The sequence below is a fragment of the Lepisma saccharinum genome, chromosome 8 (assembly GCF_977018435.1).
Source record: "Lepisma saccharinum chromosome 8, izLepSacc3.1, whole genome shotgun sequence".
NCBI lineage: Eukaryota > Metazoa > Arthropoda > Insecta > Zygentoma > Lepismatidae > Lepisma > Lepisma saccharinum.
Window position 1 is genome coordinate 35,769,908 of NC_139236.1, and position 123,516 is coordinate 35,893,423.

Consider the following 123,516-nt stretch of genomic DNA (forward strand, 5'->3'; position numbering starts at 1 on the left):
TTTTCTGATGTAATAGTCTAATCGGGGCTGTACCTACAGTTTTAATTTAAAGTGATCCTCACCTCTGCGCCTCCACCGGGAATCGAACCTAAGATAACGTCGTCGCATTGTAAGCAAGGAGTCCTGGGTTCGATACCATGTGGACGCACATTGTACAGTGATTCGGATCCCACTTTAAATTTTAGGTCGTCTCGATTAGCCTATCTGTGCATAAAGTGGACTTAAAAATCAACAATTCGAACCTAAAACCCTTCGATTAAATTTTTATTTTCATTAAGCATTAATCGTGTCGTAATCTTTCATGTGTAATGTTAGTATGACGAAATATTATTTTATAAATTGTCAGTGCTAATATAATATTTATGAGAATTTCGTATTAATACCTGTTCTCTATCTCAAAAAATAATCATGACATAAAATTTTGAAAAGACCGCTGGACTTCGATGGTAGCTCAACGTGGAGTTGATGGGAGTCATAATACCCCATCCCTTATAAAAAAATAAAGCGTTCGCCTCCTCTAGCGCCGTCACTCTAAATCTCTCTTTCCATCATACCCTCACCGCTCTATGCCACTATTATCTTAGGTGCAAAAAAGAGAAGAAAAAAAGCAGCAGTTGAACAGTTGACCACAAAGATTCGTGGGTTCAAATTATCCATTGCATATTTCATGGTTTCATACATACGGTGTTGTTCACGTGCATCCAAACTTTTCATACAGTATGTAACATTCTTATTCATACACACAGTGGCGTCGCGTGGAGTAAATAGTTGGGTGTTCAGAGAAAATTTTACCCCCCCCCCCCCAAGACCGAGGAGGATACAAACACATTGAGAATCAATTTGTTAATCACAATCACAGAGAAGAAAACGGTAAATGTGGACAACTGATTAATTGAGCATACAAAAAGGCGAAATTTGAGCCAAGAATCGAACCTATGACTTCGTTTTTAGATTGCCCAACACTAGTCAAGGAATCGAGGGTGGTGATAGGAACAAGATTATATCGGTATTTGTCTAGAGTTTCTGAGGACAAAAATAGTAAGCTAATTTAATACACGTTAAGAGCTGAAACTTTTCAAGTTGACACTACCAACAACTATCAACTATTCTGCGTCAATACTCGCAAAAACATATCACTGTTTACCAAGTTTTAAACAAGGCTACAAGAACCTATGCTGATCGATTTGATTAACGTCATTCATCTGGACGTTATGACAGAAGATGACAGAAAGCAGGAAAGCCCTAGAAAGTGGTAAGATTCGTTCATCAAATGTATCACCCCACCATCCATCGGGAGTGACTGAAGGAGGCCACGGATAATCTCAGAATGTAGAGCCACGAAATTTTAACCCACGACCTCCCAAATGTGAATCATCAACCACTAATTCAGAAAGAACACATGCTGACCACACGTCACCCCATTACCGGTTAAAGAACTCCACCTCTAGGTAGGATTGTGGGAGGGAGACTGGCAGTCGGGAGATAGGCCAAGGCCCTTCGAGGGCTGTCGCACCATAGGTTATTATTATATATAATAAATAAAATAAACCTTGGGCGTCTTTCTGCGAATGTTTAAGGATTCCTCTGCTTTTTAAATACACCTTTTCTCCTTTATTGTATAAATGTAATTTATATTTTAGTTATACAAATTTGAACGGTACAGAACTGTTCTAGTGAAGTCAGAATATATTTCGTTAATAAATTTTAGAGTATAAGGAAAAATAATAAACTAAAGTAAAACAAGAAATATGAATAATTATAATAATTCATGTTTTATGAAGAATACGAACCTGGGACCTTGTACTGTGCTAGCCAGTCCGCCCACCGAAAATCCATTTACAAAACACAGTCCAATTTTCATTTACTGTGAATTGTTATAGTTTCCGCTTAACACTCCCCCCCCTCCTCGCCCGTCAATGCCCTCAAAAACAAGGAAACATTACTAAGGTGAACAATACATTTTATCCCGTCTAAATTATTGAAATGCCTTACTTCTCTCCTCATTGGAAATGATTTTGCCTGTTCCTAAGAATTAACCTCCACCATTTCCACTAACCATGATATCGACGAATATGTTTAATTTTTTTTTAAAAAAGAATTCAATAGCCATTTGTAATTTCACAGCAGCTTGGTAAGTAAGTCTCTGGCAATGCTCAAACTTCATGATGCGAATTGCAATTCGCGAGCCGGTCCATCGTGGTTAGCACATCGCGCTACGACGCCAGGGGCCCGGGTTCGAATCCTGGCCTGGACAGGCACGTATCCCGGAATTCCTTTCTGGGGGGTTCAACACCATTTTTTTAAGGGGTATAATAAGAACCTCACAATTGTATGTTCAAGACCAGTGGTGGCAATTGGGTTCCAAAACGGGGGGGGGGAGGGCGTTGCAAGGAAAGTTTACTTTCTCTTGGTAGACAAGGCTTAACATTAAGAGGCCATAATGTTGAGGCAAGACAATGGGGAGCAACTATCCCTTAAATCGTAGCCACTGTAAGGCTGTCATTTTAATCAGAACGTGAAATCAGAACATTTTTTAGTACTCGACTCCTCTTATTTCCATGCATTAACATCGTTTGCCGGAAGCATCTCAGTAGGTGTGTTTGTCCATTTCTTCCCATCAGGTATCAAAACATCTATGGTGTCTTTGAGTGTTTTTACGAAGCTGTTACACAGGCACGTATCCAGGAATTCCTTTCGGGGGGGGGCTCAACACCATTTTTTTAAGGGGTATAGTAAGAACCTCACAATTGTATGTTCAAGATCAGTGGTGGCAATTGGGTTCCAAAAGGGGGCGGGGGGGTGCGAAGGGCGGTGCAAGGAAAGTTTACTTTCTCTTGGCAGACAAGGCTTAACATAAAGAGGCCATAATGTTGAGGCAAGAAAATAAAAAATGGGGAGCAACTATCCCTTAAATCGTCGCCACTCTAAGGCTGTCATTTTAATCAGAACGTGAAATCGGAACATTTTTTACCACTCGACTCCTCTGTTTCCATGCATTAACATTATGTGCCGGAACCATCTTGGTATGTGTGTTTGTCCATTTCTTCTCATCTGGCATAAAAACATCTATGGTGTCTTTGAGAGTTTTTACGAAGCTGTTACACATGCATGGGATGGACAATCCACTCGACTACGCGAGATTCAAACTGTGGGTTGCGAACTGGAAGCAGACAGTTCTCGAGTATTTCTCTCTGGTTCGAGCCTGAACACCACTAACTTGTCTTGTCTTCCCATGTTTGCAGCTCGTATAATAGCCAAAACCCACCAAATTGTTCAGATTCATTCCTTAGCACTCAAGTGTTCAAAAATGCCTGTCACAGCTTCCGCTGTCTTGTCATATATCGGCACGAAACAAAGGAAGTCTACTCGAATACAGGTCTATCACGAAACAATTAATGCACAGTGAAAACCCTTCTGTTCCCAACACATCTAATGTTTCGTCTCCCAGTATGATCAAATGCTTACTCATTTATCTCCAGTGACAAGACCAAGGGAGGGTTGGTGAAGTCATAACCCCATTTGACCCAGTATTCCTTTTTTTTAAAAAAAAGAAAAGAAAAAGAGGAACGTCAAAGACAGGAAAAAAATGGCAAAATCAGGACTGACCACCAAAAATAGTATGCGTAACCCCTCTCCCTTCCGAAAATCCTGGGCACGCCTCTCTATATCTCGGACACATTTATTTAAAATCAACTCACCAGAAGTTTTTATCATTCCGTATTGGAGATTGAAGTAAGATGCGTTCTTCCTGCAGGTTTGGATATGACCCTTTAGGGTGCTGTCGTCTGCCTGCCTTCACGCCTAACCTTAACAAGGCCCTAATTTTCCATTCTTGTGACTTGGATTTTCAAGACTTAGGAAGGTTTCAGACTGAAGGGACACGCAATTCATGTCAATTGGAATGGGCCAATCAACAGCAACGTTTCACACCGTAGCGACACAAAAGGCCGTATAAACCTAATTTCGACTTGTGAAATCCTCAGGCGACACGGTGTGAAATCTCCCTTATTAGGCCACTGTCATTGTCACATCGAAGTAGTACCTCTTGTTGACCACAGAAAAAAATTCTCATGAACCGGTGGGAATGCACCTCAGTTTTCTTCTCTCTCCTATATTTTCTGTGCTTGTTCACTATATAGGCAACACCTTACGATTTAATATACACAGGACATGTACTATGTAGACATTTTAACGAAAAATCGGTTGAAGTCAAGGATGGCTAGGTGGCTCAGTTCGTAGAGCCCTGATTTGGGTCCTGGTAGAGCCTGCAATTTCCGCCTAAAATGTCTACATATGCAACATCTTCCTTTCTCTTCTCGACATTCATAAAATTTTCGGCTGTCTCTTTATGGTAGTTAAGTGTTTGAATGTGTTTCGAACCCAGTAGGCTTAAACAAAAGTTTTTTGTTTTTTTTTACCATGAAATTTTCGGACTGCATATACGAAATTTAGTTCTGGCAAAACTAAATCATCACTCAAAACTTTGATTTTCAGTTGATCTATGCAGCTTATTTCTGTTTTAATAAAGCACTCCAATATCCGGTACTGCTGAAATATTCACTTTAGAGAGAGAGAGGCCTTGATCTCTTCGGCCCTCGAACCGAGCTAGCACTACTCTGAGGCCCCGGAAGTTCTGCTGTCGTCAATGTCTTCATTTTCGAATCACTATATATTTTATAAAGCAACCAGAGGACGCTGACTGATATGATCACCAATCGACTGTATGAATTGTCTTACCTCTGAAATCTCATTAACCGATTCTTTGTACAGATCAACCGAAAAATTGAATCCGCGTATTTATATCCTCGCTATATTCTAGAACGTTCCACAGATAAAACGATTCGTTAATATTGCCAGTAGTTGACTCCTTCTCTCATTCAAAAACGTACCATCTCCCGCCTTCCAGAGATTAGAAATTACAACGAATCGCCCTACGTGTGGCGCTACCTTTGTTGTGCAGCTTCCAAATGCTGACAAGTCTCTACATAGTGCTCAAGTGCGCTGCGACAACACCGAAAGCGTAAGAAAAGTTTACGTGCAATATTATCAACAACAGGGTTATAGAACATTCTCCGTCTTGCCTCGATAGTTTTCTATCTCCTTAAATCATCGTCACATTATTCAAAAAGCCAAAAACCCAATTTTATCTATTGTAAAATATAAAATTTGCTGGGGGGGGGGGTTGTCGAGTAACCTCAACCCCACCTTGGATACGTGCTCTTAACAATAACAGGGTTATATAACATTCTCCATCTTGTCTCGATAATTATTTCTCCCAAATTATCATCACATTATTCAAGAAGCCAAAATCCTAATTTTATCTAGTGTAAACAGAAAAACTTCCTGAAGGGGGCTCGAGCCTCCTGATTTCCACCTTGGATACGTGCTATTGACAATAATAAGGTTATAGAACGCTCTCCGTCTTGTCTCGATAATTGTTTCTCTCAGATTTATAAATTTATTATCTTTACATTATTCAAGACGCCAAAAATCTAATTTTATCTAGTGTAAATTGAAAAAAATACCTAAGAGGGGGCTCGAGCCACTTCATCCGCACCTTGGATACGTGCTATTAACAATAACAGGGGTGTAAACATGCTCCGTCTTGCCTCGATAATTATTTCTCTCCTTACATTATTTTCACATTATTCAAGAAGCCAAAAACCTAATTTTATCTAACGTAAACTGAAAAATTTCCTGGGAAGAGGGTCGAGTCCCCTGTGCTCCATCTTGGATACGTGCTATTATAAATAACATGGTTACGGAACATTCTCCGTCTTGCCTCGATAATTATTTATTTCCTTAAATTATTGTCACATTATTTTATTTCACACCACAAGAAACCAAAAACCTCATCTTATCTAGTGTAAACCTAAAACTTTCGGGGGGGGGCTCGAGCCCCCTAAGCCCCCCTCTGGATACGTGCCTGCTGTTACACATGCACGGGATAGACAACCCACTCGACAACGCGAGATTCAAATTGTGGGTTGCGAACTGGACGCAGACAGCTCTCGAATATTTATTTCTCTCTGATTCGAGCCTGAACACCACTAACGTGTCTTGTCCTCCCATGTTTGCAGCTCTTATAAAAGCACAAACCCACCAAATTGTTCAGATTCAGGCCTTAGCACTAACAAGTGTTCAAAAATGCCTGTCACAGCTTCCGCTGTCTTGTCATATATCGGCACGAAACAAAGGAAGTCTTCTCGAATACAGGTGGACCACAAAACAATTAATTCACACTGAAAACCCTTCCGTTCCCAACACATCTAATCAGTAGCGTACGCAGGATTTCATCAAGGGGGGGGGGTCATTTCTAAAACTTTTTTCCAAATTCACGTTACCATTGTTTTATTATACTTTAATTACATAATAATAATCACAATAAATTAATAATACTTATAATTAATTAATTATTAATTAGCTAAATTAATACTAATAATACTACTAATACCACTACTACTACTATTAAGTAGTAGAGATCTACATAAATATAGTATTTATGAAAACATTAGAACGAAATTACTTTCTAGTCATTCGATTTTTATCAAATCCTTGGAGCATTTTTTTGTTTCTTTGTTACGAAATAATTGTCTGGTAAACGAGGTGAGACATTTCAAGGGTGAAGAAGATCCATAAATACAAGAAAATATATTAAAATAAATTGAAATAATCAAAGTATGGAACTCATCCAAGAAGCTGCGGTGATCTGGTCGGTAGAGCGTTTGACAAGTGACAATCACGCGGGAGATCCGGATACGATTCCGGCTTCTGCCCCGCATAAATGTCCCCGATAATTCACATCTGGATTGTCTCCCTGTTCTTACCAACAAAACATTTTACAATAGTTAAGCTTATTGTCGTTTGAATAATTGTCTAGTCAACAAGGTGAGACATTTTAAAGAGAGACATTCAAACGTGTTGCGGTAAACAATACAATGGGAAGGCGAACTGGTGACTGTATTCTTGTCCGCCTAGCCTTTGTCTATATATTAGCCTCTTACAACGTACCAAGAACTTTATTTAGTTAATTCTCATTGTTCACACACAAAAAAAATACATGTTCGTTGAACACTGGCGTACGTAGAGGGGCGGCCGATGGTGTTCCAGCCCCTACCGAAATTTTGAGAAAATCAAAATTTTCAAATAAAAATCCGTTAAGAACTTTAAAAAATCAAAATGTGTAAATGCGAAGCCTCTTTTAAAGTGAATCCCGATTACCATTTTTGTCTTTGAATACAATTTCAATAGACTGAAAAGCTCCAAAAATACGAAATATGTTATTATGCATCCTGCCCTCCAAAACGAAGCCATGTGCTATCCACATTTACTATTCCAGCCCCTCCCGAAAAAAAAATCCTGCGTACGGCAGTGTATTGAACATTTTTGCAACTGAGATACAAAACAACTATTTTTCTCTTTTAAATCAAAGTTACCCTAACCTAACCTCATAAACTCGTGTTTATTTTCAAGGCATCACTCTGAAAGACGCGTGTGTTTGGAATGCTGTGCTTTTCTCCATGCTTCATGGAAATAATAATTCAAATTATTATTATTAGTAGTAGTAGTAGTACAACCTTGGTGACAATGAAGTTCGACCAGAAAGGAATACGTGATTAAATGCACAGAGGCATAGGCGGTGGAATGGGTGACCCGCAGAAGTGACGCATGTGTGTAAGAGGAGGCGTGTGAGCAGGCAAGAATCGTGATCCCAGCATGTTGCACCCAAGGTCACGTAAAGAACGAAAACGAGGAACTATACGCGTGACATTGAACTTCGACCAGGCACCAGACTCATATGGAAAATTCCAGATAGTGGCGCATTCGACGGAAGCATGACGTCACGGACACGATAAGGGAGTCCGCCGTATATAAGCGCGTGCTGTGCACCGAGGAACCGCAGTGCATCATCACCATGGCCAGGGGCAAACCTATTGACAACACCGTGAGGAGAAGAGTGGTGGAGTTGCAACGGGATGGACTCAGTGAACGGGAAATAGGGCACCAACTGAACTTACCCAAGTCAACCGTCCACTGCATCATCAAACACCACCAAAACACGGATACTATAGCTCGACCACAAGGAAAAAAACCTTCCGTCCAAAGCGTTCGCGCAATTCCCTGCCGTTATCGGTGTTCGGGGCAGTGTTGCCAGGTCAGATTTGAAAAATTCGGGAGATTGTTCCTTGGAAACCAGAAGTTCTGCTACAAAATCCGATGATCTACAGTACTGTGCAAATTAATGCGGACAAAGATAAAAATATACATTTTTTTTAGTTTTTACACTCTTTATGTGAGATAATCGAATAAATACGTAACAGATTTATACTAGTAGTATCAGCTAACTTTTTGATGCGTACTTGAGAATGTTTACAACAATTGCAAGGTTTGAAGCATTGTTGTTGGTGTTTCATTGTTGTCGTTGTGCAATGCCAATATTATTAAACAACAGACTTCTGTGAGAGCTTGACTGTAGTAAACACGCTTTTCTTGGGCTCCGTGTTCCTACGAGTTTTCATATGGATATAACACCCAGAAAACGTTCTAGAATTATTACACTGAGTGAGAACACATCCATGACTGTGCGGCAAATCGCTGAAGAGGCTGGTGTTGGGAAGTCAGCGGTGTCAAAAATTATCAGAAACTACAGGGCAACTGGTAGTTTTTCTCCAAAGCGAAAAGGAAAGTGTGGTAGAAAACGCAAAACAACACCTAGAAGTGACACGTTACTGCTAAGAAACAGTAAAATTCACCCATACAAAACAAGTGTGGACCTGCAACGTGATTTGCTTTCTGCTGGGATCAGTATTGATGCATCAACTGTTCGACGTCGCTTACTTGAAGTTGGAAGAAAATCCAGGAAACCTGTTAAAAAGCAATTGTTGACAGCTAAAATGAAGACGAAACGCCTAAAATGGGCTAAGAAATACCAGAAATGGACAGTCGCTGATTGGAGGAAGGTAATATTCTCAGATGAGTCTCACTTTGAAGTGCATGGCTACAAAGCATCTGTTGTGCGACGAAGTCCAGGTGGACCTTTACGACCTGAACATTGCATTCAGACAGTCAAACACCCACCCAAGCAAATGTTTTGGGGATTCTTTACTTGCAGTGGACCTGGAGGGCTCGTACCAGTGGATGGAATGATGAATTCCGCAAAAAAATTTGACATATTGAGGCGCAGAATTGTCCCACTCATTCAAAATCCCACTAACGACGGACAAGAAATTTTTCAGCATGACCTTGCTCCTTGTCACACATCAAAATCTGTAAGTAAATTTGCTTCTGATAACAATTTAACGATTCTAGATTGGCCAGGGAATTCACCGGATATGAACCCCATAGAAAACTTATGGGGTATTGTGAAGAAACGTGTTGCAAAAATGGATTGTTCAACGAAGCAAAAGGTCATTACCAATGTGATTCATGTGTGGTTTCATGACAGTGATATCAAAGTTATGTGTTCAAATTTGGTTCAATCAATGTCAAACCGCATCAAGCAGCTAATAGCAGCCAAAGGAGGACATATTTCACATTAGTGTAAGTGTACGTTATGTACATCTCCAAGAAAGAGTAAAAAATGGAAAAAATATATATTTTTTCTCTTTGTCCGCATTAATTTGCACAGTACTGTAATAGAAGAGGATGAACGACGTTCTTAAGGGGGAAGGGCGGCATAGTTGTGCGCACTGGGGGGGCAAGGGGGAGTGGCGCGCATTGTTTACGGTGTAAACGTCACAGATACTTTTGTAACAATGGTGCTAAACCCAGCACCCTGTGTTTGGCGAAAATATACCGAAGATCTCCATTTCAGGAGTGGACATGTTTCAAACAAAAGAAAGTAAACCGCCCGAAGGAACCGACAAACATCTTTCATCTCTTCCGCATTTTCCGGTTAGAGGGTGCATGGAAAACACCCTCAAATTTGCCCTTTCTCAGCATCGACACAAGGGGTTGAGATGCCTCTATTATCGCGAGGAATTTTTATGACAGGAAATGGTAGAAAGTTGTGTTCACAGATGAAGCTAACGTGCCGCCTTTCGTTGTCAGCGATTTTCCACAATCTTTCAAGTCGAATGCTAACAATAACAAATCAATTTGCCTTCTGATGGTGTTCGTGTGCAGCTATCGATAGGGGTGGGCACGCGTCCTGCACCATAATGAAAAAATGCATTACGTATGTGAAATATATTTGGTGAATTAGACAGCATGTCTTCCTCAATAATTCAAGATAGCAACCCTTATGCTAGGGTGCCACCCATCCTCCCCATCTGCTAGAAATACACACACACCCACAAACACATACATGTATAACATAATTTGCCCACGCTACGAAGTCAGTGTTTCTACCTCGTAAGGCAAGGACGTTTCACTGTGTTTGTGTCACTTCATCCATTTCATCAGTTTTTCATTCATCCATATTGTCGTACTTAGTGTTGCCCACGAGACGAGACTTTGGCCTGTCTCGTCTCGTGGAGTCTCGTGGAAATGCTGTCTCGTCTCGAAAATATTCGTTTGTCTTATGACACATGGTCAATCTCGTCTCGTCTCGAATTTTTTAAAGCCTGTCCCGTCTCGTCCCGTGGGCAACACTAGTCGTACTTACCCGTAGAGGCACAAAAGCGACGTAAAATAACTAAAATAAAAATAGAGTTTAGGGTGGGATAAAATACAGCCATCTAAAAATAGTAATGTAGTAAAAGTAATAAAATAATGTCCTAGCACAATTGAGTAGCGTTTGACATAATTTCACAGTTCAAACAGCACTTTTCAGGGCTGAGTGGAGTTCCACTCCACAACTCCCCTCCATGTTCAAGTAAAGATGAGCAGGAAACGTGTTTTTGAGCTGGCCGTCGGAGGTGCCATAGCAATAGTTTATTATGGAATCCTACCGAGAAATCAATAGGTCTGGCAACATTGACGTTGGCGACTCTGAAGGCTTCTTCCTCCTGTCTTTTTCCCCCACCCGCCAGCGCGATGGGGTCTGCGCAGGTTTCTTTCCTTGTGGTTCCACTATACAGAGCCAGGTAAGGCCCCTGGTCGAAAACGCCTGCTGAGCGTGCGTGACCTACGGATATTTAGGTGCTATATCCAGACCAACAATCATGTTTCTATGGCCGAATTACGACTGTGGACTCGAGAACGCTTTCACATTGAAGTGTCAACCAGAACCATTCGCCGTTACCTACAGCGATGCGGTTACCGAGTGTACAAGGCGAAACGTAAACCCTTCCTTTCCATGTTGAACAAAGGCAATCGACTACGGTGGGCACGAATGTACCGGGGATGGACATTTCGGCAGTGGAACAGGGTTTTCTGGACAGACGAATCCATTTTCAATGTTGAGTACGGGAAAATACGGAAAACAGTCATTTGTCGGAAGGAGGAACAGAATGAAGCAAAATGTTATGCACGTCGGGTACAGAAACCTGCGTCAGTGATGGTATGGGGATGCATGACGGCATCTGGGGTTGGCCCACTACACGTCTGTGAGGGCATTGTGAATGCACACGCCTATACACGTATACTGGAGCGGCATCTTCCCACAGTGCGAAGGCACCTGTTCCACAGGCGGCGTCTCATCTTTCAACACGACAATGCCAGGCCTCATACAGCACGGCTGACAAGAGAATGGTTGACTCGCCATCACGTGCGAACTCTGCCATGGCCACCATCGAGTCCCGACCTCTCGCCCATTGAGAATGTGTGGCGTGTTCTTAAGCGACGTGCGCAACAGAGGGGACCCACGACAGTGGCTGCTCTTATCGCCTGCCTGCAGGAGGAATGGCACCGCATCGATGTTGAATACCTTGAACGACTCGTCCGCAGCATGCCCCGACGCATTGCCACAGTTATTCGCCGACGGGGCGGCGTCACACCATGGTAAACAGGATCCCCTCTAACAGTGGTCGAACTTCAATGTCACGTGTAGATGGACGAAAATGTTTTATTTTGTGTGGACACCATACATTGCTGCGTTGCAGCGGAAATTTATGTTTTCCTTTGTTCCATGTAGCCTGCTGAATAAAATATGTTCAGCATATGCATGTGTTCTCCTTCTTTCACAACGCACTCCTATATTTGTGACTGGTCGAACTTCATTGTCACTAAGGTTGTAGTAGTGTCCTCCTCCGTAGCCGAGCGGGTTAAGGCGTTCACTCGTCTTGAGATCGTTCGCTGCGGGACGGCGTAGGTTCGAATCCGGCTCTGGTCGGAATTTATTCGGCCTACGTATAGGGCCGGTGGCAACCCACCATCGTGAGGAAATTGGGAAGCTCCGAGTGAGTGAGCGAACCCGGTCAAGAAGACCTACAAACAACAGCTGGGGGTTCGTCGGGTTGATCACCTGTAACCCCAATACTGGTCTAAGACCTCCACGCTATAACAGGTGACGGAGGAACAGTGTGGGAGGGAGACCAGCAGTCGGTAGGTAAGGCAAGGCCCTTCAAGGGCTGTAGCGCTGTGGGTTTAGTTTAGTTTTTAGTAGTAGTAGTAGTAGTAGAAGTAGTAATAGTAATATTATTGTCCCAGATCTTTGACTGTAAAAAAATTGGCCATTTAATTTTTTTTCCACAGCATTTTTTATAATATTTCACAAGCTCAAGGGGGAAGGGGTTTAAACCCCGTAACCCTCCCCTTGCGTACGCCACTGCATCTAATGTTTCGTCTCCCCGTATGATCAAATGCTTACTCATTTATCTCCCTTCAGAAAATCCTGGGCACGCATCTCTTTATTTCGGACACATTTTTTAAAAAACAACTCACCAGAAGTTTTTATCATTCCGTATTGGAGATTGAAGTAAGATGCGTTCTTCCTGCAGGTTTGGATATGATCCTTTAGGGTGCTGTCATCTGCCTGCCTTCACACCTAACCTTAACAAGGCCCTAATTTCCCATTCTTGTGACTTGGATTTTCAAGACTTAGGAAGGTTTCAGACCGAAGGGACACGCGATACATGTCGATTGGAATGGGCCAATCAACAGCAACGTTTCATACCGTAGCGACACAAAAGGCAGCACAAACCTAATCTTCAGGCGACACGGTGTGAAATCTCCCTTATTGGGTCACTGTCATTGTCACATCGAAGTAGTAGCTCTTGTTGACCACAGAAAGAAATTCTCCTCAACCTGTGGGAATGCTCCTCAGTTTTCTTCTCTCTCCTATATTCTCGTGCTTGTTCATTATACAGGCAACACTTTACGATTTGATATACACAGGACATGTACAATGTGGACATTTTAACGAAAAATCGGTTGAAGTCAAGAATGGCTAGGTGACTCTGGCTCAGTTGGTAGAGCCCTGATTAGGGTCCTGGTAGAGCCTGCAATTTCCGCCTAAAATGTCTACATATGCAACATCTTCCTGCTTTCTTTTCTCGACATTCATAAAATTTTCGGCTGTCTCTTTATGAATGTGTTTCCAACCCAGTAGGCTTAAACAAAAGTATTTTTTTATACCATGAAATTCTCGGGCTGCATATACGAAATTTAGTTCTGGCAAAACTAAATCATCACTCAAAACTATGATTTTCAGCTGATCCATGCAGCTTAAGTCTCTTTTAATAAACCACTCCAATATCCGGTACTGCTGAAATATTCACTTTAGAGAGAGAGAGAGAGAGAGAGAGAGAGAGGGAGGGAGGGAGAGAGAGAGGCCTTGATCTCTTGGATACGTGTTATTAACAATAACAGGGTTATAGAACATTCTCCGTCTTGTCTCAATAATTATTTCTCCCAAATTATCATCACATTATTGAAGAAGCCAAAATCATAATTTTATCTAGTGTAAACAGAAAACATTTCTGAAGGGGGCTCGAGCCTCCTAATTCCCACCTTGGATACGCGATATTGACAATAGTGTTATAGAACACTCTCCGTTTTGTCTCGATAATTATTTATGTCAGATTTATAAATTTATTATCTTCACATTATTCAAGATGCCAAAAATCTAATTTTATCTAGTGTAAATTGAAAAATTTCATGAGGGGGGCTCGAGCCACCTCATTCCCACCTTGGATACGTGCTATTAACAATAACAGGGGTATAAAACATGCTCCGTCTTGCCTCGATAATTATTTCTCTCCTTACATTATTTTCACATTATTCAAGAAGCCAAAAACCTAATTTTATCTAACGTAAACTGAAAAATTTCCTGGGGAGATGTCGAGCCCCCTGTGCCCCATCTTGGATACGTGCTATTATCAATAACAGGGTTACAGAACATTCTCCGTCTTGCCTCAATAATTATTTCTCTCCTTAAATTATTGTCACATTATTTTATTTCACACCACAAGAAACCAAAAACTCATTTCTTCTAGTGTAAACCTAAAACTTTCGGGGGGGCTCGAGCCCCCTAAGCCCCCATCTGGATACGTGCCTGGGCCTGGGCATGGTTGTTTGTGAGTGTCCATTCATCAATTTCATCATATCATCACTTCGCAAATTAGCCAAAAGTGGCACAAGAAGCGAAATATAATAAAGCAAATCAATCAATCACAAAAGCAAAACATAATAAAGCAAATAAATCAATCAAGCAATTCGCGAAACTTAAAATTATTGTTTTAAAATTTGCCTGTAGGAGTTTATAACAATTATAATTTCTTTTCAATATCCATACTCGCTTACATGTGTGCCAAGATAAATATAGTTTCTATGATCGACCACAAGGAAAAAAAACCTTGGGACGAATAGTCCAAGCGCAAATTTCCCTTCTTCCCTTCACCTCGGGCCATAAGGAAGCATGGTCAACTCTCCCCCTCCCTTACTCGCGGGGGTACGGTGCACAGGACTCGCGGGTCTGCGCATGTTGCTTTGCTCGTGGTTCCACATACTATATAGCAGTGTCTTCGTCTTCTTTCTTTTTGACTTGTCTGGATTAAACAACAATTTTAAATGTCGGTATTGTGTAAATCTGCTCGTTTTGGTGATATAGTGTTTAAATCATAAAAACCTTCGCCACGCAAGGCTTTGGGTGTACGACAATATAGTGTTTAAATCATAAAACCTTCGCCATGCAAGGCTTTGGGTGCGAGACAACTATCTGTAATGTTGTTGAGGAAGTTTGCACCCTTAATTTTTGGCGAAATGAATTGGAAATTACAGATAGGCTATTATTTTAAATCATCGAAGATCTTAGGAATTACTATAACAATACATGCCAACAGTGCTTGCATTATAATATCTTGACAACTGCTTACTTTTCCAAGCTAAACGATACGAAAAATAAAATACTTCTCACCTCGGCCGCTATCGGCATTCTCCGAACAGTTGCTACCATCTGTCGAGTTCTTTCGGAAGGGCACGTGCTCCGATTCCCAGTTTCCCCCCTTGCTTTTTTCGGCTTTTCCGTCTTTTTCCGTCGAGCTAGATAGAACACGGGAATAATACAGCAGAGGGAGTTCACTGAGCCAGAGGTGCCCTGGGCTCTCGCTCTCGCTGCCTAACCTGCTGAGCTTTTCTTGTCAACAGTCGGGGGAAATTGGGAAATTTTAAGCATTGTGAAGACTTTATGAACGAAAATAGCTGCTTTGTGAAATAAGTATATTTAAATGTAGCGTTTTATTTTGCAGAAAAGAAAAGAAATTGAAAATTTTCGGTTGGGGGTTCGTGTGCTCCGTGAACCCCCTTCAGGCGACACCTCTGCGTACACACGGATTTTCAAAGAAAATGCTTTAATATCTGAAAGGAAATACACTCTTTTGAAATTGTTTCTTTACAACTCAATAACTAATATCATTAGGTACATAAAATCTTACCCAAATTCTGTATAACCAATGACAATAATAAATTAAATGAAACTGAAAGAGAAACATGCCATTTTTTGTACAACTTTTCTATTCGTACACTTAAAAATATAAAAGAAAAAAGTATATTCAGAGCAAATTGACTGACAGTTCTAATACTTTGATGCGTATCCTTTGGCTTCAATTACTGCTTGACACCTGTTCTTCATAGAAATAACCAGTTTCCGACATGTTTCAGAACTTATTTTTTTCCACTCGGCTTGCACAACAGTTTTCAACTCTTGTTTGGACTTGACGCCTACTTTATGGACTCGCCTCTTCTAGATTGCCCATTATTGCTCAATGCGATTTAAGTTTGGACTTTGAGCTGGTGTTTGTAGTAGTTTGGGTACATTCCATATTAGCGAATTCATGTTAACTCGTGCCTTATTCTTACTGTTATTGTCTTGTTGGAATCTGTAGATAGGTGGCATGTCCATTTTTTGGGCACTCTGCTTTACATTGTTCTTCAATATGTCCAAATAGATATATTGGATGGTACCAACACCTTTGGACGACATACAGCCCCAAATCATTAATGACCCACCACCGTGTTTAACTGTTGGAGCTGTGTTAATGTGATCATTGTCTTTATTTGATTTTCTTCAGACCCTATTTATATCCCATCTCACCCGTATATATTAATCTTGGACTCGTCTGACCATATGACACTATCCCAAAATTTCTGGTCCTTGTGGATGTGCTCTTTCGCGAATGAAAGTCTATTCCTGCAATTCACCTTATTTACATAGGGCCTCTTTCATGAAATTCTGCCATGATATCCATGCTTCCATAAGGCACATCTGACAGTTTGATTGGACATCATCTTGCCACCAAATTTTCTACTAACGGTCGTAACTGAGGAACGCTTAGTCAGGGGTTTTCTAGCCCTCTTTTTAAAATAAAGCGTTCATCACTTTTATTCAACCGTCTCTCTTTTGGTTTTCTCGGCACATTCTGTGTTGAACCTTCCTCTCTAAATTTGTTTACTATGTATTGAACTGTGGAGTGTGATTTATAACCTCTAAGGGCCAAATTTATAACAACATCCTTCAGTTCGGAACTAAGTTTCTTCACCCTGACCATTTCGAAAACGCTCATAGATAAAGACGATATGCCTACAACAATAACTACGCCAGCATTCCGCTTGATGGGAAGCACGCCTGCATGTTCAAACTTGTTACAAAGTTGCAAACTGCTCGAAATCGCCCGAATAGCGGTGGCGCTGTAAAATTGAAACTCTTGCATGTAGGAATAACAATGTTGCATAAACAGCGTGTTTTTCTCTTTTCACACAAATTATATGCTCTGTTTATACACTTTGAACATACATTTTTATTGACATTTGTTGGTGAAACCTTCATTAACATTAATTTCCAAGTACATATGAAAATGATTATATTTACTAGTAGATATGATATTTTTTCCTCGGAAATTCTATGTGTACGAATAACAATGTTACATACTGTCCAGGAGAACAATTCAGACATCGTATGGTGGTTCTGTGTCAGTGGCGAAGCTAAGGCGTAAATACTGGGTAGGCTGAAAAGTCTGCTCACCTTATATTTTTTTATACAGCAGGTCTATGTGTCGATTCTTGTTGGTTGCAAAAGTATCAATTGCTCTTTCCTTGAAGCCTTGATCAATAGAAAGTTCTTTAACCAGTTTTTTTTCAATGGCTATTGTACTGAGAGAACTTAATCTTTCATTTTTCATTGAATTACGGAGATAATTTTTTACTCATACTTCTTTCGGATGAAGCTGTTGTAACAGGGAATGTCAAGACCAACTTGATAAGTTGTGTTACTTCTTTGTAGATTGTTTGAAGATCATTGCTAACTACGAATTTTAGAAGGTCTGCAGGAGGTAAATGCCTTTCTTCATCAGCATAGATATTCTTTAATTCATTTTCTAATCGTTCTTTGTTGAAAAATGGATATGTGGACAGAAGGTTATTTAATTTCATCACAGGAAAATTTAGTTTATATCCCCCAAAGCTATTTTGGTCTAGCAATTCAAGAAATTTTATCTTTTCAAGATCTCCAAAATGTATTTCCATTTGTACAGTCAGTGTGTCCAAGATTTCGTAGGTTAAGCATCTGAGAGCCAGGAAGTCTTCTTCACTTACACTTATTTCACTGAAAATCCTCTTAAGAGTTTTCAACACATAATTTCACAGTATTTTCTGATCTCATATTCCTTATTACCTCGATGGTCTTCTTGATTTCTGTGTTACACATATTTATGCACATCTGCTACTTTAATATCTAAATGTGGTGTCCATCGCCTATTTTTGTAAGCACATTTGGTTTCATAAGTCCAACTTGAAAATTGTTTCTCTTTTAATTCCTCAAACAATGATGTCAATGTTCTCTCAGTATCAGCCATTTTTATAACATAAATACGCTATGTGACACACACACAAACACACGCACGCACGCACTTGAAGTAAATTATCATTCAACAATGCAGTGCGTGAATGGTGCACTTTGCACAAGAAGACTAAAAGCACAACAGGTTGGTTCTGAGGCAAGTCGCTTTCACCCAGCGAATCGGCAATCCCCTCCCCTCCCACCTACACAGAGTTCACGCTGTAGCTGCCTTTTACCGTGAGGCTTTTCATCAAAAGCCTCACAGTTCGGACCGAATGCGCTCTCCTCTTTCTGGCCTGACTGGAGAGACATCTGGATCGGCGGAACCAAAAATTCAGATTACATAGTTTAATTTGTTTAAACAAACTTTGATTGTTACAGAATACAAGAACATTTTAATTTCAACATTTTTTGGGTAGGCTAAGCCTCAAAAGCCTCATAGAAGCTTCGCCACTGTTCTGTGCAAAGCACAAAAATTGATACAATTTAGCTCGCACTTAGTTGTCAAAAACATACTGATAATGTGCGAATTGCTCACAATCGAATATCAACTAAAGGTTACAAGGTTAAAAGTCAGTAACATACGTGTGTGAGCATGAGATTGCTCAAACGACATTTCGAATGTTATACTACCTCCTTCTTCAGGTTGATGTGATGTTTTCAGACACCTGACATGGTGCCTCGTCGAGAAAGTGTTGGTTGAGGATTTAGGTTAAAAGGTATAGGGAAAAAAAATACTAAAAGGATGTAAAATATACATACTAAAAAGAAATGCGCGGTTTTAAGTACCTATATATTTTACATCATCCTTTTAGTACGAGTAAGTGTTCTTTCCTATACCATTTGACCTAAATTCTCAACCAACACTTTCTCTACGAAGCACCATGTCAGGTGTCTGAAAACATCGCATCAACCTGAAGGAGGAGGTAGCATAACCTTCGAAACGTCATTTGAACAATCTCATGCCCACACACGTAAGTTACTGATTTTTAATCTTTTAACCTTTAGTTGTTAGGTGTCAATGATAATGGTAAAGTTCTCTGTGCATATAGCACCATGCCGTAAAGGCACATTTAGGGGATTCTCGATCCTGGCCATTTTGGAGGTGATGTGATCAGCACCACGTTCCAACCACCTTTATCCCCAAGTACCCATCGATTTCTCTCGATGAGCCCAGAGATGCTTTATGCAGCAACAAGGCCGAAAAATTCTGACCTTAGATCACCCACCCCAGGTCTCCTGCATGGCAGTAAGATGCCCTTCCATCTAGACCATTACATCTCTCTAGTTGTCAATGATAGGAATTGTAAATTTTCTAAATCTAATAAAATATATTTTCATACCTGGAAGCAACCACAAAAACCCAGCTTACAAATTTGACACTTGGATTCTACAGAGGAGGCAAGTGGGGTGATATTCTCTGTCATGTATGCTGATGATTAGGGAGCGGAAGTTGATGAAATGTCATCTTTATTCTGACATCTCGGACATGATGCCCATTAGATACACACAATATTAAACTTCGTCTAGAACCCAAAAAAGGTAATTTAAAAGTTCATTTTTTTTGCCAATTTTCAGGTAATAAGTCATTTACCCCGATTTTCGGCATTTTTCAGTAATTTTTCGCAATATTCGGTGTATTGTTTCGTCATATTTTGTCACTTTTTTCATTTTGGTAATATTCTTGATTCAGTGTATATGACTTTTTCATTAAATTGTTTTAAAATTATTCGGTTGTTTCCATTGGAAATCCTCGTTGCATATTTTAATTGAATGTGCATATGATATCATTTGGTGACATTTTTTTTAAGGAAGATTTCATTTTGTTTAATTTCGTTTTCATTTCAATTTTTAACTCACAAATTTAATGGTCATTTTTTGCATTTTTTTACGTCATTTTTCCTAATTTTTTAGGACATTCTATAGGTCATATATCTATACTTTTTAGGTCATCAACTTCTGCTCCCTACTGATGATCAATCGTTCATTTCAAAATGTTTATTAAAGTTCCTCTCCTTTTAAAAAGAAAAAAATTGCTCTGATAATTACCAAGAAGTGGCAACAAGGTGAGAAAAGGTATTTGTAGTTGGCTCTAGCAATGAATACTTTATCCTTGGCAGGAATCCATGACCCAACATCGGTGATTTCCATGGTTTACACAGAGAAAGTAGCTTTCCACAGATGAAAATTAAGACATGTTCCACACAAAGAGTATAATAGTTATCACTATTGAACAACATGATTTCTGTGAGGTAACCTAAAAAAAGCTCATGGTACAGTACCATGTAGGAATAACATCATTCAATTGAGAGTAAACAGAAAAAGTAAATACAGTGGATTCTCAATTTTGCATTTTCAGGATATCAAGGTGAAAAACTTAAAATGCAGGAAAACGTAAAATCGGAGAAATTTTTCTAACATTTGGTTTATTGGGACCAGTGGCGTCGCTAGGCCCTTTTTGGGGGGCTTCAGCCCCCCCTATCCCTCGATAAGCCCCCCCAACTTTTAGCTATTATTACATACAGTATTTCGAGAAAACATATTTGAAGAATTGTTAATGCAGTAACATACCTATAGATACAAAAAATTACCTGAAGAACTTGACATACACCATCACATCCATAGTACATTTAATGAATGCCATTCCCAAAGACATGTTTCCGAACTTATGCAGAATGTTGCAAATTGCAGTGACAAGTCCTGTGACATCAGCATCGTGTGAGAGGAGTTTTGCTGTTTGAAGAGAATGAAGACATTTTTGCGTAATTGTATGGGCCAAGACAGACTTTCCTCACTTGCAATACTGGCCATAGAAAAGGAAGTGTGTCATGAATTGTGTGTGGATTGTGTTATTGATAATTTTGCAAGAAATTCGAACCGCAGAGTACAGCTGATACATAAAGACATAGTTCACCAGCATTAGAAAAACAGGACAAGAATATCCATCTGTTTTCATAAAAATTAATGCACTATGTTAGTTTTAATTGCTTATGCTTGTTATATATTATTGTCTTATTAATCACTTTGCTATTTTCAAACATTAAAAATATTTACAATAGTAGTAAGTCATGCATCTGGTTGCAGCCCCCCCAAAGCAGATGGCCTAGCGACGCCACTGATTGGGACCATGAGGATTGAATGTATTGTGCAATAGCAAAATTTGAAACAGTTTTACCCAGTGCCCGAAAAAGCTAGAAACATTGATGCATTTCAGTATTTTAAAACTACATGTATCATGGCAAGTATTGTAAAATGGGCAGTGATATGAATGTTATCATTCAGTTCGGTTATTTTCCAGAGCATTGGATGTAGAGTGGGATGCAAACATATTACCTGGTAAATTTCCCACAATCATGTTTAGTCACTTTTTAATGGAACGTGTGATTCAAGAATTGAAATGAAATGCCAACAAATTAATTGAAACCCTCAGTATCAACATAAAAAATTCCATTAATTAAAAACATGTAGAATGCATGAGAAAAAATGAATACTGTAATATCACACATTTAGCCTTGATTCATTCCATTTGCATAAGTGGGAGAGAAAAAAACCCTCCTGATCCTCGAGTGCTCAAAATTATTACATACATATTTTTTTGACACACAGGACAAATTATGAAATAACAAAACAATAAATTAGAAGTTTGTAATAATATTTTATTTCTTCTGAAAGACCATACAAACCTTAATGTTCATTAGTAAACTGTTAAACAGTATACAACTTGTACACCAATCTCACAAGAAAGGAAAAACTGAGCAACACGAAACAGCATATTGTTTCACAATAATTTAAGCTTACACAAAGACGTTACACAAATTCTGCAGTTACCCAGCACAACAAAAGGAAGTCCAAAATTCATGTCAAAAGATACTGATCATACAATTAATATATTATGCATCTCAATACATGAATGTAATTACCAACCCACATCTATCATAATAAATACTGGAAATGAATTAATCTATGGCACATAATTAGGATGCAATTGCTGAGGTAATTAATTGCATTTCTTTTTCACTGTGCAAAGGATTTTTCTTTTCAACTCGTTTTTATTCTTCTTTTCAGCATTAAGGAAGACAATGAACTCACATTAAATATAAGCAATACCTGCTACAAACACATAACTCCAAAATATTGGGAAATATCTGAAATATATATGTATATATATTGCATATTTCAAATGCAGTATAAACTTATGCTATGAAAGTGGTATTAAAACTAGTTTCTTAAACTTCAGGTCAGCTGAAAGGGAATGGAATGGCAGAAACTTTCGGCCTTCTTTTATTTTTTACTAAAAAGTTCATTCTAGATTCTCACACATGCACACACACACATACCCACACAATATGTAGGGAAATGGAAGAAACATGACAACTTACAAAAGGAAATCTGGCAATTCTGCATTCCAGAACTTTAAATTGAGATGAACTAGAAACTTTATATGCATTGTGATACAAACTGCATAAAAATCCCTAAAATAATAAAAAAATAAAGCTAACTTAGGAGTTGCGCACTATCAAAGAAACTGACAACGGAAATAGAATATTCACAATCATGAAGGAAGCATGGTTAAAAATTAGGACTGAGCTCATACAATCGTATCAGGAAGTACTGGTTGGAATTTATTTACCAATACCAGCTAATACTTTCACAGACTTTTGGTTTCCAACAGGGCACAGTGGGCCAGAATTCTGAAAATGTGGACAAAAATCTGAATTGGTGTACAGAGATACTTCAAGCAGCATTTTTAATAAAATAATATAATACATAAAAAACATAAAATTATTCAAATTCTGTAGTTATTCACATGATAGCAGTGCAAAATAATAAAGTAACATGTGTATAAAGAATGCGCTGTGTTCATGTAATGAGAAAAACTGCAGTTTGTTATATCACATAAAATCAGTTAAATCCTGTGCTTGTTGACATGGAAACACTACCAAATGGAGCCACGGTGGTCCAGTCGGTAGTGTGTCTGATTGCCAAGCGGGGACTTGGGTTCGATTCTCGGGGCGGATGATCTAAGGTCGGATTTTTTTTCTGGCCTAGTTCCTGCATAAAAGCAGCTTGGGTTTACACAGCATGTAATACATCTGTATCCAGAGGCAACCGGGGAGGGGATTGGGGGGGGGGGTCAGCATGGTGCTGATCGCTTTGCCTCCACAAATGACAGAGATCGTGAATATTGTGGACCTCCACATTCCTTCGTGGCACGGTGCATTGGGCACGATGATTTTCACCTACCTTACTCTACGAAATAAATTTTACTAAAGTGCATTGTGTTCATATACTGACTGAGATAAACTTTAACCTTCACTTTCATTATTAGTAGTGGACAGATTTTCCATTGGTCAGGCAGATTGTTGGGGTTCATCTGACACATTATGATGTTGAGCAGGCGAGTGACGTCTTCTTATAGAGTACAGGCAAAGGCCGAAGGCTTATGGTACGGATCAGACGAGATGAGCAAATGATGCGGAAGATATTCATTGGTAGAAATTCGGGAGCTCTCGCGGGAAAGTCGCTCACTTAATGTTCTTGATTCTTGCTACTTGAACCTCCGAGCTGCCGGTTAGAAGAACAGCTGCTACTATGTTATCAGTAACAGGACCATGCACCAAGATCGTGTGTATGCAATCAGGCATATAATACCAGAAATATTCTGTTACAAGAAGTTCCACAGTTACCAACGCATATTCACGAAAACTGTGAACGTTCGTACGGTGACTTGACGATTGTGTTTACAAAATAGTTGCATCGTTTGATTAACACCTCATTGATGCCTATGATTTCCATTGACTATTTTAGGATCCTGAAAGAATTGGTGTGTCGTCTTGCCATCATTAGAGGTGCCACTGCCATCTTGTTTAGGCTTGTCAACGACAATGCCCATGAAGCGTTTGAATTTCTCCTGGACGTTCAGTTTTTGAGCTTTCAATTTTGCTGTCTTCTCCACAAGCCTGGCCCCTCTTGAATTCGATTGAATACGATATATCAAGCACGAAACAAATCCACGCGCGTAGGACTGATAGTCAGAACTGAGTATTTGCCGCTCTTTGAGTGATCTTGTCAAATTTGTTTTCATTTCTGTCAGCCAAGCACCACAAATATAACCCATCTGAACAGATGATGTACCGCTCGCTTTGTTGCAAACTAAGGTCTGAAAAAACTGTCAGATCTTCCCGAATACCAGATGAGAGGTGTGTAGAACTGAGATGCTGTATCTTGTCTCCAATGTATTCAGATTCTGCTATGTTTTACATTAAATACTGCGTTTTAATGCAGGCTTATTTAGCAGTGTGAAACCATGTGCAACTGATATTATTTTTTCCTTTTCATAACTGTGAATAGGCAAGAGTTGGCAGGCAGTTTTCTCTTGGTTGCTTTTATAAGACCCATTGAATCATTTGGCATAAACATCTTCATCCCACAAATTTTGAAAGTCAAAGGGAATAAATACACATCATTGTAACTCAGCTGAAAACAGCAGCATATGAACCTGCTCGTATAACAATGTCCACAATACAGTAAATCAATTCATACTCTACCCACAGAAAGTACATACCTTGACGATATGTAGAATATGTGCCACAGAAGCCCACACAGATAATGTTCTGATAATTCAACGCCAGTCTCAATAGGTGAAAGTGTGTGCAAGACATCTGTGAAATGGTATTTAACAAATGTATGGGTTTTGCCTGCCTTAAATCCTCAATTATGTTAACACCTGGATGGAACTTTTTGCGTTTTGTGGCAGCCCTATCATTGTTCCACAGGAAACTAATGGTTTAAAGGCTCTGCTTTTAAGTAGGAAGTTCTATTTTTGTCCCCATTTTTAAAAATTCTGGCCCACTGTGCAGGGGTGTAAAAATGCCATGGAGTCTAATTATCCTGAAAATTATGCCTAACTTAAAGTTTCCATTTTTTTTACATCCACATTGTGTGAAAAAAATAGATTTGGTGATACATAGCATGAATTTTGATGTAAATATTGAATACTTTAAAGCAAAACTTTTGGTATTAATGTACATAATTGGAGTGCAATATTTACACACTAATATTAATCAATGAACAACCTTTAATTGTTATAATTTTCAATCATCAGTATTGATTGATTGAGTTGGGTTTTAAGTCCACTTTATGCACAGTAAGGCTAATTGGGACTGGACCTACAGTTTAAAGTGGGATCCGAACCACTTGTACCTCCAATGGGTATCGATATTGTTACAAGTGCATTGTCATTGGTATGGATATCAGCTCAGCCCAATTTAAAACCACTTACATGTAAAACATATGAATTTCACACTTCTGGCAAAAATATTTTAACTGTGTATCAATTTCAACATAAGTTGTTTCTTGGTTGTAGGAACTTTCTTTTTACTCAAATACAAGTGAAATATGATAATTTCCCCTGTATGATCTGGGTAGTTTACGTAACTAAAAAAAATTGCCTTGCAATTTTCATCTTACAGTTCTGAAATAATTTACTCTCAAAATTGCTTCAAAATCTACATCCTAAACTCATGTTAGAAAAATGAATAGTTGTAAACAAATAAAAATACTACATTGCCTTGAATAAAAATGTAAGATATGCTCAAGAAGAAATAACTGGCTCCATTTTCTTATCATTTGCTGATACATTTTACGTGTTACATGAAATTACAAAATACTTGTAACACTTGTAGAATAATAACAACAATAATGAAAAATCATTAAGACTTACTACACACTCAACACTTATTTGTGGGAAGTTATAGACAAAGTACATGAAGATAAAGTATCCTTTTCTCTCAATGATAAAAGGACAGATAATAATGATTTTACAATTTGATGACCAGATCATAAAACTTGAACCAAATTTATAACTAAGTACTGAAAATGTCAATTAAAATTGTGGCTCAACCATGATTTAACTCTGGGACCTTAGCATTCTTTGCCCATGCTTCTGCACTGATTAGACAAACCAAGCTCTGACCATTTCTTCCACCACTTTTTAATAGCCAGGTCTGTTCAAATGAATAATGTTAAGACAGCACCATGTATACAACACACAAATTCTAAAGCCGTGTTTACACCGAATGTTACCAACCAATGTTATTAACTTTTTGTTACCAACACGGTTAAAAACAGATGTTGGTACCCAGAACACTAGTTTGACTTTATTTCTGTTAATAACTTTTGTTAACATTTTGGCGCAACAGAGACCTTCACTGTGGGCAAGAGTGAAGTGGCCATTCCCGAGCCACTTTCTTAGTCTCTCTTTGATATTGGCCAATTAGCTTTTTCATCTTGCTCTGCATTTCTGCCTTGCTGAGCTTCATTTCTCTCGAAATTTCATTCCAGGCTTAGTTCTTTTGGTTTTTGTCTTTAAATTGCAGAGAAGTTTGGTCCCAAAGGACAAGCATCTCACGGAACAATTCAACTAAGTTCAGCACTTGATCCTTTAACCACTCCATCTCACTCAAAACATTTTCCATGATAAATAAATTACAAAACAAAACACATCTCGCACGAAATGATGCTCTCGTACTGGTTGGCTGGCTGTCACTGGCAGGAGGGGAGTGGGGGGAATGTTGATAACAAATGTTGCTTACATTCTTTGATCTTTACAGACTTCTTGTGGATAACAAAATTTATGTTGACAACACGGGAAATCTGTTGCTAACATGAGATGTTGGTAACAAATTCACAAGAGTTTTTTCAAAATGTTACCAACATTTGTTGGTAACATGTGCTAGCAACTCCGGTGTAAACTTAGCTTAAGATGTTGGTCAAAAGTATGCGCTCCATGATAAAAAAAAAATTCAAAAGTTTATTCCCATTCCAAGTATGGGGTTATTTCTTTTTCTTCTTACTTAACTCTTAACAGTACCAGTAAAATAAAAACATAACATTTATCAGTAGAATTATTACATGGGTTCAACACAACATGAGAATCATTTCATACAGAAACTGAATGATGTACTCACTTCCAGGATTTGATGTATGTGAATATGTATTTTGCCTGACTAAAATACAAGATTAAAATGGCAGAATTGTGTTCTCAGTTACTGATTATCTGCAGCAATATTGGAAGCAGACAATTATTGGTAATTGTGCATATACTTTCGAACACAGCCACAAATACATTACCAATTAATCTATTCTGTTCCTGCTTCTTACAAACCTTCTAAAATGTGTTTGCACACATGATATTGTGTAATTGTTCATTAAGATGGGGTTATCTCTGATGCTTCTTTCACTGTCAGTTGTCTATTGATTTTGGCAACGTGCATATCAGTTTACTACTACTACAAACTATATAAATCAAGATATATATTTACAAATTACCTGTCACCAAATACCAAATTCTGCCATATCAATGTTTTATAATAAAAAAATATAATTCATATATGTGACTTTGTTTTGTTAAGTAAATTACTATTTATGTGATTTCATTTTCTAAGGCAAAACTTATTGCATGCATTTCTATTTTTCTTATTTTATGCTGCTTTTCTGCCTCTTTAGGGTAATCACTATGGGATGATTTGAAACTGGAACCTTTGGTGGCAAGATTCACAATGGTTTTTGCACCCAAAATGATGCCAATAAGATAACTGACACTCAATGTTCAATATGTAGCCATTGTCATTACTACTTAACATGTTAAGTGCCACATTTGTATTTAACTCTCACTACTTTTACAGCCGGGGACTCGTAAAGCATATTTAACTCGCATGTCTCTTTACCTTGGGAGCCTCGTAGTGCACAGGCAACTCACGTTACCATGCTATAACATACATGTTACGTGAAGAGTGGCCCTGTGGACAAAATTTTGCAGATGGTTCGTGAAAATCTTATTTAGTGATGCTGTTATTGTTACAATTAATGCAAACAATTTAAAAAGTGAGGATCAAATAAATAGATGTACAAGACACGTACTGAAAGTCAGAGGTTCCCCGATGATGCAGTGATAGCGTTGTCACTTTGTAATCAACGGGTCCCACCTTTGATTCCTGGTGGAGGCACATAGTGGTTCAATTCCCACTTTAAACTGTATGTCCAGTCCCGATTAGCCTTACTGTACATAAAGTGGATTTAAAACACCAACTCAATCAATCAACGTGCTGAAAGTCGTGAGCCTTATTCAATTATTCTCAGGTCTTGATAATTTCAGTTAAACCCATACCTATGGCAGGTACAGCCATCTGTTGTCTACTGAATGAACCACATGCTGGTGCATACACACTTTCGCTGACAGTACTGTCAGTAAGAGAAAAATGGTGTCCACAGACAGTTTGTTTCGTCAGCGTACTGTTGTGGAATTTCATAAAATGTTTGAGCTGCAAAAATTCATCAGCGTTTACAGAACTTCTATGGAGATGCCCGCATGGGTTATAGTAGTGAAAAGGTGGGTAAAACATTTTAGAGATGGTAACAAAGACACTGTTGATAAGCCTCGTACAGGCATATCAAAACCAGCTTCTACGTGCAACAACACAGACCTTATTAAAAATTTCAGGAGGAAAACTGTACGAGAAATTGCACATCATCTGAACATTGGGCACAGTGCTACACAGGACATCATAAATACTCTTGGTTATCACAGCACAATGTCATTTTGCAATATGACAACATTTGTTCCAGTTGTCCAGTTTAGAAAATTGAAAAAATAGGCTGGGAGCTAATGCCACACCCTCCCTACATCCCAGACCTAGCCCCAATCGACTTGCAGTTGTTTGCTCCATTCAAGAAAACAATAACATGAACAGCATTCTGGGTACCAAGTCTGACAACAATGACGAGGTGAAGGGTGAGGTTCATTGGTGGTTAAGTCGAGCCGAAACTGACTTCTACAAGAGTGGCATTTTCCAGCTGCCCTTACGGTGGCGCAAATTTGTTGACTGATATGGATGTTATGTGGAAAAGTAACAATAAGGTCCAAACTATGTATTACCATAGGGAGAAAAAAAAAATAGTGGTTTCTGACTTGAGTACTATTACTTGGCTCATTACTTTCAGTACATACCTTGTACATTAACTTCTTTTATATTTATCTTTGCCAGTAAATTTTACTTAAATCTAACAATAAATACAGAGAAACTAGTACTCACTTTATCCACGAAACTGTTTTTTCATTTCCGAATTCTAATTTGCTGTGCACCAAATATAACTCATGTGGCATGCAGCGTAATCATTGATTCTAGCACCACATGAGTTGCATATGACTCACGGACATAAAATAATTAAAAAAATTTCATCTAATCATCAGGAAACATATTCCTTTCAATGTTTATATTATGTTCTCGCAATAAAACATTGTGGACCCAGGGAGATTTTTTTTCTATTGCGGCAGTCAACGTGTTGAATTTTCAGACTTAACGAGGATGATGTGGATTTTTGACAATAGGGAGAGAAGAATGTCCGATTGTCCATTAACTTTTCAAAGATATGATCCTTACCACACCCTCTAACATTTCAGGTTACTTCATCTGCTCTAATTGAACTGCTGTCTAATTTCACGATCTATGCTTTCATTTCTTCCAGACATACTTCAAGAATACACAGTAATGGATCGTTCCGAATCTCCTTCAATGACCTGAGCCTGGCTCAGATGGTTCTTTAATGAAAAACTGTACTTTGGATGTGAAATCTATAAATTCCTGCAAAATTCCATGTCTAAAGGCCATTTCTTACCATGTCCTCTAGGACTAGATTCAAGGAAAATGTAGTTTTCCTACGGAATAAAAGGAGCCTGCACTCATGATTTTCCTCAATTGAGGGTAATTTTTCTGGATGGAAATCTGCTCCCCCCACCTTGCTATTACTGTCGTGAAAATACACAAGTGCTTGTCAAAACCACCCCAAAATCTCCACCTTGGCTGAAGCAAATGTCCCCCCTTTTCCATGCCCCTCCCCTTCATGAATACAAAAGATACTACGTGCTCATGAAGCCTCAGTATGCAAAATGTTGGTTGAGAGATATAACAAAAATGTCCTTGTTGAGAGTAAAAGAGAGTGCAGGCAGAAACAGCGGTGTAGTTTGGAAGTATATGGAAGGTGATGTGGAGTGGAAATGACTTGTTTTTAAGATTTGGTTAAAATCAAGAATTGCAATAAAACTTACTGCTTCACAAACTTGAGTGTGTAGCGTGAGAGTGCGAATAGGCCATAGCCACCACCGCTGAGATCCTGAGTCTACCACTCAACAACCTTGGCCACGGAGGCAACACTAAACTTAAAAGACTCACCTTGTTACATAGTTTCAGGAAGTGAATGAACCATTCAGATTCTGTGTGTAACATTACCATTTCATTGTAGAGTCTGCAGAATATAAGTTAAAATGGTTCTATTATTTCAATAGTATGAAATAATGTTTTTAACGTCACATGTACAGTCAGAAGCAAATCTAAATTAGTTACATTTTTTTAGTTTTCCATCATTCAGTTAATGCATAAATGACATAATAATTGTATCTGAGGTGGTGTCTTCAAAGAGACTTGTGAACTTACTTGTCACATAACTTGTGTTCAAAAATCTTCATTGTTCTCACAGAGCACAAATTGACACATATACTGAATTTATGTTATTTAAAAACTATTCATGGAAGCCCTTATTTAATGTATATTAGGGATGGGACCGATTAATCGGTATCGGCCAATATAGGCATATCAGTGTATCGGTAGAATTACTGATTATTATACCGATCCGTTATATCAATAAATATCTGATAATTTAGTGCAAAATTCTGCCATTTTGTTGTAATTTTTATAATCTCCATGCCCTACTTTCTAAAAAAGTAAATGTCTAAATATGCAACTTCTTTTGCACTGCGGTCACCTTGAACACACATTTATTAAGGTCAATGATACATTCAGGTTCTTCAAGGACCATTTCTAATTTTATATCGGATCGGTAGAATATTGGTTATTGGTATCGGTAAATTTTATATCGGTACTTTATCGGTATTGGCCAAAATTTCATATCGGCCCATCCTGTATATATAGTGGGCATTACACAACAGCCTGCTCAAACTGACAGCATGGCAAATATTAGTTAAAATTATACAATTGTGCTAAATAACCTATTTGCGACTTGAGATTACAGTTATACTAGTTCTAAAATGTGACCTGTTAGTGTATAATTCATTGCAGGAAGAAAACTGTTTGCATAAATATACATCAAGTCCCCATGAAAAGTATACAATTTTGCCTTACAAGAAAATAAACATATCTATTTCCAAACATGAATAACATTACAAAAATTAACATATAGTTTTGTATGCTAATATTAAACACAATGCAAATAATTTTGTCATTCTAGAAACTATGTAATAAAGCAGGTAAAACAGAAAAATCTATAACATTGTGCACACTGTGTATTAAATCTTCATTGTTCTCATAGGGCTCAAATTCACACACACAATGAATTTCTTGTTATTTAAAACGAATGTAAATTATCAGCATCCAGTATAAGTAGGGGAATATGAGTAAAATTTGATAAGTCATTCCCAACCTGCTTCATTTTTCAGTTTTAAACCATATGCCTATTACCAATTTAATGATACTTTGAGTACTGTCAATACTTCAGTAGCCTAGCCCTGCATCCATTTAGAGGAGGATTACCCACATGCCCATGGCAAAATAACCATCCACCCACATCTGGTTTCATCGTTACAGAGCCCAGACAAAAAAAAATATTTGTTCCTGAGAGAGAGTCTGGAAAAACAATAAAAAAATGGAAAACTACTAGTAAACTATTTTTTTGTTTCAAAGTTAAACCTGGAGAATACAATATAACAAAAAGATGGTTGACTTCAATTACCACTTCTGGGTACATCTTGTAGGTAAGGAAGGGGACAACAAAAAAAGAAGAAAACTTTGGTGTTTCATATCAGAATTTAAATTTTTAGTTTAGATTATTTAGTTATTTTTTGTAATGTTAAAGGTGTTATAAATAATGCTGTAATTTGACTATATTTGCAACCTATGTAATGATAAACACACACATATATATATTATATTGTTGTACAATTACAGAAAATAAGGAATGTTTGATATATTATAGGCTGGTCACATTCTTAATATGGAGTGGAGTCTCACACTATTTTTCAACTATTGAAAAATGCAGACAGGCTGTGAAATATCAAACTCTTTGTATTGTCTATCCTAATCCCTCCTTTTTAAAAAATTTACTAACCCTTCTGTTTCTTTCATTGTTTTTCCTTTCAAACCATCTTCATCCAGAGAGGAGGGGAGAAAGGTAAGGGGAGGGGGTGATGCCTCAACTGGAAAATGCATGTCAATTAAAAATTATATATTTTACACATATAATCCAATTTCAGTCACAGCAATTTGCATCAACATAAATATAAATGATAATTACAAGTAAATTGGTACAGATCACTGCAGGAACATGATAATTCCAAACTGAAGCAGTGTTTTGGGGCGAAATGTCTTCCCCCCCACCCTCCTTCCCAGGAAAACATATATCTGGATGTCCACATATTGGCAATATCAATGTTCCTCATATTTAAGAATAAATCAAGCACTTTAGCTTGACCTTTTCTTTCTTTCATGATTTACATACACCTCATACTTTTTGCTTAAATGGAAAATTTTATTATTTCATTTAATCACCATTCACCATTGCAATGATTAAGTTACTAGAAAAGCAAATAGAAAAAATAGAATGAGCACAATAAAAAAAAAACAATCAAATATTGCCAAATAACAAAATAATTTTAGTTTACAGAAATAACAATTTATATAATGTATTGTTATAATGAAATCAACCTTAGACTGAGAAAAATATGGAATATGTATAGGAATGTCTTCTATCAAAGAAAATCAGGATGTCACAATGGTGTGATTTGTTTATTCCTACTGAAGATATAAAACAGTAACTCAAATCATGACAAAATTTAGAAGAAAAAAAATAGTGGGAATGACTTACAAGTGCATGTTGAAGCAATAGGTATCCATGAACAGGTGGTGGTTTCTGTCACAAGCAATGGTAAAGACGCTTACATATAGAGTTTGTTTATAAGTCCACTTTAAGACCTACAGTTTAAATTGGGATCCGAACCAAGATGAGCCTCCAACGAGTACAGAACCTAGGGCACCTTCATTACAAAGTCACAACATTACCACTACACCATCAGGGAGGCATGAAACATGCTTACACAAATTAAGAATATGGTTGAAACAAGCTTACACAAATTAAGAATATGGTTAACTTGAAATTAATGAATATGGGAGAAAGAAAGGAAAAAAAAAGGTTCCACTAATTGCAAAAATAATTTGTGTGTGTTGGAATTAGGCCAATCATAGCACAAAATCTTCCTATACAATGTGAAAGTCTTTGTTCTGGATGCATGCCTTAAAGTAAGCTTCCGAGTTGATTATGTGAGCAAGAAGGAACAGTTCTGATTGTACAGAAAACATGCAAGAAACTACATGCTGGAATAGGCTTAAATGTTAACTTAGAGAAAAGATAACAACATTTAATGCTACCTGATTTTGCCAAGAGAAAAAAAAGGAATGTTGCGTATTAGTTAGCATACGACACAAAAGTACAAGAGACAGACACTCATTCTTTCACCCCAAGTACATTTCATACACTCAGCACAAGATTTTTTAAGTTGATTAGGGAAGAAATGGTAACTTTTTGAAATAAAAAATGCTACAAAGCTCGTGGTGATGTGATTTGTGCATATTTTACAGAAACATAACTACTCACAACCCCCCGAAGTGCATTTTAAGTGTGCAAATTAACATCTTTTAAATTAAACATACAGACCTATTTACATTGTAGACATACTCAAATAAACTATATTTCATTGTTGCAATAACACATGAACGAAGCACAAAAACACAAACTTATTTCCCTTCGGTTATTTTTGACACTCGACAAATAATACATGTATGGAATTTCGCTTACACAACCACACAGCAGGTATGTATGGAATATTATACATTTAATTAAAGATTGTAACGAAAATCTATACAGAATACACAATCTAATCTGCAAGCAGTATGATATTTCAATGCAAGTTTATAATAAATACTGCAACACAAGTCACTGGAATGCTTCGTGTGTAACTGGCACAGTCAAGATATAAAATACTTTCCCAGTCATTCTGAAATTACAAAATACATCTGACCCAAGCATTAAGAAATCACATGATGTAGAGTAATTACTCTCTCGTGTATCATATATTATATGTGTATATATATATAGATATATATCTCTCTCTTAACATATTAACAGCATCATATTTTAATAGGAAACCCATTTCATTTTTACCACAAAGGGCACTCAATACATACACTCTTACTTGCCATGTTCCTAGTGAAATTGACTATTTCATTGTCTGAACCACGCTCTCAATATATAAAAATGAAACATGTGCAGTTGTACAGCATGAAGCCTTCCCATCAGTCTGTATTTTTGATTGTGATGCTTCCCAGTGTAATAAGGAGCTTCAGCAAGAAATATACATGCACATGGTCTCTTCCTTCCTCTCTCTCTCTCTCTCTCTCTCTCTTTCACACAAACACACACACCTACATGCATCCACACATACTCTCACACATTTTTTTTGCAAAACTATCACATGTTTCTCATCAAGTTCTACCTCCTTGAAAGCCCTGCAGTTTGTAACCACAGTGTAATGACTTTTTTTCACACATGACTAATAAAAATAAGACTTACCATTAGTTATAATTTGCTCTTGTCTTTCTCTTTCTTCCTCTATTTACATATTAACTGAGAAATTGGTTAATTAATTTACATTAATTTATGATACCTTGCATCATTTGAAATCTTGAGAAAGAGCTTCTCCCATCTTCACTGCCTACCTGTATCATCTTTGGTATTAATTACCGTTACATGCATTAACTTTTCCAAGTTAGTGAATGTTATTTCAATGGTGTTAGATGCTGATGGGTTCATCTACAATCCCACAGTAGTTTTTGTTAGTTTCTTCTGTCTAACTTGACCAATACATGTCACACAGCGCTCTATTTGTATTTTCTCCAATTGACTTTGCTTAAATTATAAATATTTCATCCTGGTGGGATAGCATGAATTCAGTGAACGTGTTGATTGGTCCAATTTGTGAGAGGGACATTTCTCTATCTTGTGCCCACACTAAGTTTGGCCCAAAAACCACAGCCAAGTTTGAGGAGGTCATTTTGTTCAAATCACTACGATCCATTACCTGTAAAGAATTGCAACAACCAATTTAGATTTCCATGTATAAGTATATCTTTGTCATTATTTTAAAAGGCATATAATTATGTTAAAAACAAACGATGGACAGAAGGGTGGATAAAAAATCATGATTTTTTAAAATTTAAATCGATTTTTAAATTTTTTGAAAAAAATGCTTGAAATTGCTTGTATGGTTATTGACACCATGGATATGAATATACATTTTTAATAGAAAGGTTTTTTCTAGTAAATGGCCATGCAAAATATTTGAACAGTTTAAAGGGGGGAAAAAACAAGAAATGTCCATTTTTTTTTCGATTTTGAGGTTTACAGCTCATTCTGTTGGTTTATACTGGTACTAAACAACTGTACAAAAACCACTGGAATGAAATGAGAAATGTGCATGTAACAGACAATCAAATATTTGAGGTACTGGGAAAGAACATAGGAAAGTTTAGCATTAAATTGTTGTTTTCTCCAAAAACTGGTTTTATGACATTCCTTGTTTTTCCCCCTTAACCTTCAAATAAAAAATTATATGTAAATATACATTTTTCTGTTTCTGATACTGTACATATAAACCTACTATGGTATCATTTGTTGAGTGTGTTAATAAAGCTATAATAATTTCAGTAACTTTTCTTAATGAAAATAAAATATTCTGGATGTACTCTATAATTGTAAGAATTTTTTTTTATAGTCTTTGTAGCTGAATTTTGGCAATTTTTTTAATGAAAGTTTGCAAAATATCAGCTGCCATGTTTATTTACAGTTTAATAATAATAGCACTATTTACGGTTTAACATGATTAGTATTGTGTATAATTTTCAACACAAAATGTTTGCTATTTTTGTCTATAAAAATTATTGAATTTAAAATCAAGAGAAATTTAAGCATGCTTACAGTTCACATATTACATTTCGTTTTGTATGATCTTTAGCACATCAGTACATATATTTTGTTTCCTTTCTTAAAGCCTAATAAACACCATTCAATGATTGCAAGATTAATGTACTTTCACCAAAAGTGATTCTGATATCTACAAAATCCTTGTGGACATTATTATATAAATTATTTATTTAAAGTGATTTAAATCAGTGATTTTTGTTGGGCAGGCACGAACACGCACACACAGCACTGAAGATGAATGATGATTATATGAAGAAAAAAAATGTTTAAGTTGGGATTCAAAGCTGAAACTTTCAATGACAAGGGGCATGGGTTGACCATTCAATGTATTTGGCCAACGAGGATACTTATTATATGTAACAGATGTATCTTCTTTAGAGCATATTTTTTTTACGTGATATTCTGTTTCTATTCAATAATCAAGTATATAGGAATAGGTTAAACTATCATAGAGTATACCAGAATTGGTAAATTTTCTGCTTCATTCCAACACAAAGCATGGCAAATTTAATTGTGTAATGCATTATTGGCCAATAATCACCATAGCTGATAAATCAGTTACAATATTAGTAAACACATTCATTTCATATTAGTTTAAAAAACACAATGATCACATTCCATGTGAGCCTCCCACAGTTAATAAGAATCTCATATTTACCGTTGACAAAAATTGAACAATATACTTAAGAACAGCATAATTATCTTCAGGTAACTTTTCAAGGATTAAAATTTTGATCGTGCGTGGCCTCTCATCTTTGGGCATACCTGGAGAGGAAAAAGAAATGAGATGTTAACAATATTTAATATTAAAGTTTGTACAAATGAGCACACATTAGAAAAAATATCAATTCATGTATCTAAATACTGATGGTACTAAGAGTTCCAAGTGAAACATGCAAAATATTGCATGGAAACAAAAATACACAAACTGAAAAGGATCTACTGCCTGCTTAATACATACTGAAGGTAATTTTCTTATCTTTTTCAACTTTTATTTCTGCTTTTACTGCATAATACTTTTCCTTCCCTATTTTTTCTACATGCTTGGCATGTAATTTTAAATCTAGAAAATTCATGGATAGGAATTGTAGCTTTCCTGGCAACGTGATTCGAACAAGTGTTCTCGGGTTAGCTTGGAAGCTAATGCCAATTTTACTTGGCTGGTAACCCGAGAACACTTCTTCAAATATTAACTGATGTAGTATTGTGATATACAGTGTGTATCATTACAGATGAAAATATCTCAGTAACTACATAGTCAAGGTAAAGGAAACTACACAGGTGTAATGTTCAACTTAATAAGATTTATGCATAAAAAATTGAATAAGAAATTCAAAGGTATGTAGATGCCAGAAACGATTGTTCACAAGTGTTCAATATGCACACACAGCGCCTGTGACAAGGCACATGTCAAGTCGGTAGCCCATATCCTGTCAAACATGCTGCAGCATGTCTGCCGTAAGAATCTTCAGTGTGGCGGTGATTCTCTGTTGCAGTTCCTCTGGGCCTGTAGGAAGAGGGGGCATAGAAGAGGTCCTTCACATAGCACCAGAGGAACAAAAATTACAAGGGATCAAGTCTGGTGAATGTGGAGGCCATTTCAAAAGCACATTATCTTCATCATTAGCATGCCTGATCCATCACCCTGGCAGTGTCTCATTGAGATACGCCCGCACAGTGAACTTCCAGTGAGGTGGTGCCCTGTCTGTTGCAAAATGAAGTGTTCATGTTAGTTTGCAATGAGTGTATTCATGAGCCAGGTCTGATGCATTTGCATATAATCACCGCTGGTCACATTTCCACCAAAGAAAAATGGCCATGAAGATGATTCTTGGAGATGGCACAGAAGACAGCAACTTCTGGTGAGTTTCTCAGTTGCTCGAGTGTGGCATGGAAATTTTGTTCGCCCCAAATGCAAACATTATGCTTGTTGAATTTGCCATTCATGTGAAACGTGGTTTTATCACTAAAAACAAGATGTGTATCAAAGTTGTCTTCACACCACATTACACTTTGACTTCTGAGATGTTTCTGCGCATAATGTTAAATTTTCAGATCATTTGCATGAGAATTGGTAACGTTACTACATTACAAAATGATATCAAATTTATTGAAACACCCGATATATTTTGAGATGTTTTTATATATGTATATCCTGGAATAGGATTCCCACTCATTTTGCCAAATCAAATTCTCAGACCTTTCCAGGCTTTCAGGCATTTTCAAAAAAAATTCCAGACCACTCTGGAATTTATTGAAACTTCTTATTACTCTGATTACAGTATATATTTAGAGTGGGCATATGAATGCAATGGCTGAAGTTGCAAGAGATGGCATTTTTGAAGTATTTCTTTTCAAAATATGTGCTGTAACAAATTAGTGTTTGCAAATATGTGAAAAATTCATATTTACCAAAGGTACAATAACAACATTTTATATTTCCAGACTTTCCTTATGTAATAACCAACCATATTTCTGAAACATGTTTCAATGACATGAATGAGAAAACAAAAGGTGTATTATCATTGTTTGTTTGTTTAATAAAAATTATAATGTATGCCAGTGGATACTTGCACTATTGTCTTCACTTGTGGACGGACATTCATCCCTTAGCAAAATGTTTACTGTCTTGTTATAAATATCATGTACTGACATACTTACATAAACAAATAAACACTAACACTTTACAAGTCTTCTTATTTTTAAATGTGTTTACTTTGCCACTGAAAAATGCTTGGACTGGATTCAATCTTTATGTAGCTTTCAAACCAGCTTCCCCATTGAAGAAGCAGAAACCGTATTTGTATTTTACTAATTTTGGATAGCTTTCACATTTTTGGCTAGACAAGGTGATGTATTATTTTCCTGTAGTTTACGGTTATTACAAGCATAAGAAAACAGTTTTTTCTTTGTGACGTTTCAGGAGAACACACGCTCCTTTCATCAGACATTTATTTTCATTTTGACTAAAGATACAGTTATAACAATGGTTAGTATTTTTTAAACAAAAAGAATCTGTTATATAATGGATGTTGTCAATGTTACATTGTTGTAATATAGCAACTTAACTGTGAAAAAAGCAGTCTATTTTATTTTTATTTTAGAATTTTTTAAATTATGAATCCCAAATATCATCAGGTAATTCAAATTCATCATTGTTTTCACAAAGTCTCTTGATGTTTTCTGTTACATTAAATTTTAAAGATGGTGGCTTACTCCATTTGTGAAAAAGAAAACTCCACACTGGATCTATGTTACCATTTTCATTATTTAATTTATTCCAGTGTTCTTCTGCAATGAACGAGGTTTCCCAGACATTCAACTCTGTGTTTCCCGTTAATCTTTTTAAAACCCTTCTCTTTTTAATCAAATGCTTCTCTTCGATGATATGAGTTGACAAACCTGTTCTTGGGTTTAGATTTATAATGTCCAAATCATGTTCGTGCCATCTTATTGCCATTTTCCTTGCTGTTTGTCCCACATAATCTTTTGAACATGAACAACTTATATTATATATTCCTGTGGTTTCCACATCTGGTAGCGAGTTTCTCATTTTGAATTCATTAAATGTACATTCCAAACTTCTTGGTGCTTTAAAAACAATTTTGAAATTAAAACTTTTAAAAATTTTTGCAATTTTATGTGAGAATCCCTTGTGGAATGGAATGCACACAAATTTCTTTTCAACAGATTTTTCATCTTTGTCTGTATTTCTCTTTTCCTTTAGTTTTCTTGCAACTTGTTTTTTGATTTGGTTTATTCTGTTAGTGTGAAAGCCATTTTCTTTTGCTATATTAAAGAGCCTTTCTTCTTCATTTTTGATATCCTCATTATTAGAACATAGTCTTTGTGCTCTCAGGAAAAAATTTAAAAATATGTTATCCATTGTTATACGCGAATGTTCTGATTTGGCATGGATGTATTTTTCCCCCGCTAATTTTTTTCTATGGACTGATGTTTGAATTGTTGAGTCAGTTGTCTTAATTTGCAGATCAAGGAAAGAAATTACATTGTTATTCATGGGTTCGCAAGTGAATTTTATGCGACGATGTGATTCATTTAACGATTTAAATACGTCCATGATGGTGTTCTCATTTTTAGCAATAATTAGCACATCATCTACATATCTGATGTAGAGTTTGATATCCGCACCTATCGCATTAACAATTGGAGATTCTATGTAATGAAGGAAAATGCTGGAGATGATTCCGGATACTGGGTTTCCCATTGATAGACCATTATTTTGCTGATAGATTTTGCCATCAAATATAAAGTAATTGTAATTTGCACATACAGTAAACCATCAAACCATTTCTTATGCTTGTAATAACCGTAAACTACAGGAAAATAATTCTATCATGCAAGCAATGCGTACATACAAGAAAAACCAAGGTGATGTAACTTTGAACCAATAATAATGTCAATATTCTTTCTGATTCTTACTGAAACTGATACTGATTCTTGAAAATTGCAACATTTTAAAATTGTTCAAAACTTAATAGTATCACAGCTGCGGTAGCTCAGTCGTTAGGGTGTCTGACTACCATGCGAGAAACCCGGGTTCAATCTCCGGCAGGGGAGAACCGGGATTTTTTCCACCTGTTCAAGCAGCTCTGGGGGATAAAGGCAGCTAGGGGTGTGGTGCTGATCACATCATCCCCACTTTCGGCCGTGATCAATAAAGTGTGGGGCCCTTACTCCACACCCCCTATATGCCTTCATGGCATCGTGCAAAGCAGAGGGCAGCACTTTACTTTTACTTTACCATCATTAATATTAATATGTAAGTATTCAACTGCAATTACAAGAATCAATTGACATGTGTTTTGATCTAAAATATTCAAGAATTAAATTAGAATATTAAAATAGCTGTCATTTAATCACACAATTCCTTTTTCAAACAATACTTGTACAAAATAAATGAAAACCTTGCATAATTTCCAAGATTCCCACAGCACTTTTGTGAACTCTGCAAAATTACTAAACCCTAGAGCAGTATCGGACAGTATTAATGAATAAATTCCAACCAATACTTTCTGATACCAATACATTGACATTGGTATCGGTTCAGTCCTATTTCTAGCTTTGGAAATGAGGTTGAATGATGATTTCATGAAACTGATTAATGTACACTCGCAAATAAACACCAATTCCCAGGCCAGGAATTGAAACAAAAAATCGTCAGTTGCAACTTCAAAAGTCGACAAGATGCAACAATGGCAAAATTAAAATTGACGAATATACAGACAAAAGAGAAGTTACAACAAAGATGATAAATAAACATAAAAATTTTGTCTTCCCCCCCTGAAAACCAGATATAAAAATTAGCTCATACACAGATATGATTTAATTTAGATATGGCAATCACTAACATCCACACATATTCATTCTAATACATTTAATGTGAATGGCAACACAAACTGTACTTACCCTGAAACTGTGTTATTTCATCGTACAGGTCAAATGTCATAAGTGGCTCTTCCAATTCCCGCAAGAACTTCTTGAGAATGACTGCTGCTAAGTGCACATTCCCCTCAAAGTCCACATGTTGCCCTTGGTTAAACTTTGCTTCATAATCTTTGACTAGTGTTGCACTTGCTGATCTTCTGAAAAGCCCCTCTGTTTCCAAGGCTGAAAATGCAATATTTGTAAATATACAACACAACACATTAGCACATGAGCATTAATAAAAACTATACTTTTCCCTTGTACTGCCTAGGGCTAAAGGCATAACTGTACTAGTGGAGGCACATCATCCAGTGGTTCAGATCCCACTTTAAATTGTACGCCCAGTCCCAATTAGCCTATCTGAGAATTAAGCCCAATTAAAACAAACTTTTTATTTTTTAAAACATGTACAGGATATACATACTGAAAAGCTACCTGTTTCATGGCCAATGCTCTGAAGTCTCACTATGTAAACACTAGTTACAACCATGTTCTCTAACTTACCATCTGGCTGACTAAGGAATTCTACACACTGTTGGACAACAGGAGGTATAGTTTCATTGTTATTGTGCTCCTTGATGAACTGAAGAGACACATTGAACTGTTGAGTTGGAAGTGGTGAATGGAATTTGGAGTTTCCCACTAGTTTTGACACCTGCGACTGCTGGGCTCCTCTGTTATTTTTCTGACATAATCTTTCATCATTGCTGAAAGAATAAAATATTCCCAGTTTTGTGAAGAATTGATATCTTGACATATGTTTTACATTTTAATGTTATTATGCATAATCTTCAGGTAATATATGGTAAAAGATTATTGCTCAGTTGATATCTATTATCTAGAGGGCGAGTCAGAAATATGGCTACACGTTTGCAAAGTTAGTGGGGAAAGTTTGTTAGATCTGATACTCGTATTTTCTGCTGAAATAAGACAAACATTTTAGATACAAAGCAGTGACGAATTAACAATCATTATGAAGTTTTGAATTTTTTGTTTGTCACTCACTATATAAATACTTATTAGTAGTTTCTTATTTCATCGGCCTCCGTCGCAATAACCATTTATTTATGTTAATTGGCGATTTACTCTTAGTTTTAGACGCATGGTAAGATGGTGGTGAGGGGATTGACAACAGTCATTACGAAGGAACGAACATTAAATTACCAATCTTAGCAATTTAACACATTAAACTCTCTCCTTCATTACAGTAATGCACTACATCACTACTTAACGTAACTGTATATGTTTTTTTTTTTTTTTAGTATATCGAAAATCAATATTTTAGGTGTCAGAGAACATAAACAATACATAACTTAAATAACATTACATTCCGCATCCTGAATGCATATATGTGAATTAATCATGATGTGTGTGTTAACACAACTTATGAAGAATAACTAAAAAAAAAATTACCTTAAATCTTGAAAATCTGCAATTTCTAAGTGGAAAAATGTGCAGAAGGGACGTCCCTCAAGTGTGCATCGGATTCATTTTTTAAATATTCTAATATCAACGGTCTCTGTTCAGCAAACAACCAAAAAACAAAGAGAGGGTGGGATTTGAACTCCCGACCTTTCACGCTTGACGAAAAATTAGGATAGTAGCGTCTAACCAACTGCTCTAGGTTAACTTGATGACGTTATGCCCTTAAAAACATGTTGACATTTATGAAGACTCCCACCTTCCTGTGTTCCAAGCACATTTTCTCGACAAGTCGTAAAAAATATTATTTTTTGAGAACTGTTCGATATTATGCAAGGTATTGTAAAGAAAATGTTGCACAAACTCCTCACAAATGTGCTTCTTTCTGCACAAACGTGATGGCGATTTCCTCCAGGTGGAGACAAACTGTATTCAGTGTTTCAAACCCCTCTAATTTCAAGTCTAGCAAGCAGAATCGTAAAAAATTCCTCAAGGTTCTTTTTCCAATGTATTATTTCTGTTTGATTGTGTATTATAATAGCAGTTTATAGTTTCTAAGTTCATGGAAAGTGAAATTGAAAGCCTCTCACAGCAGCGTTTTTCATCTAGTGGAAGAAACCAACTCAAAGTTTGCTACTCTCACCTGGAGCCGAAGTGTAATGTTGCTAAGTTTACGAATTCGGGACTTAGAATTCTTTCGAGGCGGTCAAATAAGATGTTGCGAAGAGTACATAGATTGGCAAAATCAGTGGTCCCGATACCGTAAAGTATACAATTGAATTAATCACTCATAGCATGCAATATTTTTTGTGCTTCGAGTATCCCATTAGGAATGAAAAATACCAAATCACTTCCAAATATAATTATGTACAATGCAGAATTTAGGTTACTTATACAACCAAAACTCTGGGGCACAGTGAATTTTTGTTATAAATTACAACTATATTTTAAAATTCTGATAACCTCATGAATCTAGAACAATTTGAAAGCTAGCCTCAGGGATACTGAAGTATGAAGTCCCCATCAAATTTTGTCAACTGAGTTTGTGCAGGATGAATCAATATGCTATTATTTTGCATATTGCATATCTTGCACATAACTGCAACAAGCAGGCAATAACTATTGATCTAAAATGTAAAACATGTGTGTAACTCTTTAGACAGTTGGAAACTAGTCATATCTACGTAAAAAAATCTACCCCTAATCGAAACCAGGTCTACTGCATAACATTCAGATGCCCCTACTAACAGCAGCTCCAGTTACTTATATTCTCCAGTTCCAAGTAAAACTTATACATTTGAAGTCATGTAAAAATATCTCAAATTTATTTTGTGTAACAAGTGAAATGGATGCCAGAGACATAATACTCACTCTAAAACTTCTTGAGGTATTCGTATTTGTTTTAAATGTAGATGCTGTTCCAACTCATGAAGATAATTGACATACATAACCTTTCGTCCAAACTTAGCACTGAAAGTATAAAGAATTTTTTAAAGCATATTCACAATAGCTCTTAGCAAAATGAAAGAATAACAATTAAAACTCCCAAGACAGATTCGCCATGAAAGTTACTAAGTGTGTTAAATATTTCAATTTCAATATATTTTGTTTGAGCATAGTACACAGTACTAACACAAGTCATAAGATACAAGTCATTAAGAATGAAATGACAGATTTCTTGAAGTACTAATTCAATATCTCTGACATTCCACTTCGACAGTTCTTGTATTTATTTATTTATTTATTTATTGTGAAGGTACATCATCACTCATTCAAATGAACATTTTTTTGGGGGATTATCTTTCAAATTGTCTTTTTCAGAGCATTTTGTGCAACCATGCATAAGTAAATAATTCTTTTCTTGTATGTACGCATTGCTTGCATGATAGAATTATTTTCCTGTAGTTTACGGTTCTTACAAGCATAAGAAAACAGTTTTTTCTTTGTGACGTTTCAGGAGAACACACGCTCCTTTCATCAGACATTTATTTTCATTTTGACTAAAGATACAGTTATAACAATGGTTAGTAATTTTTAAACAAAAAGAATCTCCTGAAACGTCACAAAGAAAAAACTGTTTTCTTATGCTTGTAATAACCGTAAACTACAGGAAAATAATAGTAAATAATTCATATTATTTTTTAAATAACTTGAACTTTACTTTGCAAAAACAATGCTACTCAAACTATAGGTGCTGGATGGAAACTCTGTTGCCAGACCTTGCACCAACTGATTATCCGGTCTTTTTGGCATTGAATCACTTCTTGAAGGTAAATCATTCAATTTTCAACAAGCTGTGGAAAACACCTTTTGTGATTTCATCGCCACTCATTCTCCAGGCTTCTTCACTTCAAACATAAACAGCCATTAACCTTTTGAGTCCCAAGGCCATTTTCACATGTAAGCCTCTTGGTCCCGAGCCGATTTTGAGCAAAATGCAGAGTTTCAATTAAATGAGTGTAGATTGGAGACTAATTGCCCTACAGAGATGAGTGATATACCGTTGTACACGGAATGAACCAGAGATTCAGACGATATATAATTTATGCACATTCGGCGTACATATGGAGGGGGAAAGGGGGAAATCCCCTGAAAATACTTTTTTTTTAAAAAAATGGGGTTTCGCCCCACCCCTGCCCCCCCCTCCGAAAAAAAGGATATGAAAAGTTCAAAATGCACATAGAAATTATCGCTGGCATGTAAGAAACAGAAAAATATTTGCAAAAATAATTTTAAAAAATTGTTGAAATGTTTGAAATTTATCTTTTCCCTTGAAAAGAGACGCAAAAGAGAAGTCCCTTTTCCCGCCTTTTCACCTCCATTTTCATGAAGAAAAAAAAGGTGCAAGAAACATTTCTGTTAAATACATGTGTTAGGAACAATATATAAAACAAATCGAAATTCTAGCCAAAAATAGAAAAGTTATAACGTAAAAACTATGACCTTGACACAGGGTATCTCGATCGAGATACTTGGGACCCTGAGGCTTACTTTTGGGTATCTCGATCGAGATACTTGGGACTCAAAAAGGTTAAGTTGGCAAAGTTTATTTTGCTTGATTTATTATACTGCTTCTTGTTTGAGATATAATAAACCAAACCATCTGATATGCAGACATTTCATTTTCAATGATCTTATATGCATACAACTGATTTGCAATCAGACATTCATTTATTTATTTGAAAAATCCTGAATACAGAAAAATCCATTTTACATCAGGATATCAACTGGAAAATAACTAAACAAAATAATAAGATGGACACATACACACACATGTAGCCTATATATACAACAAGAATAACAACAACTAGGGCAAGAGGAACATTATTTACTCTTCAGCTGCTTTATGCATGCCGTTTTGTAAGTCTGTTTTGATAAATGGTAGCCCGGAGCATCTTTTAATGAGTTGTAAATGGTTTGTAGCCTGTAGAGATGTGATCTTTTTTCTAAAGATAGCCTTGAAGATTTAATGTAAAAGAAGTTGTTGCATTTGCTGTTGGTACGTGGGATTCTGATATTAAGAAGTGGCAAGAGTTCGCTGGTAAAAAGTTGTCCATTAATGATTCTGAAGAGAAGTGTTAAATCTGAAAGTTGACGGCGAAGAGAAAGATCATGAATTTGCAGAGTGGATAGAATTCCATGTTTGGAGAAGTTTGCAAGGTTTGAACATCTGTGTTTGACTATTCTGGCGAAAAAAACTTACAACTTTGTTTTCTTTATATTGCTCTCTCACATGCTATTGACCAAATACAGGTACCATACTCAAGGATAGGAACAACACACATGTAAAGTAGGTTTTGAGGGCAGAAACGTGTGTTGTGTCTGTAACTCTGTAGATTAGTGCAAGTGTTTTCATAGCTTTCGAAGTTATGTAGTCTATGTGATGGTTGAAAGTCAGATTGCTATCAAAAATGACACCAAGATCCTTGTGCTGTCGTACAAACGTAATAACCTGGTTGCATAATTTGTAGGATGGTGCTATTGGATTTTAGGGTAAACCTCATTGACAACAGATTTTTCCGGATTTAATTTGAGATTCCAGTCTTGACACCAGCGTTCAATGTGTTTAAGATTGTTCAATGACCTTCTATATAGATCCACCAAGCTCTCTGCAAACTTGGAAAATATGCGAACTACAGCCTTTCTCGTAACTTTAACTAGCGACACTAGCGTCACTGCTCCTGCACCAAGGTTTCAGATGGGTTGGTGGATCTATACATGCCAGAGGCGTATATTCTAGGCTATCTGTGAAGTCCAGGCTCAGAAGAGGAGAAAAATCGATCGGAAAATGTGCATGAAATTGTTCATTTTAATAAGAAGATGATGGCATTTCAGGAGTTAGCATACTTATTTCTTAGAAGTTGTTACACTAATTGCTTACGAGTTGGCAATCTTGCTCGCTTTCTTTGAACGCGGAAGGGGTCCCGTGAGTTTAGCATGGCAGTCATCTAGTATGAATTCAGTCAGTGTTGCAAAAATGAACAAGAAACCGCCACCCTCCACACAATCAAATTTTTGTCCATTCGAACATTGTGATATAGTGAGATAGCTCAAATTCTGTATATGCCACTGATACACACAATTATGAAAACTTTTCTTTATATATCCTAAAGAATACAAAGAAAAAGAAAAACCTGCTTCACAAATTAAACACAATATGTAAAGTTATTCTTTTTCACTGAAAATATTACATCGAAACTATTTACAATAATTCATGTTGCAATACTCAACTCTGAGATTTACAAAAGCCAATTTTCCCCATTCATTTGTAAGCACTGGTCAACAGAGTGAAAAGGGTCTCTAATGTAATTTGTTCTACAGGAGCAAATTTCATGTAGTAGCTCTTTGATGACCAGAGTCTGCCAAGCTGCACTTGTTTGGACATTCATTGGTCAGTGCATAGAGTGCCACTGGCTTTCAAATCTGTAATCCACTACCATAGCTTTCACGTAGCTCCCCAATTGTCCTCATGATGCTGGGTGAGTACCAAAATTTTGGAGCTTCTACTAGGGACAGAAGGTGGAATGGCTTACATCAAATATAAAAAGCTAACCATTCAGCTAGATGGAGCTCTCTCCTTGTAATAAACATTACAAAAGACAGCTTTCCTCTTCTGAATTTTACATACACATTCATTAAACTGAATTTTCATAATGTAACCATGTTTGTTAATCTTAACTGTTATGTTCCATCAACAGTTACATTACTGTAACTGAGAAAACTTCAGGATGAAGGTAGAAAAACAGAAAGATAAAGCTTAAAATAACATTTAATTTTGAAGATAATACACCTCTATCATTTTTTGCCCCAAGAATGAAATGCTGTCTCTCAGGAACATTGGGTCAAAATGCTACCTACTCGGACAATTTACCACTTGAAGCAAATTTTCAATTATGTTTTTATTTATTATGAGAAATGTGATAAGACAAACAATAGGGAAAATGTTACTTAACTATACATATATTTACCTGATGGCAGGCCTAAATATCTGCCACACTAGTCTAATGAAATTTGTAGGGTGGACTAGATATAAAGCTTTCAGGTTCTTCTTGTACTTCCGGTCAAAGGCTTTGTATGCTTGCCATAACCATGACAATGGTGGTTTGTTTTTACTGTTCAGGCCATAGTGGAAATATACAAGACTATAGTCCTCTTCAACATACTTATCCAAAGTATACATCAGGTACCTGAAACATACCAACAAAGTTACATTCTAGCAAGAAAAAAGCATCTTAATCTGAAGTTTTAATTTAAAAAACATAATTTGAGGAGAAAATGTCTTATAGTGAACAATAAATTACAAGTAGTATAAACAGAACATCCTATAACAAAACAAATTAATACATTTCTTCATTTTAAGTTCTTACATTTTTTTTAACTTTTTGTTTGGTGTGGTTTATTTTAATGGTCTGAAATAATTCTATCAGCAAATGATCCAGAGATTCTGTCGGAATATCAGCCAGGTCAGTTCTGAATATGCTTCCGAACTTTTAAGAGCTAACACCAGTCTCATCTTCAGGGATTTAAGATGAAAGTGATGTTGAGTCTCAAAATCATATCCAGAACTGACCTGTGTGTTATCATGAGAGAATCTCTTCTTCTTTATTGACCTGTTTTTATACAAGAAAGAATATGGTATTTCATAGTGGTTAAAGAAAGTGAAGAAAAAAACTTTTACAATTAGATCTCCTTACTGTAACTTGAAGGTAATCTCTTGCAACTTGAAATTATTGAATACAGTGAAATCGCATTTATATGTTTTGCAATAGTATGTTTTTTCCCCTTAAGGCTGCATACTATTATATTATACATTTTTAACTGTGCTTGCTCAAAAGAATGCTGCTCTTGGAGTTCAAGATTTCTGTGATAACATGTGCCCCCCCCCCCCCCCTCAGTTCCTGTACAGACAAGTCACTGGCACCACAATTCCCAGCCTGTCATAAACATTACAAACAAGCTGTGAAGAAAGGGATGGGGGAAAAGGTGGGAAAAAGTTCCACTGTGTCTTGTTACCATGATATCTAAAGATAATATGATTCTTGAAGACAGAGCAGTTGCAGTAGTTTTATTGTGCAAACGAAATTGCAGATAAACGAATCTTTGAACAGTGTGACTTATCATTAGCGTGTGAATGGTTTTGAAGAAAAGCAGCGATCATACTAAACAATGTGAGCACTTTCTTTCTGAAAGTGCCATTTGAAAAAGCCCTGTGTTTCCTTTTTGTTACTATAAGATAAATTGAAGATAAAATCTATAACTGCTCAACCAGTGCATATTTTTTAAAAATTTACATCAAAATGTAAGAATGAGCAAAATGCAACTTTTTAAGTAACATCCGACAATTAAGGGTCCAGAGGGGAAGCCCAAAGTTAGATTTTTTTTTCCAAAGTTGCAACACGAGCATTACATATCTTCATAGAGTGGTCTTTTGTTGTGCTTCCCTCCAAATTTGGTCCATCTAGCATCCATAGGGCCGATTCTAGAAGTGAAATTCCAGACATTGACTCGAAGCTGGGGAGATTGGTGACCAATATCGGATAACCAAAACCAATATCGGATAACCAGGGTTGCAAATTCACTTTGTGACTATTGGTTTGGTAATGCACTTGTTCCCCTATCATAATGTAGAGTTGAAAGTTGCATGAATGAGACTGGTGCAAAAGCAAGGAAAGAGGGGGGAAGGGAGCTGTCACCTGGCATACGGAACAGGCTCCTGACAAATTTTGTCATTGGCAGAGCTTGAAAAACGTATAAAACGGGAAACAAGAGTTACGGTAAATATAAAATCGAGATAAACATCCTAATGTTCAACATGTTTTATTGCGAGGAATTGGCTGAATGGATTAAGTGGGTAAACCTTGCTTGCACTCCTTCCACTCCACCCCACCCCCTGCATCTTCACTGTCTATTTCTTGTGATTTCGTGAATTTACAATAACAATTTAGAACAGATTAGTGTAATATAGCATACTTTGGTGTACATGTAGTACTCCTTTTCTTGTTTTGTGTAGTTAACTTTACCATTTTAATTTTCTTTCAATAATATGTTTTTCTCAGTTATATGTTTTCCCCCTTCTGTCCCCCATAAAACATATAACTGAGATTTCACTGTATAAGAAACATAATTACACTACTCCAGGGTTAGTGATCACCTTGGGAGTTCAGTGGCAAGAGAGAGAGACACTGAGATGATCTCTATTTTCCTGAGAGAGTATAAAAAGTTCCATACAGTAAAAAATATACAATTCATATTAAAAGACATCCAGAAATATGATCTATAAATAGGTATTTTGATCTTTTGTTTTTCAAGAAAGTGTTTATACATGTATAGTATTCCATAATCATATTTATGTTAAATCACTAAAGTTTGGAATACAGTTTCGTGAAATTTGCCACCTTTTCTTCCAAGATGGAAAAAAAATAAAATTGAACCCTTGCAGTATAAAATGAAGCTTTTCAACATTCTGACAAAAATTAAGTATAATGTATCATTAAGAATTTGTAAGGGTTTGATTAGAAAGAAATCCATTCTGATGAAGTCTCCTCTACCCACTGTTTGGCTAGAGTATAGTCATAGTGGACAGACAGGAAAAGGTCTTCCCAGCACTACGTGGTTAGCAATTAACTTGAATTTTGTCTATTAGTATACATATAAAGGTATGACACAGTGGCGTAGCATTATAGTACGCCCGTACGCCCGGCGCTCCCAGATTTAAAATTTCAAAAATGCTTAAATGCTGTGAATAAAGTAAAACGTGACTAATTTCATATATGTTTGACCTTTCTTGGCATTATAATGGCTATTTTTCGCGATCCGCTTGCAACGCTCCACTCTCAACACTCGTTCTAGCATCTCTTTTCAATTTTCGGCATACAGGACTCCTATATTCCTTGCTGCCTTTATGGAGGGAAAGCTTCCATTTCTACAGCACGCTCGTAAATGGGCTCTCTTACGCCAGCGTACGAGAGGTCTACCGTGATTGGTTCATGTGACCCTTCCTGCCTTCTGAAGCAGACCACAGCGGCAGAATTCCTACCCGGTTCTTCGCTCTTCGCGCTCATGCAACTCGTGCTGTGTGATGCTACAATACGCAATATTGACTGACGTAACTTTACCAATCTCAAATATACTGCTTCTTAATGGCCACTGCATTGTATAATTTATCGCATGAACAGCGATGTGTATTAGAAACTAAAAGATCAACACAGTTTTTGTCAAATAAGTTGGTGAAGTCCTCGTGATAGAAATTCAGCCTGTGGCTGCTCTACCACTTAACCTGCAAAACTATTATTTTTTTATTGTATATTTTCGTTATTATCTAACTACTTAATATTGTGTGAATGGAAATGTTTAGCATTCATTTGAAAACTCTTAACATCGAATGGTCTCTGGAGAAAATTATTTTAAAATGTTTATCAGCATTCTCAAGATGTAATGAACAGTGGTCTGAATTACTAATCGGCACTGTTACGTCAGTAGTGTGTACGATATTTGGATCATCCACTCTGCTTTTCACAGTGCGCCAAGATGGCAGAGGTTCCTGGTTCGAATCCCGGCGTGAGCACGGGTGTTCTTTGTCAGTGTCCCTTCATCAATATCATCACTCATATTCATATTCGCAATTAATCAAAGGTGGTAGAAAAGCGAAGTAAAATAAACCAAATCAATTAGTAGTTGGATCGCTCACAACAATGACGTCTATTGTTGTGCAGAGGCGCTTGTGATTCAGGTAGGTTTTTAATGACTTGCGTCATGCAGAAAGATATAAAAAAAGGTATAGAACACCAGAGTTCAAAACATCTGTGGCATAGTGAGGCATCTAATTTTCTAGCTAAAACATACAATGATGATGTTTTATTGAAAACCCAGCTTACTTCAGGCAAATAATACCTGTGGCGACTAATACCATAAGTAAATTATTAAGCAAGAAAGGGCCGACTCTTCCTTCGGACTTGGCGTTCCCACTCGAAATGTCCATGCTACGCCACTGGTATGACATACTTGAATTACAAAACAATATATCCATTGTTGCTATTATTATCAAACAAAGTTCTTTGGTTCCCTGAGTATTATGGAATAGATTTTATAACTTGACTTCATAACTACTTAGCTACAGTATTTTGCTGATACATTTCACTTTAACGTGTGGCAATTACGGGTCCAATTTTGAAAACTTCCTGAAGATTACGACTTTCAAACATGTTGAATAATTTAGTTTTTTTTCTTCTTTTATTTTCCAAAATTAGGGGACAGACATGAACATATTCTTATAGAATTGTGTTTTGTTGTGCTTCCCTCCAAATTTGGTGCATCCAGCATCTATGGGGCTGACGCTAGAGTGAAATTCTGGAAATCGTTTCCGTAAGCTCGCAACACTGCTGCTCTAATGCATTATTATTTTTTCTCCAAGAAGTATCTGCCAATATTCAACGGATCTTTGCATGTCTGTAGTAATATACCACTGCTACATACTACATTTTTTAATTCACTTTGGTCTATTGTTGTGGGCACAGGGGTGCACTGAATACCAATTTTTTGGGAACATTTTCAATTTCCTTCTTGTTCTTTCATTAACTTCATTATTGTGAGATACAATGTATAAATTTTGGCTCTGCTAAAAACCCTGTCATTCTAAAATAAAACAAAACTGATTTAATCTCTCTATGACAATTAGTTCTCGAGCTATGTTTTTTTTTTCCGCTTAAAAAGTTTCTAGCCAGTGATGCTCTGTCCGCTAAAAGACATAGTTATATGTATGAATTGATTTTACCCCTGTCCCAAATAATAATAATAATAATAATAATAATAATTTTACTATACTTCCATACAAAAGTAAATTTATCTTTCTCAAAATTATATACACACACAACTGTTCCTGATATTTACATATATCATCTGTGTATAATAAAATTCTTGGTAACTGTGCTAGATTATGTTTAGTAGGAATACACTGCAAGCTAATGAACACATCATAAACAACTGAAAATGGACAAAAAAATATGTCACATAAATGCCTTAATTTTGAATCTATTTATCAGGATGTTGTTAATTTAAGGGCATGGCAAATTTTAAAAATAATTCCAACTTTTCAAACTTTCAAATCTAAAAATTTTATAGTGAAATAAATTAACCCTCCCCTTCATTTTGAAAAAAAAGGTATCTCACAATTAACAAGATAATGTCAAGTGTAAACCTTTAAAAGACGGGCAATATTTGCTGAATGTGCATACAGTTCCAACATTCAAATTAAAAACTATAAAATAAGTAGTTACATATTCACAGCCAAATATAACAAGTGAGAATGGGTTTTGTGGTTTTACATGGTTGAAGTAACAGAATACAAATCTTCACACATAATTGCATGGTTGGTTGATTCACTCTTCTTCTAACATGAGGACAAAGGCCCCTTATAAAAAACTAAAATATCTTCCATATTTGGATTCAAAGAATAAAGAGAACATATAGACCTTATCACGAACAAATTAAGCACCCTTTAAAAAAAAACAGAACTGTAAGACCTTTAAGAATGATGATGAAATGAAGGGTGAGACAGATGAGGATGAATGCTGTTCATGCTACAAAGTCGTCAACCCATGGGAAAGCACCTCCAGAGATGCAAGGGGTCTACGGTTGTTAAACATGCCACTTACACTTTGTATATAGCAGGACACAGTTAATGTTGACATGTAAGATTCATTTCCTTCAGTATGACATTTTTAAAAGTATGAAAAATAACTTGTGAATCAACCTATTGCACATATGATCCTTCCGAAAAACTACACCTCAAAATCGCTTCATTACTATAGCCTTCAATGCACCTTTCCACAATTTTGTACACACACCTCATAAATCTGCCATGGTCCAACTCTTTATTGCTTGGCAGTTTACATGCTGAAACCACAATCACTTTCCTCCCATACGTATCATCACCAACAACTTCCACTATTTCATGCCTTGCTATATCACTAAAATCTTCCTCCCCTTCTTGGAATGGATATGTCAAACTGTCATAGCCAGGAACAATGGTAGTATTTGCTAATTCCTCTTCAAAATTTTCTTCTATCGTCCCATCTGAGACTGGGGATTCAAGGTACTCTGCAGCTTCAGTGGTATCTACTTCGAGATCTGTAATGAGGTACAAAACATCAATTAGGTCAACAAGAAGCAACTAGTACTTTTACCCACTCCTGGAATCAGTTAAAAGCTGAGAATGTTCTTTGATGATGCAAATTATGTAAAACAACCACATTATTACATGGAACTCTGCTGCGAGTTGACACACAAGTTTCAAAGCAATACATTACACATATGCATAAACATACACAAACACACACGCAGTAAGCAGTACTTGATTCCTAAACATAGTTTTGTTTCAGTTACAGAAAGACATCAAGGACCATGCCAGGAAGAGAAGTACGTAAGTGGGTGGGTGTGTGTGTGGGGGGGGGGGGGAGATGAGGATGATCTTAACCCTTTGAGCCCAAGGCCATTTTCACATGTAACCCCCTTGGTCCCGAGCCGATTTTGAGCAAAATGCAGAGTTTCAATTAAATGAGTGTAGATCGGAGGCTAATTGCCCTAGAGAGATGAGTGATATACCGTTGTACGCGGAATGAACCAGAGATTCAGACTATATGAAATTTAAGCAAATCGGCATATATGTGGCGGTGGGGAGGGGGCTAACTCTCAAAATTCCAAAATTTTGGGAAAAAAATGGGGTCCCCTCCCCCCTCACAGAAAAAATAAATGACAAGTGTCGACATGCAAATGGAAATGATCGCCGACATGTAAGGAACACGCCACTGATTCAAGCTTCAAAATGCGGTGGTACACTTGGGACACAAAAGGTTAATATAGTTAATCCTTCTTTACATAGATAAGTAACTGTTATGAATTAATTATGTTTAGGGGGCGGATTTTTGCATATTTGCATGTTTTTTCCTTAAGGAAAATTTACGTATATGCTCTCAACGGATTAATCCATTTCACTTGATGTGGATTACTCTGGTAAAGTTTTATAGTGCATATAAATGCATATTTTAGCTTAATGTGCATATCATTTGCATATATTGGGAATTTGGGAGTAATTTTCATGTAATTGTTTGTTTCAAGCTTGTCTGCTTCATTTTTCCCGTTCTTTGTGTCAGCATTAAAAAATAGACCACTTTGTCTGGTCTTGGGCACTAGTTGGGTCAAGGACATTCCAAAACTCATCTCATAGCGTTGCAGTTGGCCTGGTTTCCAAGATAGAAAAATTCTTCAACCAATGACCTTTCAGAGATGTGAGTCACATTTCCAAATTCCAACGAAAATACTGGAGTCCCGTAATTTGAGGATTATCTGGTAATGTGATATCTTGATAAATCTGTGAGTGTGTGTGTGGGTGTGTGCTGCAGAAGTGAAAATAAATGCCGAAGGAGAGAAGTAACAGCATATTGCTCCAACAGTGGGTAGAAGGTAAACGATGCATTTACCACTGCCGGTGGAGTTATTTATTGCCAAGTATGCTCTAAACATGTAATACATTTCAGGTATTTAGAATCGTCTTTTGGCAGCTTAAATGGAAATTTGCTGAAATGCAAATTTACCATGCTCAAACAGAGCTTTCATTTTTGGTAAAAGAAAACATTTGTTGCCTGCGTAGGCCTGGACACTGAGATTTTTATAAACTTATGTTAATTTTTGTGGACAATGCTGCTGTTAATTTTTGTGGACAATGCTGCTGTTAATTTTTGTGGACAATGCTGCTGTATAACCTAGTGAAGAATCATTCTGTTAAGTACAAAATCGCAATACAGAAAGTAAGGAAATTATGGTCAGATGATGAAGATATGCACTATGAGCGTATTTTATTCTTAAATTAGACATAATAAAAATACAATAACTTTTTGTCATTATGTCTGTCGATGGACTGCAGCTAAATACTCTAACAACATACTGGTGAAGATTAAACATGATTTTTGGGTGATTTTCTTCACTAAAGTAGTAGTAGTGATTTGAAGTTCCAATTTTACTATTAAGGTAATTGGAAGGAGAAAGATGGCAGTGCTATAGAGACTGAGATAACGTCCGTGGGATTTGTGCACTTATTGATATATTTAATGCCCTTTTTATGGGCGTATAACACGGTCTCTGGTTTTGATAAGGCAAATTGTCACAATTATATCTCATATATAATATGCAGCACAATTTATCATTAAAAAATTATGCTTTTCTTATTCTTTGATCTAATGCTGCTGTTATGCGGACAAAGATGAAATGTCGCTGTGCATTATTTTCCATTAAATGTCACGTGACAAATAGCATTTGTTCGAGTCCCATGTTATGGTAGAGGGCCTCCCAATGGTGCAGTTGTAGCGTTATCGCCTTGTAATCAAGGGGTCCCAGGTTCGATTCCAGGTGGTTCAGATTCCATTTTAAACTGTAGGTCCAGTCCCGATTAGCCTTACTGTGCATAAAGTGGACTCAATCAATCAATCAAAACCATGTTATGGTAGGTGCAAACCAGAGATTCATAGTGCAGACGGTTTGCTGCTTAAGTTCAATATCTATCTATAATACTTTTATCTCTGTGCAAATTCTATTGCCGCCAGAAACAACCGTAAGTTAAATGTAGCAACCCAGCATTGGTTCCTTTGAATTAGCTGTTAAGGTGATGGATTCACATTTGGAGTGTTTGCAGGTTGAATCCCCGCAGTAAGCCATCGAGACCATTGTGGTATGTCTGTAGTTGTACCAATTATGATTGGGTTGTTAATGTGAATCAAAATGCAGTTAATCTGAATCTTGAATGAAGTATTAATAATATGGTAAAATTTCGCTGATAGTCTTGAACACACAAAGATTAGATTTTTTCTTCCTTTGTCCATCCAATCTCTTTTCGATATTGCTCAAAAGAAAACCGTACCAGGAGAAGTCGAGAAAGCTGAATTGGAGCAGCAGTTAGCAACAGCTTCCAGAAACCCAGGTTTGCAGTCCCTGTGACAGGTGAATTCGGTGTTGCAGGGGGAACCTGTCCAGGATTTGCCTAGGTATTCCACAACTGAAATTTATTTATTTGAAAATTCTGAATGCTGAAAAATCTACTTTACATCAGGATATCAACACAAGAAATGAAACGAACAAATTCTGTCCAGTGGCATCTTGTGAAATGGAAAGAACACTTTCAAAATACAAAGACTTTCTGAAAATCACAAGAGTCTGCCACCTGAAAACATCAATAAATAATGTCTAGTATATTGAAATGTTAATGTACAAGAATAAGATATAGACTAATGCAACGAAGAGAGCAAGGCTCCAAACAAAGGAATGCATGTAACATAACTTTGTACCATGAAACTAAAAACATTTATAAATTAGTATTTTTTGGTGATCCTAAAAAGCACAGTTTTCACACTTTAAATTCTAGAATTTTGTTCAGTGAGTTATTGGTACGTTTACTTTGCATGTAAGGTGCACAGAACCTTAAAATAGGTTGTTTTGAAAATGTTTAGTGCATATTTTGGCTATTTTTAGTGCATATAAATCTGCCCCCTACTTATGTTTCTAGGGTATAGAAAATTTGTAGTAGCACTGATATAATTTAATAATCTTTCCTGGTTCTAAGGAAGAATAACCAGCATATGTGATCTAGAGATTAACTTAGCCTGTTTTCATGGCCTGTTTTCAATCATTAGGTAGAATTCCAAATGCCTTCTCTGTTGAAAAAAAGCATGTATAATATGGGAAATGCAAAAATAACTGAAAACTTTTCATACAATGTGTATACTTTCAAGCTGTATTTTAAGTTTTACCTGTACTGCTATGAGTATCTGTTCACTTGGATAGATGCATTAGGTAAGGTCTAACAGGGTGTCTACCAAAATTCTCGACTTCTTCTTGACCTTTCCTTCGTTTTTCTTAACATTTATCTAATCACCCCCTACTTAGGTATAGTTGAAAATTAAGAAAATATATATTTCTAGTCAATGCAAAAACGCCTACCACATGGCCACTTAAGATAAAAACTGAAGCTACACTTTAACAAGAGTTTAACTATTTTATTATTATTTATTTCATTCATTATTAATGCATGTAAAAATTAATGCTTCAGACTTCATCCTGGATGGAGAATGGCCACATTACTCTTACAAAGCTCCAGGCATACAAGCATGTAATTCTTAAGAAACAAAGTAAACAAACCTTAACCACAGCTCAATACAATTTTAGATTTCCAAATATTCAATGCTATCAAATCTCAGTGCAGGTAAATTCACTATACTGTGTGTATATATAAAAAAAAGAAGCCAACATTCTTGACCACAAGCATAATTTCTTGACCTACCTGTTGATTTATTGACTGGTAGACACCCTGTCTAAACTTGTACCTGAATGTCCTTGGATTAAATTATATAAGTTTTTCGGGGGACCAAGCTGAATAAACTTAAAATGTGGGAAAATGTAAAATCAAGAAAAATTTTATAACATTTTGCTACGTTGAGGTCATAAAGGTTGAATATTTAATGCAGGCAAATGTAAAATCCGGGAACACAAAATTGGGGTTCCGCTGTATTATTTTGGTTATGAGCCTCAGCAGATGCTCAATGGTTTCATTATTGTTATCCATATAATGTAACAATGATGTCAGAATAAGACCTTACAGTCAATGCTTAACAATCTTAAGACTTAAAACAAATGTGCACAGACACCACAGGAATTAATGTAAGTCAAGCTACATCCACAAGTTTTTGTGTATCCAAACCCTCCACTCAAGTCATGCAGCAAGTAAGTTTAACTTACCAAAAGCATCTAGGTCAGCTCATGTTAACCCAGCACATGAAGATGAAGTATAAGGTTACATGCAACTACAAGTGCAAGAAAGAAATTTCTCCCTTACACCATACAATGACTAAGCAATAGAGCAAACAGCTTGAGCTTGAAAAGCAACTTTAGGTAGAATATTGTCTGTTACTACCAACCAATGTTAAAATATGAAGTATGACAACCGGATTCATTGGTTTGCATGCATGCAAAAAGCATGGCTGATGCAGACTGATGCATGACATGCAAGTGGCGCATATGGTGGCTAAATTCTTGGCGTTATTGTGTTACACAAGCAGTGCTAATACTAGTCTGGCTCCCATATGCTGGATCATACTTGAAAATTTTTAGGACGAGGAGGAAAGTATTCATAAGTAACAGAAATTTCATCACAAAAACTAAACTATCACCTGGAAGTTATTATTATTACAAATGGGCCATATTAGTGTGATATAACTGAGCAAGGTTGAGTCCAAACTAGAGTTGGAAGTGGTCGGTGAATATTTCCACGGCTTTTTTCGGCTTTTTTCACAAAAGTATCTCAAATCAATGAAAATATTTTTCCTGTTCCATGGTTTTCGTTTATCTCCCTACTGTAAAATAGACACTAATTTCTAAATATAAAATACAATTTACAATATGAAATTTGTAGCTAGACAAAAACAGTGTTTTCAAGAAAGCTGGCTTTTTTGAATGGGCGGTTCTCTCCGAGTGTTATCTTCATATTTCGGTAGGCTTATTAAATATATGTATGTTGTATAAACATATTCACATAACTAGAGTAGTTTTGTATGTGTTCTTAATAGAACCTAATAGTATGATATGATTTCCAATGCTTGAATTGTTATACGAACTTGTACATGAAGCAAAAAAGAAAACACTGCTCAACCTTTGGAAAATCTAGTATCAAATCTCTTTACATTAAATTTTGTGTTCAGTAATATATATTTGTATTCTTGTTTTCCAGTACATTATGTATAATTTGGCTAAATGGCCGCTAAACCTGGTCATGGAGCAACTAGTAATGTACTTTGGCTGTTTGTTGCAGTGCGAGACCACAGCCCAGTAAATTTATTTCTTCCAAGTCGATGCCCTGATTCCAACAATTTCACTCATAAATACATTTCTGATCTTTAAAGTTTATATGGAAATTAATATGCAACCTTAATTAATATTAATATATCAAGTATGGCATAATCATAGTTCAAATATGTATAGACTTGCTGTCAAATATAAAATAATTTTTAAATTTGTCGTCAACTCCTGGGTGCAACAGAACTTTTGCGACCCGATGGCTGAAAAATACTGGCATTAAAACTGAAGTAGAATCAAATAAGACTGGCCACAAACGGCAAAAAAAAAGGAGTGGACCTACAGTTTGAAATAGGATCCGGAGCACTCTGCCTCCACTGAGGATTGAACCTCAGATACCTTCTCATTACAAGGCAACAGCATTACTTTATTCCACTCCAGAGGCCCATTCATGATTATAAAAGGAACATTCTATCAAAAAGCAGGCCTTTTCCATCTACAGTACTTGCAATTTGTTCTCTGTGATTTACAGGCTAAATGAAATCTTAATCTCTGATGAAGTAGCTAACAATCTTGTTACGTATAGAGAATATTCAGACCGAAACAACACATGACAGTGCAGGGGGGATGGGTCCACATTGAAGTTACATGGGCACCTTCAGACAGTAAGCGAGCATCCATCACGCATGCACAAACAAGACCGAGGCAACATAGACTTCTTCAGTATAAGGCAAAAACATTCACCGTGCATGTAAGAAAAACAGACCGATGCGACCGTGCACGATGCATGCCATTGAGAAAACAGTATAGTCCGAGCAACATGCAAGTGACATGTTTAGCTCATTGTCGCATTTCAGTTCAAGAGGTTGAATGGATTACTGCTTCCAAGTGACACATGTCACTTGCTGTTTCGGTCTGAAAGTTCCCTGAGAAAATGGTACAGGCCAAGTGACAAACGACACTTGCAGCTTATAACACGCACTTACTTCTAAGGGTTGGTTTCCAAGAGCCACGTGTCGCTTCCATCTCAAAGTTCCGTTAAACAGGATATATACACAAATTCACGAAATATGTATACTTCTGCATATGTGTTGTGAACAGTAAAGATTTTTAATTGTCCCGAAACATCGAATAATTTGATACTAACATTTGTTTCATATTTTATGACATCAACATTTAAATTGACAAGTAAAACCCTGTTTTACGTCAATTTCATGGTCAGATGTGCTCATTAAAACTTCACGTTTAGTTTGAACCCTAGCTTACCTGCACCGTATGAGAAACTTACATACCGGGGGGGGGGGGGGGGAGGGGGGGGCTCACAAGCCACACTTTCTTTTTTATCACTAAATTTCAAGAAACCACTTTATAATGGAATCACTGCTTCCTTTGCTGATTATATCTGTGCAGTTATTTATTAATAATAATATTTACAAAAATTACTATCATTAATAAAAAATAATAACCAATTATTTCATGAGTTTGAATTTGAATTTAAAATTTTGGGTCCGTCAGCACTAAGGCTATTTTGCACCCGCCACATTATACGGGGTCCAGCCCCTTATCGTTACACATAACAACTCAAACGTTGCATAACTAAAATCATAAAATAGTAAAATGTTCTGACTTTCATTAAAAGCTGAGGCTGTAAAGGAGCACGAATAAGGACAAAACACAGGACAACACAAACAAATTATACTGGCCATAGGGCCAGTCGCCAGAGCCTCGTTTGTCTGCAGTCCAGGGTGTACTATGTGGAAGTGAGGTTGACTATTGGGTGCCCTACGTGGAAGGAGCACCCCTTACACCCCAATTATTTCATGAGTGTCTCACATATATTTTATCATTCACTAAAACTCACAAAATCCATAATAATTTTTATTAATGTTTTTTTTAGTTTGCAGAAGTGCAGTTGTTTATTAAATATGATAATTACAATAATTACCATCATAACCAACCAATTGTACACTGTCACTGGCATGAGTGTCTCAAATTCAAAGATGGCACCTGATATACCCACTAAGTGCATTTTGCCTCCTAATTACATTACATTTATGTTTCTATAAACAAAAGTAATAAAGAAATATTGGGAACATTCTAGGAAACGAATTTAATTTATTTTCGAACAGTTATAAAATATAACTAATAGAGGTTTTAGGCCTGCAAGGCCCTCTCCGGTAAGCTAGGGTTAAAATTGTATCTGAACCACTATGCAATATGTGTCCACTGGGATTGGCCAATATCTCTCTCTTGACTCCTACATCATGTAAATTTATTTTAGCTAATTGTAAAATATGTCACTACAAACCTGTAAACTCATCACAGTAAGTTCAAGTGAAATAGGTTAGCTGTAATTGGTAAAAGCCAAAATGTCCATTTCCCCCCCCAAAAAAGCCACCTTTTTATCGGGAAAAAAACCTTTCCTTCAAAAAAGCTGGCTTTTTTGCAACTCTAGTCCAAACAAACTCATCACTTGCTTTTCTCTATGTGATAGAATTCGAAAATCCATAGCAGGAACAACTTTTAAAATTCTAACAGCAGTCATGAAACAAAATGGTGATGTGTATCGTACATCAATCTAAAGATGAGATTTCGGAGAATACACCTACATATTACACATACCTTACAGAGGATATGGTAAAGAATAACTGGTGTAAGAAATCGAATAAAGTGAATGCTCCCAGTCAGTCCATGTCCGACCTGGAAACACAGCCAATAGGCAGTATTGTAGCAGATCAGCTGGGGAACTGGAATGGCTTTATTTTCTTTAAAAATTCATGACTTCCTTACTCCAGTTATTCTTTACCTAATCCTCTGTAAGGTATGTTTAATATATAGGCATATTCTCCAAAATCTCATGTTTACATTATGTACAATACACATCGCATTGCTGTTGCACTTTGAGATGGATTTTCCAATGCTATTGCATAGAGTAAACTCACATGATTATTTATATATATTCTTAATTTCACACAGCACTGAAATTGAGGCAAAATCTTTCCTTCATTGTGCAGATTGCATTATCAATCCATTTCTAAGAGTCAGTTTCCAAAAAGTGGATTGGATCCTCTCTGATGTGAAGTCTTCATCTCTGATAATGCAAACAAAGTGTCTGTGAAATGTTGTCAGAATTATTTTTCAATTTCTGTACTGTGTACATTAAGATTATATTTGGATCAATTTTCATCCTAAAAAAATGCTTTACACACTTCATTAGAAATGTTAAAAAATGGCACAAAGACTAACTAATCCACTCTAATCATATAAACAGGAAGGACACCAAACCTAACTGCCCTAACCTACTCATGTATGCATCCAGCAAATAAATAGAAGGGTCTTCCTTATATTGTTTAGATTTGTGCAGCAAGTTTCATGCGATGCAAACAGAGCACAACAATCACTTCTTACCACTAGTCACGGTGGCTGCCTGAAGCTCTGTATCATCGAATTCCAAGTTAGGTTCATAATCATGGTAATCTGATAAACTTGGATACGGATCCTCATGATCATTAAGGGCAGCTGCAGAGATCAGAAAAAAAAGGCATAACGTTCACAGACAAAACAAGCACAAACATAGATAAGACAAACACACACATATAGATTATGGAAATGGGCCCCAATCTAAAGCAAACAATTTCGAACAATAGAGAAGCAATACTAACACATGTAAGAATTAAATTTGCTTTTCTGTCCAACTATCATCTTAATGGTTCATTCTATTTGTGTCTTTAATAGGTTATATTGGTGCTCTCTAAAGTAATGTCCAGACTCATACCAAATCACTGTATGTGGGTAAGACTGCAGAATATGGGCTGCTTAGGAGGAACGCGATTCATAATTTTTTGGTAACGTTTTGTAGTTAGTAATCGGGAAAAGTAAGTTTTAAAGTGCGGAAAAAAATTTTTGTTTAAAAAAAACAACAGAAAAACGTGTCCAGGTTGGGCGGAATTGAAATTGTAGCAGCGAAGGAAAAGGCATATTCCTGCACAAATCTAGTGAAAGCAAAAAATGCTGTGTTGTTAGGTAGCTAGGTTTAGTTCACTTAGCCTAAATTAAAAATTAATCATTGTATTTATGCTAATGAATCCTAACCTAACCTTGTAGGTATTCCTCGAAGAAATATTGAAAGAAACCGTGCGTAAACAATATGGACACGAACGAATTGAGAAATGCAATGCTTTTAGTAACAGGAAAAACATTTTTCATTGTATTTATGCTATTGGAACCCAACCTAACAGGCCTAACCTAACCTTGTAAGCATTCCTCGTCTGAAATAATGAAAGAAACTGTGCGTCTGTGGGTGGAATCCGGAGCGACAAATCAACTCGAATTCCGCGAAACGAAGGACAACACTTGAGTGCGTAAACAATATGGATGCGAACAAATGGAGAAATGCATTGCTTTTAGTAGCAGGAAAAACATTTTTTACAGGCAATAATATAATAGTAATCATAAAAGGAACACCAGAAAATGGAAGTAGAAGGTACGTACTTTCAGGGGATATAAATTTCGTTCGTCTATTTAGAGGGAAAAAGCAGCCCATGTTCTGCAGTGAGACCCTGTATGTGTATCAAGATTTGTATGAACATAATATTTAAATGCACATGAAGTATGAAGACACTAGGCAATCAACTGTATTTGGGAGGGTTAGAGCTGATGGGGTTTCAGCTCTCCTGAAATCTTGAGAAAATGTAAATAATTCAAATCACAGCAATAAAGAACTTGGGGAAAAACTGAAGTGGCAAATGCAATCCCCTCAAAAAAAAAAAACACTCCATTGTTCTCCTTGAACAACTTTTCAAGCAAAGGTTAATAATGGTAATTAAAAAATAAATATATTGTTGTGTATAATGAGCCTAGAATGCAGCTATGAAATATCCACCTTTAGAATTTCAGCCCCTCTGGAAAAAAATTCTGCATACACTAGTGGCTGTCAGTAGCGTACGCAGGATTTCATCAAGGGGGGTGTTATTTCTAAAACTTTTTTCCCAAATTCACATTACCATTGTTTTATTATACTTTAATTAAATAATAATAATCACAATTAATGAATAATACTTATAATTAATTAATTAGCTAAATTAATACTAATAATACTACAAATACCACTACTACTACTATTAAGTAGTAGAGATCTACATAAATATAGTATTTATGAAAACAATAGAACGAAATTACTTTCTAGTCATTCGATTTTTATCAAATCCTGGGAGCATTTTTTGTTTCTTTGTTACGAAATAATTGTCTGGTCAACGAGGTGAGACATTTCAAGGGTGAAGAAGATCCATAAATACAAGAAAATATATTAAAATAAATTGAAATAATCAAAGTATGGAACTCATCCAAGGAACTGCGGTGATCTGGTCGGTAGAGCGTCTGACAAGTGACAATCACGCCGGAGATCCGGATTCGATTTCCGAAATTGGTTGGAATTTTTCCGGTTTTTTCCCCAATAATTCACATCTGAATTATCTCCCTGTTCTTACCAACAAAACATTTTACAATAGCTAAGCTTATTGTCGTTTGAATAATTGTGTTGTCAACAAGGTGAGACATGTTAAAGAGAGACATTCAAACGAGCTGTGGTAAACAATACGGTATAATGGGAAGGCGAACTGGTGACTATTCTTGTCCGCCTAGCCTTTGTCTATACATTAGCCTCTTACAACGTACCAAGAACTTTATTTAGTTAATTGTCATTGTTCACACACACAAAAAAATACATGTTCTTTGAACACTGGCGTACGTAGAGGGATGGCCGATGGTGTTCCAGCCCCTACCGAAATTTTGATAAAATCAGAATTTTCAAATAAAAATCCATTAAGAACTTTTAAAAATCAAAATGTGTAAATGCGAAACCTCTTTTAAAGTGAATCCCTACTACCATTTTTGTCTTTGAATACAATTTTAATAGACTGAAAAGCTCCAAAAATACGAAATATTTTATTATGCATCCTGCTCTCCAAATCGAAGCCATTTGCTATCCACATTTACTATTCCAGCCCCTCCCGAAAAAAAATCCTGCGTACGCTAGTGTGTTGAACATTGTTGCAACTGAGATACAAAACAACTTCTTTCTCTTTTAAATCATAGTTACCCTAACCTAACCTCATAAACTCGTGTTTATTTTCAAGGCATCACTCTGAAAAACGCGTGTGCTTGGAATGCTGTGCTTTTCTCCATGCTGCATGGAAATAATAATTCAAATTATTATATTATTATTATTATTATTATTATTTAGTAGTAGTAGTAGTAGTAGTAGTAGTAGTAGTAGTAGAAGTACTAATAGTAATATTATTGTCTCAGATCTTTGACTGTGAAAAATTGGCCATTTAATTTTTTTCCACAGCATTTTTCATAATACTATTTCACAAGCTCAAGGGGGGGGTTTAAACCCCGTAACCCCCCCCCCTTGTGTACGCCACTGGTGGCTGTAATAAGATTAGTTTCATATTCAATCATTTCCAAAGGTGACAAGAAAAATAATACCAGTGAGATCATCTCACAAATGCTGTACTACCATAACTAATAATATAAATAACAGTAATAAATCATATGAAGACTGAATGTTTTTATGATTACATCACAAATTATATTCAAGGTTGGTAAAAGAGATCTTCGCTGTTTGCAAAATAAAAGATGCACACTTGAACTAATATAAATGCTACTCATGTTTGCAACATAGAAACATGTAGACCAATGCAATATACATATGAATATACAGGGTGTTCCTAAAGGTCGTTTACAACGCTTGGGAGGTGATTCCTCACACGAAAACAAGCAAAAAGTGTGAGTTCCATTTTTACGACTGAGGCTTCGTTTCTGAGATAGGAGCCTCGCAAAAGGTGACAAAGTGAACGTCACACCTAACTGGGACGAATACTATCACAGATAGAGAGGCAGTTCCAAGGGAATCATAAAGGAATCGTATGTGCTCAGTCCGGAAGTCACTATGAAAAGTTCACTGCACGCATGCGCAATGGAGTCCTCAAAGGAATTGGGGATTTCCAGCAAGAACAATGCATGGAACGCAGCAAGAAGGACCGTGACAATGAGAAATGCGTTAAAGACAACACATCCCGAGCTCAAACATCAAAAGATGAGCACGGAACACAAAATCCGAAAAGATGAGCACAGTTGCATAACCCAGTTGAACGAAGAATGAACGAATCATGTCATGTGGCATAGGAGAGACTCATATTACTCCACCAGGAGGAGGGAAAGAAAAACACAATATCAGATGATTGCGACAACGTGTATTTTTACACGCGACAACTACGTAATATCCCCCCCCCCCAGACACACAACAAACAACACATGCTACAATGTCTTACGCACAAACAGTGCATGTCACTGTACACCAACTGAAGATGTCACTTTCACAACACAAAGGGGGTGGGGAAATATAGCAAGAGTGTTTTCACTAGGATTTGCCGAGGGCAATAATCACAGACGGTTTTCAAAATGTCTACCGTTCACTTCTACGCAGAGATAACAGCGACGAATCAAGAATTGTCGAGTATGAGCAAACAAGCCAGGTGTATCTGCTACCGTCGCGTCGGCGACGTTGATGCGAGCTGATGTGACAGGTGTGTCATATACGAGTGTTTTCATTTCTCCCCAGAAGAAAAAAATCGAGAGGTTTGGGATCTGGCGACCTCGGTGGCCACGGCACAGGCTCATCCCTACCAATGAACCGATTGCGAAACACGTCATGCAGGAAATGTCGTACATTACGATCGAAATGAGCTGGTGCCCCATCGTGTTGGTACCACATTTCTTGCCGCAGTGCTAAAGGTACAGTCTCCAACAATTCAGGCAGAACCTCACTAAGAAATGCATGATACGTGCGACCATTCAGGCGAGCAGGGAGAATGTATGGTCCAATTAAATGATCATGTACTATCCCGCACCACACATTCACTGAAAACCTGTGCTGGTGATGGGCCACAAAAGTGCATGTGGGTTGTCAAAGTCCCAGACATGACTGTTTCTACTATTGAGGACATCCTGGTGAAAATGGCTTCATCTGTCCACAATACCTTTGCCCCGAAGTGAGGGTTTGTGTTCAGCTAATGCAACAACCATTGGCAAAACTCCATATGAGGGCGACAGTCACGAGGTAACAGTTCTTGTACTTTCTGCAGTTTAAAAGGTTGAATTCCTTCCTCTGACAACACTCGCCAAACATTCACATGAGACGTGTTTCGTGCACAAGCGAGCACGCGCATACTGGTTCCAGGACATTCTGCGACTGCTGTTAACACATCTTCTGCAAACTGATGTGTGTGTACACTTCGGGGTCTTCCAACTTCTTGCCGCGGTGGTAACACTGACTCTGTTTCACGCAGTCGACTGTCCACTACCTGAAGGAAGGCGTGAGACGGTAAACGTCTATGTGGAAAGTGTTCTCCATAAAGATGCCTTGCCTCACGGCTATTACCACGTGCCTCCCCATACATGAGATGCATGTCTGCTAGCTGCTGGGTCGTATACGCAGCCATCTGTGTAATAGGGAGCTGGAACTGCAAAGTATCGTTTTTGTTTAACACTGGCACACTGCACAAATTGGCTGTATCACCGTACGAACACCACAGACCAATTGTTGCGATACTTGACTTGCCCACTCCACCACGTCAACTTCTTTCAATACAATATACTAGTACTCTTCAATGCGTATGACAACCTAGAGCGAACTGCTGATCATATCCCAGCACCTGCAACACGACTGGGACGACTGCTGGAGAGAACCAACCCTTCGAGCTCTTCTCGCGGGTACAGCAGTCATGAAGGTCAAACGTAGACTACGAGAGCCAGACTTGCCTGCGCAGAGCTTCCAAAACTGGTCTCTTTTACGTCACAGTAATCCCGTGCGAACACTCTTGATATTGCTCCCTACCCCCTTTGTGTGGTGAAAGTGACATCTTCAGTTGGTGTACAGTAACACACACTATCTGAGTGTAAGACATTGTAGCTTTTGTTGTTTGTTTTGTGTGTGTGTGTGGGGGGGGGATATTACGTAGTTGTCGCGTGTAAAAATACACGTTGTCGCAATCATCTGATATTGTGTTTTTCTTTCCCTCCTCCTGGTGGAGTAATGTGTCTCTCGTATGCCACATGACATGATTCGTTCATTCCTCGTTCAACTGGGGTATGCAACCGTGCTCAACTTTTCGGATTTTGTGTTCCGTGCTCATCTTTTGATGTTTGAGCTCGGGATGTGTTGTCTTGAACGCATTTCTCATTGTCACGGTCCTTCTTGCTGCGTTCCATGCATTGTTCTTGCTGGAAATCCCCAATTCCTTTGAGGACTCCATTGCGCATGCGTGCAGTGAACTTTTCATAGTGACTTCCGGACTGAGCACATACGATTCCTTTATGATTCCCTTGGAACCGCCTCTCTATCTGTGATAGTATTCATCCCAGTTAGGTGTGACATTCACTTTGTCACCTTTTGCGAGGCTCCTATCTTGGAAACGAGGCCTCAGTCGTAAAAATGGAACTCACACTTTTTGCTTGTTTTCGTGTGAGGAATCACCTCTCAAGCGTTGTAAACGACCTTTAGAAACACCCTGTATATTTGATGTGCTATTACTGATGCATAATCAAAACAAAAGAGAAATTATTGTACACAATAAGATAGTCTGTTACTGGTACATGTTAAATAACATAATTTACATGTTACTTGGGAGTAGAAAAATTCCTGGCATGACTACAGCCCACATTATTTCCTTACTTCCAAAACAAAAATTACTCCTTTGTTAGTTTTAAACCAATTATATTAGGAACAACACTTATTTTCAACGAAGACAGAGATCCTTGAGAGCTCTCCACAAGATAATGCAGACTTTTTTCACCTGATACTGAGTCTAAAAAATGCCAGGTTCTACACTAAGGGATCGTGAGGATATTTTATATATAACAACTCAATATTATATCAAGTTACCACTTAGTTGAAGAATACACCAATAGCAAGTACTTAACTTGTTATGCATTCATGTTAAGAATATGGAAACTCTTTTTGATCTGGTAGTGAAGTACAGCTATAATATTAATTACATTTGTAGTAGTACCAGGTGTATAAGCTTAAATCTGCTGTTTGCTCATAGATGGCATTAGTGAGCGTATGAAGCTACCATGGACACGCCATACCTGGTGTTTGTATGAGTTGGACATCTGCCAACACGAATCAGTGCACATCGTCAGCACGTGCAGACAACAACAGACAGTGTTCCTGTGGTAAGCATGTCTAGTTTTGTGCCAGAAAAAGAGCATATGCGGGAAGCTCTGCTTTTCTGCTTCCATTTGAAGAAATCGGCTGCCGAATCACATCGAATGCTTGTGGAGGTCTATGGTGACAGTGCTGTATCGGAAACAACGTGCAGGGATTGGTTTCGTCGGTTCAAAGACTGCAATTTTGACCTGAGCGACAAGAAGCGTGAAAATCAGCCCAGGAAGATTGAGGACCATCAATTGCAGACTGTTTTGGACAAGGATGATACCCAAACGCAAAAGATGCTTGCCGAGCAATTGGGTGTTACTCAAGCAGCCATTTCCATGCATCTACGTGCCATGGGAAAGGTTCAAAAGATCGGAAAATGGGTGCCGCATGAATTGACTGATCGGCAGCTGGAGAGACGCCAAAACACATGCGAAATCTTGCTTGCCAGACAAAAAAGAAAGTCTTTCCTGCATTGGATTGTGACTGGCGATGAAAATTGGATATATTTCGAGAATGCTAAACGCAAGAAATTGTGGGTTGATCCCGGCCAACCATCAACATCTTCCTCGAGACCAAATCGCTTCGGCCGGAAGACGATGCTGTGTGTTTGGTGGGATCAACAAGGTATCGTCTACTTTGAGCTGTTGAAACCTGGTGAAACTGTCACTGCCCACCGCTACCACCAACAACTGATCAAATTGCACCATGCTCTGTGTGACAAAAGACCGGATTATCAACAAAGACATGACAAGCTGATTTTCCTCCAGGACAACTCCCCATCGCACACGTCAAGACTGGTCCAAAACTACTTGGAGACACGCAACTGGGAGGTGCTACCCCATCCCGCCTATTTACCAGACCTGGCCCCTTCCGACTACCATCTGTTTTCGTCGATGGGCCACGCCCTCGCTGAGCAGCACTTCGATTCGTATGCAGACGTCCGAAAATGGCTTGATGAGTGGTTTGCTTTGAAAGAGAAAGCCTTTTTTTGGTGTGTTATCCACAAATTGCCCAAGAGGTGGGCAAAATGTGAAGCTCGCGAGGGCAAGTACTTTGAATAAATTTCTTGTTGCTTTCTATGAACAAACCATGTGTTTTTCTGACTACAAAACAGCAGATTTAAGCGTATACACCTGATATTACATCAGGAAATATGGTGTCAGTTATATAGGTAAATGGGAGTCACAGTGGTCTACTATCCGTGACAAAAATATTGAGCTCTCTGTTTACGTGCTTGTCAAATTGTACTCCATGGGAGGAAAAAAGTCAAATATACCTCATTGGAAAGCTACAAGTGTCTACTTTTAGAAAAAAAGCAAGACCAAATTGATTTTAGCTCTGTCTGTTCTCTATTCAAACAAAAATGTTTGTAAAAGTGTAGTTTTTCGTGTGTGTTTTATGTAAGTCTAATTCAATTGTGTGTAGCTTCTTCAAAACCAGTCGTAAAAATATGAAATTTCTTGTGATTGAAGCTTGTTTATGTGTAGATATCTCTGCCATTTATAACATTACTATTATTTGAGGAACAGCCAATATTAATGTTTAATAACAGTGTTGTAATCTTTGTAATGGTCAGCCCAATGGCAATGGAAGCATATCTAAATAATGAGCAATGAATAAAAATCAGATTTTTATGGCTTATCTTTTCATATTCTGTGAATTGAAAATGACAGACAGAATTGTTTCTCTTGGTAACCGGCTCGTGCGTTTTTTGTCTCGTTGCTACGACGAAGTGCACTTTGTTACCACACGCCGCCGGCAGCCCTTTAAACTTTGCATTCAGCCACCAGCTTTGACACTGAAAGTAAGCTGAAAGTTTTGGTTACAAAGCGAATTGTTGTGCACACATAAGCATTGTTCAGATGCTGTAATTGACGAATGCAATTTTCTTTTATCACTCTTGTGTTCCTACCATATAGCCTGAACTCGCACACATACATAAGATCCCTTACATGCACTTTTCTTGCTCTTTTCCTTTGCTATGAAGTTTCTGTTGTTGTACATCGCAGGCATGTTATTTTCTATACAGAGGAGACTGCAAAGCCAGCAGTCACGGGTTCGTATATTTGGTAAGATATTTCGTTGACTTCATCAAATCAAGCTCATCGTTGCACTTACTCTTTTTAAATAAGCGACATAAAATGATGATGAGAAAATGACGTTCGTAAAAAGATTGGATAAAAGCTACAAAACATAACAATAACTAAAGTATACAAAGAAAATGTATTTCATTCATAAAATGATAAATTGTTTATTCATTATTTTACACTGCCACAAGGACCAACGGAACGCACTTCCAGTATACCCACAGCGTAGACCATGTAGCTGCAGCGAAGCGGCAACACTGTGCAAGTTACCTGCAGCCCGCGGAGTCTGAGATTGGCCGCATCTCGCCATACGTCATACGCATGTTTACCATATTAGGAGGGTCAATAATAATTTATATCTGTGGTCATACTTGAGATACACATGTTAAACTTCTGGATTTGGATCAACTGTGTCATATAAACGGCTTTTTACAATTTAATTGACTTTGAAATTACGCATTTCAAGATTGCACGTTTGCCTAAAATTTCAATTTTTGAAGCATCTAGTGAAGATCTGCATTTGACTTCTTCCACAGAGATGCAAAAACAATCCGTCCTCACGTACAAAAAATCTCAATATTATATCAATTGTGGATTATGAACTGTATGATGTTAAGTTTCCCGTTCTTGCAACCTGGAAGAAAAAACTACAATTTTTAATGAATTTTTCATTATAATACGAAAATGCAACGAGAATATCTTTTAGATGACGCTTATTAAAAAATAGATACTTGGAGCTTTCCAATGAGGTATATTTGACTTGTTTCCACCAACGGAGTACAATTTTACAAGCACGCAAATAGAAGGCTCAATATTTTTGTCACGGATAGTAGTTGGTAGGCCATCTAACTGTTACGTAGAAGACCTGAGTTGGGCTCGATTCCTGGGGTGGGTGATCTAAGGTTGGAATTTTTCCAGCCTTATCCCCACATAAAGTGGCTCACCCAGCCTCAAATCAATGGGTACCTGGGGCGTAAAGGTGACCTGAACATAGTGCTGATCACCTCCAAAATAGCCAAGTTCGAGAATGTGTGGGGGCCGTACCACCATATCCCCTAAATGTAACTTCATGGCACGGTGCTATTTGAACGGCGAGCTTTATCTTACCTTAATAGGTAATGGTATGAAGGGCTTGATGATAGCATAATGGTAATGCCATCACCTTGTAATGAAGTAGTTCCTGGTTCGATTCAGGTGGAGGGATATAGTAGTTCAGATCCAATATTAAACTGTAGATATATCCTGTTGTAGGACAAATTGTTCTCTCCAAAAAAAAGTTAAAAGAGACACTGCAAACTATAACTCGTCCCTCACAATAATTGAAAGTGTGGACCAACATGTTTATCCTCAAGTTACAGCCACTCCAAAGTCCATTGCTGCCATGTCTGCTGCAAACATGACTGACTGACCAGATTGCACCATGAGTTCTTTCAAAAAGTAAGCAAATTTAAGCAAAATCTAGAGGCCATATTTTAGAGTGCTTGACTTCTTACATCCTACTGATGTTCAAAGCAATAAAAAAAAATTAGCTTTATTACAATATGGGTGTGTGTCCAATCCATAGGCGTAACTCGCTCTGAGTTTATCTTCGAGGGGGTCTAAGTTGATTCATTAAAAAAATGCATTACATGTGTGTATCTGATTGTGTGTGGGTATATGTGTGTGTATGTATGCATGTAACGGGTGTATGTGTGTGAATGTGTATGTATATAGCTCCTTTAAATCATTTTTTTAAAAACGTCTTCATGCGACATGGAAGTTGTGAAATAGACATATGTATATTCAGATCCCTGCAGAGTGATTTCTGCGCCTGGGGTGAAAAAAGATATTGGAGCACCCTAGCCCATGTTTGGGGAAAATGTTATTTTCTTAACTTACTTTTCTATTTAATATTTGCGTGCAAATAACAACTCTAGACCTGTAAGGCATCCATAAAATATTACCGATTTTGCCTCACAATAACAACCTGTTGTTTCTTAGCTGTAGCAAAGAAGACCTATTAATACAAAATCAAAATTGTACTTTGATTTCGAAATGTGCATTTGGCATTATTTATTCTGTGCTTATTGATTGAGCCATTTATAGTGCGTTATTATTCTGTACATAAAATACAATTTTTACAGAATACAGAGTTGGTAATACAGCTCTTAAGAAGAATTGTTTTGAAGTAGTAATAATAAGTTCAGTTTTGAGGTGACAATTAAGTAAATGGGATTACTGCAAGCAAAGAGAGGAAGAACATTTTTAGAATTATTTTCTTTCCGCAAACTGAAAAATAGATGTGAATTACCATGTGTAAGCAATGCTTTTCTGATTGGAGAGGGAAGACCATTTTTATCAATCTTAATAACACTAAAGGTAAAGTTAGTTTAAGCATTCATGTTACAGATAAATCCAATTTATTGGCTATTATTAGTTGTCTCAGCAGACAATGATACTTCAGTATATCTATAAATATACATATATATGGTCTTTTAACACTAGAATACAAAACCTTGTGAGCAAAACGTAAACACAAAACCCTCGTAAATTTTAAGACTCAATTTTATTTTTTTATTTTTTATTTTCTTAAAAAACCTACTTAGTTATTAACTTTGTTATAATTTTTATATTTGGTGCTTTTAATTCATGTTCTTCTTGTGCCTCCCCGATGGTGCAGTGGTCGCATTGTTGCCTTACGATGAAGGAATCCCATGTTCGATACCTGGTGGAGGCATATAGTGGTTCGAATCCCACTTTAAACTGTAGTTCCAGTCCCTATCATGCTTACTGTGCATAAAGTGGACTTAAAGCACCAACTCAATCTATCAAGTTCATGTTCTTATGATTTTTAAAAAACACATTTTGATAGTTTTATAGGGCCATTATTTATATAAAAATATTCTTATGTGTTTGTCTTGTGTAGTAGTTGTGGTGTGTAGTTTGTTTATGTTTATATTGTGTAGTAGTTGTGGTGTGTTTGTGTTTATATAGTGTTATAGTTGTGATGTGTTTGTGTGTGTCTTGTGTAGTAGTTGTGCTGTCTAATGTGTTTGTGTCCGTCTTGTGTAGTAATTGTGCTGTCTAATGTGTTTGTGTTTGTCTTATGTAGTAGTTCCTCCATTTATATTGGGGGTTAGGCGTAGAGCTGACAACTCTGCACTGTAAAAAAACAATGTCAAGAAACAGCAATATAAGGCCATGGATGTTCCCAAGGTAAAATATTCCGGAGGTAAAATAGTCCCCCGTTCGGATCTCCGGGTGGGGACTACTTTGGGAGGTCCCTGGACTAAGGATAAGATCTACATTAGGATTAAGGATATTAAATTAGGCACCTGGAATGTTCTGAGCCTTTACCGGCCTGGGGCATTTCAGTGTACAGTTAATGAGATAGTGAAGTATAAATTAGATGTAGTAGCTGTCCAGGAAGTTAGGTGGCCAGGAGAAGGGAACTGTAAAACTAAAAATTATACTTTTTTCTATGGTGGTACTGAAAATCATAATTTTGGAACAGGCTTTTTCATAAATAATAGAATTATCTCGGCTCTTAAAACAGTAGAATTTATTAATGATAGGATATCATATGCAATTTTACAGGGTAGGTGGTGTAAAATTATTTTAATAAACATACATGCACCAACGGAAGATAAAGATGATAATACTAAAGATGATTTTTATACAGAGTTAGAACAGGTCTTTGATAAATTTTCTCAGTATGATATGAAAATTCTGTTAGGTGACTGTAATGCACAGATTGGCAAAGAAGAGACATTTAAACCCACGATTGGTAAATAAAGTCTTCATGAATTAAGTAATGATAATGGTATAAGATTGATTACTTTTGCAACCTCAAAGAATTTAATTGTGAAAAGTACCACTTTTAAACATAAAGATATCCATAAATATACCTGGTGTTCTCCAGATGGTAAAACTCATAATCAGATAGATCATATTCTCATTGATAAGAGAAGGCATACTAGTATAATTGACGTTCGTACACATAGAGGTGCTGACTGTGCCAGTGACCATTATTTAGTAATTGCTAAATTAAGAGAGAGACTCTCAGTGATAAATCATAAGCAACAAAATCTAAAAGTTCTAAAATTTGATACAGGAAAGTTTACTGATGAAAGAATTAAGAAAGATTACCAAATTAAACTGTCAAATAGATTTGATGTTTTGCAGGATTTACATGATGATGAAAATATAAATGAAACAGACGTAAATAAGAATTGGGAGCACATACGTAATGCAATAGAATCAGCAGCTAAAGAAAGTATAGGATACCATAAACCGAGAAAAAGTAAGCCATGGTTTGATAATGAATGTCATAATCTAATAGAAATAAGAAATCAGGCTAGACTTAGGTGGTTAAATAACTCTGATGATATAAATCTAAACAATTATAATAGAATAAAGCAAGAAGTTAACCGCACGTTTAGAAGTAAAAAAAGAGATTACTTGAAAAGCAAAATTAACGAAATTGAAACAAACAGCAAAAATAAAAATATCAGAGATTTATATAAAGGTGTAAATGAGTTTAGAAAGGGGTGGCAACCTAAAGTAAACTTGATAAAAGATAAAGATGGTGAATTTCTAGCTGACCCAAGCGATATTCTAAATAGATGGAAGAACTACTTTAATGACCTTTTAAATGTCCATGTAGGAGATAAATCAGAAGTGAATGAAGTACACACAGCAGAACCTTTAGTTCCAGAACCTAACTTGACTGAAGTTAAAGATGCTATTAAAAGGCTAAAGAATAACAAAGCACCTGGCTTTGATTTAATACCAGCTGAGTTAATTAAATATGGTGGAAATTCATTAATATGTCAAATTCATAAATTAATTTGTTTAATATGGAATAAAGAAGAAATCCCTCAACAGTGGAAAGAATCCATAATTGTTCCTGTGTTTAAAAAAGGTGATAAAATGAACTGCAATAATTACCGTGGAATTTCTCTACTCTCAACAACATATAAAATATTATCTAACATTCTTTTAACAAGACTAACCCCATATGCTAATGAAATTATAGGTGATTATCAATGTGGATTTAAACGTAACAGATCAACTACAGATCAAATTTTTCACATCAGACAGACACTTGAAAAAAAATGGGAATATAATCAAAATGTCCATCAGCTATTCATTGATTTCAAAAAAGCATATGATTCGGTCAAAAGAGATAAATTATATAATATATTAGTAGAGTTTGGAATACCTAAGAAGCTTGTTAGTATGATAAAAATATGCACCAGTGAAACAGAAAGTAAAATTCGTGTGGGTAGTAATATGTCTGACAAATTTACAATTCATGATGGGTTAAAACAAGGAGATGCATTATCTCAATTGCTCTTTAATTTTGCCTTAGAATATGCTGTTAGGAAGGTAAAAGAAACTAAAGAAGGACTAAAATTAAATGGTGTGACCCAGTTGTTAGCATATGCAGATGATGTAGACTTACTGGGGGATGATATGAATACAATTAAAAATAATGCTAAAATATTTTTCAAAACTGCTAAAGAGATAGGTTTGGAAGTTAACAAAGAGAAAACTAAATATATGCTTACAGGCCGAAACCAAGTGTTAGGTAATAATCAAAATCTAATTATTGATAACAACTCGTTTGAACCAGTTTCCAAATTCAAATACTTAGGAGTAATATTAACAAATGAAAATTATATTAAAGAGGAAATAAAAAGTAGACTTCAATCAGGAAATGCATGTTACTTCTCTCTTCATAAACTTTTGTCTTCTTGTTTAATATCTAAGAAATTAAAAGTTAAAATATACAAAACAGTAATTTTGCCTGTAGTATTATATGGATGTGAAACTTGGTCCCTTACATTGAAAGAGGAACATAAATTGAGAGTATTTGAAAATAAGATCCTTAGGAAAATATTTGGACCTAAAAGGGATGAGGAGACAGGTGAGTGGAGAAGGTTACATAATTTAGAACTACATAATTTGTATTCATGTCCAGATATTATTAGAATAATTAAATCAAGAAGACTTAGGTGGGCAGGCCATGTGGCACGAATGGGAGAGGAAAGAGGAGTTTACAGGATTCTTGTTGGGAAACCTGATGGTAAGAGACCTGTAGGAAGGCCAAGACGAAGATGGAGGGACAACGTTGAGATGGACCTAAGGGAAATCGGTAGGGATGGAAAAGAGTATATAGAACTTGCTCAAGATAGGGAAAGATGGAAGGCCTGTGTTGCTGCAGCCATGAACCTTCGGGTTTAAGAAGGCTAGAGAGTTAGTTAGTTAGTTAGTTAATCTGAAAAATAGATAGTTTGCAAATACTTTCATTTCACAGTGTCTCACGATGTTCAAAATTTTCAAATTTATTTTTATATAGGTACTATTATCATATGGGCAAAACACCTCAGAATCATATATTTCGGACTTCTTTACATCGCTAACGTGTTGCGGAACATTTCTTAAGGCGAAATAATGCATTTCTAACTAAGATAATGTTTATTTTCTCTATTTACGAGTACTTACTGTTACTTGTTGTTTCGAATCTGTAACACATTATGGCCGAGATAGCATACTGGTTTAGGGGGCGTTCTGAGAGTGTTTTGTCGATTTATGCAGTGGTGCAACCTCGTTCACCGGAAAATATCTACTTTCGTGCCCCTATTTGAAATTATGCTAATACGTCGCATTTACGTGTAGAACTTGTGAAATAAGACGCGTTACCTTTGTATTGCCTAACATGAAGAAAGGTCTCTCCTGTGACGTCAGAACACAATGTTGCTAGGGTGTTGTGCGATAAGTGACATCCATTCGGGTCGGAACCATCTTTCTTTCGAAATTTGTTAATGCTCTTCCTTTACGCACAACACTCTAGCAACCTTGAATATTGACGTCAGACGAGGAATGCCTACGTGGTTAGGTTAGGCCTGTTAGGTTAGGTTCCATTAGCATAATTACAAAGAAAAATTATAAAAAAACCTCTCTCCTGTGACGTCGGAACACAATGTTGCTACAATGTTGTGCGATAAGTGACACCAATTCGGAAAAAATGGCTTGTTCCGAACTCGAAAGGTGGTTCTAGTGAAAACACGGCGAGGCTGAAACACTGGCTACGGGGTTGCATCGTCTTAACACACGGAACATTGCACTCTCATGCAAAAAGCAAATGGCGTGAGGAGAAACAGCGTGTCGGACAGAGATTTTCGCAGAAAACAACACGCATTCACATTAAAATGGATCAAATCTACATTCAGGAACTTCCAAAACGCTCAAGAAAAAGATTTCCGTAAATACTTTCTCCTGTAAATTTGAAGGAAATTTCAAGGAATCCGTTTTGCCCATACGATAATGTTACCTTTTATATATATATATATATATATATATATATATATATATATATGCTCCTCCTGTGGCCTGTTTACCTCGGTATTTGCTTTCTGCCCCAACTATCTCTCTCTCTCTCTCTAATTCTAAATGTTCTATGTTGTGAGTGAGCGCTCCAATTTCTGGTGACGATTCACAGATTGCGTGGTTGGGGAGGGCCAGGTATGGGACAAGTCATCAATGACTTGGCTACTCCAACTGCCTTAAAATTAGATTTTTTGATCTGTAATTTTCACAGCAGTCAAGACCCCGGTACCCTTATTGCATCTGAACAAAATTACCCAAGGCAATTTAACAGGGGGGTCTACCAAAATAACAAATCCAAAATTCTTGAATTTTTCATGTCTCCCCCCAACCCCGTTTTCATTAACTTTTATTTACACAACCCCTATTTAGGTAAAGTAAAAAAGTAAAAGTAAAGAGCTCCCCTGTGCTTTGCACCATGCCGTGAAGGCATATAGAGGGTGTGGAGTTAGTGTCCCACACTTTCTTGATCATGACTTTGATTGATAAGACACCCTGTTTAATATAATCTACTGCAACAAGACTGGAAAATACATAACCACTGGTGTATTGAATGGACATGAGGCATTATGAAATTCGAGGTCACACAAAATCTGTTGTGAAGCATATGTGCCTTTTCCCTTGAGAAAACAAAATTACATGTGCAAATAATCGAATGGCACTGTTGGCTACATGAGACTAAGACTGTCCTTAGAGCAAGAAAAATAAAACAACAAAAAACAGTTTTAAAGACAACTTCATACATAGGGACTTAACTAAACTTGATATACAGAGTACATTCCTGTAAAAGATGTAACTTCTACTGTTGCGAATGCGAATGTTGATTGATTGCATTATGTTATTTTACGCCGCTCTTCTTCCACTTTTGACTAATCAATGTGACAATGAAGATGAATGATAATATGATGAAACTGATGAAGGGACACACAGAAAACACCCCTGCTCAGGCCAGGATTCTATCCTGGGGCCCCTGGTGTCGTAGCATGCTATGCTAACCACGACACCACGTAGGTCAGCTAGGGAATGCAAATGAGTTTGTTGACACTTGTGTTTTTCACCCCTTGCAACGATCTTTAAACGATCAGTCGATCCACACTGTTCCCCAACTAACAAAAATCTCGTTGAACGTAAGTATAAATGCAAACATCTCCTGACGTCTAAGGTAAAAAATCAAGGAACCTAAGATGTGGTCATCCACTCTTTCTTCCCTCAAGATAATTCGTTACTCCACCACTAGCCAATATATCCATTTAACTATAGCAAAGAAGGTGAGCAAAAGTATTACACTTAATGGATTTGGTTGATTTTCTAATAAAGTATAAATTGGCATTTAGCAAAGTTCACAAACTAGTTGTAATCTCTGTAACAATCCCAGTTTCAAGTGCAGCATGTGAAAGAACCTTTTCATGTCTGAAATACTTTTAAAAGTCTTGCTTGCAACAGAATGCTACATGGTAGGCTACCGTATCATGCTGTCCTTGCTATTGAAAAGGAGGAGTGGCAACTCATGGAGAAATCGCAAGTCGTTGATGCATCCTCCAAAACACAGTGAATAGAGAATTGCACTTTGATAATTGATGTTCTTCCAATGTCATCTTTTGTTTTGCAAGAAAAATAAACTCTTGGAAACATTTGATTTTTGTCATTTATATTATTATTTTATTACTTGAATATTTATATCACCAGATCAATCTCAACAAAGGGGATGAATTATGAAATGATAAAGGGGATAACTATTTTAGACCATTTTTCACCCCAGCTCTCAATACTGAAAAAGGCCACTAGAAACAATGCAAGTGTTTATTAAAAACAAATTGTATGGATATCAACTCCTTATCAAGCATTTAAATTTAGGCAGTAAACAGTAACTCAGCACAAACAAGGACATCATAATAGATGAACAAATTTTATTTTTGTTTTCATTGTAAGCTTCAATACATTATTAACGCTTCATTAGCTCGAAGAGAGATTGTAAATATGAACATGCATACATTGTATGTTGTTAGTAATATAACTGCACCCTTACAATATTTTATCCCTGTGTAGTTTACTAAGGTAATAAATGGCATTGAGTGTCTTATAATGCTGCAACATAAGTATACAATGGTTGGTCCTGATGATCCTTTTGTAAGGAAAAGTACAATACTTTTACCTCATTTCTTAACGTGATTTCTTGAAGTTTGATGCAGTTGTCCCAGGCATTGTCCAACCTCTGCAAATCACCTATCTCAGGGCATGAAATTTCAAGTTTGAAGTCAGTCGCCGGACTAAAATCTTTGGTCGCCACTATTTTATATTTATAAATAATACAAATATGAGCAATTATTAAAAAGAACATACCTTAGGAATGAATGTTTATGTAGCGCTGTCATTCAGCACTGAAGTACCACTTAACTATCGCAACTGCTGGTTCAAACACTGACGGAGGGGGGGGGGGGTTCATTTACAGAAACTCTGAGCAAATCATCCAGTGTCTCAGTCTTTAGAGAGTTCCTGTAAATAGTGTTGAGTCTGTTGTAACAGCTGAAACCTCTCACACATGAAGCTCAAAATCTGGAGCAAATTGGGGAATCTTGCTGAACACTCCTCACTGTGAATCTTCTCCAGCATCTGATTCAAAGTCAGAGAAGAAAACAAAAGTTCGTATTCTGTCCACTCTGCTAACAGAACATCCATTTTCTCATTATAAAGGCTCGGGTTCAAGTACATGTAGAGCTTCTTTATTTCTTCTATCCCAAACTGAAGAATATTTTCTTTGGGAGGCCAACCCAAGTTGTCGAAAACCTGCAGAGATGCAATCACATATGTTGATATAGATTGCAATCTTCTGTGATGTACACCTTCTCATTGTTAATTAAGTTTCCTCTAACAGTCTGAAACTCTTGCTCTCTATTTTGAATGTTTGTGAGCTGCACATCCCTGATCTTTCCTGAAATGAATGCATGGTCCAAGAAATCTTGTTTGCTTGGTCCAACATTAGATTCCAGGTCAGCCAAAACTGAAATACAGTGGTCAATTCTTATTTTCAGAGATGAAATCAAAAGACTCTTATTTTGTAGTGCCACGCTTAAAGGGTTCAGCTTCATCTAAAAATCCAAAAGGAAGTACAGAAGCTTAACAAATTTAAATTGCTTCAAACTTTTCAGCAAACCCTTAGGTTTAGTACTTTCATTGCCTTTTCCATGGGTCACAACAGCTTTCCATGATTGCAAGAGATCTCTTACAGCACTTTCTTTGCTGGCTAACAACCTAATAGCGTGGATATCATTCAGTTTTAGAATTTCTTCTCCTATAACTTCTGCCGTTTCTCTCAAGAGGTGAAGTCTTTAGCAGAGCCATGATAAAACTGAAAAATATTCCTAATCACGGAATCAAATGCTCTAAGATATTAACTCCAACACAGCTAACTGCAAACGGTGTGCAAGGCAGTGAATATTTATAATTTTATTACAAATATTTTTCATTTGCACACCCAATCCTGATTTGTGCCCGACCATATTTGCTGCACCATCAGTACCCAAGCCTACAATGTAATACTTGTTTCTGTATTTATTTGAACCTATTGCCCAATCTAAATACTAAATAATCAGTTATGGCTGTGAAGTGACCAGCAGAAGTAGCGTTTGGGAGCTCTATTACTCCTAAAATGTCCTCTTTGATGTAACCATCAATTGCATCCACGTATTGAACATACACATTTGCATGCTCGACTGACTCTCTATCTGTGGATCCGCAATCAGAAGGGTGATGTATGTACTTTTCTTTATTTTCTTCACTAGATCTAACTTCAAAGTTTCAGCCAATGGCGACCTGGCGACCGGAAATTTCGCGCCCTGACCTATCTGCTGCCTCTATTTAGTAATTATCCAATGAAAGTCAGTTCCCACACAGGTGTTTCAGTTTTGGGAACAGTGTATAGTCCAACAGTGCCACATATGGTGAATAAGCAGGTTGTTCAAGCAATTCAAAGCAAATTATTAATTCTAGTGACTGCAACACAAACCCTGCGACTGAGAGTATTTTTGTAATGAAGGAGATCCCGCCTCAATTTTCCATGACGTTTCTCCTTGATAGCAGCACATAATTTTATAATTAAGCCAGCATAGTAAGCATCACGTGTTCTACGCTGCTCGTCAAACTTTGCCATTGTTGCCATATTGTCCTTCCATTCCTGGACACACTCGCGCAAACATCATTGAAAACAATTGAATAGCGCTCCAGCTCCCGATTCACACCGTTCGGCAGGGACAGTAATGTGGCAATATAGCATGATGTAGTGGTTGCTTCTTTTATGCAGTGCATGTTCATTGGCTAGCTAGTAACTAGTGTTGCCAACTGTAATAATGAAGCACTATTTCTGTCACCGAAGGAGAACGGCAGTTAAAGTGAGTTTTGTTGGATTGGAAGCACGATATTTTTATTTTATACTAAGTATTTAACCAGTTTGACGTTGTCTGCGTGTATTGCGTGTGTGCATTAATGAATGTTAAATTCCATAATGCCTCCAGTTCTGTCAAAGTTGAAATCAAAAACCTTGCATAGCCAAGCTCGGGAAATTCACAAATTGTTCAAATTTCATAATTTTGGAATTGTCCAAAGGAAATAAATTATGTGGCTCCATAAGCACGTGTTCTTGTAGAAATTGCATAGAGGAAGCTGTCATTTTTGCTGCTTAATGCGATGCATATTGTTTTCTGTGTTAAAATTACCATGCTTTGATGGGTGACAAGTTCATAGCTATATATAAAAAAAAATAGCCGTGCAGCTTATCGTCTAGTGGCAGTATATGTACTTGTTATTGTTGTGGAAGCCGGCATCGTTTGTAAATGTACAACAAAGGCAACCGACTGTCGCCGATCACAGACAGGCAATAATACTGCTTGAGGAGGAGTGTTGTGGTCCAATTGTCGCGGTTTAACACGTTTGCATGTTATTATAGCTCGACCACAAGGAAAAAAACCTTGCGTCAAAATCGTTCGCGCATCTTCCCTGCCCTTATCTGTGCTCGGGGCAGTGTTGCCCGGTCAGACTTGAAAAATCAGGAGATTGTTCCTTGGGAAACCCGATCTGTTACAAAATCCGATGATCTAATAGTAGTGGATGAACGACATTCTCGGGGGCAGGGGGGGGAGTTCCATAGACATGCCCACTGGGGGAAAGGGGACGTCAACAGATTTTTTCCAGCGAGGGGGGGAAACAATGTATTTTTATCAGGTGGGTAAACGAAGCATATTACCCCGTAATAATGTTGCCTCTCAGAAAACGCAACTTGAGTTTGAAATTATCACGTTCTGACATCCCTATTATAATAATGGATGTAAATTACTGTGACTGAAATCAACTCATACATCTGAAATAATAGGTACTTTTATGTCAACATTCATTTTCCAGATAGGGGGGGAGGGGGTGGCGACTATCCTTGCATTTCCTTCTGGAAGGCCATGCCGCTATATAATTTTGTATAAAATTAAGTATTTAAGAATAGTATATTATGGATAGAAAATTAAGTATTTTCAAGTCGATGAAAGTTTATCTAGCAAATTTCTTGTTATTAACACTCACATGCATTATTTGTTAGTTATGCTGCCTCTATGTTGCTGCATTCAATATATATACATTGTATGTATGCGCGCGTGTGTGTGAATATGTACACACACACACACACTCCTCTGGACACATGGCGAACCCTCCCTCACTACATTCCTAAACCAACTGAACGACTTCACTACCCTCAAATTCACCTGGTTCCACTCCAAAGACCAAGTGACCTTCCTAGATGTGGACATCCACATTGCGGGAGACCACTTGGAAACTTCCATAGACATCAAACCGACCAACCACCTCCAGTATCTCCACTACTCCAGCTCACACCCCTACCACACCAAAAAAGCCATCCCATTTTCCCTTGCTCTCAGAGACCAGCACCTCAACTCTTCCCCTTCATCCCACCAAAACTACAACCTACGCCTGCACCAAGCCCTAACCAACCGTGGCCACCCCTCCAAACTCATCAACAAACAAATCACTAGAGCCACCTCCCACAACTGCACCAAACAACCCAAAACCAACCCTCCAACTCTGATCACCCAATACCCCCTCCCCCATCACGACAATCAGACATACCCTCCACTCCCTCCTCCCCATCCTGCACAGTGTTCCTGACACCAGGGACATCTTTCGGGATAAACCAAGGGTCGTCTTCCGTCGCCCCCCAACCTCCAAAACATCTTGATCCGAAATACTCCCACCCCTTCCACACCACTCCCCCCAGCTCACAGGTGCAACAAACCGAGATGCAAGACCTGCCCCATACTTATCACCTCCCCCACCCTCCTTATCCCCACAGTGGCATGTGAGTTCAACCTTCACCCTAAGGGCACCTGCCACTCATCCAACCTAATTTACACCCTCGTCTGCCAAATCTGCGGCAACTTCTACTTAAGCAAAACCTCCACCCCCTTGAACCTAAGGATTAATAATCACCGTTCCTCCACCCAAAACTCCGATTTCACAGTTGCCATCCACACCAACAGGCATAACACCACCTTCAATAACTGCTTCTGTGATGCCATCATCCATCTTTTAACCCCCACTCTGACACATCTTTCCGCAGGCGAAGGGAAAGGGCCTATATAGCAGGCATGCACGCCACTATACCCCCTGACTCACCCTAGCCAACCAGTAACCCTTTCCTCTTCTCCACGAAACTACCCACCCATCTTACAGTAAACACTGATTAAAGTACTCTTTTGTTATCTATCAACTGTTTCTGGCAACACTGATCGTAGAGACGCTACGGTCAGTATTATGTGCCTCTACTCCATGTGATGCCGATCTTTCTTCCTTCTACCTTGAAAATGCGACTCAGATCGCGAAATATAGAATTATTTCTCTTTGTGTAGTAAGTGTTTACTGTCTTCATCATTTGTATTTATCCGCCCATTTGGCACATTTTCTGATCCTATTCCTGTGTTTTACATATATTACATACATATGTATATGTATGTATGTATGTATGTACATACACATACCTGTATATTTGCCCATGCTACGAAGTCAGTGTCTCTACCTAGTAAGGCAAGGACATTTCACTGTGTTTGTGTCACTTCATCCATTTCATCAGTTTTTCATTCATCCATATTGTCGTACTTACCTGTAGACACACAAAAGCGACATAAAGTAACTAAAATAGAAATAGATTTTCTAAAAATAGTAATGTAGTAATAGTAATAAAATAATAATAATGTCCTATCACAATTAAGTATCGTTTGGCATAATTTCACAGTTCAAACAGCACTTTTCATGGCTAAGTGGAGTTCCACTCTATCTCTCCCCTCCATGTTTAAGTAAGATGAGCAGGAAACGTGTTTTTGAGCAGGCCGTTGGAGGTGCCATAGCAATAGTTTATTATGGAATTCTCCTGATAAATCAATAGGTCTGGCAACACTGACGTTGGCCACGCTCAAGGCTCCTTCCCCCTGTCCTTTTCCCCAACCCCCAGCGGGATGAGGTTCTGTGCAGGTGTCTTTCCTTGCGTTTCCACTATAGTTCTCAAAGCAGTGGTAGTGACGGTTATGTATTATCTGTCGTTGCAGTTCTGTACCAGTGTAGACGGATTTTGGGAGTGAACAGTTAGAATGCCACCAGTGCATTAATGCAATTAAAAATAATAAAGTGTGTATTTTGTTTGAAATCACTCAAATAAGGAATCACTATGAAGAAGTCTTCTTTGCAGCATTTTTGGTAACACATTTACGTATGTGTTAGTCCATATTTTGCAAATTTTTAGTCCATATGTATGTAGCTACATACAAAGTCAATTGTTACTACATATTAATCCTAGTCCTGGTATAAGGCATGACGTTTAAAACTCAACGTTAGATAGACCTGAATTCTCTAATTTTCTTGTACGGAACAGCTGCGCATCGGCGCACTGCAGTAATTTTTCTATCTGCTCCATTAGCAACACTGCTTCTTGAGTTGTGTCGCGCATCGCACGGCAGAAATATATGTGTTGGGCTCTAACACCTTTTGCATCCCAACAAACCAGACAGCATTACATTGATGATACCACCACCTTGAATTTCTTAGGGGTGTGGACCACTTACTTCAGGGCGCGAAATTTCCGGTCGCCTTTGGCAACCAAAAGTTTTGGGCTAGCGACTAAAATTTTCCGTTGTTTCAAATGTGTGTCAAACACGCCTCAAGACTTCACCTCTTGAGAGAAACGGCAGAAGTTATAGAAGAAATTCTAAAACTGAGTGATATCCACACTATTAGGTGGTTAGCCAGCAAAAGAACGTGCAATAAGAGCTCTCTTGCAATCATGGAAAGCTGTTGTGACCCATCTTGAACAGGTGGCCCTTAGAAAAGACAATGATGGCGCTAAAGCTAAGGATTTGCTGAAAAGTTTGAAGCAATTTAAATTTGTTAAGCTTCTGTACTTCATTTTGGATTTCTATGGGAAATTGAACCCTTTAAGCGTGGCACTACAAAATAAGGATCTTTTGATTTCATCTCTGAAAATAAGAATTGAACACTGTATTTCAGTTTTGGCTGACCTGGAATCTAATGTTGGACCAAGCGAACAAGATTTCTTGGACCATGTATCCATTTCAGGGAAGATCAGGGATGTGCAAAAGTTTCAGACTGTTAGAGGAAACTTAATTAACAATGCGAAGGTGTACATCACAGAAAGATTGCCGTCTATGTCAACAGATGTGATTGTTTTTGACACCTTGTGTTGGCCTCCCAAAGAAAATATTCTTCAGTTTGGGATAGAAGAAATGAAGAAGCTCTACATGTACTTGAACCCGAGCCTTTATAATGAGAAAATGGATGTTCTGTCAGCAGAGTGGACAGAATACAAACTTTTGTTTCCTTCTCCAGCTTTGAATCAGATGCTGGAGAAGATCCACAGTGCCGATCCACAGTGCAGAGTGTTCAGCAAGATTCCCCAATTTGCTCCACATTTTGACATTTTGTGCTGTTCTACCAGTGAGCACAGTCTCATGTGAAGGAGGTTTCAGCTGTCACAACAGACTCAAGACTACTTACAGGAACTCTCTGAAGACTGAGACCCTGGATGAGTTTCCGTAAACGGACCCCCCCCCCCCCTTTCCTCCCTGTCAGAGTTTGACCCAGCAGCTGCGATTGATAAGTGGTACTTCAGTGCAGATGACAGCGCTACACAAACATTAATTCCTAACTTTTTAATAATTGCTCATATTTTTATTATTTAATATAAAATAGTGGCGACCAAAGATTTTAGTCCGGCGACTGATTTCAAACTTGAAATTTCATGCCCTGCCTCACTTTGAAGTTTGGTTTTGGGGTCAGAGTGAGGGAGCCACTACTCATACATTGTAACAAATCTGTCAAGAAATATTCATTTGTCCATCTGAAAGTCTCTTGAATGTTGCCCAAAAAGAAAAGCCCTCTTATCGCTATTGTGATGGTCAACATTCTGGGTACCCATTGTGGGGTTAATTTTCTCATGTTCCATTGTTTGTCTAATTATTCTATATAGTATGGTATGAGAAGCCCATATCTTCTACTGCCCTTCATGGTCACATGTCGATCTTGCATCTCTATATCATGTGTTTTATTGATGCTCTCAATGTGTTTATTGAAGGTATATCACATGGCTCAGTTGGTAACGTGTCTGAATACCATGCTAAAGTACCCAGTTTCGATCCCGGCCGGTTCAAATCCGGGAACTTTTCTAACATTGTAAGCATCCCCGGTGCTCACCCAGCGTCGAATAACATGGGTACCTGGGGTAAACCCTGGGGGAGTAAAGGTGGTCAGGGGCATGATGCTGATCACATAACCCTTACTCACGACCGGATCACACCCCCTATACGCCTTCATGGCGTGGTGCTAAGCACAAGGGAGCACTTTACCTTTTTATTTTATATCACATGCTCCTCAAAGATCTTATTTACTTTCTAACACAAAATATGCACATACGCACACTAGTATGAGCCCTGAAATGTTCAGCAGTCCTGTACCAAGTACAGCATAAACCTTAAGCAAGGTGCCTGAATATTTTGTATGCTGACAACTTTGTGTACATGGTAGCTACACATATGAAGAAACAAGAAAACATATGGTAAAAATTTACTATTTGTCGGACACCTATAACTTCTTCGTTTCATCAATTTTAGACATTCGTACTTACCTATTTGCTTCGCGGAACACTCCTTAAGGTGTATTGACGTTTATTTGATCAAAGTAATTGCAATTTTTCACATTACGAGTATTTCTCTCTCGTAGTCTTTTCGCTTGCCTGAGACACAATATGGCGCGTACACCTTCCTACATAATCATGCGTCATGCTTGTGTTTTGTCTATTTTCATTCATTATGCAGTGTTTCAACCTTCGGAATCCAACAAATACCCATGAACAAACCTCATCTGATCTATTTTTTTTTAAAAATTTTCGCATTGTTTTACGAAGAAAATTGTAATTTTTCATGGTGCTTTCCATGAATGGTTTTTAGGCTATCCTTCCTAGAATCGCTGGGAAATTTAAACTAAAAAATTCTTTTAATTTGAAATTTTGAGTCCAAATTTCCCACCGATTCCGGGCTCCGCACCTGGGGTAATTGACCTACCGCAGCCCCGCCTCTGCTCCGGCTTTCTCTGTAGAGTCTATGTTAAAGGCATGTTAGAAATTGGCCAGAGTCACCTGCCCCCAAATGAGCCCCCACGTTTCCAGGATACAGAAAATTTACCTGAATTTCACCACGGATCCACAACACGTCATATTAGGCATATACTCACAACCCACTGCCACATTTTCGACATTCCTTTCCTTTCTTCACAATCCCGTGTTCAATTAAATTAAAAAATCCACTGGATTTTCCACACCTGGTACGAATTTCACCACGCATCCACGACACATCATGTTTCTAACTTTCGTTGCAAACATAGACAGTTCAAAACACTGGATACCCAATGAACATGAACAAAACACAATCACGAAGCTTGATGATGTACGAAGGTGTACGCACCAAAGGCTATTCCCCATCGGACAATTAATTTTCAACAAAGAACATGAATTTCCCCTATCATACTCCCCCATGACACAAAACACCTTTCCGATTTTAGACAATGCTACAGAAACTTACTATGGTAAGTAGTTTCTTCTGTAAAAATGAAGAAATCAGTCCGAAGAATAGTAAATTAGTACCAAACATTTTTTCCACCTTATGCAAGATGCCATTTTCTCAGACAGCTTAACAAATAACGAACTTCACGTAATTTTGCAATTTCTAGACGTGACCGCCAATTTTTAACTGCAGATTTGGTAACACTTTACTACAGGTGAGACGGATTTCTTCAAATTTACAGGAGAAAGTACTTACACAAATCATTTTCTGTAGCATTGTTGAAGTTCGGGAATGTTGTTTTGATCCATTTTAATGAGAACGCATGTGGTTTTCTATGAAAATCTCTTTCCAACACGATAATGCTGCTGCCGCCATTTGCTTTCTGCACGAGAGCACAATGTTCGGTACTAGTTTACTATCCTTCGGACAGATTTCTTCATTTCTACAGAAGAAACTACTTAAGGTAATAAGTTCCTGTAGTATTGTCTAACATCTGGAAGGTGTATTGTGTGATGTGGGAATGTTTCATAGCGGAAATTCAACCATTGATGCATAGCCCCACGAACCATTTCCGGTAAGGTTAGGTTAGGTAGGGTCACAATAGGATACAATAGTTAAAAATTGGTTTCGAAAAAGAATATGCGTAGCCCCACACACCATTCTCGCATAGGCCCATGAACCATTGACACATAGCCCCACAAACCATTTGCGGAAACATACGTTCTTCAGTTACAAAAACACTTTTCTTAAATAAAAAAAAATTGATCAAAAAAACGTGAATATACGTAAAAAAAATGATCCGGGAAGCAGATAGGTAAGTACAAATGTCAAAAATTGACGAAACTCAGAAGTTATAGGTGTCCGAAGGATAGTAAACATTTACCCAATGTTCCATGTGTTAGATAACGTAAATCCCGTAGTCAGTGTTTCAAACCACGCCGTGTTATCGCCACAAGATGACGTGTCGAGGATGCGTCGTGAAGTTGTTGCCGGGTGTGGAAATGCCATGGAATTTGTAATTCAACACGGAATCTTGAAGAAAGAAGTGGAATGCAGAAAGTGGAAAGTTAAAATTCAAAAGAATTACGTGCATTTTCTTTCATCAGGAAAAACCGATGTTGTCCGTATATGCTAAATTCAACGAAATGAGTGCTAATGGAACCTAACCTAACCTCGTAGGTATACCTTGTCCCCGCGATGGTTCATGGAGCTATGGTGAATTTTTGGGGCTAACGTCAATGGTTTTTGTGGCTACCCGTGGATGGTTTTTGGGGCTAACGTCAATGGTTTCATAATTACTCCTCCCCCTCTCTTTCTCTTTCTCCCTCTCTATTTCTAAGGGGAGAGAGAGAGAGATGTCAAAAATTGAACTTTTTTTTGTGGTGTTTTTAATTTTTTTTAATTTAGGTATTCTTCTGTGAACAAGGTTGCAACACTGCATGCACACTCCAAATCGACAAAACACTGGCACAACACATGGTGAAGGGGTAAGTTTTCGCCATATTGTGTGTGGAAATAAGGAAGAACAGTAAGTACTCGTTAATATAAGAAATAGACATTATTTTTGTTAGAAATTCATTATTTCACCTAAAGAAATGTTCCGCAATGCAGAATAGTATGTTAGCAATGTAAAAAAGTGTGAAAAAAATTATTTCTAGGTGTCTCGCTTATAGTAAAGTAGTACCTACGTTTATACCAATGAATCTCTTACATGTTGCAGAAATCCATGCAAATCATGGATCATGTTAAACTGAAAATTTGCAGCTGTTGGGAGTTTTGTTTATCATTATTTTGGTATAAAAAATATTGGGCACACATACACACGAGAAAGGAAATAGTGCAAAAATTGACCCCATCTAGAACTTACTTTGGATCATTATATGACATACAATAGTTGAACCCTTGTCAAACATTTGTGTTGAAATAGTCAAAGAGGAACTCTGCCTGATTAAAAATTATATCCGAACCAGCGAAATGTTTTTTGGTGCCCTAAAAACATGGAATTCACAATATCATCTTGCAAGTCAATAAGGAAATGGTATATTAATGGATACTTTCATCCTTAGATGACTAGGACACATGCAATCAGAAGGTAGAACTATCACCTCCCACGCACATACTACCACCACATGGTGATATTTACACTCTAATCTTTCGTAACAATATTACTACCCCCTGAATTAGAATAGCCTTGAGCTAAATATCGTAAATGAAGTAAACAAATATCATTTCCTCATAATCTTGTGGGCTGAACTGACAACAAACCTACAAACCCACAACTTTTTTTTACCAAGGCACATATGATAACCACAGTTGTCAAAAACCAAATCATTGCGTAACTATAAGTAAATACTTGCGCTGGGCAAAACAATTAGTTTGAAAGAAGGAACACAATATTTATATTATTTCTCCCCCAAGTGCGCCCCCCAAAAATCTTCACACACTTCAGCGCCTACCTGTCACTGCCGCATTAACTGGCTGATAATCTGCCTCCATTTTAATCTTTCAACACTCGATGCATAGAATAAGTTCTTTTCAACACTTCACACAAACCAACAGTCATTTTATTTGCATTCCTCGATATCTCCAATACAATAATTGCTCTATGCTAGCTTACGCACTTTAACCCCACCAAAACTGTCATGACCTATTTCCGTTCTACAGCGGAAGTGATGCAAAAAGAAAAAAGAAAAAAAAAGTACGCTTCCCGTAGATAGATGGCATATTGCAGAAGCATAAGATTAGATTAGCAATGACACGATTCAAAGATAATTTTTAAAAAGTTCCTATCTATAATTTCGCAATGTTCATTATATTACCGTCGGTTCAGATTATAGTTTTTGTGAGTCCTTGTAAAGAAACTCAGGTAGATAGAATGTAGGAATACATCGCCCACGGACACACACATCGTAAAACTAAAACGACTAAAACCATAGATATCAGCTATACTACCTAATTTAGTGTAGATTATCAGTTCGAATATATTTTTTAATCCCAGTGTTTTTTAACTTTTTTTATTTTCCTAACAAAATTCATACATCCTCCACCTGGCAACAATGCAACATCATGCCGGCGTGCGTCGCAACTTTTAAAGTGTAACAAATAGTAAAAATAAGTCCTGTTAACTGTAATAATGTTTGTGTTGAACATCCAGAGACCAGCATAGGAAACTGGATTAATTCAGTAAACGTTCGATATTACTCGGAAGCTAAAGTGTAAAAATGAAAGGTCATGTGAAATCTGTGCTTCTTACTGGACCTCAAGCTATTTGTTCTTCGCAATTATTTCAGGTGATATTTGTGTTACCAATACTTTCCTCTAGATTATTGTGAATTTGTGCAGGAACTGATGTTTAAAAAAGTTCTTGTGTCACTGTGTAGAGAAGCTCGTGTACGGATAGCATGTCCCTTTCGTCTAAAGTAACTTTTGTTGCTGCTTGTGTAACATCAGCTGGTATCGTTGCTTATGTTCATTACAACCAGTTCTCGGACAGAATGAAGCTCCATGAGGGAGTTGTACGCGATATTGAGCGTCAGCATCGTAGAAAGACTGAAAATGTATATTTACTGCAACAACAGCTTGAGTTGACAAAGCAGTTAAAAAAGGAATCTGGTGGCTAGAATTATTAATAATGTAATTTGTCTGTTTGTGCTAGTATGTAGTTGATGACAAGTGACATATTCAGAACTTAGCATAGAATTAGTTCAATAAACAAGTTCATTATAATTGTCGATACGATTTCATTTTATGGAGAATTTGGAGCGAATGAAGAATTTGAAGAATGTCTCTAATAGGGACGGCCAGATCCGGATCCTGGCGGATCCGAAATCCGGATCCGTTTTGCCATCTCACATGCGCTTCTTTGGAAAGTAAGAATGTGTTTATAACATATTGTTAACTGCTAATATACATATATATATGTAATATACGTATATGTAGGGGAGACCGGGGTAATTAGAACAGGAAACAGCCTGTAGAAGTTCCACTGTAAATTACTCAGAAAGTTACTGATGGATTTTTTAAAAATTTCTACCATTTAAAAGGACATCTTTTGCACATTTTTGAAAAAAATAATGACCATACCTGCATTGCAAACACTCGTCCAAAAAAAAAAATTGTCATGACACCATAAAATTGTTCCAATTACCCCATTTGGGGTTAATGGAACATAAGTTAGAAATTTCAACTGAATAGCTTTAGATTGCTGTTGGGGTAATACGAACATTAACAGTTTCATGCATCGGAGACACATTTAAATCCGATATTTTATCTTTCTCGTGGTTTGTACTTACCAATTATGTATTGCGGAACATAGTGGAATTTGCCAATATGCTTTTTGCACGTAAACAAACACTTTTTCTGCTAAAATAAACCATTTTCCTTAATGCTACGGAAAGCACGTCACGGTGCGATATCGCTTGCTTTGCGAATTGTAACGCTTCTTTTGTTTTCGAATATCAATGTTTCCAACTCTATTGTGCATGAAAGTTGTAAAAAAGCCCCAAAAACCATCCACGGGTAGCCCCACAAACCATTGACGTTAGCCCCAAAAACCATGCACGGGTAGCCCCACAAACCATTGACGTTAGCCCCAAAAACCATCCACGGGTAGCCCCACAAACCATTGACGTTAGCCCCAAAAACCATCCACGGGTAGCCCCACGAACCATTCACACGAGGTTAGGTTAGGCCTGTTAGGTTAGGTTCCATTAGCACCCATTTCACCCCTAAATTCATCAAAAAACCATTTTCCTTTCTCGACAAAAAACCGCACGTTTCTCGAAGAAAAAAAAACTCGCGTTTCTCGAAAAAAATCGCGCGTTTGGAAACCCTGATTCCACTAGCGAGATCGCGTGACTTCCGACGCTAGAGCCATCTGCAGGTACATCTTGGAATCAACGGCATAATGTTGTCGATTTTCACAAAATGCGCAATATTATTACATGAAAAGTGATTATTTATTGTTCTGCTGCATTGTAGGATGAATTTTTAGGAAGAATATATATCGACGGAGCTTATAAACCTTGGAGAAAATCATTTCCGTAAGTAGTTTCTTGTGTAAAATTGAAGAAATGTGTCTCCGATGCATGAAACTGTTACCATACGAACATCATATATAAATGTCCCATTTACCGTGCAAATTTGAACACAATAGCTCTACTTCTTCTGGAGTTATCAATGCTTGTTTAAATAAAATCCCAAGTTAACGCCTTTTTTTCATAAAGTTCAATTTCCCAGCTGTGAAGCAAATATGTGTGGATGAAAATCAGTGCTCTATGATTTATTTGAAAGGTTACAGGCCATTCTACAATGTAGTAAAGAAAAAACTTCTAATAGTTACATGTACAATCTAGTATACCCAAGCGAAATCAAGCAAATTACGCAATGTTCTAATAACCCAATTGCAGAAATTTTTGGGGTAATAAGAACTTTGCTTATAAAAACCAGGCAAATTGCCCATAGACAACCAAACTCACATGAAATGATGTGTGCCCTTATGTTTTATTATAGGGGTGAAGAAAATTTTGAAAGGGTTCTTTCATTCACATCCAGTATATGCAGAAGCAGAGAAACACCAAGCATGTGTCACATCATTTTTGCAGGTGTATAATAAAAGTCAAATAAAACTTACTTTTGTGTAGTTATTCCAATAACAATTTTTCTGCATGTAGGTTTAGTGTAGGTACATAGGTATGAAATGTTATTACACCAGTCTTTTCGTTTTAAATTATTCTACATTAACATGTTCCAATAACTCCATGTTCTAATTACCCCGGTCTCCCCTATATAGTGTGTGTGCACGCGATTTGTAATTAATTAATACACTTACAAGGGAGGTCTAAGTCTCCCCCTCCGATTTCCATGAAACTTGGCAGGTGTATAGAGCCCCCCCCTCAAATGTCAAGATGAGGAGAAATTGAAGAGGGGATCTGACCCCGAATCCGCGTAAATATGGCATAGGAAGAAACAGGGGGCATAGGGCCTCTCTATACACCTGCCAAATTTCATGGAAATCGGAGGGGGACACAAGGGTCAGATGATCCCCACGTCAATTTGTCCTCATCTTGACATTTGAGGGGATTTTGCCCCCTAAAACAGTTTTTAGCTGAAACAAAGAAACACTTATTTCTTCCTTTGGGCCCCTCTTTACACTTGCCACGTTTCATGGAAATGGGAGGGGAACACAGGGGTCAGATCCCCACTTTAATTTGTCCTCATCTTGACATTTGAGGGGAGGTTGCCCCCTAGGACAGATTTTTAGCCGAAACAAAAAAAAACACATATTTCTTCCTTTGGGCCCCTCTATATATCTGCCAAGTTTCATGGAAATCGGAGAGGGACACTTAGATAACCTCCCTTGTTAGTCTTACACTTTGTAATTATATAACACTGCATATATTATAATGTTTTATTTTTATTTGTAAAACTGTAACTTTAGAACAATTGTATAATTTTTGTATAACATTTCTATCTTGTTATATGTGTTAAAGGTTTCATCCTGGAATGGAATGTCTCACATTTATGTGTGTTTTCATTTCCAATATATTCGAATGAATACATATTCGTTTCAATGGCATTTACAAAATCACCTCTGACATTTTATGTTAAACAAGTAAGATTATTTTTGTGCACGAGTGTGTTAGCCGATGCGTAGTAAAGTATTTTAGGAACAACTAGGACTAACTAATGAAAAATTTATTTGTAATCGAAGATCATAATACATTTTAAGGTGTGGTAATATTATAATGGGATTGAGATACGAAACTCTCGGATCCGGAACTTTTGGATCCGGACCCAGATCCAAAACTTTCGGACCAGGATCCGGATCCAGATCCAGATCCGCAACTTCTGGATCCGTTTGTGTGGCTACCCGTGAATATTTACACACGTCCACGGCATTTTAACAACAGATTTGTGATTAGAAGGCCAAATTTAGCAAGTATACCAAATATTAACGTAATTAGCGACATTGTCTATATTCTTCATTCATACCAAGAATTTTTATCAGTGAAGGAATATTACTTTGGACGTCAGCATAATTTTTATCCAGTGAGGGGCAAGCAAGGCAATTTATTCCAGAGGGGGACAAACGAGGCATATTTTCTACCATAATAATGTTGCCCCTCTCAAAAACCACACAATTCAGTTTTTGCATATTCCTGCAATGCCCTGCTAATTATTCTGTACTTCATTCTAGGATGGTCCTTTCCTCCTGCTCACGTAGCTGTTTACAGAAATCATAATATCTAGGAACTTGATGTAAAGCACATTTTGTAGCCATTAAAGTGCACTTTCTAGGATATTTTTTGTACATGTTGCTCAAAATCACTTAATTACTGCTAAATTTTAAGTAGAAATTGGGTAACTATTGTTAGAAAAATAAATTTTAGATTTTTTTAATGAAGTAGTTTAGCCTAAGGCTAGATATTTCAAATGTAGCCATACCTAGGTTATGTCTGCAAATAAAAAGTAATTTCTCAGATCTGTAGTTTAAAATATGATCTGGACTTTGCAATGCATGTACCCGTACATTGAACCCAGATCTATTTGATTACATGGCAATGTTGCTATTACTACTCGATTTGGTAGGCCAGCATTTGGAGTACAAATGAAATGAGAAGTGCACACCAGAGAATTCAGACTTGTAACAGGATGTGTCATACCCAAACTGTTACTAAATGCATGGCAGAATTGCCATGGTGCCACATATGGGGAAAGCAAAGCAAGAGTGGGTAAAATGTCGCTGGTTCCTACTTACTGCGTGGCAATGTCAACCGGGCTGCGTTGCCTAGTTTGAGTGCTGGACCGACCTTTCTCAGGCACTTTTGAGTCCCATTCGATGCAGATCTTGTGATTCCATGAATTGAAAGTTTGTTATAGGCAGTGCTCGAAAAATCTTCTTTTTAGAAAATGAAAATGGTACCGCCCCACACTTTCTTGATCCGGTCGTAAGTGGTGGTGATGTGATCAGCACCACGCCCCTGACCGCCTTTACCCCCCAGGTACCCATGTTATTCGACGCTGGGTGGGCGCCGGGGCCGCTTCCATCATTAGAAAAGTTCCCGGATTTGAACCGGCCGGGGATCAAACCCGGGACCTTTAGCATGGTAGACAGACGCGTTACCGACTGAGCCACCGCGGCCGCATATAGAATTGTGCCATACTTTATTCTACTTTCATGACATTTCAATAAAATGTACTCAATTCTCCCTTGTAATAGTTTATACATGCATGAAACAGGGAGCGACAGACCTGGAAAACCGGGAAAAGTCAGGGAATTTTGCCTTTATTGACTTTTTTTTTATTTGATTCGATGGAATGAATGTGCCAGGCATTTGCTTTGAAAGATGTTGGTATGTAGTGCTGCATCGGAACAGGAAATCTTGTTGCTAAATATCGGCCTCAACGTTTAGGCCCCTTTTATGCACAATGCAACCACAGTGCCAGAACAGAAACCAGTGATGGGAGGTTGGGAGGGTGAGAGAGAAATTTCCGGAGGGGCAGACATAATTGATAAGCCTCTAAATATCACATGGAAAATGCATTGAATTATCATTTTTCTTGCCTGTATGGAAGTAGTAAGGGGACAGAACAGCCAACAGATGAAGGGAGGGGGAGGGACATTACTACTGTGGCACTGTCCGATAGTTGTTGGACATCATAGCATGGCATTTTGTTGGACATTCTGAAGGAACATGAAAACAACAAGGGTACTATGCAACCCTGTAATTTGTTGAATGTCGTGGTACAGCATTTGTCGGATGAACATTTAGGCTCCATTGATGCATACGATTTTTGTCCGATATCGCCGTCCAACTAATGTTGAACTTCGACAAAATGTTCACTACAACGTGCGGCAAAAATCGCATGCATGGCATTCTTATGATTTTTTTTTATGTCTTCGGACAGCAACATCTGACAAACATTCCATGCATAAACAGAGCCTTGTACGAGACTCGTACATCCGAGTTTGTCTCGTGTGGTACAACATTTCATTGAACAAAATTTTTGGCTCCTTATATACATGCAATTTTTGTCGAACGTAGGAGTTCGATACTTGTCATTCTGCAACATCCGACAAGATTCACATGCATTGCATTCTCATGAATCCGATGTTTCTGGGATGTTCCAGTATGACATTTTTTGTCGTTTACACCGTTTGTCGGATGAAATATCCAACAAAAATGGAGCCTTAGTCTGCTTCACCACTGCAAATATGCAGCTGGAATTTTTTGTACTCTTCTGGCTCGCTTAATCTTGTTCAATTTAGAAAAGCCTATGAAGGTTTTCTTTCATCATCCAGGCATAATACTGGTTTTGCACAGGTTAACATTCGTTTACAATGACATGAAACTGTAATTCCATGTCAAAAAGAATCCACCAATTCGGGATGTTGAATAATGTCTCAAAATAGTAAAACAGAAATCTGCATTGGTAAATGTCATATAAATTTGACAAGTGAATGATGCTCCCAACCTCAACTTTTCTGCAACACTCGTTTTGGTCCTGTTTAACTCGTGGAATGTCCAATGTTATGAAATAAAATTATAATAAGTGCTCCCCTGTGCTTAGCACCACGCCATGAAGGCGTATAGGAGGTGTGTGTGGGGGGGTAATGCCATACACTTTTTTGATCCGGTCGTGAGTGGGGGGTGATGTGATCAGCATCATGCCCCTGACCACCTTTACCCAGGGTTTCCCCCAGGTACCGCTGTCATTCGACGCTGGGTGAGCGCCGGGGCCGCTTCCAACGTTAGAAAAGTTCTGCATTTGAACTGAGCGGGGATCGAACCCGGGACCTTTAGCATGGTGGTCAGATGCGTTACCGACTGAGCCACCACAACCACCAAAATTATAATAATAAATACGTTACGATATTTTAATATCATAATTACTCGAATCATTCAATCCTAAAAGCATATCACTTTCTTCAGTAATTGACTTTTCTCGACCAGATCTGCTGAATTTTCACTTTTCGTCTACTGATTTATACAAGGTGCATCCAGAAAGTAAGTTCCAATTAGTATGGACCTTGATTTTTCGCAAACGCAATAATAGTGAAAAATGTCAATTGCTGCGAGATAGTGTTTATAAATGTGCAGTGATGTGTGGACACATTTTTCACCCATTTGAAATAACGAGAATTTGGCATACTAAAATGTGAATTGTTGGCATTTTACGCGAATTTTGAAAATGTGCTTAAACGAAAAATACCCCGAAATTCAACATTGTTGTCTTTTTTAGGCTTAAAGGAACAAAATGTTCCATATTTGTGTATCTAGAACACACAAGTTTTCCAACATTTTATCCAAGAGAAAACTATAATGCATGTTGTACATGGAATAATTTCGACAGCCACGTTCAATCAAATATTTCCCAGGATTTTCTCAATTTCTATCAGAACAATTCACACCACAGAGCAAAGTGGCAGGGTTCACACAGAAGCTGCAACAACATCAGTATTTGTCACACAAGAAGTGTTTTGAATCACCGAGCTAAGTGGTGGGTTTTTGGTGGAGATCGAGTGCTCACCTACGCCACAGGGCAGTCGTAACATCGGCATTTGTGAGCAAAAAATAATGGAAAATAACTTCCACAAAAATCAGTTCCAACATATCAAACTGTCATGAAAATACGTACACCACTTGACCTACAATTTAAAACAGTAGATTAAAAGCACAATGAAAGTATGAGTTTTGGTAGATTTGGCAGAAACATGTTCTAAAATAAAAACTTGAAATTTGGGAAACATAACATTAAAAGGTCATCATGATCTGATTTTGTAATCATTGCAATACAGTTGCATAACCTGTCAACAGATGCAGTTTCATTTCATTTCCACCACTCCTTCTAGGTGCTTCATTTTTTTGTCAATGAGTGTATATTGCCAAATATAGTGATGATATATCTCCAAATGTTGTGATGATATCGCTGACATGATATATATATCGCCAAAATATCATGACGATATATCACCAACATAGTATACATTGCCAAAATATTATGATGATATATTGTTTAATTGATATCGCCTGGACGATATTCTTCAATATCACCATGCCCAACACTATATAAGACCCTACAAATTGACCAATATTGAAGGACAGAATACATTTATGAACATTTTTTTTTGTCTTTGACCCATACGTATACTGGTCTAATAAGCCCCTGTGGCAGAGTGGTTAGCACATCGTGGTACAATGCCAGGGGTCCGAGGTTTGAGTCCCGGTCTGGGCATGAATGTTTGTGAGTGTCCATTGATCAATTTCATCATGTAATCAGTCATCCCCATCTTTACAATTAGCCAAAAGTGGCACAAAAAGCAAAGTAAAATAAAGCAAATCAATCAAAAACATGGGAGAATATGCCACTGAGAAAACATGATGGCAGAGTTTAATTAATTTAATGATACATATAAGAATTAATTAATTCTTATGAAGAAGAAGCTGAATATGCCTCATTGTGTGCTGGGATTAAAATGAGATGTCTGTCGTGAGCATTGATATATTACACTACAATCCGTTGTAATTGCAAAGTAAATATGTTGAGTATTTTTCCTCATTACGTATATGTAATATGTTGTTTGCAATACTATTTATTCTAAATTTGAAATTTTGCAACACTTATTTTATATGTTACCCTAATGCTTTAATAAACTAATTTCACTCTTGTTCTGTTTTGTAGGCTGCCATGCATTGGTCAGAGCTAGGCACAAGAGTCTTGTATATATCAACAAAATCATTCAGCAAACTACCCATTCCAATACATGGAGCTTCAGCCCCAAAGTCAGATACTTTCAAACAGATACGTTTTATGTATGTTCAGATATTTTTTTTTAATTTTATATTTTATTTGAAAATGCTATCATCTAAATACTATGTGGAAACATGAGAACTTTTCGTTCTTTGGGAATCAAGTTGTGGTATTATTTTTAGAATTTTTAAAGAAAATTCGAAATGAAAGTAACTACTTCTAGACCTATTTAATCAGGTAGTTAGCAGGCGTTCCATTCTTTTATCCATATTTATCCTGATTTCAGTTGAACATGTTAATACATTGCAATCTCTTCTTCCATCTCTTGTCTTTCTTTCTATGCATCTCCTCATAGGCTCATTTGGCGGTGGCTCAGTCGGTAACGCGTCTGACTACCATGCTAAAGGTCCCGGGTTCGATCCCCGGCCGGTTCAAATCCGGGAACTTTTCTAACGGTGGAAGCGGCCCCGGCGCCTACCCAGCGTCGAATAACATGGGTACCTGGGGGAAACCCTGGGGGGTAAAGGCGGTCAGGGGCGTGATGCTGATCACATCACCCCCACTCACGACCGGATCAAGAAAGTGTGGGGCGTTACCCCCACACCCCCTATACGCCTTCATGGCCTGGTGCTATGCACAGGGGAACACTTTACCTTTTTTTACTTTACCATAGGCTCATTTGTCTCATCCTAGATCTTTTTCTGTTTCCCTCTATTTATTGTTTTCCTCTGTTTTTGCATTCATACTCTATGCTCTTAGCATTCTAGGTTACATATGAGGGTTATTCAAATGAAAACCTTAATTATTTATTATGAGGTAAATGAGGAAATACAGAAAAATTATACATACATCATTTTTCGACGTATTCCCTATGCTTCGGAAGTGCATAGATACCTCGTGGGAAGAATTCTTTTGGTTGTTACTGCAGCCACTTGTGCACCATGGTTTTCACCTCTTCATCGCTTCAGAAATGCTTGTCTCCCATCGCCTCTTTGAGCCGTCCGAACACATGAAAGTCACTGGGGGCAAGGTCTGGTGAATAAGGTGGGTGTGAGACATCCAAATTTCATAGCCTGGATTGTCGCAACCGTTAAACAGGCAGTGTGCAGCGGGCATTGTCATGCCGTAACAATACACCTGAAGTCAGAAGTCCTCATTGTTTACTCCTAATTGCAGAGCGAAAGTGATTTTGGAACAGATCTGCATAAGAAGTACTGGTCTCTGTTACTCCCTTTTCCAGGCTTTGTTAAAAAATTACCCCATTTGTATCCCAGAAGAGAGTGAGCATGACTTTTCCTGCTGATGGTTGGATGCGGAATTTTTTTGGATTTTGGCAACGAGCTATGGCGCCATTCCACACTCTATCTTTTTGTTTCAGGTTGGTGATAGCGCACGCACTGGCTTCATCTCCTGTAACAATTCTTTCCAGAAATCAATCACCTTTGACCTGGAAACAAAGCAAAAATTCCTCACTAGCATCGATACGACGGTCTCTCAATTCAGCAGTCAACTGACGTAGCACCCATCTCGCCTACACTTTATTGAATCGCAGCACATCATGGACAACATTGTGTGCTGAACCAACACTAATATACAAAATGGCAGCTGTTTTCGTTCATCACTGCGCGAATGCGGAGCATCCTGCATGGAAGTTACGCCGCTTTTAAACTTTCTACACCACTTGTACACTTGCTGCAGGGACACACACAAATCACCTTACTGCGATGAAATTCAAGTGGTTTAAGAGCTTTACTAGTCAAAAAATGTATCACACATTGTTGCTCTAACGTGGTGCATGTCGACGATGGGGCGGCCATCTTTGCACTGACGCTGCTTCTTTCTTCAGTGTTGTAGCATCATGTTGCCACCTGTTGATCATGATTTCAACCACAAGGATAACTCCTGGCAACTTACGAATCAATCATTCAACTTTTCGGAATTTTATTGCACTTTTAAGGTTTTCATTTGAATCACCCTCTTATTTCAAGGCATTCCTGTAGTTTCATCACTTTATTTCTTGTTCTACATTTAGAATGACTAATTTTGCATTAGCTTGAGTTTTTTTCATTTTTGTTTTGTGAGTTTTGTACAAAGCTCTTTATACAATGTATCTAACAATAATACATTCTTCAATAGTCAATAGCAGTTACAATAGGTGTGATTAAGTGGGACTAAGGTGACATCTGGCTAGAAGCATTCGATGTATACATAATTAATTCTTTTTTTATGAATTCTGATGTCAAATCGAACAAGTGCAATATGTCAAATTAAAGATAAGAGTTTACACTACAATATTTGTTTGGAACACTGACTTCTCACATGCGTAGATATTAGTAATTTAATGATAAACATAAAATTATTTGTATAAAATAAGAAAATGTATTACTAATTTGTGATTTACTAATTAACAGTGGCTAATATCGAAATTCTAAGATAACCTTAAATATAGAGCACATCTTAAGCTTTCATGTGATAAAAAAAAACATTGAAATCGGACCATTGGTTTCAGAGATGGTAATTTTTTTCAAAAGTCAACATCTGCCATCTTGGATTGACCACCATTTTATTATCTACCACTTTGAAATAACCATCAGTGGTTTTTTTTGCTATCCTTACATGCCCATGTAACTGTGGTGTAATGAAAAATTAGTACCCCCAAATTATACCAAATTCTTCACTGGCCCATTGCAGTGTTCTTAGGAGTGGAAAAAAACACCTTGTTCTTATCAAGGCAACTGAAATTATTTTTGTGAAATGTGTCTTATTTTCAGGTTTTTATTTTATTTTAATACTACTAACTGATTGCCCGGTGTTGCCCAGGTATTTATTTATCCCAATCTTCTATTAGACAGAAAAATAATGAATTCTAACTATAGTGTAAAATGAGCTTGGAGCTGAATGGCATTGGGAGTGTCACTTAGTGACCCCGAAAACTATGGATTCCACACTAATATCGGTCGTTTTGCATGTCTGTTTGAAATGGTGGAATGAAAATAATATTGCTCCATTATCATGTCAGGATATCAATACTACAAATAGCAGTCTCCCTGATGGCATAGTGGTAACATAGTCACCTTGTAATCAAGGGGTCGTGGGTTCGATGCCTGGTGGAAGCACACAGTGGTTCGGATCCCACTCTAAACTGTAGGCCCAGTCCCAATTAGCCTTACTGTGCATAAAGTGGACTTAAAACACCAAATCAATCAATCAATCAAAAAGTTTGGTTGAAATCGCTCCTGGCATTCGAGAGTTATGGCGGAACAAACACACACACATACATCCATTTTTATTAATACTATATATATATATATATATATAAATGATGCAGAAACACAATAAATCTACACAAATTTTCTAATAACAGTCTTGAGAGATATTTGTATAATCTTAACATAAAACAAATTCTTAATCTGATCATTCCTACCTTCACCAGATTTTTCATATAGGACGTAAAGGTAAAATAGGTATAGTTCCCTATGCATATAGCACTGAGCCATTAAGGCACATTGTAGGGGATGGGAGGGTAGGACCTTTTTTTTGTTTAGCCACCTTTACCCCCTAGGGTTGCCCTCAGGTACCCATTGATTTGAGGCTGGATGAGTCCCAGAGCTGCTTTACAGGGACAAGGCAGGAAAAATTCCAACCTTAGATCACCCACCCTGGGTATCGAGCCCGGTTCATCCTCATGACAGTGCCCTACCGACTAGACCACCGTGGCTCACGAAGGAGGTTTTGTTGACTTGCATCGTGTTGCATGCACCACCAATTAAAACAGTATGCAAGAGTATGAATTTCTCCCCATGTTGCAAGTGGAAGCATTTTTTAAAGTTGATTATTAAACGAGATATGATGTGTAAAATATATGATGAATAAGTGTTTACAGAATCTCATGTATTCCTTATGGATAATCAACTTCAAGTTATGACTAAGCAAATGGGAGTTTCAACTTTTCCAACTACCGAAACCTTTTTCAATGTGTTCTTTTTCCTTTTACTTTTCTATGCCACTGGATGTTCTGTTATTCCAGAGAGGACAAATAATACTGCTCCCATGAGCGCAATGCATTTCTCCGGTGCACAACTCCTCTCTGCAGAGGTGTTGTGCATAAAAGAGCTAAATTTCACCTTAATGGAGTTAAAACGGACTTTCAAGGAGCTAGATTTTCAAAGGTGCGATAAAGTTACTCCTATAGTAGGTAATGTTAGGGGTCAATAGAAAGGGGAGAGGGGCTGCTATTACCTGTAACTTTGAAGTGATGACAATTTATTCTTAGTTTTCACCATCTAGAACTGGCAGCATCAACAATCTCAATAGTCCACTGATGGCCATATGAAATCTAAAATAAAGTATTCCTAGATAACAATATTGTCATCTTCACGTCAGCCAAGGCACTATAAAAAAAAAGTAGCTGGGAAGGTAAAGAGGGGTTGTCAATATAACAATATCACGTGCAAAATGTATATTTATGGCAAAACTTTGTCTATGACCATGGTTGGGCCGGGGGGCAGGTGCCCCAGTTCACAGCCAACCGAGTATACCTGGCTCCAAAAGAGCAAAGTTGACAACAGTACTCACTGACGCTGGAGACCGGAGGGCCTCACGGAAACCCTCCCTCATGCCCTTAACCGTCAGCTGATAGTGAATGTACACACATTTTTTCACATTTGGTATAGGTGTACCAGCGTGAGCTGCAATATGATGGATGAACAGTGGAGCACAAGTTCACAAATAAGCTAGATACGTCAAAAGCAGCAAACTGTACCAAAGCATTTTATCCTTTGCCAGTTTAACAAACCTTCAAATTATCCTTTGCTCTAGAAATTGTCATGGAAAATGGTAGCAAAAGCTTCATAAGTCAAGAAAAGTTTTGTATTTTTAAGGCAAAAAAGATAAAAAGGTGTACTTTCTTTTAATTCAGATGTGGTCTCCTTTCTTTGCATTAGTGGGAAGATATGAGTTTCCTTAACATAATTATAGTGTCTAGCAGGGAAAAATAATTTTCACCACACATGTTTAAAATGCAAAATATAGTATGAAAATTCAATTTTCATGAATGGCCATTTTGAGGCCTGATAACAAAACTAACTGATTTAGAGTAATTTCTTTGACAATTTGCCGCCTCAGTTAATTGTTTAGAGGACTGTTCATGTTTCTTTCCCTTAATGAAAAGTTGTCTTTAGCACTCTTCATCATTGTGTGAAGTGCAACATGTAGTGAATGATTTATCCTAATGAGTAGAGCCCGGAAGTTTGGCAAAATGCCTCTTTTTATCTACTACATATATTGATAAATTTTTTTCCGGATATGCGTTTTTACGTTGTTTCGAATGTTTTAGAAGCGTTTTCATTTTGCCTATTTAAGACCCCACTGCCTATTTTTAATTATAATGCCCTTTTTTTTGCCTTTTTCAATGAAATTGGACCATTTTTTTTAAAAAAAAGTGTGTATATAAATTATTTTTCTCCCAAAAAACGTTGTTGGCATTTATTTTTCTTCCTTTTATTATGCAAATAATTTTCGCCTTATTTAAGTAATATTGAACTCACGCATGTTTCAACATTGCTGAGGGAGAAAAGTGTGAGAAAAAAGTATTTCATGCTGAGGTTAGGATATTGCCTTTCGGTTAACATTTCCTTGTGCATGATTGACTGCTGAAAGCCTGGTGCAGAACATCTGCACAATTACGTCATCACGTCCAGCGTCCGTGTCAGGAGGTTATTGACAAGAAACAGCACTAATGCCCAAGGGCCTTTGCATGGATTCCAAAATCAAGTTCTCTATCTTTAGTTTAGTTCTGCACTTTGGAGGGAAAGGATCGTGTAGTTGTCATCATGCCAAAATTTAGTGTGCCATTAAGTGGTAAGTTACATGGTTACGTGCGTGAATTGGTGAAAATTGAAATGCTCTTCCCAATGTAGATTTTAACATTTTGCCAGAAATTATAGATAAAAGTAAGCGACTTCCAAATGTGCCTTTTTTTCGGTTTATTTTGCTTTTTTTTTCATTTTTAGTGCCTATTTTCCACATTATAAATACCTTTTTTGCCTGCCTATTTTAACGAAAATAAATGCCTGAACTTCCGGACTCTACTAATGAGCTTAATATATACTTTAGAAGAGAGGTGAGCTGGTAGTCATTTTTGATGCATGTTAAACCTCTAGTTTGATGATAACCCTTTCAGCCCCTATGCACAGAAATAGAAATGTAACAGCCATCGTATAGAACTTTTATGAAAATTAATTACTCGTACTCTATATAGAGCTCAAATTTTGTGTACGAATACAAAATACTACAGTTTACAATATAACTTAGAAAAACTTTGTGTAATTTTTCAAGCATCAGGGATGCCACCTCAAAAATATTTAAAAATCTGTGAAAATATATTTTTTTTTGTGTTCATTCTCTTTATTACTCTGTTACTACTTACAGTACAGACCTAAAGTTGTATATACGAATACAAAATACTAAGGTTTAAAATATAACTTAACAAAAACTCAATACAATTTTCTTCACGCGTCAGTGTTGCTGTCCCCCAAAATTAAAAAAAGTCTTACTTTTCTTCATTCTCTATTACTCTGTACTGTAAAGAACTTAAATTTTTTTGAACAAACATAAACTACTACACATTACATACGTACAAAATATATATATAATTCTCTGCATGCGTCAGTGTTGCCATCACAAAGCATTAAACAATCTCTGTTCATCATCTCTATTTTTCTAAATATTGAGTGAAATATATCACTTTCTACATTCTGTTATTAGTTCAGTTCGAGAATCGTTCACAACATCCTCAAGACAATGTTGAATAACATCCTAGGAGAGTACTCTGTCAAGAACAACCTGGAGCAACTTTATCAGCCATTGTGCCAAATGAGAAATGCACAACACACACGCCACATGGACTAGCAGAGAAAGAACAAGGAAACGGCACTTGTACTGCCCTCAGGCAGGCAAGTTATGAACTGAAATATCAAATGTTTGCAGCAAAACATTTGAAGGACATGTATCAATAGGCACTCGGTAACAAAGAACATATATGTATGTTATCCGTGATTTGTGCACCAAGGAGGTAAATGTAGATATATGTTCTCTGTGCCAAAAGGGTTAAATATGGCATTCTTTTATCTTTGTCATTTCTATTTGTGCAGTTATCAGCTGAAATGTATGTTTGTCATTGAAGCCACTGCTTTTTGATGATTCAGGGCATAACTGTGTGGGTTTGAAAGTGACCACTTGTAGGTACTAGAGGCAAGTTGAATGAGGCCTTAGGGCCACTTGTTTGTGACTTTCGTCTTGCCTGCCACTCACAGCTTGTCACTTCAGTGTGCAATCGTGCTAATAGTGATGTGTGTCCATTCTTGTATTCCAATAGGTACTTACCCACATGGCAAGAGTTACTGCAATATTTGTACACACTACACACCCATGCACAAATACCCGGTGTGATACTGGTGGAAGGATTAGACCACTACTGCAAAAAGGACAGTGTCCCAACAGACAAGCATGGAAATGAGCAAGAGAGTGTCGAGTTGCACACATCCTTGATTGCAGCCTCCCTCATCGATGCTGCATCGGTTTGCGTGAAGAACCCAGAAAGACCAGCACAGCTCATAGCAACATGGGAAAGTGATTTAGCTTCAATCTTACTTCACCCTTTAGATCTGTTCTTTAGTACCATCTGGTGTGTATCATCTTTATCAGATGACAGAATGCAAATTACTAGTGTTAATAGTCTCGGTGAGTCGACAAAGATAAGATTGGAGTTCAAAAAGACTGAAAATTGCATTATTTTTGACAAAATCCTCAAAATCAGTAAAGTGAACAAAATAGACAGTGCGGTGGAAACATCCTTATCAGAAAATCAGGTATTACTGTTAAGGTAATGTAATTTCTTGAATTTCTACTATAATGTAACTTTTTGCAATAAATGTATGAAGGTTCAATTCCTGTATCTTCATATAAAGATTATATTTGTTGCACTTTTAACACAGAAGTTGATGAGGTAAACTATTCACACGAAACGTGTCAAAAACATTGAAAGTGTGTCAATGCATACATAACTTTTTTTTAGATTCACAACTAATTATAACATGAATTACAGTCCTTATGTGAAATATATTTTTAAATCTACATTTTTGAAACAATGAACTTTTTTCCTCAAGGCAAAAGTTCTTAACAATATGTAATATGATTTTTCTCCCTGGGAAGTAATTTTTCCAAATTATTTGTGCCTCAAAAGTGTAGAAAATGGCTATATACTGTATTGTGTAGTCCATTATCTTTGAACACAAATACGTAACCTTCTACATAGCAACATAGGCTTCTGATGGTGTAGTGGTAATCTTGTCATCTTGTAATCAAAGGGTTTCAGGCTTGATATCTGGTGAAGGCATGTAGTGGTTCAGATCCCATTGTAAACTGTAGGTTGAGTCCCAATTAGACTTACTGTGCATAAAGTGGACTAAAACAAAACTCAAAACTTTATAGCAACACATATTTCTGTATTATTGAGAGATACATACCTTCCTGCTTGTGATGCCTATGTAATAATTACTATTTTTATTGATTGATTGAGTTTGGGTTTCAAGTCCACTTTATGCACAGTAAGGCTAATTGGGACTGGGCCTACAATTTAGAGTGGGATCTGAACCACTGTGCCTCCACCAGGCATCGAACCCAGGACCTCTTGATTACAAGGTGACGATGTTATCACTATGCCATTAGGGAGGCTGCTAATTTTAGTATTGGTATCCTGACATGATAATGGAGCAATATTATTTTCATTCCACCATTTCAAACTACTGGCATTGAAACTACAACATAATAGGCAGTAATACATCTAACCATGTTATTCTATTGACTGGTATCAACAGAACAAATAAATTGCTTTTTTGTGAAAGTATAGAAGTATCATCAGTGGGTAGGAGGATAGGTACTAGAGTACTGCATCGGACCACTCTTGCTCGCTCAAACTCGTTCGAATCTCCCACACTCGAGCATGCTACTCTCGGTCGTACTGCACTCGTAGTGGAATGATTGGCAACGTCCCGTATTTCAGAGCCTACTAAACAGCACTGTCAACCTAAAACCCATACATGGAAGGAAACCACTCTACGCAATTACAATTGTAAGTCATAATTCCGTATATTATTATGTAAGACTCAAATACAGCACATATGAAAGTATGCAATATCTACAGACCGAAACGTAAAATGAATACACATGCTGCCAGACCTGCCTAAGCAATTACAAATATCATATCACAGTGCAAGAAGTACGTGTACATCATTTTTCACTTACCGAAAAGGATAATCATATTCTGCGAAATAACAAAATGCAGTTACAGCATTCAATTGAACATCACTCCAATGTGACAATAAAATAACATAAAGAAAAACATAAAAAGTCAGCCTAAGCTTTTTCAGCCCATAATCATCTATTTCATTTTCACGTATCTCGTTAAGATACACAAAACTGCATTTATCATGGAGATGAGGACTATGTTCACTTATTTTTCAATTTCACTTTATCTTTTACTTCACGATGCATATTTGAGGGCCCAATAACATAGACAAATTATAATTATACGTGTACTAATAGGGTTCGAGTGTATTTTGCTCGTTCAGTGGTTTTTCGCTCAAGCTGAAGTACTATCAATTCTGTATGCCATCTAGTGCTGCCTGTGCGAACTATTTGCCTCTCGAGCAAAAAAATGCTCATTGCAGTACTTGAATAGGTACTAACCCAATATAAAATTGTCATGTAGTGGTGCAGGAACGGGGGGGGGGTTACAGGGGTACATTGTACCCCCTAAATTTTTGAAGGGGGTACTGTACCCCCTAAATCCGTAAATCGAGTTTTACCCCCTGTACCCCCCCCCTTGGTAATTTGACAGCAGATGCAAGGTGCTACTGTTAAAAGAACCTATTTTCAGTTCGCCAAATAAAAAAGTGTATATTGTTTATAACTTATAAACATTATCTTCCTTACCACAGAAATTCAAACCATTCTAAACTTATTCTACTATTGAGCGACCATAAGGAAAAGGAAAAAAACCTTGGATGAAAAGTCCCCCCGCAGCTTTCCCTTCTTCCTTTCAGCTCGCGCCATAAGGAAGCATGATCCACTCGCCCCCTCCCCTCCTCGTGGGGGTATGGTGTACAGGAGTCATTTCTAAAGAAATGGTCACGTCGATTCGAAGATAAGATACAAATCTTCATCAGAAGGGTATATGACTGATTCCATTTTCTTTTGAATATTTAAAATGGAATTTTCCAAAACGAAATACTTACACGAACGAGACGAGATACTACAGACCAACTTCGGGGGGGTACAATGTACTGCTGTACCTCACCCATAACTTTGTAAGGGGTGTTCGGAAAACTATACTTAAACCTAATTATTAAGAGTTTGAAAATATAGTCCCGATTAGCCTATCTGAGCATGAAGTGAATCTAGAATACGTTTTAATGACTTCCGAGTGGAAACCGAAACAAAAATTAACACAAACAAGAACGAGAAGGACCTCGCCACACAGAAGACGAGATGAGGCTGTGACAATTTTCGACTCATCACATCGCGATATCATTCCTAGGTGAAATGAAATTTTTCCTAGACATTTAAACAAGGTGCAATTTGCGATATTATCAGAGGGGGGGGATTAGTTTTACCTATGTATTAGATATACTTATAATTGGACATTAATTGCTTAAAATCTAATTTTGGTATCGAATGCAACACAAACACAACGCCATATTAAGTTAAACCCTAAAGTCAATTTGTAAGAAAATTACATTAGTCGATGAATGCACGAGATAAATGAAACTCATGGCAGGTTCTATTGGTAAATTTTGGATTGGATTCGCAAGGTCTTTGAGTGAGATGAGAATGTTTGATTGATTTATTTGGTTTATTTTACTTCGCATTTCTGCCACTTTTGCCTAATCGCAAAGATGAGGATGGGCGATGATATCTTGAAATTGATGAAAACACACATGCCCAACCTGGGACCTCTGGCGTCAAAGCACGCTATGCTAACCCCTCCATCACAGAGGCTGGCGAGGTGGGAATCTGTTTTGGATTTTCTTTGTAGATGCAAAAATTTTTAACTGTGATGCGCACATGCTTTTGCTTACATTAAAGTTTGCCTTTTCACATAAACGAGAAATTGACATGTCACCCTAAAACACACGCATGTATCTGCATTTAATACCACTACATACGAAAGGAAACCTTGGTTCTTCATATTGTCCGCCAGAGATTGAAATGAAAAAAAAACAAAAACATTTTGAGCGTATGCCTTTCCTTGCTTCCTCTGACATCTGAAGGATTTCGGTTTTGTATATGTAATGACTAATAATAGTACTTTCAGTGCTTGAAGAGTGTCATTAGCTACAGCTAATTATATAACAAATAAATGCCTTGTCAAAGGTTTCACAAATATTTCAAAGTTAGACTTCTTATGAGTTGGTCGGGAACCATCTCAATTATTATTTTTTTTTAATACAACGCCCTACAGATGTCTGAGCAAATACCAAATACATGGCTTCTAAAAGACACATCTGCCATAAATTGTTTAAAGATATTTTTATGCATAGCTATGGGAATTTAAAATTAGAATGAACTGAACTGAAGTGGAACTCTATAAGTATGATATATTCATAATGTGGTTTCTACAACCTTAGTGACAATGTCCGCTGCAACGCAGCAATGTATGGTGTCCACACAAAATAAAACATTTTCGTCCATCTACACGTGACATTGAAGTTCGACCACTGTTAGAGGGGATCCTGTTTACCATGGTGTGACGCTGCCCCGTCTGCGAATAACTGTGGCAATGCGTCGGGGCATGCTGCGGACGAGTCGTTCAAGGTATTCCACATCGATGCGGTGCCATTCCTCCTGCAGGCAGGCGATAAGAGCAGCCACTGTCGTGGGTTCTCTCTGTTGCACACGTCGCTTAAGAACATGCCACACATTCTCAATGGGCGAGAGGTCGGGACTCGATGTGGCCATGGCAGAGTTTGCACGTGATGGCGAGTCAACCATTCTCTTGTCAGCCGCGCTGTATGAGGCCTGACATTGTAGTGTTGAAAGATGAGATGCCGCCTGTGGAACAGGTGCCTTCGCACTGTGGGAAGATGCCGCTCCAGTATGCGTGTATAGGCGTGTGCATTCACAATGCCTTCACAGACGTGTAGTGGCCCAACCCCAGATGCCGTCATGCATCCCCATACCATCACTGATGCAGGTTTCTGTACCCGACGTGCATAACATTTTGCTTCATTCTGTTCCTCCTTCCGACAAATGACTGTTTTCCGTATTTTCCCGTACACAACATTGAAAATGGATTCGTCCGTCCACAAAACCCTGTTCCACTGCCGAAATGTCCATCCCCGGTACATTCGTGCCCACCATAGTCGATTGCCTTTGTTCAACATGGAAAGGAAGGGTTTACGTTTCACCTTGTACACTCGGTATCCGCATCGCTGTAGGTAACGGTGAATGGTTCTGGTTGACACTTCAATGTGAAAGCGTTCTCGGCCACAGAAACATGATTGTTGGTCTGGATATAGTGCCTAAATATCCGTAGGTCACGCACGCTCAGCAGGCGTTTTCGACCGGGGGCCTTACCTGGCTCTGTAGTACCCGTATTTTAGTGGTGTTTGATAATACAGTGGACGGTTGACTTGGGTAAGTTCAGTTGGCACCCTATTTCCCGTTCACTGAGTCCATCCCGTTGCAACTCCACCACTCTTCTCCTCACGGTGTTGTCAATAGGTTTGCCCCTGGCCATGGTGATGATGCACTGTGGTTCCTTGGTGCACAGCACGCGCTTATATACGGCGGACTCCCTTATCGTGTCCGTGACCTACGGACGTCATGCTTCCGTCGAATGCGCCACTATCTGGAATTTTCCGTATGGGTCTGGTGCCTGGTCGAAGTTCAATGTCACACGTATAGTTCCCCGTTTTCGTTCTTTACGTGACCTTGGGTGCAACATGCTGGGATCACGATTCTTGCCTTCTCACATGCCTCCTCTTACACACATGCGTCACTTCTGCGGGTCACCCATTCCACCGCCTATGCCTCTGTACATTTAATCAAGTATTCCTTTCTGGTCGAACTTCATTGTCACCAAGGTTGTATATTCAGTGGGTGGGAGATGATTATTCCTGGTTGGGGTGGCTCAAGATCCTCCTCACCCCCTTTAACCTCAACCTGCATTAAAATGAATACGAGGGTCACTATTTATATTTTGAGCCTTGGCAACACTGCTTGAAGTTAGGCACGATTTGACGTTTGCACGGAATCGTCTGGCATTATTGACCGTAACGTACTTCAAATATTTTGTCAATAGCTTCATTTGTGTTGTTTATGTTGCCTTGGAGATTGCGCGACAGAAATAAAATGGAATTAACTTGTGAACATTTCCGTGCGATGATTTTTTACAATTTTCGATGTGGATTATCAAGACAAGAGTGCATCGATAAACTTACTTCCACATTTGGCGATAAAGCCCCATCCTTTGCCACTGTGAAACGCTGGTATAACGAATTTAACCGACGAGATTCGCGAAGGTCATCCAAAATCAGTTGTTGTTCAAGAAAACATTGATGCTGTGCAAAACCTAATACTGCAAGATCGTCATGTGACATACTGTGAGATTGAGGCAACCATAGATGGAAAAAAAATAAAATTGAACCCTTGCAGTATAAAATGAAGCTTTCAAACATTCTGACAAGAATTAAGTAAAATGTATCATTAAGAATTTGTAAGGGTTTGATTAGAAAGAAATCCATTCTGATGAAGTCTCCTCTACCCACTGTTTGGCTAGAGTATAGTCATAGTTTGTAGATCAACCTTTAGTGGACAGAGAGGAAAAGGTCTTCCCACTGGCTATTCCCAGCACTACGTGGTTAGCAATTAACTTGAATTTTGTCTATTAGTATACAAGGGTCACTATTTATATTTTGAGCCTTGGCAACACTGATTGAAGTTAGGTGCGATTTGACATTTGCACGGATTTGTCTGGCATTATTGACCATAACGTACTTCAAATGTTTTGTCAATAGCTTCATTTGTGTTGTTTATGTTGCCTTGGAGATTGTGCGACAACAATAAAATGGAATTAACTCGTGAACACTTTCGTGCGATGATTTTTTACGATTTTCGACGTGGATTATCAAGACAAGAGTGCATCGATCAACTTACTTCCACATTTGACGATGAAGCCCCATCCTTTGCCACTGTGAAACGCTGGTATAACGAATTTAATCGTGGCCGCCATTCGCTCACCGACGAGCTTCGCGAAGGTCGTCCAAAATCAGTTGTTGTTCAAGAAAACATTGATGCTGTGCAAAACCTAATACTGCAAGATCGTCATGTGACATACTGTGAGATTGAGGCAACCATAGGCATTAGTTCCACCAGCATATATAAAATATTACATGATCATTTAGCTGTGAGAAAGGTATGTTCTCGTTGGATCCCACACAATTTGACAAAAACTCAAAAAGACGCTCGCGTCATTTGGTGCAAACAAATGCTCAATAAATACAATCGTGGAGCTTCAAAAGACGTATATAAGATTGTAACAGGTGACGAATCATGGATATATGCATATGAGCCGGAAAGTAAACAGCAGTCGACTGTATGGGTGTTTCAAGATGAACCCAATCCAACAAAAGTTGTTCACGCTCGAAGCACATCGAAACAAATGGTCGCCTGTTTTTTTCGGGAAAACTGGTCATGTGGCAACTGTGCCTTTAGAGGAACTTAGAAAGGTCAACTCTGAATGGTACACAACAATTTGTTTGCCAGAGGTCTTCGGTCAAATACGGAAAACAAACAAACGCCGTCGGATCATTCTTCATCAAGACAATGCCAGCTGTCACACATCTCGTCTAACAACCGACTTTATGAACAGTCAAAAAATCGAATTGATGGGTCATCCGCCGTACAGTCCTGATTTGGCACCCAATGACTTCTTCTTGTTCCCGAATGTCAAGAATAAATCGTGTGGACAACGATTTTCGTCGGCGGAAGATGCTGTTGATGCGTTCAAAAACCATATTATGGAGGTGTCTCAAGAAGATTGGAAAAACTGCTTTGTCAAATGGTTCAAACGAATGCAAAAGTGTATTGACCATAAAGGAGAATACTTCTAAAAACAATAAAGCAGTTTTCAATGCCAAATTCCTGTTTTTTCATTGTTAGGCTCAAAATATAAATAGTGACCCTCGTAGATGTATCTTTGTTTGCAATTTTCACATTTTGAACTCCTGATTTTCCGTTCCGTTAAATTCAAATAAGGCCAGAACTTTATATGTTTCAGAATTGTTATCTGGTTTTAAAATCTGTTTAAAAAAAACAAAAATTCTAAGAAAAACATAGAAAAAATAGTTATGCAAATTTTGCATTAAATAACAGGACATTCGTGTGTGCTGTTCTAAAATAGAATATTTCCCATGCCTTCACATTATACCTAAGTATCAAAGACGTATTTAGGAGGGGTCCGGACACTCCCCCGAAAGACTTACCAAGAAGTAAAAGTAAATAATTAAAATATAATTGTTTAGCATTTGTTATATAATCGATGGTTATTTCCGCCGAACTTTTGGAAGGCAATGAATTTGGCTCATACGGCTTTGAAGGGTTCCAAAAGATTTATGCACACAACTAATAATAATATCCATAAAATATTAATCATAAACTTTACTTTTCGTTAATTGGATATAACTCCTTGTTTGTTATTCAATAAATATCCAATTATTTTTCTATTTGACATTAAATTCCTTCCCAGGTCAGTTGTTTTTACGCAAATCTTGGCGATCTTAACTACACGTAAGCTAGATAATGAATATATGCTTTTATACCTCTATTATTTTACTATCTTTTACCTATTCATGTAATAACAACAATACAATATTAATTAACTTATTTAATTAATATTTTAATTTAATTAAATATAATTATAATTATTTATTATTATTATTATTGCAACACTTGGTTGGACTCCTGAAATGTATTTCTAGGTGCGGTAGTATGTGTGTTTATATATATGGGAGGCTGAATTTTGTACCCCCCAAATGAAAAACGTTCCTGCGCCACTGTTGTCTTGAGTGCACTCTGATCGTCAAGTTGATAAATTTTCAGATATTGAACATTGCACCATACTCAGCAGTCATGGTTGCAAATCTAATATAGTGTTTTGTCCATCCCTGTGCTAACAGAAGCGAAATTCTCGTAAGTGTCATTAATTTAAAGTACCGTAATCTGGGGTGAATTCGGACACTTTGGTGAGTTTTTCATATCAAACAAGCTTTTGAGCACAGACAATTGTTAAGCATTGCATTGTGGGGTATATTTATGAAGAACACAACTAAGATAAAAAATTTCATGAAAAGACAATACTTCAAATTTTATTAATACATATCTGATGTCCGAAGTCACCTGGCATTTTGGGGTGATTTCGGACAAACCGTTTGTCTGAATTTGTACCATTCTATGGTGATTTCTGACACAAAACTGAGTTTTGAAAATGCAAAGGGCTTCATAGGGACAAAATACATGCATAGATACAAGTACCCATTACATAATCTGCATATTAAACAAAACAATCACATCATTTTGTGTTTAATTGTTCTTTCTTATAGCATGCCTCCGGCAAAAAGTCATAGAATATTATATCCAAATGTGAATTTTCCTCTCTTCTCGTGCAGCTTTGGAAGAATTTCCATGATTTGATCTTTTCCAATGGAATCCTCATCATCTACGGTAGGAAACACAAAGACTCTTCTACTGTTATTATAAGGACATAGAAATTTCACATCAACATTTCTTGCGGCTACACCAGTTACAACACCAACATATTTTTGATTTTGCTCTTTTTTATTATCTGTGTATGTATAACGCACTGTTACAAACCCATCATATCATCTTCTAGAACATTATTGCAGGTTTCTGACATGGGCTCTCTCTCTCTCTTGTTCTTGCATTTCTGATTCATCACTGCTGTCTACGTGCTCTGTTGTGTTAATTTTCCTGCCTTCACATCTCTTATGGCATTCTCCAAATCTTTCTTAACATAGTTTCCATAATTCTGTCCTCCAACTTCTTTTCTGTACTTGTAGCATTGTCCGAATTCACCCCGATGAAGCACTGTCTCCCACTTTGACTGATGCTACACATTCACTTGCACATACACACAGCTTACACTATCACAAAGTCGTTCTCACACCTCCATTGTTGACACGTTCTTGGGACCAAAATTCATAATTCCCATTATTTGTCAGCTATGGCCCAAAGTTCCGCTATTAAGGACATCAATGTAAATTCTCTTTTAACTTCAGACAAGTCTCACACCTACATTGACACACACGTGCACAAGTTCAACAACTGAAGGTTATCAGCTACATAACTCAGCAATGCCAGAAGCGACAATGCAGGAACTCACAATACACTGGTGCAATGTTGCAGGCTCGACAAAGGAGGAAATAGGCTCTTGTCTGAATTCACCCCAGATTACGGTACATTCCCATGATTTACAGGTTTGTTTTATTATTTATTCTATTAAAATTGATTGGTTACCTGTTGATCATAAGTGAACTGTTGCAAAGAACTTTCCATCATTCTGGGGAAAAGTAAACTAGTGAAAAATCTGGCAAAATCAAATTGGCAACAGTGAACACCACATGAAAGAGGCAATCTGATGCCACCAAAGGTATCCCCACACGACAGATCAGCAACAAACTGTGAAGTTAGTCCTACACTGCCCTTGAGCATTCATTACAGCATGCAACAACATAATGACCAGAACTAGTCATATTTAATTCTGGTGTGTAAAATTAGTTCCAGTTCTTTGTCACATATTTCACATCATAGTTAAGGTAATGGTAGACATTTTTATTTTCCATGTTAACATAGCTTTCCCTCTTCCAGTGTGATGTTGCTCTTGTGTAAATAAGGAAGATACATATTAAGCGGAGTCAGTTACAGTGCCAAAAGAAAAAAAATAATAGGGAGGCAGAGGGTGACATGTCCATAAATACTAGAGCTGAGCTGATATCACCATTTGCCGATACCGATACTATGACCGTTACCCACCGATACTGATACTTCTATAATTCCAGTACAAAATAACAAAGGCTAATTACCAAGTCTCACTAACTCGTCACATCACTAGGCATGTATTTAGAAATATATAATTTGGGGAGCCAGTCCGAGTCAAGTGTAAGAAATATAATAATAATTTTGAATCGACAATAGGCCTAATGTTTCATTAGGTCCAGTCCGGATTAGCTTATCTTGTTTCTATTTAATACGTTAATATAATTATTTGTAATAATATGAAAATTGATTAATTAGTACTTAATTTCTCTGATTCATATGGAGTATTGTTGTATGTAACCACAGACTAAGAAATGGAAGAAAGACAATGTTAATACTATTTTGTTCTTTCTATCTTGACTAAAATATATTGTTATTACATAAATAGTTAAAAGATGCTATAAAATCAGAGATAAAACAGCAAATATTCATCATCTAGCTTACGTGTAGTTAAGACCGCTAAAATTTGTGTAAAAGCAAAAGTCATGGCAAGTTTATGTCAAAGAAGTGAAAAATTGAATATTTATTGAATAACAAAAAGAATGATAGTACGTCAATTTGATGAAAAGTAAAGTTCCTGATAAATATTTTATGTACATTATTGTAAGTAGTGGTGTACACAAACCTTTAGAGGGGCCTCTCCAATGGTGTCGCCGTCGCCTTGTAATCAATAGATAGTGGGTTCGATACTCAGTGGAGGCACATAGTGGTTCGGGTTCCACTTTAAAATGTAGGTCCAGTCCCGATTAGCTTATCTTTCTTAGTACTGTCATTCAAAGCTGTATGTTCCCAATCTAATCTCGGCGGAAATTATTGATTGATTGATTTGCTTTATTTTACTTTGCATTTTGTGCCACATTTGGCTAATTTTCGAAGATTGGGATTCAAACCCTGACATCGTAGTGTGATGTGCTAACCACTCTGCCATGGGGGCCGGCTTTCGGCGGAAATAAATAGCCATCATTGGCCGATACTGGTAGTCACACGAAAGATAAAAGTAAAGAGGATAAGTATAAAGTGCTGATTTCCCTTCATGCTTGAACGTAGTTAAAACAAAGCTAATTTCACAGTGACCTTCATCCCTCTTTTGCAAGAACTACCTGACCCGGCATTAGTGCAGCGGAGGGGGGTTAAAAACATCCACCTATCTTACCACCACGAGCTTCAAGCAAGATTTGGCGATGAATGGTTTATTTCCCACAGCGTTAACTAAGCCGTTACATGCCTTCATAGTCACATTTGTGTTCAGGTTCAGCTTTCACTTACCCATGCCTTTGATCTTGCCATCTGCTTCCCAGGAGGGTGGGGTTTTATCCATTGTTTCTAGGAAAATCTATGTGCTGGTCTCCCAATCTGACACAAGGAAGGGTGAACACACTTTTAAAAAGGAGAAATGTTGAGACGAGCTGTTGCCTTTGCCCGCTCTTCTAGCTACTGAAAATCTTCGGTATCGGTAAAAGAAAATCAACCGATAATCACTGATGCTCAGCCCTAATAAATACCATACAAAAAATGTATATTTGAACTAAAATCGCATTGATTATTCTGGTTTTCCTTGTTTGCTAGGGGGAGGGGAACCAGGAGAGAGCATCTATTCCCCCTAGTGTTTGCACTGAGCTAACAAGAAGAGCGCACAGCTTGGGAAATTGAGTTAGGGACAGGACTTCGTGTAGTGGTAAGGTTAGGGTGACCAGTTGCACACATGTAAAAAAGAGGACAGAGCATGGTGAAAAAGGAGGACAAAGTCATAAAAAAGAGGAAACCCAAAAAATGGCAACTCAATTGCCATTACTCATAATTTAATCAATATAAAAAAAAACTACCAAGACTTTGCTCACATATAATTCTGATGATTTTTTTAAATAATTTCCTCGTACCTTTAAGCAACGAAAGCAATCTCGAATCTATTATTTACACATGACAATCATAACTTAAGAATATCTATAGTGCTACTCTTTTTACAATTCTTGGATATTATAATGCAGTATCACCATAAATACAAATGTAACAAGTAAGTTTCGCTTTAACTTATTTCCAAAAACCGAATTTAAATTTTAGGTAGTTTGGATTGGGTCAAAAAATATGACTTTAATGCCACAAACATTTCTAGCACTCTTTCAACAGCAGAGGAAAGTGACAGCCACCTTACACTTTACCTCATATTCGTTTTTTCCATCCTTTAAAAGCTGGATATTTTCTTGCAAGATCATTGATGAGTTAACACTTTTGCTTCATTATTTCATAAAAGTAAATATGACTTAATAATCAAAATTCTCACTAAAGAGCGACCACAAGGAAAAAAACTTGGACGAAAAGTCCCCAGGTAAAATCTGCAATTTCCCGACCAAGCTGGGAAATTTTCAGGAACGGGAAATTATAAAAATTTCCCAA

General features: G+C 37.4%; 2 protein-coding genes across 4 annotated transcripts; one reads left to right on the plus strand and one right to left on the minus strand.

The window, feature by feature from the left end:
• Positions 1-21,795: 21,795 nt before the first annotated feature.
• On the minus strand, positions 21,796-93,903 carry RhoGAP68F (Rho GTPase activating protein at 68F). 2 transcript variants are annotated; one of them, XM_083126497.1, is made up of 9 exons: positions 93,714-93,903; positions 63,869-63,979; positions 54,472-54,754; positions 48,598-48,816; positions 44,501-44,599; positions 42,212-42,414; positions 41,690-41,890; positions 36,918-37,024; positions 21,796-35,357 (listed from the first exon to the last, which is right to left on the minus strand). In XM_083126497.1, the coding sequence occupies exons 1-9, from the start codon at positions 93,751-93,753 to the stop codon at positions 35,187-35,189; spliced, it is 1,434 nt and encodes a 477-aa protein (XP_082982623.1). In that variant the 5' UTR covers positions 93,754-93,903; the 3' UTR covers positions 21,796-35,186. The 2 variants fall into 2 exon arrangements, with proteins under 2 accessions (XP_082982623.1, XP_082982625.1); XM_083126499.1 differs by lacking the exon at positions 63,869-63,979.
• Positions 93,904-93,982: 79 nt separating this feature from the next.
• On the plus strand, positions 93,983-110,965 carry LOC145990941 (uncharacterized). 2 transcript variants are annotated; one of them, XR_014441996.1, is made up of 3 exons: positions 93,983-95,126; positions 102,943-103,073; positions 110,387-110,965. XR_014441996.1 is itself a non-coding variant. In XM_083126500.1 (3 exons), exons 1-3 carry the CDS (start codon positions 94,479-94,481, stop codon positions 110,895-110,897), a joined length of 711 nt encoding a protein of 236 aa, XP_082982626.1. In that variant the 5' UTR covers positions 93,983-94,478; the 3' UTR covers positions 110,898-110,965. The 2 variants fall into 2 exon arrangements, 1 of the variants encoding a protein (XP_082982626.1); XM_083126500.1 differs by having other exon boundaries at positions 93,983-94,547.
• Positions 110,966-123,516: the final 12,551 nt, after the last annotated feature.

Excerpts from the sequence above, each read along its gene's own strand:
- RhoGAP68F (XM_083126497.1), bottom strand. The coding sequence starts at position 93,753 with ATGGAGGCAGATTATCAGCCAGTTAATGCGGCAGTGACAG. Across the intron at positions 37,025-41,689 it reads TGAAATAACACAGTTTCAGG|GTATGCCCAAAGATGAGAGG; the intron begins GTAAGTACAGTT and ends TTTCCTCTCCAG. Across the intron at positions 35,358-36,917 it reads TTGTTCAATTTTTGTCAACG|GTAATGGATCGTAGTGATTT; the intron begins GTAAATATGAGA and ends AATTCTTTACAG.
- LOC145990941 (XM_083126500.1), top strand. The coding sequence starts at position 94,479 with ATGAAAGGTCATGTGAAATCTGTGCTTCTTACTGGACCTCAAGCTATT. Across the intron at positions 94,548-102,942 it reads GTTCTTCGCAATTATTTCAG|GCTGCCATGCATTGGTCAGA; the intron begins GTGATATTTGTG and ends TCTGTTTTGTAG. Across the intron at positions 103,074-110,386 it reads TTCAAACAGATACGTTTTAT|GTACTTACCCACATGGCAAG; the intron begins GTATGTTCAGAT and ends GTATTCCAATAG.